Below are 144,179 nucleotides of genomic sequence, written 5' to 3' on the forward strand. Positions count from 1 at the left end.
AAACAATCTGCCGAACCGATTCGATCTAAGTGTCTCCGGATGACGATGGTGTCGTCTTTGTTAGATATGATTCTTGGCGCCCGTTTGTTGGGGTGAGGTTTGGCAGAGGGTACTTGGGAGTACCGATATCGTGCTTCAGACTACAGAGAAAATCCACGTGATTCGGGATCATTTGGTTACAGGGAGGAGTCGTCAGAAAAGTTATGCCGACAAAAGATGCTCCGATCTTGAGTTCAAGGTGGGAGATTATGTGTTGCTCAAAGTCTCCCCCTGGAAAGGTATGATTCGATTTCAAAAACGGGGAAAGCTCGGACCCCGATTCATTGGACCCTACAAGGTCATAGCCCGTGTGGGAAAGGTGGCTTACCGTTTAGAGCTGCCTGACGAGCTTAGTCTAATTCATAATACGTTCCACGTGTCTCAGTTACGAAAATGCATGGTTGACGAGACCGCTGTGATACCACTGGAGGACATACAGATTGACGAGCGTCTCAATTATGTTGAGAAACCAATCGCTATTTTAGAACGAAAGACGAAAGCTCTCCGCAACAAGACTATAAACCTGGTTAAGGTGTAGTGGAAACATAGGAAGGGTTCAGAGTGGACATGGGAACCGGAATGCGAGATGCGTGCTCATTACCCGAATTTGTTTCTAGGCGTTGACTTCGAGGACGAAGTCCGTTCTTAGTGGGGGAGAGTTGTAACGCCCCGGTTTTTCTCGGTACGTTTGGTTATTTTAATTTAATTATCCTTGTAACCTTGGGTTAATTTATTTAACCAATGTCTGATTTCTTATGTTATTGGACTCTTTTGATCATCTTCTAAACTCCTTTTATTGAAGTCCATGGGCTATGGGCCTATTTGCAAGTCCATCTAGTAAATAGTACTTAATGTGTTAATTGAGTCATTTGGAACACACACAAGAAAAACACTCTAAACCCTCCATCTCTCTCTCAAATCATCCTCTCTCTCTTTGGGATCAAGAGCAGCCAAGGGGCTGTTGTTTGGAGCTTAATTCTTGTTCATTTCCAGCCTTGATTCGTATTGGTATGAACCTCCTTATGATTTCTTACAACTTGATTCATAACCTTGTTCTAGTTTTATGATTTCATCTTCACTTCTTCTCCTTCCTATTTGATTTGTAATTGTATGTTATACATCATCTCAAGATCCTATCTTCACCCCATATATGGTGGATGATGTATCTAGTGGATTACATGTGGCAAAAGATCATGGAAACCCTAAAAGGGAGAATGGTGATTTTATGTGCTTTATGTTCATTTTCATGTTGATTATTATTACAATCTTGTGGCAAAATGAAATCCTAATGATACCTAACCCTTTTTAGTACCACCATGATCATGGGGACTAAATTGGGATGATGAACACATCTTAAAATGTGTTTCAAAGGGAAAAGGATGGATAAGCCAAAAATGAATCACGGGTGGCTACGATTCTGTTTTCCATCAGATCTGTAGTCATTTTGTAAAATTCATATCTTGAGCTCTGAAACTCAAACGGACCCCAAACCAGTTCCAAAAGTTCACAAATTGAGTTGGCTAACTTTCTTAAGCAGGCCAACCTCACTGATAAGGACTTTATCTATGGGAAAGAATGGCATCTTTGATATTAGGTCTGATCCGCGTCTGTTCTGATATGTCATTTTGTTTTCATCATTTCTAAGGCTTGGAAAAGGATCCAGAGTGATTCCAAGTTTCTATATGTTCCTTATATTATGAATTTAAGATCTGGAGTAGATGGGGTGTTATTTCCAATTATAAATTGGTTAGAATGGATCCACACTCCAGATCTGTGGGCAGTCACCAGCTTTTGCTAGTGCTGTGATTGTCCACAATGTGAATTTTATATCTGGAGTTTGGGAGATGCTTTTCATTAAATTCCAACTCTGAGACTTTCATTTGTATGTCTGTTACTTCTCTTAATTTTGGTTTGGACGAATTCTACTCACAAGTTAGGTAGAATTGGCCAACATCACTTGACTATATTGTTGGAGACAGAAGTGATACACCATTTTGTAAAATTCATATTTAATTCATATTTTGGAGTTAGAATGAGTTCTTTATAGTTGTGGAATCCTGAGCAATCATAGTTTCCTATAAAATTTAGTTAAAGCTATGTTTCTGTTTTAGATTTTGGAGTAAATCCGTTTTGAACAGCAGGTCTGTTTTAGAGACCTTGCTGTGATTACTCTTTTCTCAACTCATAGCTTCATTACTTCTCCTTTCTAACCTCTAGTCCTTCTTAGGTGAGGTTTTGAAGTTTGCTCAAGCTTGGTAGCATTATTTGATTGTTAGATATCCTTACTACTCACTCAAGGTGAGTTCTCTCACACCGTTGTATTGATGTTTGCGTTTGCTAGTTAGCTCGTGTGTGATTATTTGAATTTATTATAAATGAATGCTATATAACCATTGTTTTAATTCGTACATGTGCACTGTATGTAACTAATCATGGATATGGGGACACCACCAAAGGATACAGATTTACCGGTGCGGTGGGTAGGTAATATCACCAACATAATACTCATCATGAGGTGCGGTGATTAGGGCCAAATGATACGGGATCTTCCCGGTGCGGTTCAAACCTACAAGTCCTTCTTGTATTATTGGCATTGATTCGTTCTTTGCCCTTATTATACAACTATAATTGGAAAATGGATTAGGGTTAGTAAATATGAATGTTAGTACAATGTCTGTGTTTGAATTCACTAAGCTTTGTGCTTACGCTTTCCCTTATAACTTTTCAGGTGTTAAGATTAAAGAGGCTAAGGCTTGACATGGAGCACCGGGACATCGCTACTAGTTATTTTTGTTGGGACCTTATTATTATTATTACTTCCGCACTTATTTTATATGATTATTAAGTTGATGGATTATGTTATGACAATTTCAGTTGTTTTAATTTAATTTAAGATGGGTTTAAAAGTTTAAAATTTTTGCAAAAAATTTGGGTGTCACAAACCTTTGGATGAGATCATCGAAACGAAGGTCAATCCTTTAGAAATGGATGCCTACGGAAAATACTATAATGATGCCACAAAAGTTGTGTGCATCATGGTGGCGACCATCACTCCAGAATTGCAAAGGCACTATGAGGATTACTGGCCGTACGAGATAAACAAGGACCTTAGGGAGAAATACCATATGTGAGCTCGTTAAGAAAAGTATGAGGTGGTAAAGTCCCTCATTGCTAGAAAGATGAAGGGTGGAGAGTCTGTACCCAATCACGTTTCGAGAATGCAATAATCAAGCTCAATGTGAATTTTGACGAAGAATTGGCAATCAACGTAGTGTTGAACTCAATGCCAAGTTGTTATGATAAGTTCATTTTGACCTATTATTTGAACAACAACAATGAAACTAATTCGTCACAACTGCACAACCTCCTTCGAACAGTTGAAGCAGGAATGAAGGGAAAAGCTATTGCCTCCACTCCTACTAGTGCACCCGTTCTGGCCATAGGACAAGGGAAATGTAACACCCCAACTCTCAGGTATAAGTTTTATAGTCTTATATACATGTTTATGGACCTAATCAACGATTTGGTTGCCCCAACTCGTTGTGTAGAGGCGGGTTAGCCCGAGTGGATTATCGGATCTACTCGACGAGTCGGAGGACCCTGACTCGACGAGTAGGAGCTGGAAAACGAAACCCTAATTTCCAGGGTTCTGTACCCTATTTAAAGGGTCATTATTCTCCACCAGCCTCCCTTACCGTCCCCCTTGAGCTCAGAAAACCCTAATCATGATTTTACTCCATTTTATGTGTTAAGAAGCTTGGAAGGTGAATTTGTGGAGAGGACTTGAAGCCTAAGGAGCTTGGAACAAGGAGATGCTTGTGGATCCGACTTCTACTTCATCTTGGCATCATGTGGAAGGTAACAAGTCGTTACCTTGACTTTTCTCTAAGTTAGATCTCTTCATGCTAGGTTTAGGGCTATTTCTAGGTTTTTATGGAGTTATTTTGGGTATTGGCAATGATCTGAAGTTGTAACTTCAGATCTGGACTCCTCTAAATCGGTTAAAAGTCGTTCTTACCGTTAGTAGGCCTCATTCACGAAGTCGGTCTATAAGGGGGGTGCAAGGTTATTGCCTATAAAATGGTAGTTTAATGGGTGTCCACTCTCACCCACCACATCCTTGACTGGTGGAGGCTTGTTAGCCGAACGGGTAGGACAAGACATAAATTCTCCCTTCATTAAAATTATAATGTTAAATACTAAGTAACTAAACTTTATTAAATTCCCAAACTTAGTTACTTTAGAAAAATGTGAATTTTGTGCTAACCCATGAAATTACACTTTGTACCATGTTAAGTCGTTAGTGGAGCGTGTGTGGCTAACAGGCACACTAATCTAGGACTGACAGTGCGTGGCAAAAAGTAACTTAATGTTAAACATAGATCAATGGAGAGTGTGTGGTTAACCGGCACATTGATTAGGTGGTTGTAACATTAAGTGTACCAAGTTAATTTGCATGGTTATTCACTCCTTGTTTGTTATCCTCGGCATCCCAGTCACAAACCTGAAGGGCACAATCGAGATTTAAACATGTCATTGAATAGTTCAATGAATCTCAAAAGATCAAGGAGTTTCAATTCATTCAAAACCTAATGTTAAATTTTGTTTTTCATGGTGGAAATTGGTAAATCGTCATTTACCTACCTTCCAATATTTTGTAGCTTGGATTACGGCATCCCTCTTCCAAGTTATAAAATATTGTGTTGAGTCCTAGCATTGATATTTCATATTGGGTGTTATATTAAGGACCTAAATCAACTAAACTTGAATTTCTCCCTCATAGATGTCTAGTTATGATAACTATGGTCTTCCATATTCTTTTGGATAAAGCTATTCTAATGAATATGATAGCCTAAATGGCGATCAAGGTGAAAGATTAATCCATTTGTTGTGCATTACTGGGACTGGAAATCATACTTCACTTCCTCCAACTCCTCCAATGTCACAACTAGCATTTTAGCTAGGAAATTCTATTCCTATGTAACCGTTCATCTACTGTAAAACATACACTCTAAGTAAATCTCACTCAATGCTCATTTAGATTCATCAATTATGTTCAACAAAGAATCTAAAAACCCAAAGAATCCTGGTTTGAGTTCCATATTGGACTAGAAATTTCTTATTGGGCCTAATGGACTAATAAGCACCCAATTCAACTTTATTGGACTTAGAAGCCCTAATTGGATCCTAATTGGACCCAATTCATAAATCTAAAATATTTTTGACCATTTGGGTCTAGAATGATTCATTCTAACCCTAATGGACCTTATTGGGCCATAACTAATCCAATTAACCATAGTGAGCCATAAGCCCATTCTTTTTATTCTATTTGGGCCGTGAATGCTTCCAAGAGCCCAATGGGCCGAAAATTTTTATGTTTAAGACCCAATGTAACACTAGTCAAAATAGGTCAATAGACAATCACATGTGATTATGCCAATCATGTAACGTGATTATGTTAACCTAGTAATGTGGTAAGAGTGTTATGTAGTTCATGATAAATTCTAATATGAATATGAATCTTCTTTATAATACAACTCAAAGTATACGTCCATACGATCCCAAAAATATAGAGAATGTTTGAATCTGACTTCGCATGAAGAAGTTATGATAAACCGAACACTATAAATCTCTATAATAAGTGGAATTTAAAACAGACTTAGAACTAGCTATTTAAGTCTAAAAGAGAGTTGTAGTACTCGTAAATACCTACGCGTGGATATAAAGAACGTCAAAAACGGAGTTCGTATGCAAAAGTTATGGCGTTCCAAAGATATCGCTGTCAGAAACCCTAATTTGACTGAACTCACGACGTGAGCATAAAAACTCACGACGTGAGGACTCAAACCACCACATTTCGGATCTAGAAGGTGTGACGAGGCTGAGAGGGGATAAGATCCAAACTCACGACGTGAACAAGGAGTTTTTCACAACGTGAGGAGTCAAAGGGACACCATCCGAAGCTAGGAACCAAATGGCGGGTCTACGAAGTGAGCAGGATCGAGCTCACGACGTGAGCATGCTTGGTTCACGTCGTGAATGGCCAAAAATCAGCCTATAAATAACAAATTCGACCTTAACACTTCTCACACCTAAACTCTTCTCTCTATCTCGTTTTTGGAGGCCATTTTGCATCCCGAGTCCCGACGACCTCCTACGCTGACCGTTTTTGCTTAGATAACATAAAATCACGCTACTAGGGTGAGTTTCACGGCCCCACTTTCTAATATTTCGGGAGAAAAAGCATGCTAGATATTATATATATGTTATCATTATGTCTATATGATAGTATAAAGTTATAATAGCCGGGGTATAGTTGTTCTAAATATAATTATTTGAATATATACAACTATTATCAACTTATCAGTATGTTAATTTACTAATGTAGATCTTGAGTTATACTTAAGATTCTATATATATGTTGTGTGCGATATAGTTCCGAAGTTATATTCGGAAGATTTATATGTTAAGTTATAAAGTATGTTGCTATTAATAGTTTTATGTCAAGATAAAAGTGGATATGTTATACGTTGTTATTGTTAGTTTTATGTTAAGATAAAACTTGGTATTGTTATTGATAGTTTTATGTCAAGATAAAACTAGGAACGTTAAATGTTGTTATTATTGATTTTAGGTCAAGATAAAACCTGCTTTTACTTCAAGATATAGCTGTTATACTGCCTAAATATTATGAAGTTAAGAGTAAGGTTTAAAAGCATAGTCTAGTAACTTAGGGTTTTAGACATAAAGATGCTTTTGTTGTTAGAGCTATAGGAAGCCGTCAAAGTCTACATGAGTAATTGTATTCATTAACTAAGATTGGGGATCTTAGTGGAAATCATCTGAACTGTAACCGTTAATCCTGTGTGAGCGAGGAAGTCGTGTATAATTAGTATACAGGTTGACCACCCCACTTTTGACTGTTAGCTACAGTCAACCAAAAGCAAGTGATGAACTATCCTTTTATTTGTTATTGTTCCGGCGTCGATGAAGCGTACGATGTTGTTTCTCATGGTCAATCATGAGTGTGTTTGTTTCTCATAGTAAATCATGAGTGTGTTCTATCAGAGGTATTATGTCATAGCAGTGGTTACAGGCTCATTGTAGCAAATTGTTAGAAACATTATACTTTGTCATATACAAGTAGTAATGTTAAGTATAAGTTTGCCCTACTTATACCTTAGGATTAAGGAATGTTTAGGTATAACACTTAATTGATAAGTAAACTATTATACCTAATATACATACTAAATGATGGAGAGTCAAAATGATACTTTCAAAAACTATACTTTTGAATGTGGAAAATGTATTATTTTATGGAGTCAAAACCGGTGGACTCAGCAACTTTTTGTTGACGTATTTTAAAATGCATGTGTTTTCAGGAACGTGAAAAGCTGGTATGTATTCAAACAGAAGAAGTTTTACTATTACCTTTCTGTTCATTAAGAAGTATGCCATAGTCGGATAATATGTAATAGGTTCTAGAAAAACAGTTATGTAACTTTCAGTTATCATTAAAGGTATGTATTTTCTTTAGTAATGTTCAATGTATGTTATATAACTATGATACGAAGAATAACGTTACACTACCCGGTGTTTCCGACGATAGCTAGGGGTGTGACAGAAATTGGTATCAGAGCTATTAACTATAGTGAACTAGTACTTTCTTAGGAAAGAACTTCTATAGTTTAGGGCTTACTCTATTTGGTTTAGGTATATCCCTTAACCTATAAATAAAAAGTATTATTAATTATTCTACTGAAGGACTACTTACGGGAGCGGTGACAAGGACAGACATGTCGATTTCGGTTGCTGGATTTCAGAACGACTATATGCTAAAATGATCCTGCCCTTTCGATTGTCCTGACTGGCCGGAGCCTTATCAGATAGACCTGAAGTACCAAACAATAGTTAAAGCATGAATACAATAAATAAGAATATAGAGTCATATGTAAAGACTCAGACCCGCGGTGATAATACACCTTAATACCCGGAATGTTTTTGATCTCAAGCATTTAGATCAAATATTCCAACTAAAGTTTATATGTGCATATATCCTATCACAACTAGGTGTAGGTGCGCAACTACATTTTATTATGATCAGATCATATGAACTATTTAATTTGGGAGTAATATTTGAGAGACTAAAACTCTTGGTGATCCAAAACGTATAGGAATTCGACATGGCACATTCACGAGAATGGATAATCATCGAGGATACGGATGAAGAAGAGGAAATTTCATTCCCCATAATGGTAGGCGATCCTTACTACCCTATAAATCCAACCACCTTTCATCCGATACCTTCTGACGATGGAGCACCTTTACCCCCCAACGAATGGGAAGAGAGTGAACCAATGGAAGAAAGCGAATCCATGGAGGAGACAGAATCGGTGGCATCATCTTTACCACCACTGAACACTCTTTACCGTAAAGTTCCAGGAGGAGTAAAAATGAAACGCACGACACGTAAATCCATACCGATATGGCCAAAGATTAAGAAGAGTCAGAAGGCGACATCTTCAGGAAGTCATAGAGTTCAAGATGAACCTGCACGGATCGCACAAACCGTTGATAGGTGGGTGGCGGAAGAAAGAGCTGCCAAGCTGTATGAGACTGGTCAATCATCTCGACCACATCTCCCACATTCTTCTAAAGATAACACTTTATCCCAATTGTTTGAGAAAAGTGTCAAAATTGAAGACAAAATGGAAATTATCGAAGGGAGGGCTACTCATCTCTCTGGAAGAGTGCGAAGGCTAGAAGGACAAAGGACACGAGATCAGGAATCGGTGATGGATGTCCATCATCGTATAAATTTTGCTTATAATGACATGATTACTCATGATGCCAGGATTGCAGATTAGAGCTCTACAATCAAACCTCAAGAAATGAAGAACACACGGGAAGTCTTGAGCAAAGAACTCAAGCACTTGAAGAGCAAGTGGTTAATGTCACTGACGTGCTGGGTCATCACTTAGGTTTCTGGTAGATAAGCTCCAACTAGTGGTTATGTAAATAGAGAAAATCAGACTAGTTAAGGCGAAAAGAGCAAAGTTTATAGCAAGGATGTAGAAAACCTTGCAAATGTTGCAATGTTTATAGAAACTTTTCTCTTATAACCTAAATAAACTGATGTAACCACTGGTAATTATATGAAGCATATGTTATAGTAATCATTGTGTTGTTTATTACGTTTTACACAGTGAATAATAACTGGAGTATTTAGTACTTGTGTATTAAATGATTAACAAAACTCATAAAATTCATATTATTTATAATAGGAACTAAAACAAAATGCCTAGAAGGAGTAATCGGCTAAACCCTAACCGACCATCAGCACCACAACAACAACAACCGCAACCACCACCAGAAATAAACCCCTCAATAAGTACAGTACAACTTGAAGAAATCATAACTCAAAGAATTGCTGCGGCTCTATCTAATGTCACAAGAGATGGAGTTAGAAATGAAGGCCATGTAGGGACCACTAGAAAATGTACCTACAAAGATTTTATGAATTACAGGCCAAAAACCTGTCATGGAAATGAAGGGGTAGTTAATTTGACGAGGTGGATAGAAAAGACAGATTCCGTCTTTCAAATAAGCTTATGTCCAGATGATTGTAAAGTACGATTTGCAGCATGTACTTTCGCTGATGCAGCACTCACCTGGTGGAACAACCATGTGAATACCATGGGAATTGATACTGCAAATTCCATAAAATGGGAGGAGCTAAAAATGATGCTAGTAGAGGAGTATTGTCCTAGGGAGGAGATACATAAACTGGAACAAGAACTGTGGACCCTAACCATGAAGGGTTCAGAGATAAAAGCTTATACCGCTAGATTTAATGATCTTGATGTAATGTGTCCAGCACTTGTAACCCCTGAATATAAAAAGATTGAGCGATATATGTGGGGTTTAGCATCGCAAATTAAAGGCTTGGTGATCGCATCAAAGCCTACGACTTATGACAGCACCAAGAGGATAGCTCATCAGCTAACCCTCACAGAGATCCAAGGAACAGAAGTGGTCTCAAAGGCTGAGTCTCCCAAATCTAGAACAAACAAGCGCAAGTTTAATAGGAAGAATCCCAAACAATCATCTGAGAAAAGAAAAGAAGTGGTAACTAATTATGCAGCCACAACAGCAGTACCTACACAACCAAAATGTTCATGGTGCAATCAGTGCAACCGTTATCATCCAGGTGACTGTTTTGTCTGCATGAAGTGCAAGAAAAAGGGGCATACTGCTAGTTACTGCAGGAGCACAACACCTGCAACAGTCGATCAACAAACAAATAAAGGGACAGGCCGTGGTGAAGGAAGAAAATGCTACGAGTGTGGGGAGGTTGGACATATCAAGAAAGAATGTCCAAAGTTAAGGAGTCAGGGAGGCATAGGACGTGGCAGGGCGTTTGTGATTGGAAGCAGAGAGGCTATCCAGGACCCTTCGGTCGTATCTGGTACGTTTCTTATAGATAATTTATATGCTTCTATACTCTTCGACTCTAGAGCAGATCGAAGTTTTATAACTCCAACATTTAGAAAATTGTTAAGTCATAAGTCTAGCAGATTAAAAGAAATCTATGAAGTAGAAATCGATAACGGTCAAACTGAGAAAACACATGAAATCCTAGAAAACTGTCTGTTAACTCTTAATAACTACCTTTTTCACGTCAACCTCATGCCAATGCGTATCGGTAGTTTTGATGTCATAATTGGCATGGATTGGTTATCTTCACACCGCGCCGAAATTCTATGTCATGAGAAAGCCATACGACTACCCTTACCAAACGGCGAAGCCCTGATTATCTATGGTGATAAATCTGGAAAGAACCTCAAAGTCATCTCTTGTACTAAGACCCATAAATATCTACATAAGAAATATAGAGCATTCTTAGCCCACATTATAGATAGGAAGAGAAAGACAAAAGAAATCAAGGACATACCTCAAGTATGTGATTTCCCTGACGTGTTTCCTAAAGATCTGCCTGGAATTCCTCCCGTCCGACCAGTCGAGTTTCGAATCGATTTAATTCCAGGAGCAACACCAGTAGCGAAATCTCCTTATCGGTTGGCTCCATCTGAAATGCAAGAACTTCTTGACAAAGGCTTTATCCGACCAAGTTTTTCACCTTGGGGAGCACCAATCTTGTTTGTCAAGAAGAAGGACGGATCCTTTCGAATGTGTATTGATTATCGGGAGCTAAACAAGGTAACGATCAAGAATCGTTATCCACTTCCAAGAATTGATGATTTATTCGATCAACTGCAAGGATCCAGCTACTACTCAAAGATAGATCTTAGATTAGGATACCATCAACTCAGAGTACAAGAAGACGACATTCCAAAAATAGCATTTAGAACACGTTATGGTCATTATGAGTTCTTAGTTATGTCTTTTGGATTAACCAATGCCCCAACAGTGTTTATGGATCTCATGAATCGTGTTTGCAAACCATACTTGGATAAATTCGTGATCGTATTTATCGATGATATATTGATATATTCACGAACCAAGGAAGAACATGGTCAACACCTGCAAATAATCTTGGAACTACTAAGAAAAGAAAAGTTGTACGCTAAATTCTCCAAATGTGAGTTTTGGATTAGAGAAGTACAATTTTTAGGTCATGTAGTTAGCAACGAAGGAATTCATGTTGACCCATCCAAAGTTGAAGCAATCAGGAATTGGGAAGCAGCAAAGACGCCAACAGAGGTGCGTCAATTCCTAGGACTTGCTGGCTATTACCGTAGATTCATAGAGAATTTCTCCAAAATAGCCAAGCCACTTACAACACTAACCCAGAAGAATACGAAGTTAAACTGGGAAGACAAACAAGAAGCTGCTTTTCAGAAACTGAAGCAAATGTTGTGTAGTGCACCAATCCTATCCCTTCCAGATGGAACAGAAGATTTCGTTGTATACTGCGATGCGTCAAATCAATGATTGGGATGTGTGTTGATGCAAAGAGGAAAAGTTATCGCCTATGCATCACGGCAACTTAAGATGCATGAGAATAATTACACTACCCATGATCTTGAATTGGGAGCTGTAATTTTTGCACTAAAAATTTGGAGACATTACTTATACGGTACTGAGTGTACTATTTTTACCGACCACAAGAGTCTCCAACACATCTTCGACCAAAAAGATCTTAATATGAGACAAAGAAGATGGATTGAATTGTTGAATGATTACGAATGTGAGATTCGTTATCATCCCGGAAAGGCAAACGTGGTAGCAGATGCCTTGAGCCGGAAAGAATATATTAAACCCCGACGAGTACGAGCATTAACTATAACTATCCATTCTAACTTTACCGCACAAATTAAAGAAGCTCAGCTTGAGGCTCTAAAAGAAGAAAACATTAAGAACGAAGCTTTGCGAGGAATGGAAAATCAACTTATACGAAAAGATGACGGAATACAATACTTTATGAACCGAGTTTGGACGCCTAGGTTCGGTGGAGTCAGGGACTTGGTCTTAGAAGAAGCCCACAAGTCCAGATATTCCGTGCATCCAGGTTCTGACAAAATGTACTTAGATTTAAAAGTACATTATTGGTGGCCAAACATGAAGGCTGAAATTGCTACTTATGTGAGCAAATGTTTGACTTGTTCTAGAGTAAAGGCAGAACATCAAAAGCCTTCAGGTTTACTTCAACAACCGGAAATACCTGAATGGAAATGGGAGCAGATGTCAATGGACTTCATCACTAAGTTACCTAAAACTCCTAGTGGGTCCAACACTATTTGGATGATAGTCGATAGGTTGACTAAGTCCGCCCATTTCTTACCAATTAAGTAGAACGACAAGATAGAGAAGCTGACTAGAGTTTATCTTAAGGAAATTGTCAGATTGCATGGAGTTCCAAATTCTATTATTTCTGACCGAGATAGTATATTCACTTACGAACACGTCTAGACATGAGTACCGCTTACCATCCACAGACTGATGGTCAGAGTGAGAGAACCATTCAGACTTTAGAAGATATGCTCTGAGCCTATGTAATAGACTTTGGAAATACGTAGGATACTCATTTACCGTTAATTGAGTTTTCCTACAACAATAGTCATCACACCAGCATCAAGGCTGCACCATTTGAGGCTCTTTATGGACGAAAATGTCGTTCCCCAGTGTGTTGGGCAGAAGTTGGAGATACGCAGATGGCCAGAGAACGTACAGGCGATACCTTACGTACTGGACCAGAAATAATCCACGAGATAACTGAAAAGATCGTGCAAATTAAGGATCGATTAAAGGTTGCACGTGATCGTTAAAAGAGCTATGCTGACGTAAGACGTAAGCCTTTAGAATTCCAAGTTGGAGATAAAGTAATGTTGAAAGTCTCTCCTTGGAAAGGTGTAATTCGATTTGGGAAACGAGGCAAACTAAACCCACGATATATAGGACCTTTTGAAATTCTGGCAAGAATTGGTTCCGTCGCATACCAACTTAAGTTGCCTCAAGAGCTAAGTAATGTGCATGATGTTTTTCACGTATCAAATCTCAAAAGATGTCTTTCCGATGACACTCTTGTTATACCTCTCGAAGAGCTACAAGTCAATACGAAACTCAACTTTGTAGAAGAACCTGTTGAGATTATGGATCGAGAAGTCAAACGATTAAAGCAAAGTCGTATTCCCATAGTGAAAGTTCGATGGAACTCTATGCGAGGATCTGAATTTACTTGGGAACGTGAAGATCAGATGAAAGAAAAATACCCCCAACTGTTTAACGAAACCCCATCCATAAGATAAATTTCGGGACGAAATTATTCTAACGGGGGGAGAATGTAACACTAGTCAAAATAGGTCAATAGACAATCACATGTGATTATGCCAATCATGTAATGTAATTATGTTAACCTAGTAATGTGGTAAGAGTGTTATGTAGTTCATGATAAATTCTAATACAAATATGAATCTTCTTTATAATACAACTCAAAGTATACGTCCATACGATCCCAAAAATATAGAGAATGTTTGAATCTGACTTCGCATGAAGAAGTTATGATAAACCGAACACTATAAATCTCTATAATAAGAGGAATTTAAAACGGACTTAGAACTAGCTATTTAAGTCTAAAAGATAGTTGTAGTACTCGTAAATACCTACGCGTGGATATAAAGAACGTCAAAAACGGAGTTCGTATGCAAAAGTTATGGCGTTCCAAAGATATCGCTGTTAGAAACCCTAATTTGACTGAACTCACGACGTGAGCATAAAAACTCACGACGTGAGGACTCAAACCACCACATTTCGGATGTAGAAGGTGTGACGAGGCTGCGAGGGGATAAGATCCAAACTCACGACGTGAACAAGGAGTTTTTCACAACGTGAGGAGTCAAAGGGACACCATCCGAAGCTAGGAACCAAATGACGGGTCTACGAAGTGAGCAGGATCGAGCTCACGACGTGAGCATGCTTGGTTCACGTCGTGAATGGCCAAAAATCAGCCTATAAATAACAAATTCGACCTTAACACTTCTCACACCTAAACTCTTCTCTCTATCTCGTTTTTGGAGGCCATTTTGCATCCCGAGTCCCGACGACCTCCTACGCTGACCGTTTTTGCTTAGATAACATAAAATCACGCTACTAGGGTGAGTTTCACGGCCCCACTTTCTAATATTTCGGGAGAAAAAGCATGCTATATATTATATATATGTTATCATTATGTCTATATGATAGTATAAAGTTATAATAGCCGGGGTATAGTTGTTCTAAATATAATATTTTGAATATATACAACTATTATCAACTTATCAGTATGTTAATTTACTAATGTAGATCTTGAGTTATACTTAAGATTCTATATATATGTTGTGTGCGATATAGTTCCGAAGTTATATTCGGAAGATTTATATGTTAAGTTATAAAGTATGTTGCTATTAATAGTTTTATGTCAAGATAAAAGTGGATATGTTATACGTTGTTATTGTTAGTTTTATGTTAAGATAAAACTTGGTATTGTTATTGATAGTTTTATGTCAAGATAAAACTAGGAACGTTAAATGTTGTTATTATTGATTTTAGGTCAAGATAAAACCTGCTTTTACTTCAAGATATAGCTGTTATACTGCCTAAATATTATGAAGTTAAGAGTAAGGTTTAAAAGCATAGTCTAGTAACTTAGGGTTTTAGACATAAAGATGCTTTTGTTGTTAGAGCTATAGGAAGCCGTCAAAGTCTACATGAGTAATTGTATTCATCAACTAAGATTGGGGATCTTAGTGGAAATCCTCTGAACTGTAACCGTTAATCCCGTGTGAGCGAGGAAGTCGTGTATAATTAGTATACGGGTTGACCACCCCACTTGTGACTGTTAGCTACAGTCAACCAAAAGCAAGTGATGAACTATCCTTTTATTTGTTATTGTTCCGGCGTCGATGAAGCGTACGGTGTTGTTTCTCATGGTAAATCATGAGTGTGTTCTATCAGAGGTATTATGTCATAGCAGCGGTTACAGCCTCATGGTAGCAAATTGTTAGAAACATTATACTTTGTCGTATACAAGTAGTAATGTGAAGTATAAGTTTCCCCTACTTATACCTTAGGATTAAGGAATGTTTAGGTATAACACTTAATTGATAAGTAAACTATTATACCTAATATACATACTAAATGATGGAGAGTCAAAATGATACTTTCAAAAACTATACTTTTGAATGTGGAAAATGTATTATTTTATGGAGTCAAAACCTGTGGACTCATCAACTTTATGTTGACGTATTTTAAAATGCATGTGTTTTCAGGAACTTGAAAAGCTGGTATGTATTCGAACCGAAGAAGTTTTACTATTACCTTTCTGTTCATTAAGAAGTATGCCATAGTCGGATAATATGTAATAGGTTCTAGAAAAACCGTTATGTAACTTTCAGTTATCAATAAAGGTATGTATTTTCTTTAGTACTGTTCAATGTATGTTATATAACTGTGATACGAAGAATAACGTTACACTACCCGGTGTTTCCGCCGATGGCTGGGGGTGTGACACCCAAAGATTCTAACTAAAGTTAATGGGCCCAAACCACTCCACCCTTTCTTCTTGGCCCAAAATCTCGGCCCATGTATAAAAAAAAAAGAAGAGAATTAGGGGGGGTTGACTTTGGAGGTGCCACCTCCATTTGGATCATCATATATCCATGCTAGGACCACCATATATCCATGCTAGTCACCTTACCACTCTCTCTCCCCTCTACTCTTCTACTCTCGGCCGATAGCCACAACACACATACACACACTACATCAAATTCTCTCTATTACTCTCAAGAATCATTCACCTTCTTCCTCCAAGTTCTCAAAATTTTGCTAGGGTTTTAAGGATCTTCATCAAGTCATTCAAATCTTTGGTAAGTTAGTTTCAAACAAGAGTATCTTCTTTCATCTTAATATGAGAAACTCCTTCTTACATGGTTTTATTCCATGATCACACCATAGAAGCTTCATAAACTCGAGATCCTCAACAAAGGTGTGTTAAGACCAAAAATCCTTCCCACTTCTTCTTCAAAAACCGAAAGATCAAGCAAAGGTGAGTTCATATCCCCTTGTTTTCGGTTTTCATATGATTTTTGGGGGAGAATGCAAGTAAAATGTGTAGATCTATGTGGTATGTGCATGTTTTGTGTGAATTCTTAGTTTACTTGGTATTAATGTGTTAGATCTTAGAAAATCTCAAAATTTTAAGTATTATTTAGCAAAGATCTATGAGATATGACATTATATACATCACATTATCAAGCCAAAAGTGATTACATGTTTAAGATACAAAAGATTTCAACAAAAACCTTGTTAAAGGTCAAAATTTTCAAGAAAACAATAGATAAAGGCAAAAAGTGACATTTATATTTTTATAAGGGCCAAACAGATCCTACATGTATAAAAAGGTGTTTTTATGTTAAACATACTTTAAAAAGGGCCAAAAATGCAAATTTAAGCTTAATGGGACAAAACTTTTGGGCCTCACGGTTTTGGGCCCAATTTGCAAAAAAATGAAGTTTTGGGGTTAAAAATGTTATTTGGCCAAAGTTTGAGTCATAAATGTGAATAAACCAAATTTAGGGGTGAGAATAACATCTATTTTCAAATTGGACCAAAAATGTAAGATTTTCCAAAATTGGGCCGAAAGTGTAAATTTATACAAACAAGGGGCTGAAAATGCACTTTTCTGCAAAACAGGGTTCTAAATGGGGAAATATAACTTTTTGGGCTAAAACCGTATATTTATAGACATTTGGGACAAAATTTCAAATTTGTATAAATTATGGACTAAAGTGTCATTTTTACAAAACTTTGGGCTTTAATTAAAAATTGGAGGATTATTGGCCAAAAACGTCGTTTTTACGAAAAGAAGATTTTTATCATTAATCTATTACACCCCGAGCTAAAACAAACAACGGAATAATACAAACGAACGGAATACGTCGATAACTATTTATTGAGCCTAATATACACGCTACTTGGCCATTGAACCGTAAGGTCCCAATTAAGTGTATATTGAGCCCAATATTTTCCATGATGTGTTTATTGGGTCTTGCGACCCACTTACATGTTAATTTGGGCCTAAGTATGGATTACATGTTATTGGGCTTTTGTGGCCTATTTACATGCCTATTGGGCCTAAACTACCCTTGTACATGTTAAGATGGAAATTTCACATGTTTATAGGCCGTAACTATACATTTGCGTAATCATTAAACTTCGTATACTTTTATATGTACCTTTCGAATACAAAAACATACCACATGTACATAACCATTAAACATAGAACAAAAAGGGATTGAGAATCTAGTGAGACATGTCGGTTGGCACCTCCAAGTGTACAATCGTAGCCTGTAGTTATAATCAGAGTTTCCTGGTAGGAAAACGAGAGTTTGTGTATAGATCTATACGGGGTGAACCCCAATGCCTTAGTTGTTCGCTACAGCTCGACTAGGCCAGTCTAGGGCGAAAAAAATCCTTAGCAAGACCGGCATTTGAAAAAAATACCAAGACGGGCGACCTAGTCATTATCATGCATGGTTATAACGGCTCATATAGGGATTCAATACCAAAAGTTTAACCTTTTGAAGATAAACTCTTTAATTGTGTCAATGCAAAACGACTTATTTAACAATTCAAGAATCTAGATGATGTTATAAAACAGAAAATATCGGATTTTCTGGGGAATTTATTTATATACAATTATCATTTGTTCAAAATAAAATGAATCTAAACTACACTCATATAAGCTATAACTATGAAATTCACACATGCCTTTATACTTGATTTTCACATCATTTTCAAACATTTTACAGAAAATATCGGATTTTATGGGTTTTTATGAAAGATACAAAGACTTTTACTCAAATATACTTATGAACTCACCAAAATTATATATGTTGACCGTTTTCAAAACAACTTGTATTCTCAGGTAATCGTTAAGCTGGAAGATATGCAAGTGTGTATGGTTTTGTTTTATGTAACATCAGTTATCGTACTTTTAACAATTCGAACTTATGTATTTTAACAATGTACTTGATGCGAACAATGATGGTTGTAATATGTAATGTTGGTCATGAATGTGTTATTTTTCATGTATATTTATTGTGATGATTATTCAAATGTTAGTCACACGAGCCCCCGGACGTTTCCGCCGTCTGGTTCGGGGGTGTGACAGGTTGGTATCAGAGCAATGTTTATAGTGAACTAGCATATCTAACCATACATGATATGCAACTATAAACACAAAAGGGACTAAATAACTCTGAACAAAATAAATGTTTCACACTTATGTGCGCATACTAGGATGATAATCTAACAACATCTAATAAAAGCTTCTGAAGGAGATTGAACACTATGATTAAACCTGGGCAGTTATGGGGATAAATATAGCCTGATCAACTATAATTATTCAGAATATGACCAACATGTGTTCGGGTGTAATCACAGCGGGAAATGAATCCACAAGCCTACCACACTCTCCAATAACTCTACGGAACCCAAACATAAATAATTAAAAATACTAGGAGAGTAATTAAAATATGACTTATATATGCACTCTCGTGTAGTTAGTATGGCTGGTTTCCACCTCCCTGGAGATCCTTATTTTCCCAATCAGGGAAATAACGGATGGCTAGAAGAGCCTGATGAGGAACCTGAAGAGGGACCGGCGGAACCTGTGGCAGATGTCGAAGAAGATCAAGGGGGAGCCCATGACGTTGGGCCCAATGAGTACACTGATACCGACTACGAGTTTGAGGGAACTGACGAGGACATGGAGGAAGATAGGGACACGAATGAGGCCCCTGTCAAACCACCTACCGATGAGGCCCACCAGGACCACCTTACTCCGCCAGCGGATCCCGTTGGTGAGGATCGTTCTTTGGAAGCAGAGGTCGCGCACTTCGGCCGTAGCTGTTTGCTATGGAGGCACGAGTCATGCACGCTGAGCAGGAAAGGGATGAGGTCATCAGAGAAATAACCGAGATGGCTCAGTTGTTGGCACAACATTTTGGGATATGATTTCGCTACCACCTTTAGACACTTCTCTGTATGATTAGGATTAGTAGTGTATCTTATTCGTATTAGGTTTCTCTTAGGCGTACTATGCTATGTACTATCAACTCTATGTTTAAGTGACCACACTACTCATAGAGTCGTCATGCTGCCAGATTTTATATTTCCGTGTACTGTATGCCTTTCGGCAAATTTTCATGTACCAAAACTATTAGTATTAATGAAAATGCTTTATGTTTTATCATGACATTGTTATCTGCTATGTGTTTTACTTTCTTGTTTTATGTTAATGCATGAAATTACTTAAATACACACACTATATGCCTAGTCTATAGGATCACAAACTCGCAAAAACCATAGGCACTCAACATCTTTCCATTCCCTAACAAAAAGATGCATCAAAGACCTAACCGTGAAAACAACGCAACCCCAACCTCACCTGAGATAAACTCGATTGCATTCCAGGCAGCAGTGTCCACTGCGGTCAATGCAGGAGTTGCGCAGATTCGCAATGGAAACAACGGAGATGGCAATGGGCAGGGGGCAGGGAGCACCAATCAAGGGACGAACCATGGAGCCGCTCGAACATGCACCTACAAGGACTTCGCCAACGCCAAACCTCAGGCCTTTAATGGGACAGGAGGCGTCATAGCCCTGAAGCGGTGGATTGAGAAAGTCGAATCGGTCTTCGAAATCTGCGGGTGTCCGTATGAGTGTAAGGTCAAGTTCGTAGCCTGCACATTCATTGACCAAGCCCTCTCCTGGTGGAATGGCCACATAGAGGCCATGACACTCCCGGTGGCAAACGCGATGCCCTGGGAAGAGCTGAAGGAGATGATGTTATCAGAATACTATCCTAGAGGTTAGATTCAGAAGATGGAACAAGAGTTGTGGAACCTCACGGTCCAAAACTCCGATATCGACGTAAACATATCCCGGTTTAGTGAGCTATCTTTTATGTGTCCCGAAATGATCACCTCAGAAGGGAAAAATATCGAGATGTTTATCTGGGGATTGACTGCACCTATCCAAGGGAATGTCATTGCGGCAAACCCTGCGACGTTTAACAGCGCCAAGAGACTGGCAAAGAAACTGTACGATCATGGCAATAAGAGGGGTGCCAAAACAGTGGAAGCGGAGGTTAAGAAGGAAGAAGAGAACAAGAAGGGGAAAAACAACAAGCGAAAAGGAAAGCAAAACTTGGAATCGTCTAAGAAGCAACAAACGGTGTCGGTCCATGCTGCAACACAACCTACTGCCACACCACATGCTCCAGCCTCATCCACGCCAAATGCTTCCAAGCAGTACTCGACAAATCTCCCCAAGTGTGGCAATTGCAACTTCCACCATCACGGGGAGTGCAGAGAGATGAGTTGCACAAGGTGCAACCGGAAGGGCCACACAGCGAAGTATTGTAGGACTCAGCTTCAACATAACCAGATGACAAACAAAAACAACTACAACAACAACAATAATAACAACAACAACAACAACACCAATGTTGGAGCCAGCTATACCTGTTACGGATGTGGGAAAACGGGGCATATCAGGCGAAACTGCCCCAACACGAACAATCAAGGGAAATGAGCAGCAGGGAGAGTACTGAGAATGGGTCAGGGTGAAGCAGTGCAGGACCCAGCCGTTGTCACCGGTACGTTCCTACTTAACGACTCATATGCATTCATCTTATTTGATAGCGGAGCGGAGCGAAGTTTTGTTAGTAATAAGTTCAAATACTTACTAAAACAACAACCCCAAAAGCTTAATGAAGCCTTCACGGTGGAAATGGCTAATGGGAAGACTGGATCAACTAAGGATATCTATGTGGGGTGTACACTAACTCTAAACAATCACACCTTCCAAATAAACTTAATGCCTGTAAATATTAGGAGTTTTGATGTGATCATCGGCATGGATTGGTTAAGCCCCCATCATGCCGATATTATGTGTCATGAGAAGGTCGTTCGCCTTCATCTTCCTAACCACGAAACCGTAATAATCTACGGAGATAAACCCGGCACAAACCTTCACCTTATCTCGAGTATCAAGGTGCAAAAGTGTCTACAAAAGAAGAACTACACGTTACTTGCTCACGTGGTGGATAAAACCAAAGAGGAAGTGAGCATTCCGAACATCCCAGTGGCGTGTGATTTCCCGGACGTGTTTCCGGAAGATCTTCCGGGAATACCCCCAGAACGATAAATCAAATTTTGAATCGACCTAGTGCCTGGAGCCACTCCAATCGCCAAATCACCCTATAGGTTGGCTCCTGCAGAAATGCAAGAATTATCAAGCCAACTGAGCGAACTCCTGAATAAAGGATTTATCAAACCCAACTTCTCGCCGTTGGGAGCTCCGGTTCTTTTCGTTAAAAAGAAAGACAGATCCTTCAGGATGTGCATCAATTATAGGGAATTAAATAAGCTCACCATCAAAAACCGGTATCCACTTCCACGAATCGATGATCTATTTGACCAGCTTCAAGGAGCTAGTTACTTTTCAAAGATAGATCTGAGATCCGATTATCATCAACTCAAGGTCCGAGATGAGGACATTCCTAAGACTGCTTTTCGAACTCGATACGGTCATTACGAATTCGTCGTAATGCCCTGTGGTCTAACAAATGCCCCCGCTGCATTTATGTACCTCATGAATCGAGTCTGCCGCCCATTCCTTGACAAATTCGTGATCGTATTCATCGATCATATTCTCGTATACTCTCGAAGCAAAGATTTGATTCTTTTGTTTGTGGTACTGTCATAATTTACCAAATAAGGAAAGATTTTCATCGCCCAAGTTTCACTTGGATAGAAACTTGGAATCATGCAACTTGTATTGTATGATGAATGAGAATTTTCATCTTTGGGAAATTAAGACTAATTCCTTGTTCACATGTATATGTGAGTCAATTGAAGGACTAGGAGATCGGGTACACTTGGTTGTGCACTGATCAGGTCGACCACAAAGAACGATAAGGTTATTCATCATGATTTACTAAAGTTTAGTAAATATGCTTATGCTTACAAGTTTAAGTATAATTATGAAACATTGGAAAAGTTTCAATGTATGGCAGAACGAATGGGAAGAATCAAATTAGGCAGAAAGATAAAAGTTTCTCCAATCTGAAAAGATGGGAGAGTACTTCAATATCATGTTTTATGATCATCTTAATGATTAGCAAAAACCATATCACAATCGATCCTCTAAGGACATCTTAGTGCAATTGTTTGACTAAGAAGAGGAATCGTGAATTGTTGAGATGGTTAAATCAAAAGATGAATCATACTTCGTTCCAAAATTGAGTCTTAGAGTAATACTCCAAGATTGTAACTCGAGTGACATAATTTTAAGAAAGGTTTAAAACACTTATCAAATGATTAGCAACTAAGGCCAATTGTGTGAAGTGTTTGCCTTGATAAGAATCCTCACTAACTCTTTAATATTTGCTTTGTCAAGGAATGGTTCTTGACAAGAGAATCTTATATGTCAAGAGGTCAGTGGGAGTCTTAAAGATCTTGAAAAGTCTCAACAACTAATCAAGGGTATTGTTTATCACTAGCACACGACTTGAGGTTTATAACCTATTGTGTTGACATATTCTTGTTTCTCTGCCCATTCTAGTTAAAGTTGACTATGCATGTGAGTTCTGTGAATTCTCAGTTGTTTGCATAACTACTTGGAAGCAATGGTAGGCCCTTGTGCTTCCAGGAGGCAAGAAGTTAAGATAGAACAAGTTCCGTCCATATGAGTTTGGATTTGTCGCTAACCTTATGTTGTGATTATGGTTATGACAATGATGGTGAGGAAACGCTTTCACTAAGTAGATTCTAAGTAGAAAGAAATTGTGATATTTGCATTCTCAAAGTCGTTAGTGGAGCGTGTGTGGTTAACCGACACACTAACATGGACTAGTGAGAATGGAAAAACGTCAAAACATTAGGATTACGGCATCCCTCTTCGTAAGTGTTTAGACACACATGTAAGCTATCTAAGGAAAGGTGTATGATTTTGATAATGTCTTATCAAAGCATCTCGTATCAGAAATCTGAACTTTGGTAAGAAAGTCAATAAGTATTGATTTCTAGAAGTCCAGCTGATTTCTGGATACATGTCAAAGCTAGTGGGAGCATAAGTGTTATGCTAATAATTATCATGTTATTGGGAGCATGATTATTATGTTAGGCGTTGCAAGTTAGCAATGTTAATTATAGAAAACAAAAGTGTCAATTTGCAAAGTTGTAGGGTTTGGAAAGTTGTTTTGCTATAATTAAGGGAGAGAAAATTATACTTCATTCCAATTCTAAAAGCTTAGATTGTGAGTCTTAATCAAATTTAGTCATGATTACATTATTTGCGTTCTAAAATTCGATTATGATTACGGCAGCCCTTTTCATAATCTGAATTATGAGAACATGGCAAATAAAAATAGAAATATTATAGCAAAATACTAGTCTAGTATCGTGTCATTATGTGAGACATCATGAATCGTGTCCCATATGCTTCCGATATAGGATCGATTACATGTGCTGTAATATACATCCGTTCTAATTTTTCCAAATGCCTAGGGCATTAAGAGGGAAAAGGACTAGAACTGGATATGGCTAAAATTATTAAGCAATTGTCGAGGACAATCTGAGGTTTACCAAAGATTGGTTACTCATTGATAGTTGGAAGTATGGTGTAAAGTTTGGAAGGACCATATTGACATATTCTGAAAATAGGCAACTCTTGTTCAGAATTGATAGTCAAAATGGAAATATGGAAATGTTTCCATAGGTGGAAGTTATTCGTTAAATCTATGTAAGATTAGAAAACTTAATGCAAGAAGGATGTTCAAAGGAATGTACTTTGAATATGAGACTTCGTTTCCATGGAATTTCTCTCCATTGGAATACTTTATAATGTATGTTGCCAAGTCTTTATGACTTTTGTGATGGGTTTAGGCCATAAGAACATCCTATGTGCTCATGCAAACCCTAATGCTTGGATCTAGGTTTCTCTATTGTACATGCATTCATCCAAGACTATAAACCCTAGATCTAGCATGTGATAATCAATATTAACATATGAATTGGGGTTTAGATCATACCTTAATTGTTATGTAGCAATAACAATCTCAAATCCTCCTTGTAATGGCTTTAGAAAGCTTAGAGTCACAAGTGTCACTCCTCTAATGGCTCACAAACACCAAGAGCAAGAGGATGAAGAATAAGGAAAGAGGAGGCTGCCCAAAACGTGTGGAAACCCTAGTGGAACTCTTAGCCACGTTTTTGGGGCTTAAGGGTACTATATATACATGTAGGCTATTAGGGTTTTCAACTAGGAAACCCTAATCTGACTGCTTAAGCCCTAAGCAGCCCATGGACCCTTTTAGAATATCCCTTGGGCGATTTCTAATGGGTTTCCCCATAGAATTCGTCCAACCTATTATTCCAAGGTGATCCATAGCCCAAATGCAATTATCTTATAATTACATTTCCAGTCCCTTAAGTTTAATTAATCTCTTTTAGCCACAAAATTAATTATCAATTAATTCTTGACTAATATTAATTAAAAAATATAATTTCTCCTTTAATACATTATTCTCATAATATATTAATAAATCATAATTAATCCTTTCTCTCCATAATTCATCCTATCAAGTTGCTTTGGTGAAGGCAACCCAAAAGGACCATGCACCATTGGGTCAAGTACATACCAAAATAGTTATGGACTTAGACATTAATCCAACAGTCTCCCACTTGGATAAGTCTAATAACTATTCTGCGTATGACTTCAGATCCTGATCTGCAATCGTAGCTTTCAAAAACCGCTGTCAACTCTGATCCTATCAGAAGCGTGTCCTTTAGATAAGGGATCATATATTCCTCCATTCTAGATATCGTATAGACTGAGACATGGATTTAAATCATTCTCTCTGTCTATGTGTTGTTTCCCGATTTCCGATTTATGACGACTGACAACAGACTACAATTGAACACATCAAATTAGTCCCGGCTTGGCCAAGCGCTTAGTTGTCATCACTAAATCATCGAGGGGCCCACAGATATCGCTTTCATCCTACTTTGGATAAAAGGAACGGATAAACTTTGTTTCAATGCTTGCTTGCACTCACTTACCGAATCACACACAACAATATGTTTTATGACACCAAGTTACTGGTGCGTTTACATATTATCAATGTGTAACCGACTCACAAGATACAACTCACACATCTCGGTTTCAAGAATATAAGATATTATCGTCTCACCAGTCACTCGTGATAAAATCCATGAAGTGATCCAAGTGAGCGTGGCTTTAATCCAATGCTCAAATCATATTCATAAGCACTCATGAACGTTGCAGCAAACATTTGCTTATGTCTAATACACTTTAGACAATCTACAAACCAGTTCATGACAGTCTTCATTCATACCTACTTCCAACATATGAACGACTGTGGACCATTCGAATAATTTGATTATTCTGAAATAATTTAATTATTCAGGAAGTCAAAACATGCAAAGTGAAACACAAGAATAATACTAATCCCATATGGCCCCAAACTCTGGGTATAAATAAAACATTTTATTTAATCACCATATTGATTACTCATTATTTGTTATTTCGGGTAATCAACTTCTTACTTGAATTATTACTACACTTGTCCCATGCTCTCAGCATGCACACAATGTTTACCTATGGTCCTTTCTTTGTGAAATAGATCAAATGAACACATTTCCAATCATATTCATTTCACAACTCCCAATCCTTATCACAAGTATAAGAATATCAAATTCTTGTTACTTATGCTAGATTCTAACATTTTATGCAATGCTTCTTTCGTAAAGTCACAGCTCAAAATCATCAAGACTCGGCCAATCTCTATCAGAAACAATTCTATAGATATGATGTCTCTCACTCAAAGTATATTCCTTTGAACATCCTTCTTGCATAAAAGTTTCTAATCTAGACATATATTCTTAACTCCCAATATGGAAACATTTCCATATTTGGCATATGACAATTCATTCTTAATAGAATCTTATCTATTCATAATAATGCCATCCAATACCATACTTCCAACTACTCACAAGCGACCAATCCTCAGCGAGCTTTGGATCGTCCTTTGATAGTTATTTAATTATTTTAGTCAAAACCGATTCTAGTCCTTTTTCCCTCTAAATGCGCTAGACATTTTGAAAATTTTAGAATGGTCAAATATTATAGCACTTGCAATCGATCCTATACCCGAAGCGTATGGAACACGATGCATAATGTCTTACATAAAGATATGATGCTTTATCCATCTTCTACCATAATATTTTATGTGTCTCGTTCTTACAATTCGAACTATGAAGAGGGATGCCGTAAGCATAATCGAAATTTAAGAACACACTATGTATCCTTTGACTAAATTTATTAAAATTTCTCAATCTAAGCTTTAGATTTTGAAACAAAGTACAATATTCTCTCCCTTAATTATAGCAAAACAACTATTCAACCCTTACGACTTTGCAAAGTATGACTCTTGTTTTCTATAATTAATATTGCTAACTTGCAATACTTGCCTTAATAATCATACAAGCACAACATTTATGCTCCCACTATCATGATGATTATTATCATATAAGCATAACACTTATGCTCCCACTAGCTTTGACATGTTTTAGAAAACAACTGAACTTCCAGAAAACAATACTTATTGAATTTCTAAAGTTCATATTTCTAATACCTAATGCTTTGATAATCCTTTATCTAAGCTTCTTAAACTTATACACCTTTGCCTTAGATAGCTCATATATGTGTCTAAACAATCCAGACTAATTGCCAAATCTCACAATCGAATTATGGAAAGGGATGCCGTAACCATAATAGAATTCGAGAATACAATTTCACAATCACTATCTTCTTAAAATCTCTCTTAGTGAAAGCATTTCCTCACAGTCATTTTCATGAAGGAGGGAATCTTATGACACTTAGATTTTAATGGTGTATGTGTTCCTATCCATGTGAATTTGTCAAAACCAAAGTTTGCGACAAATCCAAACTCATATGGACTGAACTTTCTCAATCTTGATTTCTTGCCTTATGGTAACACGAGTGCCCACCATGTCTTCCAAGTAGTTAAGCAGCTCACCCTTTCATATCAACATACTTTTCATTGATCAAGGTGCTTGCCTTTTATGCGTTCAAATGAGAACTCATAGAACTCACATGCATAATTAACTTAATTGGAATGGCACAGAAACAAAAAAAATGTCAACACGATAGGTTGTAAACCTCAAGTCGTGTGCTAGTGATGATCGATAAGGTTTATTCTCGATTAGTTCTTGAAACGTTTCAAGACCATTAAGACTCCCACTGACTCCTTGACATATAAGATTCTTTTGTCAATAAACATTTCTCGACAAACAAATATTCAAGAGTTAGTGTAGTTTTTATCAAGATAAAACACTTCACTAAATTGGCCCTAGTTGGTCTTTGTCTTATCCAGGACATCACAACTTTCCAATTGTGCAAGAATAAGAAAACCTTTTCAAATTTCACATTTGATGAATGTTATAAACCTTCTTAAGACTTGTCACTCAATTCACAATCTTAACTCTAAGACTTGGTTTTGGAACGAAGTATGATTGACTTCTTGATTTAACCATTTCTTCAATTCTTGATTCCTCTTCTCAGACATACAATTGCACTAAGACTCACTTAGAGGATCAATTGAGATATGGTTCTTAATCATTAAGACCTATCATAAAACATAATAAAAAGGTACTCTCCCTTCTTCTTAGAATAGAGAAACTTTTATCTTTCTGCCTACTTGATTCTTCTTATTCGTTCTGCTATTTATTGAAACTCTTTCAATCAATTGAGAATTACACTTAATCTCATAAGTATAATCATATTTACTTAACCTTAGTAAATCATGACGAATATCTTTGTTACTCTTGTGGTGGACTTGATCAACACACAACCTTGTGTACTCGATCTCCTAGTCCTTCACTTGACACTTTGTCAATGAATTAGTCTAATTTCCAAATATGAAATTTCTCATTCATCATGCAACCAAGTTGTATGATTCCAAGTTTCTGTCCAATTGAAACTTGGGCGATGAGAAACTTTCCCTATTTGGTAAATTCTTGACCTTTCCAAAAATAACATAATTAAGAATCAAATCCATTATTGCTAATAATAGAAACTTACATCAATTTTTCATACACGCCATTGCAAGGATAAATAAATAATATAAAATCAAAAATTATATTATTGCGGAAAAATTTGTCCTTACAATGCAATTCAACTGAAAAACTATGTTGTTAAATATTCCTAAGCAATCTATTCTAACTCCAAGTAGTAGCTTAAGATTCTAATCTTCAAGTAATGCGATCGAAATCCATTTCTTCACGATTAGATTCCGCTCACTTCTTCCCTTAAGATTCCTCTCTTTTCTTCGATCCTACAAGACATCGAAATGTACTCTTATCACATTATGTATTAAGAATCTAGAATAGGAACTTAAAAGAGCTAGTTAATGGATTTTACCTAAAGTAGAGCCATACGTTTTGACTCTCCCATCTCTTAGATCTCTTAGGTAAATAGGGCACCTTCGTCTCCAATGCCCCCTCTCTTGGCAATAAAAGCAAATTGACTCTTTTGGAACAACACACGGAACTACTTCTGAGTTTGCCTTTCTCTTATGATCAAACTTTTCGATCATGGCATCCCTTTCGTTTCCATTGTCTATATCCATAGAGGTCTGGAAGGCAGATCCACCAATCAACTTTGCTTTTCCAGTACGCCAAATCGTTGCTGATTCAGCAGCAATAAGCATATAAGTGAGATCGATGAGGGTTACGTCGTGGTTCATCATATAGTACTCTCTTACGAACTCACTATATGAGTCAGGAAGTGACTGAAGAACCCAGTCAACAGCCAGCTCCTCACAGACAACAGACCCCAACATTCTTAACTTATCAATGTGCGACTTCATCTCTAGGACGTGTGCACACACTGACTTTCCTTCTTCATGTTTACTTGCCAAAAGGGCTTGAGTGAGTTTGAACTTTTCAACCTTTTGAACTTGTGGGTTAGGGAGAACAATAGGAGGAGGTGGAGGAAGTGAAGCATGATCTCGTGTTCCTCTATCGAATCGTGGAATATCATCTTCATGTGAAAAGCTTGTTCCACGGGATTTGGGAAGACCATAGTCGTCATACTTTGACATCTACAAAACGGGAGAAAAATTCAAGTTAGTTGATTGATTGAGTCCTTAATAAATCACCCAAATGAGATATTAAGGCTAGGACCCAACACAATACTCTACAACTTGGGAGAGGGATGCCGTAACCCAAATTGCAGAACATTTGAAGGTAAGTGAATGACGATTCACTAATTTCCACCATGAAAAACGAAAAAGAAATTTAAGTTTTAAATCTATTGAAAATTCCTATATCTTTTGAGATTCATTGAACATTTCAATGGCATGTTTAAATCTCGATATGCCCCTCGATTTGTGACTGGGATGCCGAGGATCACAAAACAGGGTGTGAATAACCATGCAAACTTACATGGTGCCCCCAATGTTACAGTCACCTATTTGATGTGCCGGTTAACCACACACGCTCCACCGAACTATGACAAACAATGAGTCACCCTTTGCTACCTTTGCTTAGTACCATTTAGTGTGCCGGTTAGCCACACACGCTCCACTAAAGTCTTCGCAAGGGCACAAAGTGTAATTTCATGGAATTGCATCAATTCACTTTTGTCTAAAGTAACTAAGATTGGGAATTTTGTATAAGAGATTTAGTTACTTAATACTTCATTATACTTTTAATGGAAAGGGTTTGCCCTATCCTACCCGTTCGGCTAACGACCCTCCACTAGTCAAGAGTGCGGTGGGTAAGAGTGGATACCCATTCAATCGCCATTTTATAGGCAATTTCCTTAAACACCCCTTATAGACTAGCTTCGTGAATGAGGCCTACTAACGGTAAGACTGACTGTTTACTCATACATATATATAATACTAGACTTTTAATGTTATATATAGTATAGGGTGTATTTTACACTTTTAAAATACTAGGTGGTCTAATTTAATAAAACATACTTTTAATTTAATTAAATGTAAACCATATCACTATGGATTTATTAACTCTCTTTTAATTATACACTTAATTTATTTAATAAAACCATAAGGGTGTGATTTGAACTTTTCAAAAACAATACTAGGGTTTTAGAATCTAACATTTCTAAATTAAACTTTTAATCAACTTTTAAATTCCAAAACTTGAGGGCAAGTTTTGAAACATTTCAAAACATTTGGGTTTAGAATTTAAATATTTCAAATCAAACCTTTTAATCAAAATTTAAATTCCAAAACTTGAGGGCAAGTATTTGAAACATTTCAAAAACACAAGGATCAAATAGCAAATAATTTAAGTTAAACAATTAATTTAATGATTATCTAAATTTGACCTAATTTCAATTTCTTGCAAGATAAGTTACCCAATTAATACAAATAATTAATCTTTAATCATATAAGGAAGTTATTATCTAATCAATTGGTAATTATCTTTTGTTTAATCAAGGATATTCTCAAATATAAGATAAAATTCGAATATTAAAGACCCAAAACAATTAAGGCAAGTATCCTCAAGCAAAATAGCAAGAAATCCCGAAATCCGCTCTTACTGACGCTCGAACTCGCCGAGTTCCTCTATGGACTCGCCGAGTTGGAGCAACTCGCTGAGTCCACATTGGAACTCGCCGAGTTCATCAGTCAGGGAGCCAAAAAATCGATTTTGAAGCTTGAACAAATGACCAAGGCATCAATACAATAGAAACCAATAAAGGCTCTGATACCACTGTTGGGTTTAGGCCATAAGAACATCCTATGTGCTCATGCAAACCCTAATGCTTGGATCTAGGTTTCTCTATTGTACATGCATTCATCCAAGACTATAAACCCTAGATCTAGCATGTGATAATCAATATTAACATATGAATTAGGGTTTAGATCATACCTTAATTGTTATGTAGCAATAACAATCTCAAATCCTCCTTGTAATGGCTTTAGAAAGCTTAGAGTCACAAGTGTCACTCCTCTAATGGCTCACAAACACCAAGAGCAAGAGGATGAAGAATAAGGAAAGAGGAGGCTGCCCAAAACGTGTGGAAACCCTAGTGGAACTCTTAGCCACATTTTTGGGGCTTAAGGGTACTATATATACATGTAGGCTATTAGGGTTTTCAACTAGGAAACCCTAATCTGACTGCTTAAGCCCTAAGCAGCCCATGGAGCCTTTTAGAATATCCCTTGGGCGATTTCTAATGGGTTTCCCCATTGAATTCGTCCAACCTATTATTCCAAATCACCATAGCCCAAATGCGATTATCTTATAATTACAGTTCCAGTCCCTTAAGTTTAATTAATCTCTTTTAGCCACAAAATTAATTATCAATTAATTCTTGACTAATATTAATTAAACAATATGATTTCTCCTTTAATACATTATTCTCATAATATATTAATAAATCATAATTAATCCTTTCTCTCCATAATTCATCCTATCAAGTTGCTTTGGTGAAGGCAACCCAAAAGGACCATGCAACATCGGGTTAAGTACATACCAAAATAGTTATGGACTTAGACACTAATCCAACATTTTGTTCATAGTCATTACACGAGGATCAATGCATATAAGTTTAGAATATAACAGATTTCGGTAAGTGGCAAGAATTTGGTATTCTTACATTTACGATAAGGATTTGGAATCGTGAAATGAGCATCATTGAAATGTTGTCAATTGATCTATTCCACAAACAAAGGACCATAGGTAAACATAGTGTACATGCTTGGAGGATGGGACAACTATTGTTTTGATTCAAGTATAAAGCTGATTATTCGAAACATTATACAATGAATAATGAGTAATCAATATGGTGTTTAAATAAAAGGTGTTTTATTTACTCTCACAAGTACTGGGGCAATATAGGATTAGTATTATTCTTGGGTTTCACTTTGCATGTTTTGACTTCCCGAATAACTAGGATATTCAAACCATCCACAGTCGATGATACTTTGGAAGTAGGTATTGAGGCAAGACTGTCATGAATGGGTCTGTAGTATGTCTAGATGTTTTAGACATAGTTGTAGTATTCATGACTGCTCCTGGAATAAGATTCGAGTATTGGATTAAACCCACGCTCATTTGAATCACGTCATGGATTTTATCACGAGTGATCATGAGACGATAATATCTTATATTCTTCAAACGCATTGTTGTGTGTGATTTGATGAGTAAATAGAGCGAGAATATGAGTCAAAGTTTATCCATTCCTTTTACCCTTGGAGGGATAAAAGCGATATTTGTGGGCCCCTCGATGATTTAGTGATGACAAACGTAAGTGCTCGGCCGGGCCTGGACTTATTTGATTTGTTCAATTATTCAGTCGTCATAAATGGGAAATCGGGAAACAACAGATGGACAGAGAGAATGATTATAATCCATGTCTCAGTCCATATGATATCTAGAATGGAGGAATATATGATCCCTTATCTAATGGACATGTCATTGACTAGGTCAGTGTTCGACAACGGCTTTTAAGAGCTACGATTGCTAGTCGGGATTTTGGAGTCGTACTTGTAATAATAGTTTTAGACTTATCCAAGTGGGAGACTGTTGGATTACATGTCTAAGCCCATAACTATTATTGGTATGTACTCGGCCCGAGCGTAGCATGGTCCATTTGGGTTGCATATCATCAGGACAATTTATTAGGATGGACTCTTGAGATAAAGGTTATATATGATTTATTAATATATTATAAGTTATAATATATTAATATAAAATCATATGTTTTATTAGTATTGATCAAGAATTAATTTGGAATTAATTTAGTGATCAAAAGAGACTAAATAAATCTATGGGGACTAATTATGATAATTAGTTATATTTATATGTGTTGGGCTTATGATCCATGTTGGACCAACTTTATGTATGGATACATAAAGATTTGGGCCACATGAACCATGGATCATAAACCAATGGGTATGGATTTGGGTTATACCCATGACCCTTGAAATCCAACATATAAATACATGCTCTTAACCTAAAAAACGCCTACATGCTTGTTCTTGGAGTTCATGGGTGTTTTTGGGTGCATGGAATTCTCTCTCAAGTTCTACATTTGTCCATGATGTGTTGTGACTTCATTTGAGGCTTCCACACTATTGGGGCTAATCTCTTTAAGGCCAAATTCATCAAGTTCTACAAGCTACACAAAGAGGTAAACTTCTAACTAGTATTTTATGTAGTTTATATCATTTGTATGCTAGTTGTAGGCTTAAAGCTTTGGAAACCATTTGCATGTATAATTAGTGAAAACATAGATCCAAAGCTTCTAGGGTTGTATGTGCACCATAGGATGTTGTAGTATACAAAACTGTCACACCCCGAAACCGATGGCGGAAATGTTCCGGGGCGGAGGACGTCATGCGTAGTATCACAACAGTTGTATCATAGTAAGCGAAGTAAACACAACCATTACATTATAATATGAATATTTACATTGTTCAAAAACATGATTTGTACATAACAGTATATAGCAAAAGTAAAAGACGTGACTTCAGAGTGTTCCGTCTTCTCCAAAAGTTGGCAAGAGTACCTGTCTATTGATGCCCTGAGAATACAAGCAGTTTTAAAATATATCATCATAAAGCTGGTGAGTTCATAAGCGTTTGATTCTGGTGAAAGAAATGTTTCTTTGATTATTTGAAAAGTTGTTTCCCAAGAAAATCCCATATTTTCTTATGAAAGAGATTTGATTATCCATTGGTTACACGTTAAACAACGTGTTTATGAAAGGTTAAGTTATCCCAGGAAAACCCAATATTTTCCTTCAAATTTGATAGTTGATTTTTGATTCTGATACGAGGTGTACAAGTATCTATCATGCTTGTATCGATAGATGTAGTTTCTTTGAAAAACCCTGGTTACTCACTGTGAGATGTATTAGCCTTATTACGTAAATAAAACTAATAAGATAGGTAGTGAACTAGATCCTAAGAGCGTTACTGATGCCCTCTAGTAATCAAAGCGGTTATTACTTTGAGGTTAGTTCACTGATTTCATTATTACATAAGTAAAGTCTCGTTACCTAAGTTGTGAGTGCCATAACCGTACTTAGACTGGATAAGGCACGGACGGGGGCCAATATCTTTTATGACTTTTTCACCCCTGAACCTAACGGTTCCGCTGTAGCTAGCAGCGAGGGTGCGGGATAGTCAGTCCCATATAGATCTATACACAATAGTCACGTTCTCCCTCCAAGAGATTCTGGTTATAAGTCGTAGTCCTCCACTGACGAATTCGGGGGAGTGTTACCAAGGACATGTCTCAAACTTAGCCTAACAAATTTACAAGTAATAATACGAAAATCTTGTTTATGATTTGCATGAATCCTTTGTAAGATAATACATATTATTACATGATTCATAAGTTTTTTGCTTTAGGTATGAAAACTGTTTCTACAAGTTGATTTCTTTAATCGATTGGTAAAACAGTTTTCCGAGTTAAAAGCATACTGAACATAAAATCATTTTATGCAAAACGAGATAATTTGAGCACAAGTTTCCTTGTACTTTTGCTTGTATTTCCACCCCTGAAAACATTAAAAACACGGAAAATGTAGGGGTATGAACTCACTGTTTATCGTAGGATTCGAAAGCACAGTTGGTTACGAGTGTTGAGTGTCAACCGATGTTTCGCACGCAAATGGATCCTATTAGCATGTGATAACACATATGTGTGTTAGAATTAGGGTGTTTTATGGCTAAACATGACGGGAAACCACCCTAAAGACTTGGAAATGCTTGTCGGGACCCTATATGATCAATTAAGGGAGGTGTACGGCCATTTGAGTGGGTGTGCGGCCAGCGTGTGCGGCCAGGCTACGTGTGCGGTTGCACACAGGAGTCCTACTAGTAAATGAAGGCCGTACACTCCTCATTTGTGCCCGAAATGTCGATTTTGAGGTGTTCTTGTGCTAATACTAAGTCCTACTAGTAAATGAAGGCCAAACTCTTCACTTTGGAGAGTTTTAGTGTGTGTGCGGCCACCTTATGAAGGCGTGCGGCCGTACACCTTCAAAGGATGAAGAACACGAAGAACACTATGAGTTTTAGGCTTAGATTCAGGTGTCTTACCACTATAACAAGCTGAATGATGGAGTAGTTCATGTTTTTGAGGCCTTTAGACTGTTCTTGGATGATGTTTCTAGAGAGAGAAAGTAGAGAGAGTGAGTAGGGTGCAGCCAAAAGAAGAAAAGAGTGAATGAAGGGGGGTCTCCTTCAATATATAGGGTCGGGTGTGAGGCTGGAGGGTGTGTGCGGCTGGGTGTGCCGTTGGCTGGCCGCACACGCAGGTGTGCGGCCGCACACACCTTCTTTGGTGTGTTTGGCCCGATTTTGTGACGCTACACACTTTCTAATCCTTCTTAAGACTCATATCTAGGTTATACTAAGCGTAGAGCACTCATATGGACCTATAATTTCGTTAAAAGATGATAAATTCGAGTTTAATATTGATATAAAGATCAATTGCACATGATAAAAGTTTCGGGTTGTCACATCATCCCCCCGTTAGAGGGAATTTCGTCCCGAAATTCGAACATAGAATACAAATCATGAATTAGGAAAGAGATGGGGATATTTCTGGTTAATCTGATCTTCGCGCTCCCAAGTGAATGCAGGTCCCCGCTTGGCATTCCAGCGAACCTTCACTATCGGGATGCGACTTTGTTTCGTTCGTTTGATCTCTCTATCCATGATTTCGACTGGTTCTTCCACAAAGTTTAGATTCTCATTGATATCAATCTCATCGAGAGGGATTGTAAGGGTTTCGTCGGATAAGCACTTCTTAAGGTTCGAGACGTGGAAGACATGATGAATGTTACTAAGCTCTTGAGGTAATCGGAGTTTGTAGGCTACAGGACCGATCCTGGCGAGGATCTCGAACGGTCCTATGTACCTCGGGTTTAGTTTTCCACGCTTTCCGAAGCGTATCATGCCTTTCCAGGGTGAGACTTTTAGCAGGACACGGTCTCCAACCTGGAATTCCAAGGGTTTTCGTCGTTTATCAGCGTAGGTCTTTTGTCTATCTCGAGAGGCCTTAAGTCGTTCCCGGATTTGTACGATCTTTTCGGTGGTTTCGCGGATGATTTCTGGACCAGTGAGAGTGCAGTCAGGGACTTGTCCCTTGGCTAGCTGCGTGTCGCCCACCTCAGCCCAGCACAGAGGGGATCTGCACTTGCGACCATAGAGGGCTTCGAAAGGCGCAACTTTGATGCTGGTATGGTAACTGTTGTTGTAGGAAAATTCAACCAAAGGAAGATGAGTGTCCCAAGACGCGCCGAAATCGATGACGCGGGCTCTCAACATGTCTTCCAAGGTTTGGATAGTTCTCTCACTCTGTCCATCTGTTTGAGGATGGTAAGCTGTGCTCATATCCAGTTTAGTTCCAAGAGCCTTCTGTAGTGACTGCCAGAACCTCGATGTGAACCTGCTATCTCGATCGGAGATAATGAACACAGGCACACCATGCAGTGGAACTATCTCTCGGATGTAGATTCTCGTGAGTCTCTCCATTTTGAAGTTTTCCTTGATTGGCAGGAAATAGGCGGATTTAGTCAGTCGGTCGACAATTACCCAGATGTCGTCATACCCACTCGGAGATTTGGGTAATTTGGTGATGAAATCCATAGTAATCCTCTCCCACTTCCATTCAAGTATCTCTGGCTGGTGGAGTAGACCTGAGGGCTTCTGATATCCGGCCTTCACCTTGGCGCAAGTCACGCACTTGCCCACGAAAGTAGCGATCTCTGCTTTCATGTTCGGCCACCAATACAGGTTCTTGAGATCGAGATACATCTTGTCCGATCCTGGGTGAACGGAGTATCTGGTCTTGTGAGCTTTGTTCATTACAACCTTTCTATAACCACCGAACTTTGGGGTCCAGACCTGGTCCATGAAGTAATAGACTCCGTCTCCCTTGATCTCTAGGTTCTTTTCCATTCCTCTCAAGGCTTCACCCGACATGTTCTCTGGTCTTAAGGCTTCCAACTGAGCCTCCTTGATTTGCGCGGATAAATGGGAATGGATAGTCATGGTCAGTGCCTTCACTCTACGACCTGAGTACTCTTTCCGGCTGAGGGCATCTGCTACCACATTGGCCTTGCTGGGATGGTAGCGGATTTCGCAGTCGTAATCGCTGAGTAGCTCAACCCATCGTCGTTGTCTCATGTTTAACTCCTTCTGGTCGAAGATATGCTGCAGACTTTTGTGGTCAGTGAAGATGGTGCACTTGGTTCCGTAGAGATAATGTCTCCATATCCTCAATGCGAAGACTACTGCTCCCAATTCCAGATCGTGTGTTGTGTAGTTGACTTCGTGTGCCTTCAGCTGTCTTGAGGCATAAGCAATGACTTTTCCCCGTTGCATGAGCACACAGCCTAGGCCCTGATTGGATGCATCACAGTAGACAACGAAGTCCTCCGTCCCTTAGGGCAGGGACAAAATAGGTGCGCTGCATAGGGCCCGCTTCAATGTTTGGAACGCAGTGTCTTGCTTCTCACTCCAACAAAATGGTACGCCTTTCTGAGTCAGAGTGGTTAAGGGTTTGGCAATTCTGGAGAAATTCTGGATAAATCTACGATAGTAGCCAGCGAGACCCAAGAATTGACGGATTTCCGTGGGCGTCTTCGGTGCTGACCAGTTTTCTATCGCTTTGATTTTGGAGGGGTCCACGTGTATGCCTTCCTCGCTTACCACGTGACCTAGGAAGGTTACTTTTCGAATCCAGAATTCGCACTTGGAGAACTTCGCGAACAGCTTCTCCGTCCTTAAAGTTTCCAGCACTGATCTCAAGTGCTGTCTGTGATCTTCCTCGCTTCTTGAGTAGACAAGTATATTGTCGATGAACACGATGACGAACTTGTCCAGGAAAGGACGGCACACCCGGTTCATCAGGTCCATGAACACAGCCGGTGCGTTGGTTAGACCGAAGGGCATAACTACAAACTCGTAGTGACCATATCGAGTCCGAAATGTTGTTTTAGGAATATCACCCCCATGGACTCGTAGATGATGGTAATCTATTTTCGAGAAGTAACTGGCTCCTTGAAGTTGGTCGAAGAGATCATCGATTCGAGGAAGAGGGTAACGGTTTTTGACTGTGAGCTTGTTCAGCTCCCAATAATCGATACACATCCGAAAGGATCCATCCTTCTTTTTCACGAACAAGATCGGGGCTCCCCAGGGTGAGGAACTCGGTCTGATGAATCCTTTGCTGAGGAGCTGATTGAGCTGACTAGATAGCTCCTGCATTTCTGCTAGTGCTAGGCGATATGGAGATTTAGCTACGGGAGTAGCTCCGGGGATTAAGTCGATGCGAAACTCAACTTGGCGTTCGGGAGGGATTCCCGGGAGATCTTCGGGAAAAACATCGGGAAAGTTGCAGACTTCGGGGATGCTCTCGAGGTCTTTAACCTCCTGCTTCTCGTTAATGACGTGGGCTAGGAATGCATAACACTCCTTCCGCAGGAGTTTCTGGGCTTTGATGCATGAAATGATGCGAAGGTTTGAACTGAGTTTATCGCCGTAGATTACAAGAGTTTCATCCGGGGAAAGGTTGAGACGGATAGCTTTTTTGTAACAAAGGATATCAGCATGATTGGGGCTCAGCCAATCCATGCCGATGATGACATCGAAGCTCTTTATGGAAACTGGCATAAGATCGATGGGAAATGAATGGTCGCTCAGAGTAAGGGTACAATCCACGAATATGTCATTAGTGCTCCCTTTCTCACCGTTAGCCATTTCGACGGTAAACGTTTCGGTTAAAGGTTGGGATTTATGTTTAAGAAAATGCTTGAATGCATGACTAACAAAACTTCTTTCAGCACCAGAATCGAAAAGAATGCATGCATAAGAGTTATCGAGGAGGAACGTACCAGTCACAACAGTAGGGTCAGCCACGGCCTCCTCTTGCCCCATAGTTAGTACTCTCTCGGTGTTGCCAGTTGTTACTGCCTTGGGGCAGTTCCTCTTGTAATGCCCGATTTCCCCACAGCCGTAACAGGCTTGACCAACACCTGCTCCAGAGGCCTGTTCGGTTGGTTGGACTGGGTTTTTGCAGCCTCGAGCCAGGTGGCCCTTTTTACCACAGTTGTTGCAGAGCATCTCACGACATGGACCAGCGATGCGGTGATGATAACTGCACTTATTGCACCAAGGGAGGGTACCAGTATACCTGCTAGTAGGTGGTTGAGTAGCAGGAGCAGCGATAGGGGTAGTAGCAACGTGGACTGCTACCGTTTGCTGTTTCTTTGAGGGTTCCTGGGAAGACTGACCCTTTTTCTGTTTCCAAAATTTTCTTTTCTCACCACTCCCTTTAGCCGGTTCAGGAGTGGCTGTCACTTCATCGAGATCGACTCCATGATCTATGAGGGTCTGCGCCAGACACTTAGCGTTGTCGAAGGTGTTTGGCCTGGCAACCAAGAAATTTCCTTTGGTCGGCTGGGTCAGCCCCCAAATGTATCTTTCAACCTTTTTGCTTTCCGGGGTGACCATCCACGGGCAGAGAAGCGCTAGGTCTTCAAACCTAGATGTTTAGGCGGCAATATCAGAACTCTTCATTTTTAGGTTCCAGAGTTCGTGCTCCAGTTTCTGCATTTCGCCCCGAGGGCAGTACTCAGCAAGCATGAGCTCTTTCAAGCTCTCCCAACCTATAGCATTTTCCACTGGTAGGGTTAGGGATTTGACCCGGCCATTCCACCAGGTCAGTGCCCTGTTGGCGAAGGTGCAAGCGGCGAATTTTACTTTGTTGACCTCTGAACAGGAGCAGATTTCGAAAATGGACTCGATCTTTTCGAACCATCGAGTCAGGGCAATAACACCCCCAGTGCTGTCGAAGGATGTGGGTTTCATGTTCATAAGGTCCTTATAAGAACACTCATTCTGGTGTCCTTGGCCACCTTCCTGATTTTGGGAATGAGTACCACTTCCTTGCCCACTAGATCCGCCAGAATTAACTTCTGCCATTGCGGCAGTCACAGCAGCAGTAACAGTTGCTTGGAACATAACGAGATCGAACTAAGGGGGCGGTGGTGGTGGTGGAGTGTCGTTGTTCCTTCTGATAGGTCTTCTTCGGGGAGGCATCTTGTTCTAAAAAGAATCAGGAAGAAGAGGATGGTAAGTCCTCTGAATCGAACCAAGAGATATGAAGCAAGAATATATATCTCATTACAATGGTTGGAGTGTTCTACTAAGCGATAAGCAAGGGAAAGTTACTAATGCAAGTAAGTTATCGCTAAGAAATGAATAGGTAGCAATACTAAGAATGAATTTCTACCATGTATTCGGCTCTGACTAAAATACTCCTATAGTATTTTAAGTTGTATGGATACCGGGTAAGTTTTAGGCCTGTTGCAACACCAAAGTAATTCCCAAACACATGTTGGTCATGTCTCGAATGAATATAGTTGATCAGGCTATATTGACCCTAGACATGATTACATAACTCCCCAGGTTTAACCGCAGTGTTCAACATCCAAAATACTTTTGTTTTGTTCTACTCGTGATACGGATTCTGGTATGTAGGTATACTTGTATACTTTTTGTAAAAATACTTATATTTTTAAAAGTATACTTTTAGTTCAGAGCACTTCAGCCCCTTAGTGTTTATAGTTGTATACCATGTAAGGTTCGGTATACTTAGTTCACTATAAACAATAGCTCTGATACCAATCTGTCACACCCCGAAACCGATGGTGGAAACGTTCCGGGGCGGAGGACGTCATGCGTAGTATCACAACAGTTGTATCATAGCAAGCGAAGTAAACACAACCATTGCATTATAATATGAATATTTACATTGTTCAAAAACATGATTTGTACATAACAGTATATAGCAACAGTAAAAGACATGACTTCAGAGTGTTCCGTCTTCTCCAAAAGTTGGCAAGAGTACCTGTCTATTGATGCCCTGAGAATACAAGCTGTTTTAAAATATATCAGCATAAAGCTGGTGAGTTCATAAGCGTTTGATTCTGGTGAAAGAAATGTTTCTTTGATTATTTGAAAATTTGTTTCCCAAGATAATCCCATATTTTCTTATGAAAGAGATTTGATTATCCATTGGTTACACGTTAAACAGCCTGTTTATGAAAGGTTAAGTTATCCCAGGAAAACCCTATATTTTCCTTCAAAGTTGATAGTTGATTTTTGATTCTGATACGAGGTGTACAAGTATCTATCATACTTGTATCGATAGATGTAGTTTCTTTGAAAAACCCTGGTTACTCACTCTGAGATGTATTAGCCTTATTACGTAAATAAAACTAATAAGATATGTAGTGAACTAGATCCTAAGGGCGTTACTGATGCCCTCTTGTAATCAAATCGGTTATTACATAAGTAAATTCTCGTTACCTATGTTATGAGTGCCATAACCGTACTTAGACTGGATAAGGCACGGACGGGGGCCAGTATCTTTTATGACTTTGTCACCCCTGAACCTAACGGTTCCGCTGTAGCTAGCAGCGAGGGTGCGGGATAGTCAGTCCCATATAGATCTATACACAATAGTCACGTTTCCCTCCAAGAGATTCTGGTTATAAGTCGTAGTCATCCACTCACGAATCCGGGGGAGTGTTACCAAGGACATGTCTCAAACTTAGCCTAACAAATTTACAAGTAATAATACGAAAATCATGTTTATGATTTGCATGAATTCTTTGTAAGATAATACATACTATTACATGATTCATAAGTTTCTTGCTTTAGATATGAAAACTGTTTCTACAAGTTGATTTCTTTAATCGATTGGTAAAACGGTTTTTTGAGTTAAAAGCATACTGAACATAAAATCATTTTATGCAAAACGAGATAATTTGAGCACAAGTTTCCTTGTACTTTTGCTTGTATTTCCCCCCTGAAAACATTAAAAACACGGAAAATGTAGGGGTATGAACTCACTGTTTATTGTAGGATTCGAAAGCACAGTTGGTTACGAGTGTTGAGTATCAACCGATGTTTCGCATGCAAATGGATCCTATTAGCATGTGATAACACATATGTGTGTTAGAATTAGGGTGTTTTATGGCTAAACATGACGGGAAACCACCCTAAAGACTTGGAAATGCTTGTCGGGACCCTATATGATCAATTAAGGGAGGTGTACGACCATTTGAGTAGGTGTGCAGCCAGGGTGTGCAGCCAGGCTGCGTGTGCGGTTGCACACAGGAGTGTACGGCCGTACAGAGTGTGTGTGTGGCCGTACACAGGAGTGTGCGGCCGTACACTCCTCATTTGTGCCCGAAATGTCGATTTTGAGGTGTTCTTGTGCTAATATTAAGTCCTACTAGTAAATGAAGGCCAAACTCTTCACTTTGGAGAGTTTTAGTGTGTGTGCGGCCACCTTATGAAGGTGTGCGGCCGTCCACCTTCAAAGGATGAAGAATACGAAGAACACTATGAGTTTTAGGCTTAGATTCAGGTGTCTTACCACTATAACAAGCTGAATGATGGAGTAGTTCATGTTTTTGAGGCCTTTAGAGTGTTCTTGGATGATGTTTCTAGAGAGAGAGAGTAGAGAGAGAGAGTAGGGTGCAGCCAAAAGAAGAAAAGAGTGGATGAAGGGGGGTCTCCTTCAATATATAGGGTCGGGTGTGAGGCTGGGTGTGCGGCTTGCTGGCCGCACATGCGGGTGTGTGGCCGCACACACCTTCTTTGGTGTGTTTGGTCCGATTTTGTGATGCAACACACTTTCTAATCCTTCTTAAAACTCATATCTGGGTTATACTAAGCCTAGAGCACTCATATGGACCCACAATTTCGTTAAAAGATGATAAATTCGAGTTTAATATTGATATACAGATCAATTGCACAGGATAAAAGTTTCGGGTTGTCACAAAAACCCATCAAGAACACCCGGTTTGTGCAGGATAGCCGGGGATGATTGACACGTTATAGTCGGGCCTGGGTTCTAATGTCTGGTGGGGTCAGACATATTGTTCTAGAGGTGGCTCATAAGTCTCGCTTCTCTATTCACATGGGGGCCACCAAGAAGTACCGGGATTTGCGCTTGAGTTACTGGTGGCCATGCATGAAGAGGGAGATTGTATGGTATGTAGAGAGGTGCTTGACCTGCCGGATGGTCAAGGACGAGCATCAGAGGCCGCATAGTCAGCTGCAGCCTCTAGAGATTCCCATGTGGAAATGGGAGCAAATATCACCAAGCTGTCGAGGACGGAAAAGGGCTATGACGCTATTTGGGTCATCGTGGACCGATTAAACAAGAGCGCCCACTTTTTAGCTACACGGGAGAGTTCATCGGCCGAGAAGCTGGCCGACTTGTATATCTGTGAGATCGTTGCTCGCCATGGGTTGCCGGTCTCTATTATCTCAGACGATGTTCGGTTCACCTCTCGTTTCTGGTAGAAGTTCCACGAGGAACTGGGCACGCGGCTGCACTTCAGTATAGCGTATCATCCGCAGACAGAAGGTCAGAGTGAGAGGGCCATATAGACTATTAAGGATATGCTAAGAGCCTGCGTTATTGACTTTGGTGGGAGTTGGGACTCCTACCTACCGCTTGTAGAGTTCTCCTACAACAAGACACTTTCATTCCAGTATTGGTGCTCCACCATATGAGTTGTTGTATGGACGGATATGTCGCACCCCATTATGTTGGGGTGAGATCGGTCACAGGGTGATGGGACGGATAGAGGTAGTTATACAGACTACAAACAGGATTTTGCAGATTAAGCAACGACTACAGATCGCTTAGAGTCGGCAGAAGAGTTACGCTGACAAGAGCCGATCTGAGCTGGAGTTCCAGGTGGGATACATGGTTTTACTGAAGGTCTCACCCTGGAAGGGTGTGATTCGCTTCAGGAAGAGGGAGAAATTGGGTCCCTGATACATAGCGCCATTCAGGATCATTGCCAGGGTTGGCAAGGTGGCGTATAGACTGGACTTCCCAGAGGAGCTCAGTCAGATTCACAACACTTTTCAAGTTTCGCACTTTCGAAAGTGTATACCGGATAAGGAGGCGGTAGTGTCGTTAGATGATATTCAGGTTGATGAGCGCCTGAATTACGTGGAGAGGTCGGTGGCCGTTCTTGAGAGGAAGGTAAATGTTCTATAGAACAAGGAAGTACCTCTGGCAAAGGTACAGTAGGAGCATTGGAGGGGATCCGAGTGGACGTGGGAGCCGGAGGCAGACATGCTGGAGCACTATCCAGATTTGTTCGCCGCAGCAGACTTCGAGGATGAAGTCTAGTTCAAGTGGGGGAGAATTGTAACACCACGACTCCCATGTATAAGTTTTAAAGCCTTTTATACATGTTTATGGACCTACTTAATGAGTTGGTTTCCCCAACTCGTCATGTAGAGGTGGTTTAGCCCGCGTGGATTATTAGACCTACTCGACGAGTCGGAGGACCCTGACTTGACGAGTAGGAGCTGTAAAATGAAACCCTAATTTCCAGGGTTCTGCACCCTATTTAAAGGGTCATTAGCCGCCACCAGCCTCCCTTACTTTCCCCCATGAGCTCAGAAAACCCTAATCATGATTTTACTCCATTTTTTCTGTTAAGAAGCTTGGAAGGTGAATTTGTGGAGTGGACTTGAAGTCTAAGGAGCTTGGAAAAAGGAGAAGCTTGCGGATCCGGCTTCTACTTCATCTTGGCATCATCTGGAAGGTAAAAAGTCGTTACCTTGACTTTTCTCTAAGCTAGATCTCTTCATGCTAGGTTTAGGGCTATTTCTAGGTTGTTATGGAGTTATTTCGGGTATTGGCCATGATCTGAAGTTGTAACTTCAGATCTGGACTCCTCTAAGTCCCTATAGTAAAAAAGTTACCGGATTTAGCAAGCCCTGGCCCTTCTCTTTGGGTTAAACCCTTCCCTTAGCTTGGTTTTGGGATTTAGGACCATACATGTACGTAAAGTTTGCAACTTTACGTGGAAACCATGCCCTAGGAGGTTAGATCTGCAATTTGGAGCTTTGCGGTAGCTTAAAATCGTCTGAATGAGAAGAGAATGAAGGGACTCGACGAGTTGCATGGTCAACTCGACGAGTTGCATGGTCAGTAAGACGACTCGATGAGTCAGTTAGGGTTTTCCCGACTTTTGGAGACGCATGGACTCGACGAGTTATCTGGAAACTCGACGAGTTTTCGTGATTTCTCGAGTTCTACAAGGACTCGACGAGTCAGTGAACTGCACTTGACGAGTCGGCGAAGGCGTGATCGTACACCTCCTTATGTTTTCATGATTTGATTCTGGGATACTCTGACACTAAACTATTTTGAAAACAAGTTTTGTAATAATTATTGGTTCGTGAATGTTTTAAAAGGTTTAAATTTGGCATGATTTTTATGGGTGTTACAGGAAAGGGAAGAAGAGGAAAGGTCCTTCCAAGAAAAACTGGAAGGGAAAATCCCAAGCTGGGTCGCCAAGTATAGGACCCAAAGGAAAAGCCAAATTTGATGCTCCCCCTGTCTCTGACACCAAAGAGGCCACTTGCTTCTATTTCAATGACAAAGGGAATTGGAAACGAAGATGCCCAAAAGTACTTGCAGGATATCAAGGATGGCAAGGTGAAGCCGACGTCGGCAGGTATTTATACTATCTTATCTAATAACTCATCATATTCTAATTCTTAGGTCCTTGATACAGGATGCAGGTTTCACATTTGCTCTAATTTGCAGGGGCTAAGAAGAAGTGAAGATGTGAAGCATGGTGATGGGTTTTGAGCACTATAACATCCCTATCGTGCACATACAACCTAATGCTTTGGATCATAGTTTTCACTAATTATACATGGAATTGAATTTTTTCAAAGCATGAAGCCTAACTAGCATACCACTTTGATAATTGAAACATAAAACAAGTTAGATGATTACTGTTAACATGCTGTCACGCACGTATTAAACAAATAAATTTATCACTGCTTGGAATGCACTAGAAAGATAGCACAGGGAAACATGGTCGAATACTCAGGGACACAGCCTAAAAGTCAATGCCTTTTTGCATCAGGCACATCTAGTCAAGAAAAAGAATATAAAAGGGGGATTCAATTATGAACTAAAAACTAAAAATGCAGTGATATTAAATTAAACGAGAATCAATAATAAAAACGGTTTCAGCTCTGCTGCGACTTTCCTGATCATGCAATCAACATCGACCTGGTTATTTGAGATGCGTTCTATCTAAGCTGGCACTGAGAAAAACTAAAAAGCTCTAGTATAATCTCTTTTACCTTATTTAGTTAACCAAAACAAGCTCTTCAATTAACCCTAACTTTTTACTGTCTAATCAAACAAGCTTTTAATTAAATCAGAAAAGTTGCATTAAGTTCTTTGTAAAATTCCCAGCAATATACAATACTTCTTACAAGCTCGGAAGCGTAAATATATGATTTCTCAGTTTATAATAATGTCAAATCCCAAACACAAAACCGATTTAATACTTGTTACTTATTACCAGTTGATTAGAACAATTACGGATTCTATTAACTGATCAACTAGAATGATAAAACCCTAGCTAGGTGATCAAACTCACAAGAATCAAAATCAAACATTCATTAAGAACAAAACTAGAGAATCTAGATAGAATCACAAATCAAAAACCAGATCTAATGATCGATCACATGAAAAGTACTTGTCTTATGCAGAACTGAAAACTAGGGTTTAGCCATACATGGCCAAAATCTGATGAAAATAGATGAAAAGAGACATCAAACAACTAATCTTACTAATATACTTGAAAAAGATGATCCACACTCTTCAGATCTTCACAAATCATTGAAATCGGAGAAGAAAAGCCTCCAAAGTTGTATTTTCGTCGTCTGGTACCTCTGGAATCGCCAACTTCGGTTACAGGAATGCTATCAGGGTCTATTTATACGTCTAACAGTAATAACGACGCGAATGCGATCGCATGGGCACAACCTGCGATCGCAGGTTTTGAAGTAAACGCGTCTCGTGCCTTTTTAATGAAGTAGGATGCTATTTTGGCACTTTTTGGCCAACCTGCGATCGCAGGTTTTTGTTTTTTGCTTATGGATGAATTTTTAGCACTAAAAAACCTCGAATCCAAGTTGCGCCCTAACCTGCGATCGCATAAACGTCCCATGCGATCTCATAAAGGCAACCTGCGATCGCATGTTGTGCCTAAGACGTCCGAAATTTCATCTACTTTTCAGATCATTTTTAATCGCCTCAATCGGAGTTATGGTTCATGAGATATGGTCAAAATACTAACAGGGGGTCAAAGCTGTCAGCAACATCCTTTAACTTTAGATTGCAGATTCTATCTTCATGTGATCAATTCGATCGAATGTTTCTTGACCAAAGCATCTTCCATCATTCCACAACATACTCCATAAGTTCCAAGCTCCATTTTAAGCTCCAAACGCGCATCCAACTGCTCCACTCAAACTATCTGAAATTGACATAAAAAACATGAGCAGTACGAGAATTCTAACGAAAGACATGAGTTGAACATTATTTAAATAAATGACATGCAAATGTACAAAATATGATCCTAAATGCTAATGAAAACTACCCTATAAGATGCATAAAATGGCATCTAACAAATCTCCCCAAGCTTAAACCTTACTTGCCCTCAAGTAAGAAAAAGATAAAGCATTATAAACAAATGGAAAGATGTAGATAATCTAAAAAGAAACTTAGAATAAAAACTAAAACAAGATTAAGGAAACTAAAAATTTAAACTTTATCAAAACACTTCACTTTTTTTTTTTGTTCACATGATCAGATTTCACAACGAGATAGCTCCAATGAAATCACTACCTATACAACAGTCTCAATACTTTATATTAACGATTCATAATTACATTTAATGAGTTAAACCAAACTTGAGCAAATAATTTTTACGTCGAATTAAATTTGTCAAAACAGTGTATTTTTAAAAATAAATTCACAAAAATTCGTTTATAAAAACTTAGCTTGACCAACCCCTCCTTTTTTTCCGAACACGTCCAGTAAACACGGTAAGCTCCATTATGGACAGAAAATCCAAGCTTACCTCTATGATTCCACTATCGAGGAATCAATCTCTTTATACCACGCATCTTCTTTGTCTTGATCAACTCTTTAGATTTAACTTGTTTGCTTCTTGATTTCGACTTGAACTTGACTTGCATTTGACTTTGAATTGTAGATTTATTCAAGTTGCTTGATATACCATTTCTAACATATATATATCGACTGGGCGTGAATTTTACTTTGAGGCCCACCATATCTTCAATATTTCAAAAATGATAACTATAGGGTTCAGTACTTCAAGGAATGATAAGGGTTATCCAATCTAGGTTCTTTTTAAGGCATCTAAGGAAATTATTTTCAAAACACTGTTCGTTTTTCCATCCCACACTTCCATTGTAAAAATTATCTGACTCTTATGTTGATTCATATTGAAAACATTTAAAGCACTTGAAAAGATAATTCTTAAAATTGAGTGTAATGAGACTGTTATTTTCGGTAACTATCACACTTCATCTTAACATAGCTATCGAATGTAAAAAATATCCTCATCTCATGTAAATTTCTAATTTTTTTTGGATTTTGATATGCAGAAAATAAAAATAAAAATAACTAGAAATAAAATCTTTTTGGGCTTTTCTTTGTTTTCATGAATGCAGAAAAATAAAAAGGAAAATATTTTTGGATTGTTGTTTTTTTATGTGCAAATGCAATAGAATAAAATGAAAAAAGAAAAAAGAACATTTGAAAATTTTAAATGAAAAACTGAAAAAAAAAAAATTTAACAAAAATGCAAATTTTTTACACTAACCCCCTCCCCAAGCTTAAAATGATGCATTGTCCTCAATGCTTAGAGAGAAATGAATAGCTCAATAAAGCAAATAAAAACAAAACTTTGCAACTAGGAAAGAGTGTACCTAATAAGTTTGTAGAAATATGATTTTGACGAAGATGTGGCAAAAAATCTGAATTTCAGCAACTCTGTCGACTCTCTGATTTCCCCAAGCTTGCTGGGAACTACGACCATCTCTTTATTGAAAGCATAAAAATAAAAACTACTAATCAGGTTGCCTCCCGGAAAGCCGCCCATTTTTAAAGTCGTTGGCTTGACGTTGCCCAACCAAATTAACTAACTGGTGTGGTTGGGACCTCCTTGAAGCTCAACTCTTTTTCTTGTCACTCCAGATCCCTTCAAATATGGCAGAGTTTTGGGATCTGAGAATTTTTCAACAGACTTGAAAGACTCCACATTGTCTTCAGATAAGCCTTCCCGATGGTTTGATTTCTTTGTCTTTCTGATATTCTTCTTCCCAGAAATCTTCTCTTCAGATTCTTTTCGTTTCAGATTCATACCAGAAATCACTTTTCCCTCTTTTTCTTTCAAAAGTTTGTTTCTTTTCAAATTTGTCTCTAATTTTTTCTTAGCATATTCCAGCTCAACCTCTTCTACCTCCCCAAGCTGATCTTCTGCCAGCTCCGTGGATATATTTTCAGATGAATTCGTGTCTAAAAGTTTTTCTTGCACAGAGACATTAGAAAACTCACAGAAGCCCTCAGACAAAGGACTGCTGGTACCCATAGAATTGACAAAAACATTTTCAGAAGGAAAATCATCATTATTAATTTGAAATTTAACCACTTCCTCATCAAACTCCATTGAAATCGTTCCATTAAAAACATCAATTTTCGTTTTCGCAGTTTTCATAAAAAGTCTTCCCAAAATAATAGAGTTTGCATCAGAAGTGTCTAAGTTTCCCATGTCCAATATATAAAAATCAGCGGGAAAAATCAGATTATCCACTTGGACAAGAACATCCTCCAACGCACCTTTTGGTTGTACAGTTGAATGATCCGCCAACTGGATGATGGTCCCAGTCTTTTGCAAAAATCCCAATTTTAATTTTTCAAAAATAGAAAACGGGAGGACATTAACTGAAGCTCCTAGATCAAGCATGGCTTTTGGAAAATCAAGGTTCCCCAATTTACAAGGAACTGAGAAAATCCCCGGATCCTTGTACTTTGGAGGCAAACATTTTTGTAAAATAGAGGAGATATTTTCGCCAGCTTTTACAATCTCATTAAATTTCATTTTGTTCTTTGAGTTGCATAAATTTTTAAGAAACTTAGCATAGCGAGGGATATGTTAGATAATATCTAAAAGTGGGATATTTACCTCAACCTTGCGAAGAATTTCCATAATATCTTCATCATCTCTTTCGCGCTTCGTACTCTTCAGTCTTGATGGGAATGGAGGTAATGGCTTGTACTCCTTTAGAATTGGCTTGGGTAGTGTTGGAGTTTCTTTTTCTTCCTGATTTTCATATTCTTCTTCAACCAACACCTCTTCAAACTCTTCAGCTTCAGCTTCTTTTTCTATCCCTTCCATATCTCCTTCTTCTATCAGAACCTCTTCAAACTCTTCTTCATCTTTGTTTTCTGCTTTAGATGATCTTGGGCCTTCATATGTTTTCCCGCTTCTCAAGAAAATAGCACTCACATTATGCTTTGGATTGTTTTCAGTATGCCCTGGTAACTTTCCTTGAGACTCCAGACGACCCATAGAAGTGGGAAGTGGAGACACCTGTTGCTCCAGATTCTTGATACTAGCTCTAGTTTCGGTCTGGAATGCTTGAGTGCTCGTGGCAAGACTCTTTACTATATCTTCTAAGGCCACACTGGAGCTACTGGGTTGATGTTGCAAGTTTTGATTCTGGAAATTCGAGTTCTGAAAGTTGGGCTGAAAGTGAGAATTTTGATGAAAATTTGTCTGTTGAAAACCTAGTTGCTGAAAATTTCGTTGCTGTTGAAATCCAGGTGGAGGCTGAAATTGTTGTTTCTACTGATAATTATTCTGAAAATTCTGGTGGTAGCCCCCGACAACTTTTACTGCAACTGTATCCTCTTGCAATATTGGGCACATATCAGTAGGGTGATCAGTCTTCAAGCAAATCCCACATTGTTTCTTTGTAGCTGCTTTTTCTTTGGCCAGGAGCAGAACAACTTTCGTCAATTCAGATATCTGAGCTTCCAGATGAACATTGTTGACTTCCTTGACACCCCTTGGTTGATCTGGATACCACTCGTCTTCATTTCCAGAGTGTTTAGACTCGATTTCCAGCTTTTCGATAAGGTCTCTAATTTTAGTTGGTGTCATATCACCCAAAGAACCACCACTAGAAGCATTTATAAGGCGTCTTTCCATGGGTGTTAGACCTTCACAGAAATAGTTATAGAGCTGGTAATCACTAATTCCATGTTGGGGGCCACTGATCAACAACTCCTTGAATCTCTCCCAGTAGGTATGTAAAGCTTCTCTTTTTCCTTGTTTGATACCAAGGATTCCTCTTCTGAGACTGGAGACTCGCGTTTCTGGAAAATATTTCTCTAAGAACAGCTTCACGAGCTCTATACAAGTGGTGATGGAACCAGATGGGAGTTTATATAACCATTCTCTTGCAGAATCTTGAAGTGAAAAGGGGAATGCCCTTAACTTTATCTGGTCTTCTATGACAACATGATGCTTCATTCCTGAACAAACCACATGAAATTCCTTGAGGAATTTATGTGGGTCTTCGTTTTCCAATCCTCTGAAAGTGGGAAGAAGATGAATCAACCCAGATTTAAGTTCGAAGTTCTGGGCTTCTGGAAACTTAATGCAAAGGGGCTATTGGTTGACCTCTTGAGTGGCCCACTCTCTAAGGGTCTTTTCTACTTCGTGTCCACTCATAACTAAGTCTTCAGATTCGGTTTCTGAAGAGTCTGTGATTTCAGTTTTAATGGAAGAGGGTGGGGAATAAGTTTTATATGGGCTGTTTGAGGAGAAGATGGGGGTACTTTCGGAAAAATCGGATCTGGTTCGTTCCACAAGGGAGTGCCTTGTGGTGTGGAGGTTCTGGGGGTATGGAAGATGATGAACCAAAGAGACCAGCTGATTGTTTCTTTCATGTTACCTCTTTTTTTAGTCTCCTTGCAGTTCGCTCGATTTCTGGATCAAAAACTAAAGGTGTACATGAACGAAAAATTCTTGGCATTAACTATAAGAAGGCATCGTGTCCCTGGCAACGTCGCCAATTTGTTAACACGCTGCCGCGCACGTATTAAACAAATAAATTTACCACTGCTTGGAATGCACTAAAAAGATAGCACAGGGAAGCAGGGTCGAATCCTCAGGGACACAGCCTAAAAGTCAATGCCTTTTTGCATCAGGAACATCTAGTCAAGAAACATAATATAAAGGGGGATTTAATTATGAAGTAAAAAATAAAAATGCAGTGATATTAAATTAAACGAGAATCAATAATAAAAACGGTTTCAGCTCTGCTGCGACTTTCCTAATCATGCAATCAACATCGACCTGGTTACTTGAGATGCGTTCTATCTAAGCTGGCATTGAGAAAAACTAACAAGCTCTAGTATAATCTCTTTTACCTTATTTAGTTAACCGAAACGAGCTCTTCAATTAACCCTAACTTTTTACTGTCTAATCAAACAAGCTCTAAATTAAATCAAAAAAGTTGCATTAACTTCATTGTAAAATTCCCAGCAATATCCAATACTTCTCACAAGCTCAGAAGTGTAAATATATGATTTCTCAGTTTATAATAAAGTCAAATCACAAACACGGAACCGATTTATTACTTGTTACTTATTACCAGTTGATTAGAACAATTACGGATTCTATTAACGGATTAACTGGAATGATAAAACCCTAGCTAGGTGATCACACTAACAAGAATAAAAATCAAACATTCATTAAGAATAAAACTGAAGAATCTAGATAGAAGCACAAATCAAAAACCAGATCTAATGATCAATCACATGAAAAGTACTTGTCTTATGCAGAACTGAAAACTAGGGTTTAGCCAGACATGGCCAAAATCTGATGAAAATAGATGAAAAGAGACATCAAACAACTAATCTTACTAATCTACTTGAAAGAAATGATCCACAGTCTTCAGATCTTTGGAAATCTTTGAAATCGGAGGAGAAAAGCCTCCAAAATCGTATTTTCATCGTCTGGTACCTCTGGAATCGCCAACTTCGGTTACAGGAATACTATCAGGGTCTATTTCTACGTCCAGCAACAAAAACGACACGCATGCGATCGCATGGGCACAACCTGCGATCGTAGGTTTTGAAGTAAACGCATCTTGTGCCTTTTTAATGAAGTAGGATGCTATTTTAGCACTTTTTGGCCAACCTGTGATTTCATGTACACAACCTGCGATCGCAGGTTTTCGTTTTTTGCTTCCGGATGAATTTTTGGCACTAAAAAACCTCGAATCCAAGCTGCGACCTAACCTTCGATCGTATAAAGGCCCCATGCGATCGCATAAAGGCAACCTGCAATCGCATGTTGCGTCTAAGACGTCTGAAACTTCATCTACTTTTCAGATCATTTTGAATCGCCTCAATCGGAGTTACGGTTCATGAGATATGGTCAAAATACTGACAAGGGGTCAAAGATGTCAGCAACATCCTTTAACTTTAGATTGCAGATTCTATCTTCATGTGATCAATTCGATCGAATATTTCTTGACCAAAGCATCTTCCAATCATTCCACAACATACTCCATAAGTTCCAAGCTCCATTTTAAGCTCCAAACGCACATCCAACTGCTCCCAAAGCACTGCTCCACTCAAACTATCTGAAATTGACATAAAAAACATGAGCAGTACGAGAATTCTAACGAAAGACATGAGCTGAACATTATTTAAATAAATGACCTACAAATGTAGAAATATGATCCTAAATGCTAATGAATACTACCCTATAAGATGCATAAAATGGCATCTAACAGTTACGTCTTCGTTGTAGCCTATAGAACATGGCCTTACAAGAGCTTAGCACCTCAAGTGTAATGCCTCAAATGTGTCACAAACACCAAGAACGATGAAGCACAATGAGAGAGATCTTGGAGGAAACAAAAATCGGTTAGCTTCTTCTTAGAATGCACATGTGTCGATTTTAGGGCTTAGGGGTTACATAAATAGTGTAGAATTCCAAAGGTCATTTGTAAATCCTAATCCATACACTTAGGCTTTTTGATCCAATAATTCATGTGGACTAACACTTCATGGACTCTCACTGATTTACATAATCAGTCCCCGTTAATTTAATTAGTCTCTTTTTATCACTAAATCAATTCCAAATTAATTCTTGATCAATACCAATTAAATAATATGATTTTTGAATCCATATATTATACTTATTAATAAATCTCAAATAACCGCTTTCTCAAATATCCATCCTATCAAATTGCTTCGGTGAAGGCAACCCAAAATGGACCATGCTACTATCGGGTCAAATACATACCAATTATAGTTACGGGATTAGACACCTAATCCAACAGTCTCCCACTTGGATAAGTCTAATAACTATAACTGCGAATGAAACTTCAAAATCCAATTACCAATCGTAGCTCTCAAAAGCCGCCGTCGAATTCTGACGCGTCCATTAGATAAGGGATCATATAATCCTCTGTTCCTCAAGATATCATGTGGAAAAATACATGGAACATAGTCACACATATTTTCCAGTAGTTTGTTTCCCGATTTCTGTATTGTTAGACATAGAACTTTATTGAACACATCAATTGAGTCTTGACTGGGCCCGACACATAAGTCAAAACAAAATAATCGAGGGGCCCAACATATCTCTTTTAATCCTCTTAGGATAAAAGGAACAGATAAACTTCGACTTATATGCTTGTACTAACTACTTGTTAAATTATACACAACAACATGTTTTATAACATCAAGTTACTGATGCATTTTCATACTATCAATGCACAATCAACTCGTAATCAACAACTTGTATATCTTGGTTTGAAGACTATACGATATTATCGTCTCACCATCACTCGTGATAAATTCCATGAAGTGATTCATGTAAGCGTGGGTTTAATTCAATACTCAAATCTTATTTCAGGAGCACTCATGAACTTTGTAGCAAACTTTTGCCATTTCTATACGCTTTAGACAATCTACAAGTCAATTCATGACAGTCTTGCCTCTGTACCTACTTCCAAAGTATGATCGACTATGGAAAATTTGAATAATCTTATTATTCTGGAAGTCAAAACATGCAAAATGAAGCAATAATAAATGACTGACACAAGATAGTAACTTTACTCATAAATAAAATTCCTTTTATTTAATCATCAAATGTCAATTACATTTTAGCTATTACAAGTTTCTAGATAGCTATCTTCTCACTAAAACTAATATCGTCCTTCAGCCCAATACTCCTACCATGCTGCAAGTGCTTAACCCTATCCAGTCCCTTCGTAAGGGGATCTGTTGGGTTCTCCTCTGACGATACTCTATTTACTACAAGGAGTCCATTTTCTACTTGATGTCTTATGAAGTGATATTTTTTGTCGATGTGCGTGAACTGCCATGATCCCTCGGTTCCTTGGTTAAGGAAACCGCACCCTCGTTGTCACATAAAATCTCCATGGGCTCCTTTACAGCTGGTACAACTCCAAGGTATCTGATGAAATTCTTCTGCCATATTGCCTCCTTCGAAGCTTCGCCTGTTGCTATGTACTCTGATTCGCACGTAGAGTCAGCTACAGTCTCCTATTTTGAACTTTTCCATGTTACTGCTCCTCCATTTAGGGTAAACACCCAGCCGGACTGAGAGCAGAAATTATCTCTATCGGTCTGAAAGTTGGCGTCACTATACCCTGTCACTCTTAAGTCATCACTCCCACCGAGGGTAAGGACCCAATCCTTAGTCCTCCGTAGGTATTTAAGAATGTTCTTTACCGCAGTCCAGTGAGCTCTACCAGGATTCCCCTGATATGTGCTGACCATGCTCAAGGCAAATGCCACATCAGGGCGAGTACATGTTATAGAATACATGATCGAGCAAACTGCGGAAGCATATGGTATTCAACTCATTTCTGCTATTTCAGCATCGGTACTCGGGCTCTGAGTCTTACTTAGTTTGTTATTACTCAGGATGGGCAATTCACCTTTGTTGGAATTCTCCATGCTGAAACGTTTCAACACCTTGTCCAATTAGGTTGTAACATCCCAAAATTTAAGACCAAAAATTTCAGTTTTAATTAGGTTATTATAAAACCAACAGTATAAAAACGCCCATAAAAACATCCCACGTCAAAACCAAAGTATCAATAATCAAGGCATGTTAACATAAAACAATATCAGAGTGAAATCCCAAAGATCTCATGTGCGGAAAACATAGTGTGATGCGCTGCGATCAAGCCAGATCCTTTCCTTTGAAAACGAGTACCTGAAACCAAAACTGTAAACCGTAGGCACGAAGCTTAGTGAGTTCCCCCCATCATACCACATACCATACAATAACATATCTAGCCAGACATATCTGGGTGCCGGCCTCCCCTTCGGTCTATCTCAACCGGATAACCGCCTAGCATATCTGGGTGCCGGCCTCCCCTTCGGTCTATTTCAACCGGACAACTACCTAGCATATTTGGGTGCTGGCCTCCCCTTCGGTCTATTTCAACTGAATATCGGGGACTATTTCACCCCTACCGCTACCACATAGACTCATAACATACTGGTACATACAACATAACAGATAATGGCATACCAGACAATTATCACACAGACAATCATCTAACTACAAGCTTCTACTAGTAGGCCGACATTGTGGCCTTAGTCCCACTCTACTGGAAGGTAACTCACCTCGCACTGCTGAAGTCCTGCAAACGAAGACTCTAGCTACTAGATGACAGATTCCCGATTCGTCAACATGAAAATGACACCCTATTAATATTTGGGTTCCAACACATAACCATAAGCACACACTTGGGGTAAATACTACTTTACCCCTGACTTAGCTTTATTCAAGCCCAAGGCCCAAACCAAAGGCCCAAAAGTCAACTATGAGTCAAAGCCCAACATACGGCCCAATTTTCCAAATTGGGCCCAAACCTTTACATGGTTTTATTCTGAGGCCCAACCAATTAGTCCAGTCCAAACATTTGGCATTTCTAATGGTCCAATATCTCATAATCAAGAAGGCCCAAATATGGCCCACCGATGGCCTAATTTTCCAAATTGGGCCCAAACGCTCATATGGGCCTTACCCCAAAGGCCATTCATATATTCTTGGCCCAAATTATCTGACTTCTGATGGCCCACTACGGCCCACAGACCCAATGTCCAAAGCATAGCTCTACCCGACGCCCAAAACACGCCAAGCCCATATATGTTGAGTACGCGGGGCGTAGTCCTCTTTACGCTAAGCGTACTGGCTGAATGGTGTGTACGCTGCGCGTACATGCATTTATGCATAACTTACTCCATTTTTAAGTCACTTTTCCCATTAAGTGCTTAATACTCTATTCCAGAAGCTACAATCACAGATCCTAGTCCTTTTCAACGTCTTAATCCATAAAATCGATTACTTGGTGGCTTGCAACCCACCAAATGAGCCCAAACTTGAAATGTGACAAAAAAACTTCCATGGAAATGGCTAGATCTCATGAATGGTCACAAATGGACCTTCAAGATTGAAACTTTACTGCTTATGGGACTCATATGACACTAAAGGTGGCAACCCTAGACCTACAGAACGAGTTGAGTCATAAAGGTCCATTCCTGGGACCTAAAAGGTCCAAAAACTCCATTAACATAGATCTAAGCACACTTGAGGAAAGTTTCAGGTTTATACCTCAAGGTGATCTGAAATAGAACCATAATCTTGGATCTACTGCTTCTCCTTTGATCCTCCACCTTATTATGCTCTTCACTTGCTTGGAAAATGGCTTCACTACACCAAAAATGCTCTCTAATGGCCTCCAAAGCTCTAAGGACACTCAATGGAGGTTTAGGGTTTCGTGGTGGCTGTCTAAGGGCCAATATTGTCAATAACTTCAAAGTGTTATAACTTCTTCATTCTTAGTCTGTTTCCGACGAAATTTATATCCACGAAAAGGTGACAAGTAGCCCTACGCTCCTAGATATACCCTCAAGCCTAAAACCTTCCGAATAGAACCCAAGACTCATGAAATACTAAATCATCAGATTACGCTTATGCCCTTGTCCTCGGAAGCCACAACCGGATATTTTCAAAATCGGGTGTTACATAGGTACTTTGACTAAGTCCTATTAGTCTTTTACTCCTATTTCTCAATATCCTTATCCCTAGAATGTAAGCAGCCTCCCCGAGGTCCTTCATAGAGAAACACTTCCCAAGCCAGGACTTAACCTCCTGCAAGGTTGGGACGTTGTTTCCTATGACTAGTATGTCATCTACATACAACACCAGAAACCTAACTATCTTCCCACTAGCCTTGACATACACAGGACTCATCCTCGATTCTCGAAACAAAGATTCCATCTGTGAGATGCTTGTTTCAATCAATAAATGGATTTCTCAAGCTTACACATTCTATTAGGGTACTTCGCATCGACAAAACCCTCTGGCTGACTCATGTAAATATCTTCAGCCAACTTCCTATTTAGGAAAGTGGTTTTAACATCCATTTACCATATTTCATAATCATGAAATGCATCTATGGCTAACATAACCTTTATAGACTTGATTTTGGCCACTAATGAGAAGATCTCGTCATAGTTGTCACACCCTAGAACCGGACGGCGGAAATGTCCGAGGGCTAGTGTGACTATCAATTGAAATATCATCACAATGAATATCATTGAATCACAACATAAACATCCCCATGCATTACATATGGCAACCAGCATTGTTTACATCAAGTACATTGTTTTACATTACAACATTACAGAACATAAATTGTTTAACGACTAGCATTGCACAAAAGAAGTTTCGGAAACACACTTGATGATTCTTCATTCTAAAGGTTACCTGAGAATACAAGTTATTTTGAAAACGGTAAACATATATAATGTTGATGAGTTCATAAGCATGTTTGACATAAAATGGTTTGTATTGTTTGTAAAACCCAGAAAATCCGATATTTTCTGTAACAAAAGTTGTTTACGAAAAAGATGTGATGATCCCATAAGTATATATGTATGTGATTTCAAAACATGTAAGAGTGAATGAATTTCCTAATTGTTCATTGTATTGTAGTTGTTGTATGTAGAAGTGAATAATGTCGTTCCCCGGAAAACCCGATGTTTTCCAATTTAAATAGTTTAGCAGTTCTGTATTGTTGTATAAATCACTTTGCATCGTCACAGTGTATGAATATGATTTCCCATGAATGATGATATGGTAATGGATCTCTATGTGAGTCGTTATAACCACGCATAATAATGACTATTTCGCATGCCTTGGAATCCTTGCGAATACCGGTATTGAATTAAGATTTTGTCACCCTAGACTGGCCGAGTCTAACTGTAGGGAAGAGCTCAGGTGTGGTTGAGTCACCCCCGTATCGATCTATACACAAACTCTCGCCCTCCCTCCATGAGACTCTGGTTATAACTACAAGGTACGGCCGACACTTATTGGTGCCAACCAATAATTCTCACTCAATTGCTATTATTACCCCATGAATTTGAATAGCATTGATTGCAACCCGTTTGATGTTTACATGAATATGAATAAAGCCTAACAAACACGAAAAAGGGCAACTATGGCCCACTAATCATGTATGTTGTTACAGACTGTCGAGTATGCGATGGACACGTTAGCCCGTTAAGCATATAACTGATTTGGACCATACTAGCAATGACAATAGGCCACTAAGGCCCAATACCATTTAATGCCATTGAGGATCCATTAGGCATGTAATTGGGCCACCGGAAGCCCAATAAACATGTATTATTTATGTTGGGCCCAATAGTCATGTTAATGGGTCACGAAGGCCTAATAAGCATGATTAGAAGTATTAAAGCCCAACCGATATAATGTTTACTTGTTTTGTATAGTATTAATGTCGTAAGGTTTATTTCACACGAATTGTTTAATCGAAAAGTCACCACATTCGCCAAATTGTTTTATAATGATATTTAGATTTATAAAAAAATATATATATTTTTCTATTTAAATCCATAAGTTATTAAAATTATGTATTTTTGACCCAATTATTTTAATATTACATAATTGACCCAGAAATAATTGTTTGACCAATTCAGCCCCTTTTCTAGTAAAAATGACAAACTTTTACCCCTTTTATGAAAAATGACATTTTAGGTCCTTAGATTATGTTTCTTGACATTTTCGGACCAAACGCTCATTAAAATCATGATTTCAGCCCAAAATAAGGTTTTGGACAGTTTCAGCCCTTAAATTAAAAATATTTACACTTGTAGTCCAAATTTTCGCAATTTTTACAATTTTAGCCCAAAATCCAAAAACTTCGCATTTTTAGTCCTATTGGTAAGAAAGACATTTTCAGCCCCTGAAATTTGTTTATTTGTGTTTTTAACTCATATTTTGATAAACTTGCAATTTCAGTCCCTTAAGTTTCATATTTTTCGCAAATTGGGTCTAGAAGCCGAAAAGCCCAAACTTTAGCCCCTTTAGGCTAAAATTTACACTTTTATTCCTTTAAAAACCGTGATTTTCATAATAACTCATATTTTAAGTGATTTGACCCTTTTGACCCTTATAAAAACCGTATATGACATCATTTCCTCCATCTTTTGCTTATTTGTCAAAAATCGTTCATAAATAGAATTTCTGTTTTGTTTTACTTAGTTTAAACTTGTATAATACTTTTGCCTTGATAATAATATGTATAAGATATATTAGGTCACATATTTCCTTAACAAGGTTAAGAATCTCGAATAGATCAAGTTTCTAACACATATTCATCAAATAAATTCAACAAATCACACATATCATACAAAAACACATGGATCTACACATTTTACTTGTATTCTCCCCCATAAATCATGTAAAAACAAAAACAAGGGGTATGAACTCACCTTGGGTTTCTTGTTTCGATTTTTAAGGAAGAAATGGAGGGATCTTGGCCTTTAGCAAGCTTTCTTGAACGGATTCGAACTCAAGAAGTTCTTGGTGGCTAAATCATGAAATTTAGGTGGTAAGAGGAGTGAATGAATGTAGAAAGAAAATATGTTACATAGGTTTGTGAAATCTTACCACTAGAATGAAACTTTTTTTTTGGAAAGGGAACTTCCCTAACGAGGTTTTCCAGGCCAGCTTTCGTGCACCGACTAATCCCCCGCTGCAAACATGAGGCTTTTCCTCATGCCCTGGAGTCACTGCAGGCGAACCTCCACGGCCACAAGGGCTGAGTAGTGCCAGGATTTGAACATGGGTCAATAGGTTTTTGGATGAAAAATTCCTTGGAATGCTTCTAATTCTCGAAAATTTGGATGAAAGGAAGGAGAGTATTCTTGAATGTTTGAAGAATATTTTTGAGAGAATGTGGGTGGTGTGGGTGTGTGGTCTCGGCCAAGAAGAAGAAAAAGGAGAGGGAAGGAAAAATTGCATGGAAACATGAGACTAGGCATTGTTATATGTTGAACAATGCTTAATTATCCATTAAACCATGTTGAGATGTCTAATTCTCATTTATCCTCCATAAACTTCTTTTTTTTATATATATAGATGGGCCGAGATTCTTGGGCCAAGTAGAAAAAGCGGTGGAGTAGCTTGGGTCCATTAAGTTTAGTTAGGGTCTTTGGATTCTAAACATAAAATTTTTCGGCCCATTAAAACTTATTAAATTAGTTATGGCCCAATAAGCCCATTAGAGAATTATATTTTTATTTTTGGCCCATTATGGCCCAAAATATTAAATCTCATGAAAGTGGGTCCAATTAGATCCCACTTAAGGGTTCTAAGCCCATAATAGTCAAATTGGAAGGTTATTGGTCGATTAGGCCCAATAAGAAAATCCTAGTCCAAAATGGACTTAAACCGGGATTTTTTGGGTTTCCAATCTGGAATTGACTATTTGAAGAACTTTGCATTGAACTTTGATCTTTCATTTGGATTTTTAGATGGAAGTTTGTTGTCATTGAATACTCATAATTCATTTCACCAAATTAAGGTTACAAGTTTCACAATAGATGATGTTTACAAGAGCACAAAATTTGCTAGCAAAAATGCTAGTTGTGACAATAGTCAACTCCAGGAGTTTGAGTAAAGCCCTTCGCAACCAATCGCGCCTTATATGTGTGTACTTTCCCATCCATGTCATTCTTCTTCTTCAAGATCCATTTGCATCCAACCGTCTTACGCTCAGGTACATTGTCAACCAAGTTCCAAGCTTGATTGTCATACATGGACTAAATCTCTCTGTCCATCGCCTCTTTCCACTTAGCAGACTCAGGGCCCGCCATGGCTTCCTTGTAGTTAGATGGCTCATCAAAATTTACCAGTGTACTATCACTGATAAACGTATCACCTTCTGTAGTAATATGAAAACCATAAAAATCCGGTGCCATCCTAACTCGAGAGGAACGTCGAAGAGGTAATGATTCATGAAAAGGTTCAACAAGATTTTCCTCCTCGGGTTGAGCGCTAGAGTTTGAGGTTCCTTCATCACTTAACTCCTGAAGCTCTCCAAGGTCAATTTGTCTCCCTCTCCTCATAATGAAGAAAACATTATCACTCGGTCTATAGAAGAGATATCCAAAGGATTTTTGTGGATAGCCGATGAAAATATAACGCTCACTGCAAGGTTCGAGCTTGTCGTGAGTTTCTCGTCTTATGAAAGCCTCGCAATCCCAAACCTTGATATGTGCTAACGAGGGAACCTTCCCTGTTCACATCTCGTGAGGTGTTTTGGGAACCTTCTTAGTGTTGGGTTTTGAGCATTCTAACACTCCTATGGTGTACATGCAACCCTATAAACCTTGGATCTATGTTTTCTCTATTATACATGCAAATATTAACTATTCCAAGGTTTCATCCTAACTAGCATATTATGAAGCACCTATACTACAAAGTTCTAGTTAGATGACATACCTTTTGATGTAGCTTGATGTCTTCAAGCTATAAGAGCTTAGCCCCAATAGTGTGGAAGCCTCAAATGGAATCACAAATCACCAAAACACCTTGGAAGAACTTGAGAGAATATGTATGCACACTAAAATCGGCCCACTCTAATTTTCACACACTTGTGCCTATTTTGTGAGCCAAGGACCCCTTTATATATTATGGAGGATTAGGGTTACATCCATGTAAACCCTAATACCCATGACCTTTCATTTGCATAGGATCCATGGGTTAAAAGCTCCATGGACCATCCATGAAAGCTTAGCCCAACCAAAATGAACTTGGCCCATTCCATATATATAAGAGTCCATATTTAATTAGTTCTTTTTGATCACTTAATTAATTCTAAATTAGTTCTTGATCAATACTAATTAAATAATATGATTCCATATTAATATATTAGAACTTATAATATATTAATATAAATCATAAATATACTATTCTCAAAAGACTATCCATATTAATTGTGCCGGTGAAGTGCAACCCAAATGGACCATGCCGGGTCGGGTCAAGTACATACCAAATATAGTTATGGACTTAGACATTAATCCAACAGTCTCCCACTTGGATAAGTCTAAAACTATAATTGAGTATGACTTCAAAACCTAACTGGCAATCGTAGCTCTTAAAGCCGCTGTCGAACTCTGACCTTGTCAATGACTTGTCCATTAGATAAGGGATCATATATTCCTCCATTCTAGATATCATATGGACTGAGACATGGATTATAATCATTCTCTCTGTCCATTTGTTGTTTTCCGATTTCCGATTTATGACGACTGACTAATTGAACAAATCAGATCAGTCCAGGCCCGACCGAGCACTTACATTTTGTCATCACTAAATCACAAAGGGGCCCACAGATATCGCTTTTATCCCGAAGGTAAAAGGAATGGATAAACTTCGACTCATATGGCTTGTTCTACTACTTGTTGAATCATACACAAAGGCACGTTTTATAACATCGAGTTACCAAATGCGTTTTCGTGCAATCAATGTATAACCAACTCATAGTAACAACTCATATCTCTAGGTTTGAAGAATATAAGATATTATCGTCTCATGATCACTCGTGATAAAATCCATGAACTGATTCAAATGAGCGCGGGTTGAATCCAATACTCAGAACTTATGAGCACTCATGAGTGTTGTAGCACCACTTTGTCCACTAACTTGGACCTCTACAAACCAACCCATGACAGTCTTGATTCATATCTACTTCCAACATATGACCGACTGTGGATGGTTTGAATAACTTAATCATTCAGGAAGAGCGACTTAGTTATTCTGGAAGTCAAAACATGCAAAGTGAAACACAAGAATAAATGAATCAAATATGGTATCAAACCCTATGAATATAAATAAACACTTTTATTTATCACCATACTGATTACTCATTATTCATTGTTTCGGTTTTATCAACTTTATACTTGAATTAAAAACACTAGTTGTCCCATGCTCCAAGCATGTACACTATGTTTTTCTTAAACAATAGCTTTGCCATACACCAAGTATGCACTCTTTGTTTGTCTATTATCCTTACTTTGTGAAATAAACCAATTGAACATAATTTCAATGATTCTAGTTTCACACTCCCAAATCCTTATCGAAAAATGTGAGAATTTCAAATTCCTATCATTTATCGAAATCTGTTTAGATTTTAAACTTATATGCACTGACCCTCCTGTAATGAATATGTACAAAGTCACAAAGGCTTATCAACAGTCATTATAAGGTATTCCAATGGAGATCAACGCCATGGAAACTAAGTCTCATATTCAAAGTACATTGCTTTGGACATGCTTCTTGCATTAAGTTTTCTAATCTTACACAGATAACTTCCACCTATGGAGACAACTCCATATTCTCATTTTGACTATCACTTCTGAATAAGAGATGCCTCTTTTCAGAATATGTCAATATGGTCCTTCCAAAATTAGCACTATACTTCCAACTGTCCCTGAGCAACCCATCTTTGGTAAACCTCAGATTGTCCTCGACAATTGCTTAATCATTTTAGTCATATCCAATTCTAGACCTTTTCCCTTCTTAATGCCTCTGGGCATTTGGAAAAATTTAGAAATGACAAATATTATAGCACATGCAATCGATCCTGTACCCAAAGCAAATGGTACACGATTCATGATGTCTCACATAAAGACATGATTCTAGACCAGTCTTTTGCTACAATATTTTTATATGCCATGTTTTCAAAATTTGACTATGAAGAGGGATGTCGTAATCATAATCGAATTTTGAGAACATAATATATAGAATTTCCTTAAGTTGAACCAATCCAACATGAAATTCATATATATATATATTCTTGACTAAAGATGATTAAGGTCTCAATCTAAGCCTTTAGAACTGAAATGAAGTATATCCTCTCCCTTAATTATAGCAAAACAACTTCTTCAATCCCTGCAGCCTCACGAATTGAAACTTTTGTTTTCTATAATTAACATTGCTAACTTGCAACACAAACAATAATTATCATGCTCCCACTAACATGATGATTATTAGCATAACACTTATGCTCCCACTAGCTTTGACATGTACTCAGAAATCAGCTGGACTTCTAGAAATCAATACTTTATTGACTTTCTTACCAAAGTTCAGATTTCTGATACGAGATGCTTTGATAAAACTTTATCAAAATCATACACCTTTCCTTAGATAGCATGCATGTGTGTCTAAACAATTTCAGAACTATGAAAAGGGATGCCGTAATCATAGTCTCAATTGTTTAGACCTTTTGCCATCTGCTTCAAATCTAGTTGGTGGAAGTGTTTCCTCACCATCATTTTCATGAATCGGAGAGAAACCTTATGACCCTTAGATTTTATGGTGTATGTGTTCTTTTCCATGTGAATCATCAAAACCATAGTCACTAGACAAGGATAATGACAAATCTAAACTCATATGAACTGAACTTATGCAATCTTAACTTCTTGCCACCTGGCACGGGCCTGCCATTGCTTCCAAGTTGTTATGCAACCAATTGAGAACTTTCAGAACTCCTATGCGAAGCCAACTTTAACTGGAATGGGCACATAATATGTCAACACGATAGGTTATAAACCTCAAGTCGTGTGCTAGTGAAGAACCTCAGGTTTTATTCTTGATTAGTTCTTGAAATTCTTTTTAGGATCTTTATGACTCCCACTATCCTCTTGACATATAAGACTATCTTGCCAAATATTCAAGAGATAGTGCGGATTCTTTCTCAAGACAAACACTTCACACAATTGGCCTTAGTTGGTCTTTGTTTTATCCAAAACATCACAATTTACCAATTTCAAATGTACAAGAGTATGACACTTTTACTCTTACATTTGACAAGTGTTTTAAACCTTTCTTTAAGATATATCACTCAAGTTACAATCTTGGAGTATGACTCTAAGAATTGTTTTGGAACGAAGTATGACTCATCTTCCTGATCTAACCATTTCAACAATTCATGACTCCTCTTCTTAGTCATAAGAATGCACTAAGATGACCTTTAGAGGACTAATTGTGATATGATTTCTAAATCATTAAGATTATCACAAACATGATACTAAAGTACTCTCCCATCTTTTCAGATTTGAGAAACTTTTATCTTTCTGCCTAATTTGATTCTTCCCATTCGTTCTGCCATACATTGAGACTTTTCCAATGTTTCAGAATTATACTTAAACTTGTAAGAATAACCATATTTACTAAACTTTAGTAAATCAAATAGTCTTAACGAGCTTTGTGGTGGACATGACCAATGCACAAGAATGTGTACTCGATCCCTTTAGTCCTTCACTTGACTCACACATCCATGTGAACAAGTAATTAGTCTTGATTTTCCAATGCTTGAAAGTTCTCATTCATCACACTATTCAACTTGCATGATTCCAAGTTTCGGTCCAATTGAAACTTGGGTGATGAGGAACTTTCCTGATTTGGTAAATTTAGACACTACCACAAATGAAAGATTCAAATCCATTTTCCAATATTGCTGTCAGTGGAATCATATAAGCAACAATTTTCCACAAATGCCATTGTAAGGATACTTCAAATAAATAAAATTAAACAATTTTCTTTTATTTTAAAACTTTGCGGAAAAACTTATCCTTACAATCCACATGGAAAATTGTTGTTATCTATTCCTTAGCAATATATCATAACTTCTTAAGCAACTGCTCAAAATTCTGATGCGATCGAAGTCCACCTTCGCGATCAGAATCAACATATACTTCCTTTAAGATTTCTCTCTATTCTTTGATTCTTAAAACATCAACATGTAACCCAGTCACATCATGTAATGAGGATCTCAGAATAGAACTTAACAGAGTTAGATAATGGGCTCTACCTGATGTAGAGTCAAACTTATTGACTTTAACATCCTTAGGTAAATTTGGCAGCTTTGCAATCAACGCCCCTTCCTTTGGCAAAATAAACATATGGACCCTTTGGTAATGGGACTATCTCAGACTTAGCCTTTCTCTTTACCATTTGGTCAACCGGGTTGACTATGGCCAATCCCTTTCCATTGGGAAGAGAATGCTTTTTCTGGATTTCTAGTGTCACCATTGTCACTGTCCATAAAGTTTTTTGGGAAGTTGATCTTCTAATCAAATTTGCTTTACTATCGTTCCAAATCATTGTTGATTCAGCAACACCAAGCAAATAGATATGATCATTAAGGTTCATGTCATAGTCTGTTTCATAGTAGTCCCAAAGGAACTCACTATGTGACTTAGAAAGTGATTGAACATCCAACTTTCTCAAGACTTTGACACCCAACTCTCCCGGCTTGTCAATATGTGACTTCATCTCTAAGATGTGATCACACATAGACCTTGCTTGCCATTAGGGCTTGAGTGACCTTGAACTTGTGGGTTAGGGAGAATAATTGGAGGAGGTGGAGGAAGAGAAGTATGACTTCCATGAGCCAAACTCGGGAAGTCATATTCATTAGGAAAGCTTGGTTTGGGAAGATCATTGTTGTCTAAACCAGACATCAACAATAGGAGAAATTCACGTAAAGTTGATTTAAGTCCTTAATATAACACCCAATATGATATATTAAGGCTAGGACCCAACAAACTATTTTATAACTTGGAAGAGGGATGTCGTAATCCAAGCTATAAAATATTTGAAGGTAGGTGAATGACGATTCACCAATTTCCACCAAGATAAACGAAATGTGTTATTAGGTTTTAATTGGTTTTGAAACTCCTAGATTCTTTTGAGATTCAGTGAACTTTTCAATGGGATGTTTCAATCTCGAGTGTGCCCTTCAGGTTTTGTGACTGGGATGCCGAGGATCACAAAACAAGGTGCGAAGTAACCATGCAAATATACTTGGTACCCTTAATATTTACCCCTCAATCGATGTGTCGGTTAACCACACACGCTCCAACGATACTATGATAAACATTAAGTTACCCTTTGCTTACCTTGTTAAGTCCAGGTTAGTGTGCCGGTTAACCACACACGCTCCACTAACAGCTTAAACAAAGTGCAAAGTGTAATTTCATGGATTAGCACCTTATTCCCATTTTCCTAAGTAACTAAGATTGGGAATTTATAAGTGTTTAGTTACTTAGTATTTATCATTATACTTATAATGAAGGGAGAATTATAGTCCTTGTCCTACCTGTTCGGCTAACGACCCTCCACCGGTCAAGGAAGCGGTGAGTAAGAGTGGACACCCATTAAACTGCCTTTTTATAGGCAGTAACCTTATACCCCCCTTATAGACCGGCTTCGTGAATGAGGCCTACTAATGGTAAGACGACTTGCTCTTATACATATAATATATTAAACTTTTAATATTATAATAGTATAAGGGTGTATTTTAGACATTTAAAATACTTGGTGGTTTAATCTATTAATTAAATTAGACTTTTAATTTAATTAAACTCAAACCATATATTTATTGATTAATAATACTCTTTTAATTAAACGCTTTAATTAACTATTAATAATGTCCATAAAAGTTAATTTGAACTATTCAACAAAACATCATAATTCCAATTATTAAACTCAAAATTAAAACCATTTAATTAATTGTTTAAGTTATGAACCCAAGAGTTTTAGAATTCAATTCTTTTTTTTCATAAAAAACTTTTCTCAAATTCCAAAACTTGAGGGCAAGTTTTGTAATTCTTGAAAACCTTTGGATTCCATAACTTATGGAATTAATGGTGTTTTATGATGAAACTTTCCATGTTCCATAACTTTAGAACAAGTTATGGAATTCTTTAAAACATTAACACCAAATTTTGTAACTCCATAAAAACTTTGAATCAAATTTTTTTTTTTAAAAAAACTTTCATATCCATAACTTATCGAAGTTTCAAAAACCCTTAAGATCACAACTTTAAAAAAAACTTTTGAGCTCCAAAATTTTATGACAAAATATGTAACTCCTTAAAACATTTAGATCAAACTTTTAAAACTAATAAAATAATCATATCATTTTATCTTTTACTAAATTTGACCTAATTCAACTCATATAACAAATGATTCAAATTTTACAAATAATTCGTTTTTCACAAAACAAGTAATTATCTTAAAATTTGACAAACGTCATGTTTTTTTTCCTTTTTTTTTCAACTTGAAAATAAAACATTTGCATCAATATAACAGAAAACAACCCATGTCTCTGATACCACTGTTGGGTTTTGAGCATTCTAACACTCCTATGGTGTACATGCAACCCTATAAACCTTGGATTTATGTTTTCTCTATTATACATGCAAATATTAACTATTCCAAGGTTTCATCCTAACTAGCATATTATGAAGCACCTATACTACAAAGTTCTAGTTAGATGACATACCTTTTGATGTAGCTTGATGTCTTCAAGCTTTAAGAGCTTAGCCCCAATAGTGTGGAAGCCTCAAATGGAATCACAAATCACCAAAATACCAAAACACTTGTGCCAATTTTGTGAGCCAAGGACCCCTTTATATATTATGGAGGATTAGGGTTACATACATGTAAACCCTAATACCCATGACCTTTCATTTACATAGGATCCATGGGTTAAAAGCTCCATGGACCATCCATGAAAGCTTAGCCCAACCTAAATGAACTTGGGCCATTCCATATATATAAGAGTCCATATTTAATTAGTTCTTTTTGATCACTTAATTAATTCTAAATTAATTCTTGATCAATACTAATTAAATAATATGATTCCATATTAATATATTAGAACTTATAATATATTAATACAAATCGTAAATATACTATTCTCAAAAGACTATCCATATAAATTGTGTCGGTGGAGTGCAACCCAAATGGACCATGCCGGGTCGGGTCAAGTACATACCAAATATAGTTATGGACTTAGACATTAATCCAACACTTAGTTGGGACTACATTAAGGATATGGGCAGCAGTCTCTAAGGCATATCCCCCAGAATGAGATAGGTAACGAAGCTCGACTCATCATGGAACGAACCACATCCAACAAGGTTCGATTGCCTCTCTCAGCCACACCATTCAGTTGCGGTGTCCTAGGTGGCGTCAATTGTGAAAAAATTCCACATTGCTTAAGATAGTCGTGGAACTCAATACTAAGATACTCACCACCTCGATTGGATCGAAGCATCTTTATTTTCCTGCCCAGCTGACTCTCCACTTCTTGCTTAAACTCTTTGAACTTTTTAAAGGTTTCTGACTTTTGCTTGATTAAATATATATACTCATATCCGCTATAATCATCGGTTAAAGTCACAAAGAAATGGTTAGCATCCCTTATGGCGGATCTGAAGGATCCACACACATCGGCGTGTATGAGATCCAACAAACCCTCACCTCTTTCACAAGTACTAGTGAAAGGTAACTTGGTCATCTTTCCAAGAAAACAAGATTCGCATGTGTCATCCGACTTCAAGTCGAATAACTCCAACACTCCATCCTTTTGGAGTTGGGCTATGCGCTCCTTGTTGACATGTCCAAGATGACAATGCCACAAGCATGCATTGTCCAAACCTTTGCACGAATCAATATGCAATACATTATTCCTAAGTTGTCTATAACCATCACAGTTTCATATATACCATTATAAGGCAATGCTTCAAAATAAAATATACCATTATAAAAAGCACTTATATAACCAATTTCATTATTAAATGAAAATCTAAAACCTTGTTTATACAAACCATGGAAAGAAATAATGTTTCTCGCCATATCCGACGAGTAGCAACAATTATTCAAATCTAATTTAACCACTACTAAGCAATAAAGAATAAACTCCAATCTTGGTGACAGGCAACACTTTCCTATCCCCATGATCAGGTTCATCTTCCCGTGCTCCACATCCCTACTTCTTTTTAGACCCTGCAAATCAGAACAAATGCGAAAACCACATCCTGTATCCAGGACCCAAGAGTTAGCATGTGATGAGTTATTAGATAGAATAGTGTAAATACGTGTGAAGGTGGGCTTTATATTCCCATCCTTGATGTCCTGCAAGGATTTGGGGCAGCTTCATTTCCAGTGCCCTTTGTCATGACAGTAGAAGCACTCTGTTTCTTTTGGATTCGAAGAGGGATCAACAGAACCACCTTTGGACCCACTAGAAGATGATCCATCATGAGACATTCCCTTGTGATTCTTTAAAGGAGCTTTCCATTTCTTCCCTTTACCATGTCCAATTGCCAGAACAAGGGCAGCAGCAGTAGGAGTAGGCACAACATATTTTCCTTTCGAACCACTTTCAGCTGTTCTGAGAAGGCCTTGAATCTTGCTTAGAGTGACCTCCTCCTTGTTCATACGATAAGTCATACAGAACTGATCATAACAAGAAGGTAAAGGGAATAGGATAATATTTATAGCCAACTCTTCATCGAAGTTGACATTCAACTTCAACAAGCGGTCCACAAACCTTTGCATCTTTTGCAAGTGGGCCATGATAGACTCTTCATGCTTCATTTTTGTTGTTATCATGGAGGAAATGATTTCATACCTTTCCTGACGAGCACTTTGATGGTACCTTTCCATCAAGTCTTGGTGCATCTCGAAAGGCCAGAAGTCCTCATAAGACTTTTGAAGCCCAGGAGTCATAGTAGCTATCATGATGCACGACACCTTTGTCGCGTCCTTCTCATGAGCCCTATACTCAGCTATCTGTTCTGGAGTGGCAGTAGATTCATCAATCTCCTTAAGCTATTTGTCGAGGACATACTCTTCTTCCATGTATCGAATAGACATGCAGAGGTTCTGAATCCAATCATTAAAATTCGATCCATCGAAAATGACCCTCCCATATAAGTTCATGAGGGAGAAAGAGTCGGAAGAGTTTGAGTTGGAAGCAGTGTTTGAAGTAGACATCTGAAAAGAGAGACAAGGTTTAGATTAGATAAGAATCCTTAATAAAACACCCAAATGAAATATTAAGGCTAGGACCCAACACAACATTTCACAATTCGGAAAGAGGGATGCCGTAATACAATTGCAAAATATTTGAAGGTAGGTAAATGACGATTTACCAATTTCCACCATGAAAAACAAAATTTGAGGATTAAGTTTTAAATGAATTGAAATTCCTAGATTCTTTTGAGATTCATTGAACTTTTCATTGGCATGTTTAAATCTCGATTATTCCTTTCAAGTTTGTGACTGGGATACCGCGCATCACAAACAAGGTATGAATAACCATGCAAATGTGCTTGGTACTATTGATGTCATTTATCACCTAATCAATGTGCCGATTAACCACACACGCTCCATTGATCTATGACAAACATCAGGCTACCCTTTGCCACCCTTGCTAGTCCTAAATTAGCGTGTCAGTTAACCACACACATGCTCCACTAACGACTTGGAAAGATGCAAAGTGCAATTTCATGGAATAGCACCATTTTCACATTTTTCCTAAAGTAACTAGGATTGGCAATTTTATAAAACTTTAGTTCCTTTATAATATCAATATAATTATTAATGAGAATTAATGTCCTATCCTACCCATTCGGCTAACGACCCTCCACCAATCAAGGGAGCGGTGGGTGAGAGTGGACTCCCATTCAATCGCCATTTTATAGGAAATTTCCTTATACCCCCCTTATAGACCAGCTTCGTGAATGAAGCATACTAACGGTAAGACTGACTTGTCTTATATATATATATATATATATATATATATATATATATATATATATATATATATATAAGTATTAAACTTTTAATATTATAATAGCATAAGAGTTGAATTTTAAACTTTTAAAATTTTAGGATTTTGGAATTTTAATGTTTCTTAAATGAGACTTTTTAAATTCCAAAACCTCTTGAATTCCATAACTTAAGGAGTTAATGCTTCATGAATGAGACTTTTCATATTCCATAACTTGAGGACAAGTTATGAAAATCTTCAAAAACCATTTAGATCAAATTTAACTAATAAAATTATCATATAATTTATTATTTACCAAATTGACCTAATTTCACTCACATAGCAAGGCAATTCAAATCAAATAATACAAATAATCAAATTATTTTCTTAAAATTTATAATTGTCTTTTAATTGGATAAGGATAATCATCACCGTATCAGAAAAAACGAGTTTTATGATACAAAGCAGTTTGTGGTAATGATTCTAATCCAATTCTGGCCAAAAAAACTCAAAAAACCACAAACAGGGGATCCTACTCGTCGAGTTCATGACATGGACTCGACGAGTTCATCTCATATGATCCAACTCGTCGATTTCCCTTATGGGACTCGAAGACTCCAGCAGTCAGTGGCCAAATATGACATTTTTTTAGCTTTGAAAATAAAAAAATTGCATTAACATCCCTATGGTGCACATACAACCCTAATTCTTTGGATCTAAGTTTTCTCTAATTATACATGTAATTTCATTTTTTCAAAGCATGAAGCCTAACTAGCATACAACTTAGATAATTGAAACATAAAACAAGTTAGATGATTACCTCTTTGTTGTAGCTTGTAGAACTTGGCCTTACAAGAGCTTAGAACCTCAAGTGTGATGCCTCAAATGTGTCACAAACACCAAGAACAATGGAGGACAATGAGAGAGAGAACTTGGAGGCACCAAAAATCGGCTAGGGTCTTCTTAGAATGCAAATGTGTCGATTTTAGGGCTTAGGGGGTTACATATATAGTGTAGAATTCTAAAGGTCATTTGTAAACCCTAATCCATACACTTAGGCTTTTTGATCCAATAATTCATTTGTACTAACACTTCATGGACTCTCACACAAGCATGGATCATTAGCCCAAACTATATGTATCACTGATTTACATAATCAGTCCCTATTAATTTAATTAGTCTCTTTTGATCACTAAATTAATTCCAAATTAATTCTTGATCAATACCAATTAAATAATATGATTTCTCAATTAATATATTATACTTATTAATAAATCACAAATAACCTCTTTCTCAAATATCCATCCTATCAAATTGCTTCGGTAAAGGCAACCCAAAATGGACCATGCTACTATCGGTTCAAGTACATACCAATTATAGTTATGGGCTTAGACACCTAATCCAACACATGGAAGGATGAACTTGATCATGGGGAATAGGCGATCTTCACCTATGATCAAGATTGGAGTTTATAGCTTAGTGCTTAGTAGTGGGTTAGGTTTAGATTTAATAAATTGCTGCTACTCGTCAGAGATGACACAAAACATCATTTCATTTCATGCTTTATTTAAACAAGGTTTTAGATATTCTTTTAATGATAAGAATCGTTCTACTTCTGCTTATAAAAATATTGTGTTTTATTTTGAAGCTCTACCTTGTGATGGTGTGTATGAAACTGTGATGATTGTAGACAATTTAGGAAATAGTGTTTTTCATATTGATTCGTCTGATGGTATAGACAAAGCGTGCTTGTGGCATTGTCGTCATGGACATGTCAACAAGAAATTCATGGCACAACTACAAAAGGATAGAGTGTTGGAATCATTTGACTTAAGATCAGATGACACGTGCGAGTCTTGTGTATTGGAAAAGTTGACAAAATCACCTTTCACTGGTTCTTGTGAAAGAGGTGACGGATTGTTGGATCTCATACACACAAATGTGTGTGGGCCCTTCAGATCCACCACAAGGGATGCAAATCGATTCTATGTGATTTTTACTGATGATTATAGTAGGTATGGCTATATCCACTTAATCAAGCATAAGTCAGAAACCTTTGAAAAGTTCAAAGAGTTTAAGCAAGAAGTCGAGAATAAATTTTGCAGGAAGATAAAGATGCTTAGATATGATAGTGGCGGTGAGTATCTTAGTATTGAGTTCCACGACGATCTACAGGAATGTAGAATAGTTTCACAATTGTCTCCTCCTAGGACACCAAAACATAATGGTGTGGGTGACAGGATTAATCAAATCTTGTTTGACATGGTTCGTTGCATGATGAGTCGAGCTTCATTTCCAATCTCTTTCTGGAGGTAGGCCTTAGAGATTGCTGCCCACATTCTTAATGTTTTCCCAACAATGAAAGTTGCCAAAACACCTCACGAGATGTGGACAGGGAAGGTTCCCTCGTTAGCACATATCAAGGTTTGCGGGTTGTGAAGCTTTCGTTAGACGAGAGACTCATGACAAACTTGAACCTTGAAGTGAGAGATGTATTTTCAACGGCTATCCGCATAAGTCCTTTGGATATTTGTTCTACAGATCTAGTGAGAATGTGGTCTTAATAGCACGTAGAGGTGTCGAGAGAGAGAGAGAGAGAGATCAAATGCAAAGAGAACAGTGGGAGTACCATTGATCTAGAAGAAATTCAAGAGACAAACGATGAAGGAACTTCTGATAATACTAGGGCTCAACCTGAGGAAGAAATTCGAATTGAACCAATTGACGAGTCATTACTTATTAGGCGTTCAACTAGAGTTAGAATACAACCAGAGTTGTATGGTTTCCATATTACTTCAGAAGGTGATACGTTAATCAGTGATAGTACACTGGTAAATTTGGATGAACCAGCTAACTACAAGGAAGCCATGGCAGGCTCTGAGTCAGCCAAGTGGAAAGAGGCAATGGATAGCGAGAGAAATTCTATGTATGACAATCAAGTTTGGAATTTGGTTGAAAATGTACCAGGTCGTAATATAGTTGGGTGCAAATGGATCTTCAAGAAGAAGACCGACATGGATGGAAAGGTACACACTTTTAAAGCTCGACTGGCTGCGAAAGGCTTTACTTAAACCCCATGGGTTGACTATGACTAGACTTTCTCATCAGTAGGAAAAATAAAATCTATCTAGGGTAATTCTAGCCATAGTTGTATTTCATGATTATGAAATTTGGCCGATGGATGTCAAAACTGCTTTCCTTAATGGGAAGTTGGATGAGGATGTTTACATGAGTCAGACAGAGGGTTTTATAGATGAAAAGTATCTTAATAGAGTGTGTAAGCTTGAGAAATCAATCTATGGATTAAAACAAGCTTCTCGCAGATGGAATCTTTTCTTTGACGAGAAGATCAAAGAGTTTGGTTTCTCTAGAAGTGAAGATGAATGTTGTGTATATGTCGAAGCTAGTGGGAGTATTGTACCCTTCATACTGTTGTATGTTGGTGACATACTTCTTATAGGAAACGACATTCCAACTTTTTAAGAGGTTAAGCCTTGGCTTGGAAAGTGTTTCGCTATGAAGGATCTAGGGATAAGGATTTTGAGAGACATGAGTATAAGGATAATTGGACTTAGTCAAAGTACATACTTGGAAAAGGTACTAAAACGTTTTAGTATGAAAAATTCCAAGAAATGAGAACTTCCTATACAGAGTAATCCCAAACTAAGTAGGACTCAGAGCCTGAGTACCGATGCAGAGATAGAAGAAATGATCAGAGTATCATATGATTCCGTCGTTGGCTCTGTCATGTATGTTATGCCATATACTAGCCTTGATGTGGCTTTTGTTTTAAGCATGGCCGGTCGTTATCAGGGAAATCCGGGTAGAGCTAACTGGATAGCAGTTAAGAATATTCTTATGTATCTGCAAAGAACTAAGGACTGGGTCCTTGTGCTTGGTGGCAGTGATAACTTAAGAGTAACTGGGTATAGCGACACACCAACTTTCAGACAGACAGAGACAACTTTCTTTCTCAGTCTGGCTGGGTGTTTACCCATAATAGAGGTGCGGTAACCTAGAAAAGTTCCAAACAGGAGACGGTGGCTGATTCTACTTGTAAATCAGATTACATAGCTGCAAGCGAAGCATCAAAGGAGGCTATTTGGTTGAAGAACTTCATTGGAGACCTTGGAGTTGATCCAACCATCAAGGAGCAAATGGAGATTTTTTGTGATAATGAAGGGGCACTTTCCTTAACAAAGGAACCAAGATATCATGGCAGATCAAGGCATATCGACAGAAAATACCATTTCATTAGGCATAGAGTAGAAGAAGGTCACCTTGTAGTGAAGACTGTGTCATCAGAAGAGAATCCAACAGATCCCCTTACAAATTTGAGTAGGGTCAAGCACATTCAGCATGCTAGGAGCATTGGTCTGAAGGATGATATTTGTTGTAGTAATTAGAAACTTTAACGAAATAAATGCAACTGACTTTCGATGATTAAGTAATGGAGATTTATTTATGAGTTGGATTACGACCTTCTGTCTATTATATATTTTGAGCTTCATTTTGCATGTTTTATTTCCCGAATAACTAGATTGTTCAAACATCCACAGTCGATCATACTTTTGGAAGTAAGTAGTGAATCAAGACTATCATGAACTGAATTGTAGATTGTCTAAAGGGTTTTAGACATAACAATAGTATTGCTACAATATTCATGAGTACTTTGAAATAAAGAATTTAAGTATTGGATTAACCCACGCTCAGAAAATTACTTCATGGAATTTATCATGAATAGTTCTGAGACGATAATATCTTATAATGTTTAAACAGAGATATATGAGTTGTTTTTTTTCGAGTTGGCTGTGCATTCATGATACGTAAACGCATCAGTAACTTGATGTTATAAAATGTATTGTTGTGCATGATTTGATGAGTAAATCGTATTATCATATAAGTCAAAGTTTATCTGTTCCTTTTTCCTCCTTAGGGACAAAGCGATATCTTTGGGCCCCTCGATGATTTGGTGTTGACTTATAGTGTTGGGCCCGACCAGGACTAAATTGATAAGTTTGATTAGTAGTTATTTGTCATTACAAATCAGAAATCGGGAAACAAAGTATTGGACACGAGATTTATTTTGTTCCATGTCTCATATCTGCACGATATCTTGCAGAACAGAGGATTATATGATCACTTATCTTAGGACACGTATCTGACTAGGTCAGAGTTCTCGGTTTTTGAGAGCTATAATTTTCTAATCAGTTTTGAAGTTATACTGGCAACTATAGTTATTAGACTTCTCCAAGTGGAAGACTGTTGGAATATGTGTCTAAGCCCATAACTATAATTGGTATATACTTGAATTGATAGTAGCATAGTCCTTTTGGGTTGCCCTCAAGACTAGCAACTAGACATGATGATTTTGGAGAAAGAGGTTGATTTTTTATTTGATTAATAAATTGAAATAAATGATCTATTAATATATTATGAAAATAATATTAATTAGAAATAGTAATATTTAATCAGAAAATAATTGGAATTAATTTTGGGATTAAATGAATTAAATAAAAGTGGAGGGACTGAAGTGAAATTGTTCAATAGTTAAGCAAGAGGCAATCTAGAACCCTCCATAAGGTATGGACGGTTTTCACAGGCCTTAATGTTTCTAGAATAGTCTTTGGTGGATAAACAGGAAAGTCGATAATTACCAGTTTAAGATTATCTTGGATTAGGGTTTATCTAGGGTTTCCTGACTGCACTATAAACAGCCTAAACCCTATAATTTTTGGCCTCTCCCGTTCCTTTGAAGAGCTAGCCAAAAATTTGAGGCTCTCTCCTTCTCATGAATCATCTTCCATTGCTAGTGTTGGGTGTGAACCACTAGAGGCGTGACATTTGTGACACTTTCTCTCAAGGCTTCAACAACACAAGGATTTGCATTACTATTACTATATAGCAGTTAAGGTATGATTCTTCTAACCCAAATTGTGTATTTCGAAAATATGCTAGTATGCTAGGGGTTTTCTATTTTGTTGTTCAAGTTGTATGTTAAATTAGAGAAAACACATATCAACAATGAGGGTTGCATGCACGCATGGGAATTATATGTTTTGCATAATACCCATTATCTTATACATATCAGTTCTACACTAGTATACTGATCCCTCCGAAGGGTCTATCTCAGACACATGTATACCGAGGAATGATCATTTCCCTCGAGGGTTCAATCATGATCATCCAAACCTTGACCACTTCCCCCAAAAGGGTATATCATGTCATAAAATACTAATCCCTATCCCCCCTATCCCCGGACTACTCAATACATCAAATCCATATAACACACCATCTAAAAACTGAAGGGTTCAACCCACATAAGTCGCCTACTTGTTTGTCCACGATACGTCGTGACACCATCTATCCATTTGAATAATAAGGTCCTTGTACAACATTGTTCTTGCTATCATCACTCCTGATGTTTGTCAACTGTCAAACCCATCCCTCTAACAGGAAATGCCAAGGACCAACTGGGGTCCCACCCTTATTTGCTAATATGCATTCATTCCTCTTCATGAGATAATTACGATCTGACTAATATCTTATATTAATTGTAACTGCACAGTTGTTAGCACAAGCCTACTCTATCCAGAATGTAAATCAGACCTTAGGACTTGGAAAATCTTCATCAGGTGTTGGACGAAGTCTCAAATTCCCAAGCTTTTATTAGACAATAACATGGAAGTAGACTCTCCACAAAATCCTCGACCCGAGCCAACCCAACTTTCCTTATGCACAAAGACAAAACGTCCTTCCGTAATGAAACCGTTCACAACATAAAACCATATATGGAGAATCAAATAAATGTTGCTCCTGATCACTTCAACTTCTACATTCATGTGTTGAGACTTGAGAAGTCTACACTAATCACTAAAACCATCAGACCCACCATGGGTCAAACAAATCTTAATAGAAAATCCTCACGCAAACTGGTGGAGCACTAACGAATTACAACTGCTGCCTCCCGAACAAACATTCCACTCACATATCGATCCATTTTTAAAGATAAGGTCTCCATAATTCTTGCATGCTAATTACATTACATTACCAATGTGGTCCTTCTGATCCATTGTGAAAATACTTGGTGCTCCGAAGGGGAATTACTTGCCACCGTGAGTCCCTTGCCCAACAATTTCTATGATGTGAAGAAAAAATCTTTCATCTCTTGCCATAAAGACTCTTTCGGCTACCCGAGTTGCACCCACAATTTGGTCGATTCTTTCATTCCTTTTGATGTTGGGATAGAAATTCAACAAACCCTTGATATATATACTGCTAAAACTTTTAACTGCGAGCACTCCAATGAAAAACTGCCTCCCGTTTCTTAACATGTTAATAAACCTAAAGTAACCATTACGCATAGTCGAACCATAGACTCTTCTGACCCATGATGTAGATACGAAAAGTCAAACTGTCCTTTGAATTTCTAATCTGAATGCTCAGTTTTTCACACTTAGGGTTGGAACTACCACTGGCTGTCATCCAAGACATTAAAATACTGAACCAGCTCAACAAACACTTACAATCCTCAATTCTCGAGTGTTAGGTTATCTTGGTTTAAGGTAAGTCTCCTCACTGTACTATGTGTCAAAGGCACCAATATTGGCCCATTGGTTCATGTTATTGGAAGACCAAGAGGTGGCCTTTGGCATTTGTATGAAAGACCCAGAGGTGGCCCCTGGAAAGTCCGTATGCAAGACCCGTGTTCGGACACTGGAATTTAAGTAAATAGTTAATTGTAGATTGTATGTTAACTCTCTTTGTGATGCTTGCGTGGAAGACCAGGAAGTGGATCCTAGCACTTGTCTGTGAGGCGCAGAGTATTTGGCCCCCGGCCTGAAAAGGAAAGACGATGACATGACTCGTGACATAATGGCAAGACTATGGTTGGCACATAGCACTTTCTTTTGTATGTATGATATGTATGGTATGTGGTATCTTGGGGAACTCACTAAGTTTTATGCTTACAGTTTGTTTTTTATGGTTTCAGGCACTTCCGGTTCAAAATGGAAGGGCCCGTCTTGATCGCAACTCATACACACATGTTTTTCTCCAACTTGTGATTTTGGGATTGTACTCTGATAAATGTTTTATTATGAAATACTTCTGAATGTTGGAACAAAAGATAAATGGATTTTTTATTATATTAAAAATGAAAATTTTACCTTGTGGTTTTCGGGATGTTACAAGTAGTGCATGTATTCTTCCCCAAAAATATATAAAATAGGGGTCATAACACTCACCTTAACGTGTGGTTGATGATTTGTTTCAAGAGTTTGACGCGAGAAACCGAGAAGTGTCACTTCTAAAACAAACCGTCGGAATTAATTCAGTTACCTAATAATTCAAAGGGTAATTTTGCCATAAATTAATAAGTGGGGATTGTTTTGTAACTAAACCCAAACTATAGGCCCCACTTACTAAATTAAATAAATAGAATGGGACCAAATTTGTTCACTCTTTCCAAATGAGGGGTTGTTTTAAATATTTGGAATAAAATTTTATATGTTTAGGACTTGTTTTGAAATTAATTTCCCAAGGGGGGTTTAAACTATTTAAACAAAATGTAAGTTTAATTGATTTGCACTTATTTTGAAAGAATTTTCGAGTGACGGGTTTATTTAAATATTTGAAATGATTGTTTTACGATTTGGATCTTATTTGTAAAACAATTTCGAGATAGAGTAGGTTCTACACATTTTAAAATGCGGTTTGACTTCTATCATCGAAGGAACAACAAAAGGGAAGGTGGAGTTGGACTTACGGTGTAAAGGGAGACATCAACAACGGTGACACAGGTGGTGGTGGCCGACAGTGAATTGCAACAGTGGGTATGCTTGGAGGTGGCAGGAGAGCTACGACAGCCTCCTATTGCTGATTTTATGCTTCTTTTTGATAAAAATGAAGGGAGGGTGGGTGGAGAGGAGGTCGAGGTAGTGTTTGGTGTGAATTCTAGTCACAACAAGGTGGTATAAGGGTGGTCTTGGTGGTGGAATAAGGTGGGTAATGGTGGTGTGTGTGTATAAGGACCGAGAGAGATAGATAGACTTAGAGATTGACTGGGAGATATGAATGCTAAGATTTCTGTGAGGATTGAAGAAGTTTGGAGTCTTATTTATAGCCTAGTGAGTCACACACATGCTTTGAACATCATGCTTTGAAAATTAAGTCAACACTCTAAGCTCCATACCTTCTACTTAAGAGGAAATGTACACTTCAAAGGGCATGACATGTAAAAATGTGGGTGAAGGAAGAGGGGGTAGATATTGGCTGGAAATTTTGTCTAGCATGGTTAAGTGGGCCCCACAATGATGTCACACCCTCTTTAATTGCCCAAAACAATCTTAATTTTATGTATCGAGATCCCGACGTCGAATAATTTTTCCAAAAGTGTCGTTAGATAGAGACGGGTTCAAGGATTCAAAAAACCCAAACGAATTAATTTTTTGAGCTATAGAACTCCGAAAAATCGTGTTTAAAGTTTCGCGTCTAAATGGCCAGTACGATCGATTTTTCTACTTTTGCAAATATTTTCGCTAAAAATATTTTGAGTATGAAATTAAATATTAAACCATAGCCTGAGTCCAAAAATGATCTCAGAATTTACGTCAAAGGTGTACACTTGCCTCAATGGATCAATTTGGTTTTAGCAGTTTAAAGAAAATTAGTGTTTTACAGATTTGTTTTCTTACAATTGTCATATCTTTTGCATACGAACTCCGCTTTGGACGCTCTTTATATTTTTGGAAATAAGGGAACATGTACTATGAGATTTTAATGTTTGCTTCACTCATAACTCCTTAATACAAATTTTCAATCTTTTTAGACGCATTAACTAGGGTTGCAGTTTGAGCCATTTGAATCATTTTTCAGTTTACACATTTGGAAGTAAGATATCGTATGGTATCTTATAATAGTTGAATAAACTAATTTATTTTACATTATATTCATTAAAATTGAGTGAGTCAAAATAGAAAGAGATTTATTATGAATTGACTATTTACATTCTTTGACCTAAATTTCGGGATGTCACATTACCTTCCCGTTAAGGGAATTTCATCCCGAAGTTATTAAGTTCTAGGTTACTTTATTCTACTATTATTTCGTTCCACTAGCGGAGGGAGCACCGCTAAACAATTGCGAATACATTAGTTTCATTTGATCCTCATGTTCCCAAGTAAACTTTGGCCCTCTACGAGAGTTCAATCATACATTTACCATAGGTATGTGTCTTTTCTTGAGGATTTTGATTTCTCGATCCATGATCTCCATTGGTTCCGCTATGAAGTGAAGTTTACTGTTTACCTGGATCTCATCGAGTGGAATGATGTGGTCCTCATCAAAGAGACACTTTTTAAGATTACATATGTGGAAGGTATCTTGGAATTCGCTGAGTTCTTTAGGTAGCTTGAGTTTATAAGCCACCAAAACAACCCTTTCCATGATTTCAAAAGGTCCGATGTGACAGGAGTTTAGTTTATCTCATTTTCCAAATATGATAACAGTCTTCCATGGAGCAACCTTTAGCAGGACATGGTCGGCTACTTTTAATCCCAATGGTTTGCGTTATATATCAGCATAGATTTACTGTCGACTACGTGTGGGCTTTAATCATTCTTTTATCTGAACAATATTATCCGGCGTTTTATGTATGATCTCGGGACCAGTGAGTAGAGTATCTCCAACATGCTTTTTAGCTAGTTGAGTATCTCCAACTTCTGCCCAACATATCTGAGAACGACATTTGTGCCTGTACAAGGCCGCAAATGGAGTGGCCTTTATGCTACTGTGATAAATATTCTTGTATGAGAATTCAAATAACAGCAAGTGAGTGTCCCATACATTACCAAATTCTATCACATAGGCGCGTAGCATATCTTCCAGAGTTTGTATTTTCTTTCACTGTGGCCATCCGTTTGAGGATGGTATGCTGTACTCATATCGAGTTTGGTTCCTACAGACCTTTGTAGTGATTGCCAAAACCTGGAAGTGAGCCTCCTATCTCGGTCCGCGATGATAGATATTGGCACACCATACAGTCTGAGTATCTCCTTAAGATGTATCCTAGTGAGTTTCTCCATCTTTTCGGTCTATTTGATGTATAGGAAACAGGGGGGCTTGGTCAAACGATCAACCACTACCCAGATGGTGTGAGAACCGCTTGATGTTTTTGGAAGCTTTGTTATGAAGTCTATAGTTATTTGTTCCCACTTCCATTCTGGGATTGGTAGTTGTTGTAGTAGACCAGACGGATTCTGGTATTCTGCTTTAACCTTGGAGGAAGTCAAACATTTACCGACATAGGTGGCAATATCTGCTGAAAGACCCAAACTTTCATACTAAAGACATTGTTACTCCAAGTCACTCCAAAACATGCTACATGCATATTCATAAATAATATTTTACATTGATAATTTGATTACAAAAGACTGGATACAAACCGAATATTTAGACTATTACAAATTGTTATATATTACATAACTACCCAGGATATTAAAGTTTTATACATACATGAGTATTAAATACAAAAGTAATAGTTATAACTATTCAAAATCTTCTAACAGTATATGACTATACTGGATGCTTATCACCTGCAATTGTTATGCACTGAGAGGGGTAAGTGGTGACGCTTAGTGAGTTCGATAATAGATAAAATATAACATTATGGCATATATATACTTCAATATGGCAGAAACAAAGGGAATAAAGAATAACAAAGGCATATGTGAATCATGCGACATGCTTTCCATAAAAATCAATGAGACATAACAATTCCAATACTTGATATACATCAATAACGCTTCGGCCCAAATGGCTCAGATGACATATAATTTCTGATTAAACATTTTGGTAGATTTCAGGCTTTCAACCCTATCAAACCTTCTGCCAATACCATAGGGCTAAAAGTCATTCTCTTACGAGACATGCTCTACACGGCCAGAGGCTACATACCAATACCACTGTGATTCTAAGTCCTTTCACTGATCACATGGCCGAAGGTACAGCTTTGCTATCAAAATAGCAGAAATAATAACACAAGATGATAACACGGAAAATCACATAGCACATATAACACATAACATACAGTTGTTCCTATATATTGAACTCACCGTGAAATAACCGGGGATTAAAGTATTATTTTGGGCAACACTTCGACTTTAAATATGACTTTCTGTGACGAAACCGAGAATTTTAGTTGAAAATCGGCCTTACTCGGGCAGAGTTTCGACTTGAAAATATGATTTTCTCGGGAACTTCGGAGTGTCGGGCTTGCTTCGGGTGCCAGGGATGATACTGGGACATCGGGGGTTAAAAGTACGCTTGAGAGGGGTTTTAGAGTGAAGGATATTGAAAAATGGCAAACAAAATACGTGCAGCCTCGCATCCCTTTTATAGGGTCCGAAGCAGCTTACTACGCGGGGCGTAGTCTCGTTGTACGCGGAGCGTACGAGGCTATGTGTCCGATTCTCGTAAGGGAGGGCATGTGGCTCTGACGTGTCTGCTACGTGGCCATCATGAGAAGACCGGCGATGTTGGGCGTAAGCCTTTACGCGGGGCGTACCTCCTCGGATAAGTCTCGAATTTTTATTTATTTTTATTTAAAAATTTCAAAACTTCATACCTTTTGCATACGAGCTCTGTTTTTGATGTTCTTAATATCCACGCGTAGGTGATATTATGCTCTACAACTTTCGTTTAGACTTCGTCGGCTAATTTTCATTTCATTTTTAATATTATATTTTTAACAGGCCGGGACAGGAAAAGTCCGTTAAAAATTCATAACTTCTTCATCCGACGTTTGTTTTCGTCTGTGTTTTTACCGTTGTACTAATATTATCGAGACCTTCGATTCTCGTTTAGGTTGCGTCGGCTAAAAATCACTCGATCTTTATTTCGAGTTTTTAGCTGTCTACTGCTATTCCGAAACTTAGAAAAATCATAACTTCGTCATACGAAATCAGATTTGGACGTTCTTTTTATGAAAATTCTCGGTTTAACGAATACTACGACTCTCGTTTAGATAACTAAATCTAAAAAGTAGTTTATTGAAAACTCACTTTTTACGTCATACGGCGTCGTGCCGGTTCTGTCGCAAAAATTTAAGAAGTCATAACTTCTTCGTTATAACTCAGATTTCGATGAGGTTTTCGCCTAAATGTTTCTAACGAAATTATCTACAGCTTTCAATAATAAAATTTTACTTATTTTCAACTTTTATATTTTCGTTAATTTCAATAGTTAACTTTTGATCGGAATCTCATAAGATTTCCCATCACTTTCTGAACGATTCTAAACATAGTTTTTACTTCAATTCTAGTAAAAACTATCTGTTAGAACTCAACGCTCAAATTCATATAATATTTCATTATATTATTCCATTTTAAAATTACATTACACCATAACTGAACGTGCATGTTACATATACCTCCTCCTTTTGAGGATTTCGTCCCCGAAATCACAACGATTTAAACAACAGGGGATATTTCCCTCTTATCTCGTTCTTATTTTACCAAGTATAATTTGGGCCTCGGTGGTGTTTCCACTAGACAAGCACCAACTCCACTTCTTTATTACGCAATTCAGTCGTTCTTTCGTTTACGACCTCTTCAGGCTCTTCTACATGTCTTAATTTATTATCCAGTTTAACCTCCGATAATGGGACCATTTCATCATATATGCTCAAACATTTACGCAGATAACTCACATGAAATACATCATGTATACCAGCCAAATCTTCAGGTAATTCTAAGCGGTATGCTTGTTTACCAATCCTCTGGATGATTTTGAAAGGACCAACAAATCTAGGACTCAATTTTCCTTTCTTCCCAAAATCGCATAATGCCTTTTTATGGGGATACCTTCAGCATTACGAAATCTCTCAACTAGAATTCTATGGGTCGTCTCCATTGGAGCTGCTTCACGCATGACAAGAAAATGTGTATTCTTAGTTAGTCGGTCGATAACTACCCAAATGATATCATTATGTATAGCAGTCTTTGGCAATTGGAACAACATCAGACATAAGATCAGTTCGGAATTCTACTTGCCTATCCGGAGGTAGTTTAGGCAAATCGTCGGGGGAAAATATCAGGATTTTCATTATTAACAGGAACATCATTTACAGTTTTCTTCCCCTCTTTTGAGATATCAACTGTATAAGCCGAGTAAGTAGAATATCCCTTCGATATAAATTTATGAGTTTTTAAGAAATAAATTATTATTTTCACCGTAGACAAAAATAAAATCCTCCCCTTCGATAGGGATACATACCATCTTCTCGTAGCACAAGAGTTATGCGTTGTTCTTTGACAACCAATCCATGCCGAGAATAATATCAAAGTTGGGCAAGGAGATAGGAACCAGGTTAGCAAGAAAACTATAACCTTCAATTTCTATGACACAATCTCTATAGATTTTATCAACAAGTAATGATACACTTCCCGCGGTATCTACATGAAATGATTGGGCGAATGAATAACAAGCAATTTGGAAGGAATACGCGAATTCATGAGACACAAAAGAACCTGAGGCACCAGAATCAAATAATATATGAGCAAGTCCAGAATTGCCGAGAAATGTACCGGTTACAACATTCAAGTCCTCGTGTGCCTCCTCTGCGATAATCTGGTATGCATGGCCTTTAGCTTTTGGCACCTCCTCCTTTTTAGTTGAAGTACTCATCGGTTTTTGAATGGAAGATTGACTTCCCACCATGTGACATCCCCATTTTCACGGCCAGAAAAGACCGATTTTGTTTATGCTTTGTTTAAAAATCAGAGTAACATATTAAATAAAAGTGTTGCGGAATTTGTTCCCAAAATAAAATATGATAAAGATTTATCAAACCATTTCCGTAGAAATGTATTTCATTAAATACCTCGGGATGTCATGTTCGATACAAATCAAAAGCATAAACAGTACAATATAAGCCTTACTACATTTATTCATATCTACCGGGCTATATTCGTAATCTCTCATCCCAAACATCATATCTATGGTCGTACACTACTACCTGTAATACAAGAAACTGAGTGGGTCAGGGTTGGGAGCCTGGTGAGCACATAGGGTTTTCAACCCACAATAAATAAGTTTATTAATTTCATCAACCAACAATAACCCGATTACCCGTTCCCGTTATCGTCACTTTACGTCCCTAAACACCTATCATAAGCGACCTAGCCTGAGGATCATCATCGGGATGGACACTACTGCTAAGGGGGTTCCTCAGAAATAATGTAACATCCCAAAATTTCAGAAGTTCAATGAAGGGCCAAAAGTGTAAATAAAAGAAGGGACTCGACGAGTAGGTCTGCTTACTCGCTGAGTCGGAGCGGGATTCTGTCACGGTTTTAGTGGCCAACTCGCCGAGTCGGCGGCTTGGACTCGACGAGTTGGTGCTGTAGAGAGAAAACCCTAATCCCCGGGGGTTGTGCCCTATATAAAGAACATTATAACCCACCCTTAGCCTCTTTACTACCCTTTTGAGATCCAAAAACCCTAAAATCGAGTGAGCCTCCATTAATAGAGAGAATAGAGCTTTGGAGGAGCAAATCTTGGAAAGGGGCTTGAAGATCAAGAGGCTTGCTGCAAAGGAGTGGTGTAGATCCGGGATCTACTTCAGCTAGAGCTTATATTGGAGGTAATAATCTGTTGCTTGGGCTCTTTTGCATCAAGATCTTTTATCATTTGACATTTGGGGCATTTTTGGTATGATTGAGAGCTATTTCGAGTTAGAGGCTTAGATCTGAGGTTGCTACCTCAGATCTAGGCTTGTGATGGTCCAAAATGTCACAATGACAGCACCTCACTATACATCCCTAGAGTGTTTTGGGCTTATATCTCCTTGGTTTCACGTAAAGTTTGCCACTTTATGTGAGGCTTAGACTGTAGATGAGTGGATCTATGGATTGGAGACCCTGCATGGTTCGAAAAGCCACTGTATGGATTGAGAACTGGAGAGACTCGGCGAGTCACATGGGTGTACTCTATGAGTTGTATGAACATGTGCATGGACTCGGCGAGTTGGAAGAACAACTCGGCGAGTCTGTTTAACATTGCCTTGGATTCGGCGAGTCTGGTCACAGAACCCCAATCTCTTCTGGTTAAACCTCGAAGCAGTGAGTCGAGAGGTGACTCGGTGAGTTGAGCAGGATGGGACTCGGAGATTGTTGGACTCGACGAGTCTTGGGGTGACTCGGCGAGTTCAGTCGTGTTCTAAGAGTTTTCAGAGTATAAGGACTCGACGAGTCAACGGGTTGACTCGGCGAGTAGAGTCAGTCATGAAGTTTGACTTTGGCCTGGAATTTGACTTTGACCTTCATGGGTGTTATGGTAATTGGTTATCTATGTCAATGGTCCATTGATGGCAATAGGTGTTAGGGTTTGGAGCAGTGCTTCGGGAGTGTGCTTTCGTGGTTCGGTTCTTCGTTTCAGGTGAGTTATCCTCACTGTACTCAAGGGTCTAAGGCACCAAGGCCGGCCCTTTGAATTGTTGTTTAGAGCATGTTATGCTTATGTGATGATATGCTTGCTAGTATCCTGGTAGATAGGATAATGATATGATGTTATGCTCTATTAGCTTAGTATTCTGGAGGATAAGGTAGTTAAGTGATGGTAAGTTTTGTTGGATCAGCACCCTGGTAGTTGGGTAGTGGTTATATTTATAGACCTGTAGTTGGTCTTGCCTTACGTACGTTGGTAGGAGGTTACCTGCGGGATATGTATGTTGAGCAGTAGCAGAAGGTATTCCATCCCGGTAGGATGATTGGGCCCTAGTATGTTGGTTCTGTAGAGTGTTATGTGGTTGCCTGTTATGTGTGCATGTTTGCTAGTGTAGGGGCATTCCAACCCGATGGTTGTGGGCCAGGAGTATTCCATCCAGGTGGGATGATTGGACTCGTAGTAGGTTGGCATTCCAACCCGATGGTTGAGGGCCTGGGGTATTCCATCCTGAGGGATGATTGGACCCATAGTAGTAGTTATTGTATGTATAGGAAGTGGGGCAATCCAACCCGATGGTTGTGGGCCAGGAGTATTCCATCCCGGTAGGATGATTGGACTCATAGTATGTTGGCATTCCAACCCGATGGTTGAGAGGCCTGGGGTATTCCATCTTGCGAGATGATTGGACCCATAGTAGTTAATATTGTACGTATAGGTGTATGGGCATTCAAACCCGATGGTTGTGGGCCGAGAGTATTCCATCCCGGCAGGATGATTGGGCTCGTAGTATGTAGGCATTCCAACCCGATGGTTGAGGGCCAGCGGTATTCCAAACGGAAGGTTGATTGGACCCATAGTATGTTGTTCTTTGTTGTATGTGTATGTTTATGTGTGTATGGGTACTTTAGGGGAACTCACTAAGCTTTCGGGCTTACAGTTGTGGTTTATTGTTTCAGGTACTTCAGGAGACCGTGGCAAGGCGAAGGCGTGATCGTACCGCTCCTCATGTTTTATGATTTATGTGATATGAGTCTGGGGTTTACTCTGATGTCTAAACTATTTTGAAAACAAGATGTATGAACTTAATGGTTTTTGAATGAAATAAAATGTTTTAAATTGGTTGGAATTTTTGGTTGTTACAAGTTGGTTTGAGTGAATTGGAGGAACATTCGTGTGAATCCAGTCTCAAATCAAGGAGAGATTTTCAAAAATAGTTTTCAAATGGTTTTCAAAATAAGTAAGGGAGGACGCAGAGGGTACGATCACCCGGAGCCAGTAAGTTACCCCAAAATACCATACAAGTTTTTTGTTTATGTGATATGTTAGAACAGCATGCTAGTACTAGGCTAGGGATCTTCAGGAATTGCATGATAGAATCGCCTGTTTTGTGATGCCTGCTAGCCTAGGGTTTTCTTGATATGAGATATTCGGTATTCCTCTAGGGGTGAGGATTGAGTGCTTGCTATGTATGTTTGTGCTTAGGGCGTTGTCGTGATATTTGAGACAAATATGGGTAGGTGTGGAAGGTAGTATGGGCCCGTACTATTGAAAGCACAGGACCCATACGCGTGTCAAGGAAGTCACAACCCCTACGTTGTTGATTAGAGGTTAGTTCGCGGCGGTCATGTGAGGTATCTGAGGTTCTTGTGGTTTATTGTCGTATGGCGGATGTGAGACGTTTCGAGTCAAGATCCGGTTCGGGATCGGGAGAGGGTGGTCAGAATGGATCAGCACCAGCCGAGGTTATTGGTCAGATGAGGACGGATGAGTTGGATGCTAGGATTCGGGAGATCCTGCATGAGGAGGTTGCTGCTATGTTCCGGGCCGAGTTACCGGAACTGTTTGGGTCGATCATGACCGCCATGGTTGAGTATTTTGATGAGCGCTATGCAGCTCTGGTAGAGACAGCGGCTGCGGCAGGGGGAGGAGCCAATCGGGGCTTTCAGTATCGGGATTTCGACAATACAAAGCCCCCTACTTTTGATGGAGTTCAGGATCCGATTGTAGATATGAGATGGTTGCCAGATGTGGAGGGATGTTTCTTCACATGTTCATGCCCTGCTGATCAGAGGGTGAGGTGTGCTCTGAACCTGTTGAGGCTCGGGGCGAAGGATTGGTGGAGGTTGACCACGGGATCGTATTCTGATGCGCAGAGAGATGCAGTTACTTAGGACCAGTTCCGAGACATGTTCAGTACTCGTTATGTTCCGCGGGTGGAGCGGGATAGATTGGCTCAGGAGTTTTTGGAGTTGAAGCAGGATTCTGAGTCGGTGACGGAGATTACCAAGATGTTTACGGAGAGGGCGATATTTTGCCCTGAGTTTACTTCGGAGCAGGCTCAAATGACTCGATATCTGAGCATGCTCAAGACGAACATCAGGCAGTTCGTATCCACACAGAGGTGTAATACCTTGTTGGAGTTGCAGGAGGCCGCTAGGCGGCGCGAGTTAGAGATTGAGCTCTAGTTGAGAGAGCAGAGGCAGGCCCTGGTGCAGTCGCAGCCTGCACCGAAGCGGATGAGGCCCGTTGATTATCGACAGGGAGGTCAGAGGAGTCGCACTTACGGGAAGTGCGGCAAGGTGCACGAGGGAAGTTGTCGTTCTTCTTCGGGGTGCCACAAGTGTGGCAAGGAGGGCCACATAGCCAGAGATTGCAGGCAGTCGACTCCAGCTGCAGGAGTCTGACTTTGTTATCATTGTGATCAGGTGGGCCATATGAAGGCCCAGTGTCCTCTGTTGGCTGCCAGGTCAGTACAGGCCCCAGGGCCAGCCACTTTGAGACTTACTAATGGGAGTCAGGGTCGAGCAGAGCCTCCAAAGGCTCCAGGGCGTGCTTATCAGCTTGTGACCGAGGAGATCAAGTCAGCACCATAGCTGTCAGCCGGTATGTTTTTCTGCTTTATCTCGTTTATGTTATGATTATGTGTTGTTGCTTCTCGCATGAGATATAAAGTGTTGTATGTGTTAGAGAAGAGTTAGTATTGAGAGTTTTTAGAGAGATAGTATCCGGTGTGGAATTCGTGAGAAAGGAAGGTCATGATTCGGGGAATTGGAAACTTTTAGCAGGAACTTAGGTTCCTTGAAGTTCGGTGTATTAGTGGGGTTCGATTGAGCAGCATGTCAGCCTCGCCGCCTGTGTATAATAGCTAGCGCTCTAAGTGGGGGAGAATTGGAAATTCTCGGATGAGTTGCTGGGTGTAGAGTGTTACCAGTCGCGGTTTGAATGTTGATCATTGGAGTGGTGCAATGAGGCGGTTCAGTTGTAGTAAGGGCTTGACACGTATCATGGATCTTGGAGCAAGTAGGGAGGATGCTGCTATGTGATAGCGGCTGGTGGGGTTGTCCCCTAATGGTGGAAATGCTGAGGAAATGCGGCAGGCTATGTATGGATTGCTGGTTATGCAATCAGTCTCTGGGTATGTATGCATGTTATGAGATAGCGGTGTGCACCGCTAAGGGGTGATGTATAGTGAGGTGCTGTCATTGTGACAATGATTGGATGATATGTAGACATGATTTCAGTCTCCTTGGAAGAGGAGAAGGATAGTAATTCCAGATTGGAGATTTGGACAGAGGAAAGTGAGATGGCAGGTTGACAGACTCGGGAGTAGTCTGGACCGGTGATGAGGACTGTATAAGGATATTGCAGTCGGAGGGCGAGGACCTAGAGATCGTGATAAGGAGGTGTGATTGGGTTACACTCAGTTGTATCGAACCGAAGGGTTCGAGGGAGACGCAAGGACAAGGTCCTTGGGTCCCGAGCATGGTTGTAGGTTTGGATCATGTATGTGGAGGTATTCCAATCTAGGGTATTCCATCATGAGGATGACCGGACCCTATGATTGATTGGACCTGGTGTGTTTGGTATTCCACCCCGAGGGTTGATTGGGCCAAACATACATGAGGATACGTGGGTATACCATCCTGGGAATGACTGGACCCGTTATAGGCGTGCCTGGTATTCCATCCCGAGGTTGATTGGGCTAGGTACGAGGGGTTACGTGATATGGTTGGTTGATGGGTTATGGGAGCTGAAGGATGCAGTATCCTGTCAGCACGTAAGGGATAGAATCAGAAAGGGGAAAAGGGTTCGTTCCAAGTTGCAAGTTATCAGGGTTATCGCCAATCTTGGGCGAAGGAAGATGGATTAGTGTCTTAGCAGAGCTCAGTGGGTGTTTGTAGAATCTAGCGTTTGCAGGGCGCGGAAGTGTGCCCCTGATATGAAGGGTTAGTATTATCGGGTGATTCGTGATTGATAGGTGGTGCTTTTGAGATGAAAGGCCAATGGTCGGCTTGGAGTAGTGGCAAGGATGCCACGCGAGAATAAGCCATTTTAAAAGAGATGCAGAAGTAGGGTTTGTAAGAACCTGAGTTGATTGAGAAATCGGAGTCTGCAGTGCAAGGGGTTTGTTCTGAAGCGTATGTTGTAGTAGGCTTCGAGGACGAAGCCTAATTTTAGTGGGGGAGAGTGGTAACATCCCGAAATTTCAGAAGTTCAATGAAGGGCCAAAAGTGTAAATAAAAGAAGGGACTCGACGAGTAGGTCTGCTTACTCGCCGAGTCGGAGCGGGATTCTGTCGCGGTTTTAGTGGCCAACTCGCCGAGTCGGCGGCTTGGACTCGACGAGTTGGTCCTATAGAGAAAAAACCCTAATCCCAGGGGTTGTGCCCTATATAAAGAACATTATAACCCACCCTTAGCCTCTTTACTACCCTTTTGAGATCGATAAACCCTAAAATCAAGTGAGCATCCATTAATAGAGAGAATAGAGCTTTGGAGGAGGAAATCTTGGAAAGGGGCTTGAAGATCAAGAGGCTTGCTGCAAAGGAGTGGTGTAGATCCGGGATCTACTTTAGTTAGAGCTTATATTGGAGGTAATAATCTGTTGCTTGGGCTCTTTTGCATCTAGATCTTTTATCATTTTAGATTTGGGGCATTTTTGGTATGATTGAGAGCTATTTCAAGTTAGAGGCTTAAATATGAGGTTGCTACCTCAGATCTAGGCTTGTAATGGTCCAAAATGTCATAAAGCTCCTGTCTAAGAGATATTGGTGAAGCCCCCTAGTCCTTAACCCTAGCCCTAGAGTGTTTTGGGCCTATATCTCCTTGGTTTGACATAAAGTTTGCCACTTTATGTGAGGGTTAGACTGTAGAAGAGTGGATATATAGATTGGAGACCCTGCATGGTTCGAAAAGCCAATGTATGGATTGAGAACTGGAGAGACTCGGCGAGTCACATAGGTGTACTCGACGAGTTGTATGAACATGTGCATGGACTCGGCGAGTTGGAAGAAAAACTCGGCGAGTCTGTTGAAGATTGCCTTGGACTCGGCGAGTCTGTTCTTGGACTCGACGATTCTGGTCGCAGAACCCCAATCTCTTCTGGTTAAACCTCAAAGCACTGATTCGGGAGGTGAGTCGGTGAGTTGAGCAGGATGGGACTTGGAGATCGTTGGACTCGACGAGTCTTGGGGTGACTCGGCGAGTTGAGTCGTGTTCTAAGAGTTTTTCAGAGTATAAGGACTGGACGAGTCAACGGGTTGACTCGGCGAGTAGAGTCAGTCATGAAGTTTGACTTTGGCCTGGACTTTGACTTTAAACTTCATGGGTGTTATGGTAATTGGTTATCTATGTCAATGGTCCATTGATGTCAATAGGTGTTGGGGTTTGGAGCAGTGCTTCGGGAGTGTGCTTTCGTGGTTCGGTTCTTCGTTTCAGGTGAGTTATCCTCAATGTACTCAAGGGTCTAAGTCACCAAGGCCGGCCCTTTGAATTGTTGTTTAGAGCTTGTTATGCTTATGTGAGGATATGCTTGCTAGTATCCTGGTAGATAGGATAACGATATGATGTTATGCTCTGTTAGCTTAGTATCCTGGAGGATAAGGAAGTTAAGTGATGGTAACTTTTGTTGGATCAGCACCCTGGTAGTTGGGTAGTGGTTATATTTATAGACCTGTAGTTGGTCTTGCCTTATGTACGCTGGTAGGAGGTTACCTGCAGGATATGTATGTTGAGCAGTAGCAGAAGGTATTCCATCCCGATAGGATGATAGGGCCCTAGTATGTTGGTTCTGTAGAGTTTTATGTGGTTGCCTGTTATGTGTGCATGTTTGCTAGTGTAGGTGCATTCCAACCCGATGGTTGTGGGACAGGAGTATTCCATCCAGGTGGGATGATTGGACTCGTAGTAGGTTGGCATTCCAACCCGATGGTTGAGGGCCTGGGGTATTCCATCCTGAGGGATGATTGGACCCATAGTAGTAGTTATTGTGTGTATAGGAAGTGGGGCATTCCAACCCGATGGTTGTGGGCCAGGAGTATTCCATCCCGGTAGGATGATTGGACTCATAGTATGTTGGCATTCCAACCCGATGGTTGAGGGGCCTGGGTATTCCATCTTGCGAGATGATTGGACCCATAGTAGTTATTGTTGTACGTATAGGTGTATGGGCATTCCAACCCGATGGTTGTGGGCCGAGAGTATTCCATCCCGGCAGGATGATTGGGCTCGTAGTATGTAGACATTCCAACCCGATGGTTGAGGGCCAGGGGTATTCCAACCGGAAGGTTGATTGGACCCATAGTATGTTTTTCTTTGTTGTATGCGTATGTTTATGTGTGTATGGGTACTTTGGGGGAACTCACTAAGCTTTCGGGCTTACAGTTGTGGTTTATGGTTTCAGGTACTTCAGGAGATAGTGGCAAGGCGAAGGCGTGATCGTACCGCGCTTCATGTTTTATGATTTATGTGATATGGTTGTGGGGGATACTCTGATGTCTAAACTATTTTGAAAACAAGATGTATGAACTTAATGGTTTTTGAATGAAATAAAATGTTTTAAATTGGTTGGAATTTTTGGTTGTTACAAATAAATGTCCTAAAGGCAACCATGAGGGGGATGGAGTACACCGGTGAACACATCGTTCACAAACACCTACAGGTTGCGAGCCTGCTTGCGTTCCACTGGACTGTCTAGAAGAGTCTGTGGTTGTCATCCATACTCCGCTAGATGACAGAATCAACAACAACAACATCGAGGCCTCTCATCATTTTATCACACATCGTCTATTACATCTACCCATGTTTTACCCCAACATTTTGTAGATATAAAATACATATACAGTTTAAATCATTTAAAACATGTATACAAATCTCTCATCAGCATAGACAGCAAGTATTCAGACAATATGCACACATAGCACGTAATTTATATTAAATACTTCATATCTATGTGTAAAATGAAAGTGACTATGCACTCACCTGAAAAGATGGTGACTCTGCACTTGGACAGCACTTCGTTACTCTTAAAACAATTTTCCTCAACAAAACAGCGGGTTTTTATTAAAAATCGGGCTTCGCTGGAGCAGCATTTCCGAGCCAAAAGCTTTTCTTCTCGAAGCCGTCGGGCGCTCCGGGGCTTCCTTCTCGTGCTAGGGAGGTTCCCTAGACTTGGTAGGGGTTTAGGGAGGCTAGAGAGAAGTTAGAGAGAGAAAGAAAGGCTTATGGTGTGAAGAAAATATGAAGAGTTCGTCCTTTATTTATAGGGATTTTATAGTAAAGTAGCCCCTAAGTTTCGTCCGTATCTTCCGTGTAAGAGCTCCGTTTTCTACGTTCTTTATATCCACGCGTTGGTATTTACGAGTACTACAACTCTCATTTAGACCCCGTCGGCTAATTCTCCTTCTATCTCAGATTTACAAAAAATGTATCGTATTTATTGCCCACGAAGAGTAGCGACTAAGCTTCGTCCATATCTTTCGCATACGAGCTCCGTTCCCGACGTTATTTATATCCACGCGTTGGTATTTACAAGTACTACAACTTTCATTTATACCCCGTTGGCTAATTCTCATTCGATCTCGGATTTACAAAACTGTATCAAATTCGTCGCGCTCGAAAAGTAGAGACTAAGCTTCATCCATAAATTTCGCATGCGAGCTCCGTTTTTGATGTTATTTATATCCACGCATTCATAAAAATAAAATCTACAACTTTCCTTTTTACTTCGTCGGCTAATTATCGACTGATCTTAAATTTAACAGTAGGAGTTGATTACACTGTTAAATGTCCGCGTAAAATTCAGAACTTTTACATACGGACTCCGTTTTCGTCTGTCTTTTGGTCGTTGAGTTCCTATTAATGAGATCTTCAACTCTCATTTAGGTCGCATAAGCCAAAAACCGCTCGAACTAAAATTTGAATTTCGGGCCGTGCACTGCTGTGACAACCCGATATTCCAAGTCAATGTATGGTTCAAAAAGTCAAATGTTAAAATCTATTTTGGAATCAATAAAAATAACGTCAAAAATGAAGTGTTCTAAAGTCTCAATTGGGATACATGAAATGTTAGACATTGTGTCATGGTTTTCAGAACTATGAAGAACACTCAAATCCGAGTTATAACGAAGAAGTTATGACCAATCGAAAATCCGCGACACAACCGGTCAAACACTGTTAAGCGTAAAAAGTGAAATTTCAATAAAATACATTTTAGCCTTAGGTATTTAAACGAAAGTTGTAGATTATGTTAAACCGTGAGTGTACATAAAAAGAACGTCCAAATCTGACTTCGTATGAGGAAGTTATGATTTTTCTAAGTCTCGGATATAGTAGTAGACAGCTAAAAACTCGGAATAGAGATCGAACGATTTTTATCCGACGCAACCTAAACGAAAAATGAAGATCTCGACAATAGTAGTACAACGGTAAAAAGACAGACGAAAACGGACATTGGATGAAGAAGTTATGAATTTTTAACGGATTTATCCTGTCTCGGCCTATTTAAAATATAATATTAAAAATTTATTTCAAAATTTGTCGACGGAGTCTAAACGAAAGTTGTAGAGTATATTCTAACCTACGCGTGGATATAAAGAACGTCAAAAACGGAGCTCGTATGCGAAAGTTATGAATTTTCAAAGTTTTAGGCACACACTTCGAGGCTTATCCGAAGGGTTACGCCCCGCGTACTTCGGAGTACGCCCAGCGTACCCAATGCACGGCCTCGGATCGGCCACATCGCCCCTACACCCTCTACTTCCGTCCCATCCGAAAGAGCAGCGACCGGTGACGTCATCGCTGGCGTACGACCCGCGTACGAGGGTACGCCCAGCGTACGAGGTACGCCCCGCGTACTTCGGAGTACGCCCCGCGTACGAGGCCAGCTTCCACCCCTATAAATAGGATGCAAGGGTTCCGACTTCTTTTGCCATTTCACACCTTTTCTCCCATATTCTCTCCCTCTCGAGCCTCCCGAAACAATCCCGACGCCCCAGTTACGTATCCAAGTTCCGACGAGGGTCCGAAGTTCCGAGAATCCCGAGAAACTTACCACTTTCCGGTCGAAGTGCTGCCCGAGAAAAATCTCGTTTTCTTCAAATCACCGCACTTTCTAGGTGAGTTCATACCCCTACATTTTCACGTCTTTTCTATGTTTTAGGGGGGGAAATACAAGTGAAACACAAGAAAAACTTACGTTGAAATACTTATAAGTTCAAATGTTTTACCTACATCTTGTGTATAAATGTTAAATACATAAAATAACGTAACTACTAACGTTAAAGGCTACTTTTCATTCAAGGTTGGTAATACACCAAGTTTTTATCATTCTAATGGAACACCCTTTTTAAAACTATAATAAGTATAGTTACGAGATATTCATGATATTTTTACATACTATAAACAAAAGAGGGAATACTTATATTCTCAAGAAAAATGGACTTTTCATACGTAAACCTGTTGATACCAAATTTTGTGAGATATATGAATTCATCGAACCGTTCAGTTCACAGATTAAGTCCTGTTTTATAAGCCATGATCTCCTATAGGGAGAGCGTGATATTTGTGTATAGATCTATATGGGACTGACTATCCCGCACCTAAACTATTAGCTACAGTTAGACAGGTAGGTCTGGGGTGACAAATGTCATATCATTCCAACGCCTGAAGAACGTTGTTACAGGCAGTCTGGGTCAATAGCACGGTTATAAAAACTCACATGGAGTATTAATACATCTCGGTTTACGGGGCTGTTAAACGCCTTAGTGATTATATATATTTATATAAATATACTTATACTATTTATAGTATGGAAAACACTTATACATTCAGTCTTTTGGAACTTCTAAAAACACCACTCTCTTATAGAAAATATTGGATTTTCTAGAACAAACTCAGTTATTTTACAACTGAAAAGGATACTATTCTTATACAAAAACGCTTATGAACTCACCAACTTAATTGTTGACACTTTTTCAAAACTACTTGTATTTCTCAGGGATTCAGTAATACAGGTAAATCATCGACTTTTGGAGAAGGGACGCTAAGACGTCAGTCTTAAAACTTATTAAATCATCATATTGTAATTTATTTTGAGACATGTATTGTATTCATCCACCCCCGAATGTTTCCGCCATTCTGGTTCGGGGGTGTAACAGATTGGTATCAGAGCATTGTTTATAGCGAACTAAGTATATCGAACCGCATAAGATATACAAACTATAAATGAAAAGGGACTAAAACTCTCTAACTAAACGTTTTCACACAAACTATACTTTTAAGAATTAAAATGCTAGTTTTATAAAAGTATAAGTACATGCATGCACAACGGTCTAGTATCATAGTCAAAACTATACAAAAGTATTAAAACAAGTTGGACACTATGATTAGGCCTCAGAATATATAATTAGATCTAGGATAAATATAGCCTGATCAACTATATCTATCCGAGATGTGACCAACATATGTTGGGGAATAGTCATAGTGAGCAACAAGTCGAAAACTTACCAAAGAAAACACTAGAATCAAACTTACAAATTTAAAATACTATAGGAGTATTTTGTGTTGCTATAATTACTTATTTAAGAACAAAAAGGTCTTGATTAGTAGGTCAATAGTTGCTGAGTGGATACGCTAAGGTTATATGTGACTAGGGTGTCATAGACTCAGAATTTGTGATCTTTGCTTTACTTCCTGTTCCTTGTTTGGTTGTGGACTTAGAGTTAGGGTCACTTATTCGTAGGTCTATTCTATCTTGGTTACATATGGTTGGTATGCACTATGCATGTATTGAAGTAACTAGTAAGGATCATCCTAAAATTATCTAAGTTATACGTCTATTAGATGTTTCTTACATCCCTTTCCTCGCTTAGATTTCATGACTGGATCCCATCTCCCCGGCGACCCGTACTTTCCCAACCAAGATAATGGTGGATGGACCGATGCGGAGGCAGAAGAGAATCATGCAATTCCATTGGATGACGATTACGCATAAAATTTCCCAGAAGATTCTGACTCCGAGCCAGAAGTCAATAATCTACCCCTGGTGGCTCCTATCCCAAATCCTAACCCTCGACTAGGATTCCAAGGCCCCACACCCCTGTGGGCAGCAAACTTGAACAGATGGAGTCACGAGCAAGGTCAACCCTTACCCTACAACGGAGACCGAAGCTTCTACAATCTGAGCGAGGGAGGCTCAGCAGACAGAATTCTGCCCGTTCTGGTTCGCAGGGTTGCTCGTAATGAGGAACAGGGAAGGACAGCCATCAACTGGGTCATGGAGGTTGATGCCGATGCGGGAGTCAATACAGTTCGCATTCGCCATCTAGAGGCTGCTCACAGAAGAAACCTGAACCAGAATATGACCCTGCAGAGAGAACTAACTACAACCCAAGCTGAAGTCAGGGAACTTCGAGGTCATCAGGCAACGTTTGAAAGACGCATGTTGGACATGGAGCGTCCTCTGGCAGAATCAAGGACTCATTCGAGCGGTTCTCGCCTCAAGTAGAGTCTACCCTACCCTCTCTTTTGGATATAAAATAGGTCTATGTATAGATTCTAGTATTAATTTCATGCTTATGTTAAGACCTTGAACCTTCAATCGGTTAGGTCTATGTAATGTCAAAATTTTCTCAATTCTGGTGTAATGTATGACCTACTCCAAGGTCAAATTTTCCCCGAAGTTATCACATATTTGCTACTAATGACATCGGAAAATGTCTAATCACCCAGGGAAATCTTTGTCTAAATACTTTCATCCTTCTATTGTTAGAACTCTACCAAAATCACACTCTCATTTAATGGTTAAACTATGGTGATTGAGTTCATGGATCACTTTCATTATTCTCACTCTTGAATTCTTATCTTTATCTCCATCTTCGCAAACTTAGTTAATAGATGCTGCCTCTGAAATTAACACTGTCTGCACTCGCAACCAAGAGGAAACTATAGAAACCACAACCTGTCGTTACCTTGTTAAAGACACCGAGGAAAAGTTCGCGTGAACTTTCGGGATTCGAACTCTCCGTTATGAAGTAATGGGGATCAGTGGTTGAATCGGAAGTAAGACGACACAGAAATTCCATGTACCTATAGAGGAGAAGGACACCATGTAGATACCAAGGGAGAATGAACCATTACCGCTCGGATTAAATTATAGAACCAAGGAAAAACCACGCGTGTTCCATACAAAGTGCATGAATACCCCCCTTCGTCATAGTAATGAATATTAATGCCACCTAGTGATTTATTGATTACATTTCTCGTGTTAGGTTTTAAGCTTATCGTCTTTCCGTTATGGCTAATAGCAATATATCGGATCACGGAATTTCAGTCGAGAGTGAATAATTCTTAAACTCATAAGTCTACCTTGTGTAGACTCCGTCATGTATCACTTTCAAATCTTTTTGAAAGTGGAAAGCATTATACCTCCAATCAAAGATGATTTAGTTGGATAAACACTCGTCTTGTAACTGTAGAGTTGAAAAACTCTTAGATCGATTAGATCTTCAACAGATTAAACAATAAAATCAAACGAACATAGAAAACAAAATATGGAATCAAATAATGCTGAATGATTCAAACGTAGTCACGCCTCAGCAGAGCTCGACAAAGAACTTCCACTGTAGAGGCGAGCTCGGGTTTTGTAGTACAAATCAAAACAATAATTATCAAAGCGCTAATTACTAAGGCTGCATGCATGCACCTTAAATACTAAACCCTAAACAAAAACAATCACAGTTGGACAGGCCCAACCGGATGGCAAAACTGGGCTAAGGACCGAGCCCATGACGCAACACTTATTCAACCCAACAATCTCCTCCTTTGCGTCAAATGAGGCGAGAGATTATTTTTGTTGTGTAGCCTTCACTTTCTTCACAACCTTGAATAGCCTAGGAATGATAGCAAGAAGCGTCTGTAGAAATTGAATGTACCATCGTAGCATATCAGTAAACAACTTCTTGTCGGCTGCAGAATTCTGATCACAACGGTGAATAATCTCCAAAATATGCTCCAAGCAAGCTGTTGAGAACAGGTGCTTATCAATGAGAGCAAAGAGACATTTTTGACTTTCACCTCTAACGCACATCACCGTGTGAAATTTTGGGTCGATTTTACCCTTGACCATTGCGTTCACATTGCCAGTTCTTCCAATAGGTTTGATCGTTGGTCGCTTGTGAATGGCAGATGCGATTTCTTGATCCATCTTCGCTACTTCATGAATGTAGCAAACAAGCATTCGCTTGATGTGGTCAATTATCGGCTGATACTCCTGAGGATTTGACAGCAGAATACTGTTGAGGAGTATCCAGTCGTGAGGGTTAAGATTCGGTAGATCAGCCAAGGAGAAATTATCAACCGAGCAATCAGAGCCTCGGGTCACTTTAAACTTAACGTTGACAAATTTTCCTGCTGAATAAGGCTTCAGCACCTTAACCGTAGTAATCTTCTGTGACTTCCAGGTTAAGTATTGTGGCTGTGTGAACTCCAGATAAAATTCCAACAGATCCCGATCTACCTTCGCGTCTGGAGAGGGAACTGCAGCAGTTGAGTTGAAGCAATGAAAGATAAATGCCTTTCGTGTGATTGGCATATCGAATTGAGCGTCCTTCGAGTTCTCAAGACCGAACGAGATAACAGGTTCGAGCCAATGAGTACTCGGTTCATCTATAGCTTCTCTCTGGAACGAGTCAATGGTCCATTCCGGAAATATGGACTTCTTTTTCTCCAAGAGATCCTTTTCTTTTTGCTTCTTCTCGAGCTCAACTGATTCCTTTTCGATCTTTTCCTGAAGCTCCTTATCAGTAGGCTTAGTTTTCCTAAAGAGCTTAGAGGGATTTTCACCCAAGATATCTTCAAAATCATCATCATCTTCCACATCATCTTCACCAATTTTCTTCTTCTTCTTATCCCTTTTGCTGACCGAAGCTACATTAACCTTCGGTGCAGCTGTTGATTTGGGTTCGGGAGGAGGTTGAGTATTATCCCTGCCAGTTTTAGTAACCTTTTCCTTTTCCTTTTCTCCCCCTTGTTTCGGCTGGACAGACGTCACCGAAACACCCTCTATCCGACTAAGGATATCCAACGCAGGTCTGAGTTTTTCAGCTAAATGGCGTCTGATGGATAGAGTCAGAATAGAGTCATGGGCGTCAAGAAGATGTAACAAAATGGAATGAACGTCACCCACGGAGCTTCTAATTACTTCTCTTTCAGACTTTAAATCATTAAGCTCAGTTGTGGCAGAACGAAGCTTAAGATTTTGAATTTTGAGCTGAGAAGTACATTTGTCAAGCTCATCCATAATTCGATTTTCAACAGCCAGTTCGGCATCCAGCTGAGTCGGACGCTCCTTGACATTATCATGAAGATTTTCATTGGCAGCTTCAATCGCCTGTCGAGCGACTTCAAGATTAGTCCTTTCGGTTTCAAGAGAACGCTTGAGATTATCAACCGAAGCATTCACTGTCTGAGAGTTCTTCTGAGCGGCAGCTTGCAACGAATCGAGGAATAACTGAGCCTCTGAAATTAGTTTTTCGACTTTTGCGGTCGCATCTTTACATTCTTTCGTTGAGGCCTCAACAGCAAGCGAGGCCTTCTGACATTGGGAAGTGGAGGCATCAATGGCCTTTGCTGCGGCAGAGAGAGATGCATCATGCTCTTTGACAACAGAAGAAAATAATGCCTTTAGAGCAGCTTCGGAGTAAGCACCAGTTGATGTGGAAGAAAGTAGTTGATCGAGTTTGTCAGTAACTGTCACACCCCCAAACCAAGGATGGCGGAAACGTCCGGGGGTGGAGGACTTCATGTATAGTATCATAACAACAATTTGCAATAGTGATCAGAGTAAACACAACCAACATAAATATAATTGAAAGAGTTACATCATCGTATGAGTTTACATGTTTCCAAATCAATTACATTATGTTGACAAAAATGAAATGTTTGACGCTTTACGTCCCATCCTCAAAAGCACTTGGCTACCTGTTTATTGATTTCTTGAGAATACAAGTAGTTTTGAAAGAGTGTCAACAATTAAGTTGGTGAGTTCATAAGCTTTTGAAGGTGATGCTGAAATCCTTTTCTTGTAAAAATGATGTTTGTTCAAGAAAGATCCCATATTTTCTTATGTAATGCATTGTAGTCTTAAAAGTCAAGACCGAAGTGTACAAGTATTTTACCATACTTAAAGTAATTTATGCAAGTTTAAATCGACATAAAATCGTTAAATTTAGAAGTAAAACCCGTAAATCTTATGTTTTGTTAATACCACATGTGAGCTATTATAACCATACTATGACTCAGACGGCCTCGTAATACGACGTTCTTCAGGCGTCGCAAGTTAAATGACACTTGTCACCACAGACCTGCCGGTCTAGCTGTTGCATGCAGCTCAGGTGTGGGTTTGTCAGACCCAATATAGATCTATACACAACTATCACGTTCTCCCTACAAGAGACTCTGGTTACAATTTACAGGACTTTTGATTTTGTTACATGGATGTAACACGAAGCGAGTGTCTCACAAATTTATTCATTAACAGATTTACGTGAACTGAAAACCTTTGGTAAAGAGTTTGAAATGTAATGAAACATAAACTATACCTATTATAGTTTATTATAATCGTTTGTAATGTAAAAGCAACATAAACTATACTTCCATAGTTTATTAAATGTTTGTATGAAATGGATGTAAACTTTGTTTATAACCTTAAACTAATTACCATACTTGTGAAGGTAAAATCCATTTGTATTCCGGTGTATGTCATTACACTAAGATGAAATGACATATAATGTAAAAACATATATTGACATAATGATACACACCTTGCTCAACAAGTTACAAGGTGCAAATGAAATTGATAGCATTTTTCTAGTATTAACATTTCTATTCTGTTCTTAGAAATTTTATAGAAAAATCATCAAAGATCCAAATCAGAATCTGTAAATTCTGAGAGTTTGGAAAATGAGTGTAGTTTGTTCATAAATTTTATTATGATTTTTAGTGACCTCCAACTTGTGTGAAAAAGTCCTTAATCACATTCTGGTCCGGATTTGTTCTTGAAATGATAGGCAGTTTTACAAAAATCACCATAAATTGTAGAAAAATTGTATGGATATGTGCAAGTTGTCATTTTAAAGGTATGAACCTGAACTATTTTCACCTAATACTGTTTTGAAACCTAAAATGTTTAAGTTGACCAAAACAGTCCGTGAATGGAGTTAAACTTTTCTGATGAAGGGTGTTAAATGTATTTAGTTGTGTTCTTGGTGATTTATCTTGTATCCCCCCCCCCCCTTTAAACTTAAGAAAAACATGAAAATATAGGGGTATGAACTCACCTTGTGTGTTCTTAGGGGATGGATGTTGAAGAAAAGAAGTGTTCTACTCAAGAACACTAAGAAGATGCCTTGATGAATCGAGAACCTAACATGAAGGTGACGATGTTTGTGTAAGATTCCTATGATTTTGAGTAGAAGGACGTGTAATAATCATAAGAAGAATGAATTATACTAACCAAGAGTGGAAGAAAGCTTGATGATCATCCTTGGAAGTCTCGAAATTGAGAGAGAATGGTGAGAGAATTTGGAGTGCGATCCTTGGAGGAAAAATGAGAGAATGAAGGAGGTGTGAGGAGAGAGGGTGGGTTGTCCAGCTCTTAGGACGTGGGAATGGTTGGAGATTGATGGAAATGTACAAGGAAGTGACTAGGTATGGTGGGGAGGGGTGTGGGTTGGTCATGGAGTGGGTATGGGTGGTTGCTTGTGTCATAAATCAAAGAAAAGTCAACACTCCACCCCCTTGTACTTCACCCACTAAATCTTGGATATGATTGGCACTAAAAACATGGGGATTAATTAAATATGCGGCTTTAATTGTTAAAATATAAGTTTGGGTGAAAATCCCTCGTTAAAATAATTAAAAACGGGCTAAAAACGGAGTCGTGGTCGAAAACTGGGTGGAAAGTGGCAAATTCGAAGTCAGGAGGGTGATTCCGGTCTTAACAGCCTTAGAACCGAAGTGGTCTTGGTCGCTGAAGTGGATCCGAAGGGAGAAGGGGGTTGCAGTCCGAGCAGGTACCGCAGGCGGGTTCGTCAGGGGAAGCTCCGATGCGGTGCTCCAGGTCCGATGGCTGTAGTTGGATGGCTGCGGCTCGATGGCTGCGGCTAGATGGCTGCGGCTCGGTGGCTGCGGCTCGCTGGCTGCGGCTACTTAAGGAGACTCCGGTTTTGCTTCTTGGGACCTCGGCTCAATGAGGGTTTGGTCCCTTTAGAGGGACTTCGGCCCTAAGAGGCTTTTTTCCAAGGTATCGCCCCTTTTCGAATGGTTTTTCACCAACTCAAGTTTCGGGATCCCTCAAATGATTACAAAACTCAAAAGAGGTTTTGAGAGAGATTTGGGAGAGATTTCACATTCTTGGAGAGATTTCTCATACAGAGAGAGATTTGGGAGAGATTTCACATGCTTGGAGAGATTTGTCATACAGAGAGAGATTTGGCAGAGATTTCACATTCTTGGAGAGATTTCTCATATAGAGAGAGATTTGGGAGAGATTTCACATGCTTGGAGAGATTTGTCATACGGAGAGAGATTTGGGAGAGATTTCACATTCTTGGAGAGATTTCTCATACAGAGAGAGATTTGGGAGAGATTTCACATGCTTGGAGAGATTTGGGAGAGATTTGAGTTAGGGAGAGATAGAGTGAAAGAGATTTGGAGAGACTCCTTTTGTGACCTTTTTGAGTGTCCGGCTTTGCAACACATGGTTTGTAAACCCCGTTAAGCCATGTTTAAGGATCTTACACACTCCCGATGAGTATGCAATAGTGTTTTATCGCTTGGGTTCATTACTTACCACAATTTTTGGTTAAGGAAAAATCTAGATATACGACTTTTCATTTGATGATTTCTCATTAGAATAGCGAGTTGTACAGTAATTACATAATGTAAACCCTAGTATACAAGAGTTAGTAGAGTTGACCGGTTTGACTTGTTGACTTTATTTGACTTTGACTTGACCAGAATTTGACGGTTGTCACATCATCCCCCCGTTAGAAGGAATTTCGTCCCGAAATTAGCCTTTTGACTGGGACTTCAAGAATTTGGGAAGAGATGTGGATACTTTTGTTTCATCTGATCCTCGCGTTTCCAGGTGAATTCGGGTCCTCGTTTAGCGTTCCAGGGGACCTTCACAATGGGGATACGACTTTGCTTTGTTCTTTTGATCTCTCGATCCATGATTTCTACTAGTTCTTCCACGAAGTGGAGACTCTCGTTGAAGGTAGAATGTACGTTATTAAATTCGATAGACATTTCTTTAAATTCGATACGTGGAAGGTAGAATGTACGTTATTAAGTTCCTGTGGTAGGCGAAGCTTGTAAGCTACTGGGCCAATCCTAGCGAGGATCTCGAATAGTCCGATGTATCTAGGATTTAGTTTTCCTCGTTTTCTGAAACGCATTAAACCCTTCCAGGGTGAGACCTTTAATAGCACGCGATCCCCAACCTGGAATTCCAAGGGCTTTCGTCTGTTATCCGCGTAACTTTTCTGTCTGTCTCTAGAAGCTTTTAACCGTTCTCAGATTTGTACTATCTTCTCTGTAGTTTCCCTTATTATCTCCGGGCCAGTGAGGGTGCTATTAAGGACTTGTCCCTTAGCTACTTGCGTGTCACCCACTTCAGCCCAGCACAGAGGTGACCTTCACTTGCGACCATAAAGGGCTTCAAATGGTGCAACCTTGATGCTAGTGTGATAACTGTTATGGTATGAGAATTCGACAAGTGGTAAATGGATATCCCAAGATTTACCAAAGTCTATCACACACGCTCTAAGCATGTCTTCTAGCGTCTGAATGGTCCTCTCACTTTGCCCGTCGGTTTGTGGGTGATAGGCTGTACTCATGTCCAGCCTAGTTCCCAAGGACTTCTGAAGTGATTGCCATAATCGCGAGGTAAATCGACTATCCCTGTCTGAGATAATGGATTTTGGCACGCCATGCAGTCATACAATCTCTTTGATGTACGTCCTAGTCAGTTTCTCCATCTTGTCGGTTTCCTTTATCGGCAGGAAGTGTGCAGATTTGGTCAATCTGTCTACGATTACCCATGTGGTATTAAGCCCACCCGTGGTCTTAGGTAGCTTGGTTATGAAGTCCATGGTTATCCGTTCCCACTTCCATTCAGGTATTTCAAGCTGTTGTAACAGCCCTGAGGGTTTCTGATATTCTATCTTGACCTTGGCGCAAGTCAAACACTTGCCTACATAGGTAGCAATTTCGGCTTTCATGTTTGGCAACCAGTACAACTTCTTGAGATCCAGATACATTTTATCTGAACCTGGGTGGATGGAGTATCGAGTCTTGTGTGCTTCGTTCATGACGACGTCTCGGAAACCACCGAACTTCGGTGTCTAGATCTGGTTCATGAGGTAACGAACTCTGTCGTCTTTGACTTCTAGGTTTTTATCCATTCCTCTTAATGCCTCGCCCGTTACATTTTCCGGTTGTAAGGCCTCCAACTGATCCTCTTTGATTTGAGTAGACAGGCGTGAATGGATTGTCATCGGTAATGACTTTACTCGGCGCCCCGAGTATTCCTTTCGACTTAAGGCATCTGCTACTACGTTTGCCTTACCTGGATTGTAACGAATCTCACACTCATAATCGTTCAGCAGTTCTACCCATCGTCTCTGCCTCATGTTGAGCTCCTTTTGGTTGAGAATGTGTTGAAGGCTCTTGTGATCGGTAAAGACAGTACACTTTGTTCCGTAAAGGTAGTGCCTCCAGATCTCTAGGGCAAACACCACTGCCCCAATTCGAGGTCATGCATGGCGTAGTTGACCTCGTGCGTTTTCAATTGCCTTGACGCGTAGGCAATGACCTTTCCTCGTTGAATTAATACACACCCAAGCCCCTGGTTTGATGTGTCGCAGTAGACTACAAAGTCTTCGGTTCCTTCTGGCAGAGACAGGATTGGTGCGCTACACAGGGGTCGTTTTAACGTTTGGAAGGCAGCTTCTTGTTTATCTTCCCATTTAAACATCACACCTTTTTGAGTCAAGGTGGTGAGCGGTTTAGCGATCTTGGAGAAGTTTTGGATGAATCTTCTGTAGTATCCAGCAAGCCCCAAGAATTGTCGGATTTCTGTTGGTGTTGTTGGTGCTGACCAGTTCTCGATTGCCTTGATTTTGGAGGGGTCCACATGTATCCCTCTCTCACTGACCACATGGCCAAGGAAATCCACTTCTCGGATCCAGAATTTGCACTTAGAGAATTTAGCATAGAGCTTCTCAGCTCTCAACGTCTCTAGCACTTGTCGTAAGTGTTGGCGATGCTCTTCCTTGCTTCGTGAGTAGACCAAAATATCGTCGATGAACACGATCACGAACTTGTCTAAGTAGGGTCGACACACTCAATTCATCAGGTCCATGAATACCGCGGGTGTGTTGGTTAACCCGAAGGGCATAACTACAAACTCGTAGTGCCCATAGCGAGTTCTGAAGGCTGTCTTGGGGATATCTTCTTCTTGAACTCGTAGCTGATGGTAACCCGACCTCAGATCGATTTTTGAGAAGTAGCTTGCTCCTTGAAGTTGGTCGAAGAGGTCGTCGATTCGGGGTAGAGGGTATCGGCTTTTGATGGTAAGCTTATTTAACTCGTGGTAGTCGATGCACATGCGAAAAGATCCGTCCTTCTTCTTCACAAACAGGACTGGTGCTCCCCAAGGTGAAAAGCTCGGTCTGATGAACCCTTTGCTTAAAAGCTCGTTCAATTGGCTGGACAATTCTTGCATTTCTGCCGGCGCTAGGCGGTATGGGGCTTTGGCTACCGGGGTAGCTCCGGGGACCAAGTCGATGTTGGATTAATGTCTAAGTCCATAACTATATTTGGTATGTACTTGACCCGACTCGGCATGGTCCATTTGGGTTGCACTTCACCGACACAATTTATATGGATAGTCTTTTGATAATAGTATATTTATGATTTATATTAATATATTATAAGTTCTAATATATTAATATGGAATCATATTATTTAATTAGTATTGATCAATAATTAATTTAGAATTAATTAAGTGATCAAAAAGAACTAATTAAAATGGACTCTTATATATATGGAATGGGCCAAGTTCATTTAGGTTGGGCTAAGCTTTCATGGATGGTCCATGGAGCTTTTAACCCATGGATCCTATGTAAATGAAAGGTCATGGGTATTAGGGTTTACATGGATGTAACCCTAATCCTCCATAATATATAAAGGGGTCCTTGGCTCACAAAATTGGCACAAGTGTGTGAAAATAAGAGTGGGTCGATTTTAGTGTGCATACATATTCTCTTAAGTTCTTCCAAGGTGTTTTGGTGATTTGTGATTCCATTTGAGGGTTCCACACTATTGGGGCTAAGCTCTTAAAGCTTGAAGACATCAAGCTACATCAAAAGGTATGTCATCTAACTAGAACTTTGTAGTATAGGTGCTTCATAATATGCTAGTTAGGATGAAACCTTGGAATAGTTAATATTTGCATGTATAATAGAGAAAACATAGATCCAAGGTTTATAGGGTTGCATGTACACCATAGGAGTGTTAGAATGCTCAAAACCCAACAGTCGATTCGGAATTCGACTTGTCGTGCGAGGGGTACACCTAGAAGGTCTTCTGGGAATACGTCGGGAAAGTTGCACACCTCTAGAATGTCTTTCATATCCTTCATCTCTTGTTTCTTATCTACTACGTGAGCTAAGAAGGCGTGGTATTCCTTTCGGAGATACTTTTGAGCCTTGACGCAAGAGATGATTTGTAAGTTTGCACCGGGTTTATCACCGTAGACGAGAAGGGTTTCGCCATTTTGCAGATTGAGGCGAATGGCCCTTTCGTAACATGGAATGTCGGCACGATGAGAACTTAACCAATCCATCCCAATGATTATGTCGAAACTTTTTATTGTTACCGGCATTAGGTCGATTTTAAATGAATGATTATCTAGATTGAGGGTACACCCTGAATATATATCGCTAGCACGCTCTGCTTTTCCGTTTGCCATTTCTACGACGTATGTGTCTTTTAGTAATTGGGGATCTTGATTAAGTAAATTTTTGAATTGATGGCTCACAAAACTCTTCTCCGCTCCACTATCGAAGAGTATGCATGCATATGAGTTATTGAGAAGAAACGTACTAGTAACGACCGTGGGGTCCTTGACTGCTTCTCCATGTCCTATGGCCAGGACACTCCCCACGCCACCAGCATTAGGGGTTTGTGCCTTTGGGCAGTTTCTTTTGAAGTGCCCTGTCTCCCCGCAGCCGTAACAGGCTTGACTTGCCCCTGTACTGGCGACTTGAGTGATTGGTTGGGCTGGCGTCCTACAGAAGCGATCGGTATGCCCCTTCTTGTTTCAATTTTTGCAGTGCATTTCCCGACAAGCACCGGTGTGGTGGAAATTGCATTTATTGCACTTGGGAAGGGATCCCGCATATGGCTTTGGTGGTGCTGGAGTGGCAGGGGTAGTGGCAGCGTGGACAGCAATTGTCTGTTGCTTTTTGGTGGAGTCTGGCACCGACTGCTTCTTCTTGTTGTTCCAGAATTTTCTTTTATTGCTCCCCCTCTTAGCTTGATCGCGGGTGGTAGTAACAGTACCGTGGTTGGCTCTATGATCTATAAGTTGTTGTGCCAATTCCTTGGCACTGTCAAAAGTAGTGGGTTTCGATGCCAGCACACTATCTTGAATCTGGGATGATAGCCCCCAGAGGTATCGTTCAACCTTCTTCTCTTCTGGAGTGACCATCGATGGGCAGAGGAGTGCGAGGTTATTGAATCGGGTAGTATAAGTTTCAAGGTCCGTGCCCGAAATCTTGAGGTTCCAGAGTTCTTCCTTAAGTTTATGCACTTCGCCCCTCGGGCAATACTCCTTTAGCATCAAAGGTTTCAAGTCCTCCCAGCTGATAGAGTTAGCCACTGCAGGAGTAAGTGACTTAACTCGGCCATTCCACCAAGTGAGAGCTTTACCGGTGAAAGTGAATGTCGCATACTTGACTTTGCTTGCTTCGGGGCAAGCGCAAATTTCGAAAACTGCTTCGGTCCTCTCGAACCATTGCATTAGCGTGACCACTCCCCCGCTTCCATTAAAGAAATCAGGTTTGCCATTCATGAAGTCTTTGTAAGAACACTCTCTTGTACGCCCCGTACTGTCCCCGTGGTTAGAGTGCGTAGCACCCGATCCAAAACCACCAGCGCCGTTTGTCCCTATTTGTGACATTGCGACCGCCACGGCTGCTGTTACTGCAGCCTGGAACATCACGGAGTCAAACTGTGGAGGTGGCGGCGGAGGAGGTGGTGCTGTGCTGCCGGAAGGTCTGGGCCTTTTCCTTGGCGGCATAGTTCTGTCAAAAGTTATAAAGACGAAGAATCGGTAACTCTTCAATTGTAAGTCGGAGTTTACTGAATTTGATTATTTTTTATATGACCCGACTTAAAACATTCAAAAATGATTTAATGAAGAAAGTTCTTGCGCTCGAACTCCCCGAATTTAGTAGTGACCCAAATGTAATTTTGTAATCTTTGGTCATGCCTGGTCCTTTCCTATGATCACTCGATGCACACCAGTTATTTGTGATTGTGGTCCAATAGGCCGTTGAACTTAATGAGTCTACCCTAGGCCCACAACCAAACAAGGAACAAGACCTAAGGCGGACTCACCATTTCTAAGTCGATCGTCTCAAAATTACAACTAACCAGGAGGTGCACATTAAGAATCTCAGAAATACCGAAAGCAAATTGTTTGCACTGTCATGCTATGAGATTTATCATAAAAATATCGCAATGAAATAAAATACATGCCAATTTCATTGATATAATGTGATACATATTGTTTAGGAGAATTTGACCTTTAAGCAGGTCTACATCAATGTAACGGAAAAACTATGGCATAACATAGCCCCTTGAGTAGTGTAATCACATAATTGCAGGGTTAGCTTACATGCAAAAAGAGTAGCACCAACGCATACTCAAAATCCTAGTTTATAACAAAATGTGCGTAGTGTAAGCACTACTCGTGGCGGGTGGCATCCCGTCCATTGAGGCCTTGAGATGAGGTCGAGGCTCCCTGAAGCTCTGTAATCCGGCGTTCGGCTGCGATTACTCTCTCCTCGAGAGTTGCGTGCCTTATCTGGTACTCCATTACCTCCGCCCGAGCGGTGGTAAGGTCCTCGATGAGTTGGTCAATGGGGTAGAAGTTTCTTTCTAAGTCCCTGGTACGAGCATCCGAGGCGTCTACAGCAGCGTTGAGATCCCGAACCTGATTTGCCACTTCCCTATTCTGGTCTCCAAGGTTCGTGATCTGTTGGATCATGACTGGGAGGGCTCTATCAGCCGGTCCCCCATGACTAAGGTCGTAGTAACCCCGTTGATCAACGAATGGTGATCGTTGTCGTTGCTGACGGCCCCATCGCTCGATCACTGTTGCCCAACGGGGTTCGGGCCCGTTGTAGCCAAAACGGTTTGCAGGCACCCTGGCGATGTAAGGAGGGTTGATGACTTCCTCCTCTAGCTCCTCTTCTTCTTCTTCTTCGTCCTCCATTTCCTCTTCCTCCTCGGGTTCCTCTTCTTCCTCAATCTCTTCGGGGTCTTCCTCAGGATCTTCCTCGATCATCTCCTCGGGTTCTGCCTCGAGCCATCCAACGTTTCTCTCATTAGGGAAGTAAGGGTCTCCAGGTAGATGAAATCCTACCATGTTGTCTGTACGAGAATAGGGGTGTAAGAGATATGAAATGAATCTAAAATGTCGAGTTATAATTTTACAAAATACTCCTATAGTATTTTTAAATGTTATGTTTGGTTCTTAGCAACTCTCTTGTATGGGGAGTTTTTAGGCTTGTTGCTCACTACGACCAACCCCGGCATACAATAGTCATACTTTGGATAAATATAGTTGATCAGGCTATATTCATCCAAAGTCTGATTACATATCCCAAGGTCTACTCGTAGTGTCCAACTCCTCGTTTTACTTTATGTTCTTCCTAGTTATGACACTATGCGAGCATGTATGCATGTACTTATACTTTTAATAAGAACCGTTTATTTTCTAAAAGTATAGCCATTTAAAAATGTTTAATCAGAGACTTTTAGTCCCAAATGTGTTTATAGTTTGTATATCTTATGTGGTTCGATATACTTAGTTCACTATAAACATTGCTCTGATACCAATCTGTCACACCCCTAAACCAAGGATGGCGGAAACGTCCGGGGGTGGAGGACTTCATGTATAGTATCATAACAACAATGCAATAGTGATCAAAGTAAACACAACCAACATAAATATAATTGAAAGAGTTACATCATCGTATGAGTTTACATGTTTCCAAATCAATTACATTATGTTGACAAAAATGAAATGTTTGACGTTTTACGTCCGATCCTCAAAACCACTTGGCTAACTGTTTATTGATTTCCTGAGAATACAAGTAGTTTTGAAAGAGTGTCAACAATTAAGTTGGTGAGTTCATAAGCTTTTGAAGGTGATGCTGAAATCCTTTTGTTGTAAAAATGATGTTTGTTCAAGATGTTGGGTTATGAGCATTCTAACACTCCTAAGTGTACATGCAACCCTAAATACGTTGGATCTATGTTTTCTCTATTATACATACAATTATGAACATCCAAGGTATTATCCTAATCTAGCATACAAAATAATAAATATAACAAGATAGAATACATACCTCTTTGATGTAGAATGTCTTCATGAAGCTTGAGTGCCTAGTGCCCCAAGTGTGACACCTCAAATGGTTCACATAACACCAAATACACTTGGAATAACTTGAGAGAAACTTGAACACTCCTTGAAATCGTCTAGCCCTCACACTCACACATTAGTGCACGATTTCTTGAGCCATGGGATTCTTTTATATGGTGGCTATTAGGGTTACACCATGTAACTCATAACTTTACCCATTCCTTATGCTCCATGGATTTTAACCTCCATGGAGTATCCATGGGTCACCCCATGGACTTAGTCCAACATAAGGAATCTTGGATCACAAGCCCACATATATAAGAATGAATGATTTACACAAGCAACCCATATATTTAATTAGTCTCCTTTTAATCACTTAATTAATTCCAAATTAATTCTTGATTAATACTAATTAAATAACCTTATTAATATATTACAACTTATAATATATTAACCAACCTTAAGTGTTATTTCTCTCATTATAGTCTATCCAAATCCATGATGCCATGCAACCCAAATGGACCATGCCGGGTCGGGTCAAGTCTTACCAGTTATAGTTATGGACTTAGACATTAATCCAACAGTCTCCCACTTGGATAAGTCTAAAACTATTATTGCGTATGACTTCAGGAACCGATCAGCAATCGTAGCTCTCAAAAGCTTTTATCAAACTCTAACCTTGTCGATGAACTCTGACCTTTGTCAATGACTTGTCCATTAGATAAGGGATCATATATTCTTCCATTCTAGATATCATATGGACTGAGACATGGATTATCAATCATTCTCTCTGTCCATTTGTTGTTTCCCGATTTCCGATTCATGATGACTGACTGATTGAACAAATCAAATCAGTCCTGGCTTGGCCAAGCACTCACATGTATCATCTTTAAATCATCGAGGGGCCCACAAATATCGCTTTTATCCCGAAGGTAAAAGGAATGGATAAACTTCGACTCATATGGCTTGTTCTACTACTTGTTGAATCATACACAAAGGCACGTTTTATAACATCGAGTTACCAATGCATTTTCGTGCAATCAATGTATAACCAACTCATAGTAACAACTCATATCTCTAGGTTTGAAGAATATAAGATATTATCGTCTCATGATCACTCGTGATAAAATCCATGAAGTGATTCAAATGAGCGCGGGTTGAATCCAATACTCAGAACTTATGAGCACTCATGAGTGTTGTAGCACCACTTTGTCCACCAACTTGGACCTCTACAAACCAACCCATGATAGTCTTGATTCATATCTACTTCCAACATATGACCAACTGTGGATGGTTTGAATACCTTAATCATTCAGGAAGAGCGACTTAGTTATTCTGGAAGTCAAAACATGCAAAGTGAAACACAAGAATAAATGAATCAAATATGGTATCAAACCCTATGAATATAAATAAACACTTTTATTTATCACCATACTGATTACTCATTATTCATTGTTTCGGTTTTATCAACTTTATACTTGAATTTAAAACAATAGTTGTCCCATGCTCCAAGCATGTACACTATGTTTTCTAAACAATAGTCATGCCATACACCAAGTATACATACTATGTTTGTCTATGATCTTTACATTGTAAAATAGATCAATTGAACATCACTCCAATGATCCTCTTTTCACAGTCCCAAATCCTTACTGCAAATGCAAGAATTCCAAATTCATGCCATTTACTGAAATCTGTTAGATTCTAAACTTATATGCATTGATCCTCTTAATGATTATGCACAAAGTCAGAAAGACTTGACAACAATCATTACAGAGCATTCCAAAGGAGATCAGCTCCTTGGAAACATCCTTCTTTCATTAGGTTTCCTAATCTTACACAGATTGAATAATTTCTAACTTTGAAACATTTCCATATTCCATTTTGACTATCACTTCTGAACAAGAGTTGCCTCCTTACAGATTATGTCAATATGGTCCTTCTAGAATTAACATTATACTTCCAACTGTCCTTGCGCAACCAATCTTTGGTAAACCTTAGATTGTCCTCGACAATTGCTTAATCATTTTAGTCATATCCAATTCTAGACCTTTTCCCTTCATAATGCCCCAGGCATTTGGAAAATTTTAGAAAGGATGAATATAACACATGTAATCGATCCTATATCCGAAGCATATGGGACACGATTCATGATGTCTCACATAAAAACTAAACCAGTCTTTTGCTATAATATTTCCATTTCAATTTGCCAAGTTCTCAAAATTCAGATTATGAAAAGGGATGCCATAATCATAATCGAATTTTAGAACGCAAATAATGGACCCATATATAAAATTTCCTTATGTTGAGCCATTCCAACATGAAATTCATATATATATCCTTGATTAAATACGATTAAAATCTCAATCTAAGCTTTTAGAATTGAAATGAAGTATAATTTCCTCTCCCTTAATTATAGCAAAACAACTTTTTCAACCCCTGCACCCTCACGAATTGAAACTTTTGTTTTCTATAATTAACATTGCTAACTTGCAACCTTTGTCATAATTATCATGCTCCCACTAACATGATGATTATTAGCATAACAGTTATGCTCCCACTAGCTTTGACATGTACTCAGAAATCAACTGACTTTCTTACCAAAGTTCAGATTTCTGATACTAGATTGTTTTGATAAAACTTTATCAAAATCATACACCTCTCTTAGATAGCTCACATGTGTGTCTAAACAGTTTTAGAACTATGAAAAGGGATGTCGTAATCATAGTCTCAATTGTTTAGACCTTTGCCACTTCTCACAAGTCCATGTTAGTGTGCCGGTAAACCACACATGCTCCACTAACGACTTTGAGAATGCAAATATCAAAATTGCTATCTAGCTAAAATCTACTTAGTGAAAGTGTTTCCTCACCATCATTTTCATGAATCGGAGAGAAACCTTATGACACTTAGATTTAATAGTGTATGTGTTCTTATCCATGTGAATTTGTCAAAACCATAATCACAAGACAAGGTTAGTGACAAATCCAAACTCATATTGATTAAACTTGTGCAATCTTAAATTCTTGCCATTTGGCAGCTCAGGTGCCTGCCGTTGCTTCCAAGTAGTTGTGCAACCAATTGAGAACTCTCATAACTCCTATGCAAAGCCAACTTGAATAGGCACAAAAATTTCAACACGATAGGTTATAAACCTCAAGTCGTGTACAAGTGAAGGACTTTAGGTTTTATTCTTGATTAAGTCTTGAAACTTTCAAGAGCTTTAAGACTCCCATTGTCCTCTTGACATATAAGACTCCCTTTTCAAATATTCAAGAGATAGTGCGGATTCTTTATCAAGACTAACACTTTACACAATTGGCCTAAGTTGGTCTCTGTTTTATCCAAAACATCACAACTTACCAATTTCAAATGTACAAGAGTAGATAAGCTTTTACTCTTACATTTGACTAGTGTTAACAAACCCTCTTTAAGATATGTCACTCAAGTTACAATCTTGGAGTATGACTCAAATAATTGTTTTGGAACGAAGTATGACTCATCTTTTTGATTTAACCATTTCAACAATTCATGACTCCTCTTCTTAGTCATAAGAGATGACTTTAGAGGACCAATTGTGATATGGTATCTTAATCATTAAGATGATCATAAACATGATACTAAAGTACTCTCCTATCTTTTCAGATTTGAGAAACTTTTATCTTTCTGCCTTACTTTGATTCTTCTTAATCGTTCTATCTCACATTGAAACTTCTCCAATGCTACAGACTTATACTTAAACTTATAAGTATAACCATATTTACTGAACATAAGTAAATCATGACGAATAGTCTTCTTGATCTTTTGTGGTGGACTTGACCAGTACACAAGAATGTGTACTCGATCCCTTAGTCCTTTCCTTATTCACATAAGGAATTAGTCTTAATTTTCCAAGCTGAAAGTTCTCATTCATCATACTATACAACTTGCATGATTCCAAGTTTCGGTCCAATTGAACCTTGGGTGATGAGAATCTTTCCTTATTTGGTAATATTAGACACTACCACAACCGAAAGAATCAAATCCATTTTTCCAATATCGCCATCAATGGAATCTTATAAGCAACAACTTTTCACAAATGCCATTGTAAGGATACTTAAAATAAATAAAATCAAAACCTTTTTCTTTTATTTTAAAACTTTGTGACACCCAAACTTTTGCAAAAATTTTAAACTTTTAAACACGCATCTTAAATTAAATTAAAACAACTGAAATAGTCATAACATAATCCATCAACTTAATAATCATATAAAATAAGTGCGGAAGTAATAATAATAATAATAAGGTCCTAACAAAAATAACTAGTAGCAATGTCCCGGTGCTCCATGTCAAGCCTTAGCCTCTTTAATCTTAACACCTGTAAAGTTATAAGGGAAAACGTAAGCACAAAGCTTAGTGAATTCAAACACATACATTGTACTAACATTAATATTTACTAACCCTAATCCATTTTCCATTTATAATTATATGATAAGGGCAAAGAACGAATCAATGCCTATAATACAAGAAGGACTCGTAGGTTTGAACCGCACCGGGAAGATCCCGTATCATTTGGCCCTAATCACCGCACCTCATGATGAGTATTACGTTGGTGATATTACCTACCCACCGCACCGGTAAATCCGTATCCTTTGGTGGCGTCCCCATATCCATAATTAGTTACATACAGTGCACATGTACGAATTAAAACAATGGTTATATAGCATGCCTTTATAATAAATTCAAATAATCACACACGAGCTAACAAGCAAACGCAAACATCAATACAACGGTGTGAGAGAACTCACCTTGAGTGAGTAGTAAGGATAGCTAACAATCAAATAATGCTACCAAGCTTGAGCAAACTTCAAAACCTCACCTAAGAAGGACTAAAGGTTAGAAAGGAGAAGTAATGAAGCTATGAGTTGAGAAAAGAGTAATCACAGCAAGGTCTCTAAAACAGACCTGCTGTTCAAAACGGATTTACTCCAAAATATAAAACAGAAACATAGCGTTAACAAAATTTTATAGGAAAATATGATTGTTCAGGATTCCAGAACTATAAATAACTCCTTCTAACTCCAAAAGATGAATTAAATATGAATTTTACAAAATGGTGTATCACTTCTGTCTCCAACAATACAGTCAAGTGATGTTGGCCAATTCTACCCAACTTGTGAGTAGAATTCGTCCAAACCAAAATTCAGAGAAGTGAAAGACATATAAATGAAAGTCTCATAGTTGGAATTGAATGAAAAGCATCTCCCAAACTCCAGATATAAAATTCTCATTGTGGACAATCACAGCACTAGCAAAACCTGGTGACTGCCCACTGATCTGGAGTGTGGATCCATTCTAACCAATTTATAATTAGAACTAACACCCCATCTACTCCAGATCTTAAATTCATAATATAAGGAACATATAGAAACTTGGAATCACTCTGGATCCTTTTCCAAGCCTTAGAAATGATGAAAACAAAATGACATATCAGAACAGACCCGGATCAGACCTAACAGCAAAGATGCCATTCTTTCCCATAGATAAAGTCCTTATCAGTGAGGTTGGCCTGCTTAAGAAACTTAGCCAACTGAATTTGTGAACTTTTGGAACTGGTTTGAGGTCCGTTTGAGTTCTGGAGCTCAAGATATGAATTTCTAAATATGACTACAGATCTGATGGAAAACAGAATCGTAGCCACCCGTGATTCCTTTTTGGCTTATCCATCCTTCTCCCTTTGAAACACATTTTAAGATGTGTTCATCATCCCAATTTAGTCCCCATGATCATGGTGGTACTAAAAAGGGTTAGGTATCATTAGGATTTCATTTTGCCACAAGATTTTAATAATAATCAACATGAAAATGAACATAAAGCACATAAAATCACCATTCTCCCTTTTAGGGTTTCCATGATCTTTTGCCACATGTAATCCCCTAGATCCATCATCCACCATATATGGGGTGAAGATAGGATCTTGAGATGATGTATAACATACAATTACAAATCAAATAGGAAGGAGAAGAAGTGAAGATGAAATCATAAAACTAGAACAAGGTTATGAATCAAGTTGTAAGAAATGATAAGGAGGTTCATACCAATACGAATCAAGGCTGGAAATAAACAAGAATTAAGCTCCAAACAACAGCCTCTTGGCTGCTCTTGATCCCAAAGAGAGAGAGGACGATTTGAGAGAGAGATGGAGGGTTTAGGGTGTTTTTCTTGTGTGTGTTCCAAATGACTCAATTAACACATTAAGTACTATTTACTAGATGGATTTGCAAATAGGCCCATAGCCCATGGACTTCAATAAAAGGAGTTTACAAGATGATCAAAAGAGTCCAATAAGATAAGAAAATCAGACATTGGTTAAATAAATTAACCCAAGGTTATAAGAATAATTAAATTAAAATAACTAAACGTACCGAGAAAAACCGTGGCGTTACAAGCTTTGCGGAAAAACTTATCCTTACAATCCATATGAAAACCTTGTTGTTATCTATTCCTAAGCAATATAAATATCATAACTCTTAAGTAATAGCCCAAAATTCTGATCACCGAACCATGCGATTGAAATCCATCTTCGCGATCAGAATCAGCATGTACTTAATAGAATTAGACAATGGACTTTACCTGAAGTAGAGCCAAACTTATTGACTTTAACATCCTTAGGTAAATTTGGCAGCTTCGTAACCAATGCCCCTTCCTTTGGCAATAGTTACCTATGGACCCTTGATAATGGGACTATCTCAGACTTCGCCTCTCTCTTTACCATTGGGTCAACCGAGTTGACTATGGCTGATCCCTTTCCATTAGGAAGAGAGAGCTTTACTGGATATCCAATGTCATCATTGTCAATGTCCATAGCGTTTTAGGAAGTTGATCCTAGCAAATTGATAAGATCATTAAGGGTCTTGTCTTAGTCTGTTTCATAGGATTCCCAAAAGAACTCACTATGTGACTTAGAAAGTAGTTGAGCCACCAACTTTCTTAAGACTTTGACACCCAACTCTCCCGGCTTGTCAATATGTGACTACATCTCCAAGATGTGATCACACCTAGACCTTGCCTTGCCAATAGGGCTTGAGTGACCTTAAACTTTTTAGGAACTTGTGGGTTAGGGAGAATAATTGGAGGAGGTGAATGAAGTATGATATCCATGGGACATCATCTTCATTTAGGAAAGCTTGATTCAAGAGATTTGGGAAGATCATAAATCTCTAGACCATACATCTTTTTGGGAGATATTCAAGATAGTTGATTTAAAGTCCTTAATATGACACCCAATATGAAATATTAAGGCTAGGACCCAACAAACTATTTTATAACTTAGAAGAGGGATGCCGTAATCCAAGCTATAAAATATTTGAAGGTAGGTGAATGACGATTCACCAATTTCCACCATGAAAAACGAAATAATTTATTAGGTTTTAATTGGATTTGAAAGTCCTAGATCTTTGAGATTCATTGAACTGTTCAAAGGCATGTTTCAATCTCGAGTGTGCCCTTCAGGTTTTGTGACTGGGATGCCGAGGATCACAAAACAAGGTGTGAATAACCATGCAAATATACTTGGTACCCTTAATATTTACCCCTTAATCAGTGTGCCGGTTAACCACACACGCTCCACCGATACTATGATAAATCTTATTTACCCTTTTCCTACCTTGTTAAGTCCAGGTTAGTGTGCCGGTTAACCACACACGCTCCACTAACGACTTAAGCAAAGTGCAAAGTGTAATTTCATGGGTTAGCACCAAATTCACATTATCCTAAGTAACTAAGATTGGGTATTGATAAGAGTTTAGTTACTTAGTATTTATCATTAATACTTTTAATGAAAGGAGAATTATAGTCCTTGTCCTACCCGTTCGGCTAACGACCCTCCACCAGTCAAGCAAGCGGTGGGTGAGAGTGGACACCCATTAAACTGCCATTTTATAGGCAGTAACCTTATACCCCCTTATAGACCGGCTTCGTGAATGAGGTCTACTAACGGTAAGACTGACTTTACTCTTATACATATATATAAATATTATTAACTTATAATATTATAAAGTATAAGGGTTGAATTTTAACTTTTAAAATTCTAAGGGCTAAGTTGGAATTAAAGTATTCATAAGTGAAAACTTTTCAAATTCCAAAACTTGAGGGCAAGTATTGAAACTATTCAAAACTAATTAATTCCATAACTTATGAGTTTAAAGTAATTTTAATTAAAAAAAAAAACTCTTCAAGTTCCATAACTTGAGGACAAGTTATGGAAGACTTTAAACTAATTAATAAAAAAAATAACTTTTTTTTTATTGTAACTTATGGAACTAATTAAGGTTACACTTTTTTTTTTAATTTAATGAAGAGACTCTTGAACCTCCATAACTTGAGGACAAGTTATGGAGTCATAAAACCATTTAATTAGAACTAGACTCTTCATTTTGTAACCTTTGCCAACTTTTATGAGTTTTATGATTCTTAAATGTGACTTTTCATATAGCTTGAGGACAAGTTACAAAAACACACTTTGGAATCAACTCTTAGATTAAAATGGATTGAAAACAACTATTTCACACAACTTTTCTATTAATCTAAGAACCTCATAAGAACAAGATAATTCAAATCATCAATCTTCAAGAAATTAGCATGAACATACAAACTAATACAAATCTTGAAATTATGACAATTATCTTAGAAATTGGATTAGCATGAACATTACCACATCAAAAACAAGTTTATAAGTCCAAAAACATCTTAGGGTAATGTTCCTAGTCCAATTCCAGCCAAAACAATCGAATATATGCATCCAACTCGATTTTTCAGCTACTTTTCCAAGTATAACAGGAAAACAAAACCAGTCTCTGATACCACTGTTGTGTTATGAGCATTCTAACACTCCTAAGTGTACATGCAACCCTAAATACCTTGGATCTATGTTTTCTCTATTATACATACAATTATGAACATCCAAGGTATTATCCTAATCTAGCATACAAAATAATAAATATAACAAGATAGAATACATACCTCTTTGATGTAGAATGTCTTCATGAAGCTTGAGTGCCATGTGCCCCAAGTGTGACACCTCAAATGGTTCACACAACACCAAATACACTTGGAATAACTTGAGAGAAACTTGAACACTCCTTGAAATCTTCTAGCCCTCACACTCACACATTAGTGCACGATTTCTTGAGCCATGGGATTCTTTTATATGGTGGCTATTAGGGTTACACCATGTAACTCATAACTTTACCCATTCCTTATGCTCCATGGATTTTAACCTCCATGGAGTATCCATGGGTCACCCCATGGACTTAGTCCAACCTAAGGAATCTTGGATCACAAGCCCACATATATAAGAATGAATGATTTACACAATCAACCCATATATTTAATTAGTCTCCTTTTGATCACTTAATTAATTCCAAATTAATTCTTGATCAATACTAATTAAATAACCTTATTAATATATTAGAACTTATAATATATTAACCAACCTTAAGTGTTATTTCTCTCATTATAGTCTATCCAAATGCATGATGCCATGCAACCCAAATGGACCATGCCGGGTCGGGTCAAGTCTTACCAATTATAGTTATGAACTTAGACATTAATCCAACACAAGAAAGATCCCATATTTTCTTATGTAATGCATTGTAGTCTTAAAAGTCAAGACCGAAGTGTACAAGTATTTTACCATACTTAAAGTAATTTATGCAAGTTTCAATCGACATAAAATCGTTAAATTTAGAAGTAAAACCCATAAATCTTATGTTTTGTTAATACCACATGTGAGCTATTATAACCATACTATGACTCAGACGACCTCGTAATACGACGTTCTTCAGGCGTCGCAAGTTAAATGACACTTGTCACCACAGACCTGCCGGTCTAGTTGTTGCATGCAGCTTAGGTTTGGGTTTGTCAGACCCGATATAGATCTATACACAACTATCACGTTCTCCCTACAAGAGACTCTGGTTACAATTTACAGGACTTTTGATTTTGTTACATGGATGTAACACGAAGCGAGTGTCTCACAAATTTATTCATTAACAGATTTACGTGAACTGAAAACCTTTGGTAAAGAGTTTGAAATGTAATGAAACATAAACTATACCTATTATAGTTTATTATAATCGTTTGTAATGTAAAAGCAACATAAACTATACTTCCATAGTTTATTAAATGTTTGTATGAAATGGATGTAAACTTTGTTTATAACCTTAAACTAATTACCATACTTGTGAAGGTAAAATCCATTTGTTTTCCGGTGTATGTCATTACACTAAGACGAAATGACATATAATGTAAAAACATATATTGACATAATGATACACACTTTGCTCAACAAGTTACAAGGTGCAAATGAAATTGATAGCATTTTTCTAGTATTAACATTTCTATTCTGTTCTTAGAAATTTTATAGAAAAATCATCAAAGATCCAAATTAGAATCTGTAAATTCTGAGAGTTTGGAAACTGAGTCTAGATTGTTCATAAATTTTATTATGATTTTTAGTGACCTCCAACTTGTGTGAAAAAGTCCTTAATCACAGACTGGTCCGGATTTGTACTTGAAATGATAGGCAGTTTTGCAAAAATCACCATAAGTCGTAGAAAAATCGTATAGATATGTGCAAGAAGTCATTTTAAAGGTATGAACCTGAACTATTTGCACCTAATACTGTTTTGAAAACTAAAATGTTTAAGTTGACCAAAAGAGTCCGTGAATGGAGTTAAACTTTTATGATGAAGGCTGTTAAATGTATTTAGTTGTGTTCTTGGTGATTTATCTTGTATCCCCCCCTTAAAACTTAAGAAAAACATGAAAATATAGTGGTATGAACTCACCTTGTGTGTTCTTAGTGGATGGATGTTGAAGAAAAGAAGTGTTCTACTCAAGAACACTAAGAAGATGCCTTGATGAATCGAGAACCTAACATGAAGGTGACGATGTGTGTGTAAGATTCCTATGATTTTGAGTAGAAGGATGTGTAATAATCATAAGAAGATTGAATTATACTTACCAAGAGTGGAAGAAAGCTTGATGATCAGCCTTGGAAGTCTCGAAATTGAGATATAATGATGAGAGAATTTGGAGTGTGATCCTTGGAGGAAAAATGAGAGAATGAAGGAGGTATGAGGAGAGAGGGTGGGTTGTCCAGCTCTTAGGACGTGGGAATGGCTGGAGATTGATGGAAAAGTACAAGGAAGTGACTAGGTATGGTGGGGAGGGGTGTGGGTTGGTCATGGAGTGGGTATGGGTGGTTGCTTGTGTCATAAATCAAAGAAAAGTCAACACTCCACCCCCTTGTACTTCACCCACTAAATCTTGGATATGATTGGCACTAAAAACATGGGGATTAATGAAATATGGGGCTTTAATTGTTAAAATATAAGTTTGGTTTAAAATCCCTCGTTAAAATAATTAAAAACGGGATAAAAACGGAGTCGTGGTCGAAAACCGGGTGGAAAGTGGCAAATCCGAAGTCAGGAGGGTGATTCCGGTCTTAACAGCCTTAGAACCGAAGTGGTCTTGGTCGCTGAAGTGGATCCGGAGGGAGAAGGGGGCTGCGGTCCGAGGAGGTACCGCAGGCGAGTTCGTCAGGAGAAGCTCGGATGCAGTGCTCCAGGTCCGATGGCTGCGGTTGGATGGCTGCGGCAATATGGCTGCGGCTCGGTGGCTGCGGCTCGGTGGCTGCGGCTAGATGGCTGCGGCTACTTAAGGAGACTCCGGTTTTGCTTCTTGGGACCTCGGCTCAAGGAGGGTTTGGTCCATATAAAGGGACTTCGGCCCTAAGAGGCTATTTTCCAAGGTATCGCCCCTTTTCGAATGGTTTTTCACCAAGTCAAGTTTCGGGATGCCCCAAATGATTACAAAACTCAAAAGAGGTTTTGAGAGAGATTTGGGAGAGATTTCACATTCTTGGAGAGATTTCTCATACAGAGAGATATTTGGGAGAGATTTCACATGCTTGGAGAGATTTGACATACAGAGAGAGATTTGGGAGAGATTTCACATTCTTGGAGAGATTTCTCATACAGAGAGAGATTTAGGAGAGATTTCACATGCTTGGAGAGATTTGTCATACAGAGAGAGATTTGGGAGAGATTTCACATTCTTGGAGAGATTTCTCATACAAAGAGAGATTTGGGAGAGATTTCACATTCTTGGAGAGATTTGGGAGAGATTTGAGTTAGGGAGAGATAGAGTGAAACAGATTTGGAGAGACTCCTTTTGTGACCTTTTTGAGTGTCCGGATTTGCAACGCATGGTTTGTAAACGCCGTTAAGCCATGTTTAAGGATCTTACACACTCCCGATGAGTATGTAATAGTGTTTTATCGCTTTGGTTCATTACTTACCACAGTTTTTGGTTAAGGAAAAATCTAGATATACGACTTTTCATTTGATGATTTCTCATTAGAATAGCGAGTTGTACAGTAATTACATAATGTAAACCCTTGTATACAAGAGTTAGTAGAGTTGACCGGCTTGACTTGTTGACTTTATTTGACTTTGACTTGACCAAAATTTGACGGTTGTCACAGTAACCGTCTTTAGATGGCGCTTAGTAACAGGAGCATCGTCATCGTCCTCACTTTGAACACGGTAGGGACTGAAGTAGGTGGAATCAAACTCCAAGTCCTCTCCTCCAAGAACAGTGTTGGTTTCGGTAGATGGGGTAGGTGATGGTGGTTCGTTAGTTACTGGAGGTTCGGTAGTGACAGGGGGTTCGGTAGTGACCAGGGGTTCGGGTGCTGAAGAACGAGCCCCCGTATCAGATATGTTGGTTCGAACTCCAGTAGTGGTGGTAGTAGTAGACTCAGTGAAGATCGGTGCAGGAATGGGAATAGTAGAGGATGGTTGAGATGAAATGATAGGAAAAATCGGAGGGATGGAGACAGGAATAGAAACAGGTGGAGGCGAATGTGCTTTGTATCGAACAGGTTCCTCGGTTGTAGGCGAGCGAGGTGGTGTATCACCACGAACCGAACCCGCATCCTCTGAGCTTTCGCTGTCAGATTCACTGGGAGGAATTGGTGGTTGATTAAGAGGCACATACTCTGAATCAGAATCACTTGAGGATTGGAGAATTAGCCGGCGGGCAGGTTTCTTGCCTTTCTTTGCCTTAGGCTGTGCCGGCGCTGCTTTCTCCGCATTTCGCTTCCTAGGGGTTTGAACTTTTGAGTTTTGGCCCCCCTTATCTCCCTTTTTGACTTCTGGCTTTTTGCCACTTTTGGCAGGTTTGTCTGCGTCTTCGATTGATTTCACCATGTCAGCAGTGAGTTCCCTTGGACCAGAGGAGGGAAGCTTCTTGTATTCCTGAATAATCTTGCTTGAAGGAGGCACAAAGGCAAACATCGACTCAGGAATGGACCCAACAAAAGAAAATTTTAAAGGATGAGTAACAATGATGTTGGTAGTATGAAACGTAGCAATGGAAGAAAGCATCAAGTCCGCCATGATAGGAACATGGAAACGATCCATTGCCCACTGAGTAACAATGGTCCAGAAGCGAGCACAAGAGATTTCGGTGTGGCGAGATGAAGATGATAAACTCTGAATGAGTTGAAGCCATAAAACCATTCCATAATCCAGATTAAGACAGTGGTACACACCGTAAATCAAAGTCATGAAGGACTTGCTTGCACCATCAGAGCCGGCACTCCGTTCAGAAAGCCCTTTGAACAGTAGAGTGAAGAGGCCATTCCATTGAGGAGGAAGGCAGGACTTTTTGAACTTAGTGATAGTGGTTAGGGTTTCAGTATACCCCATGTTGTAGAACATAGAGAAGAGCTGACCTGTGGCAACGGAGTCGGGATTAACCATGGAATCTTCATACGCAAGCCCCAGAAGAGAACAGAAACGATTCCTGGAGATTGAGGCCTTCTGATTAAGAATGTCGAAGAAGATTTTGTCTGCTCCCTTTTCATACATTGCAGAGGAGTAGATTTGTGAGAGACAAGACATCGGCACGACTTCGACGGTGGTAAGGGCTTTAACGAGTGGGGAATATTTCAGGCATTCCACCACTTGATACTTGTAGGTATCGTAAAGAAAAGGGGAGAGATCAATCAGCAAGTTCTGATTGGGCTTGATGGCAATAAGAGTGGAGCGTGCAGTTGTTTCTTGAACTGAGGATGACTCTACCATTGATGAAGCTTGTCAAGGAAGAAGATGAACAGTAAGAAATTGATCGCCTGCCTTTGCTCTAGAAGATTGAAGTGTGGCAAGGAACAGTCACACTGAAATCAGACCTTATATACGATCTTGGAGAGAGAAAAATCAGAAGTTATTATTGCTTGAATCTTGGAAACGACTCCTGAAAAGGCGTGATTTGACAGCTTGCAACCCCGATCAAGTATTGATGACACAGGATGATGACCGATTCAAATTCTGGCGCCTTCCAACCTTATCCATAAATCAAATCAGACGTTTAAACTTCATGCTGAGTCAGCGGGTGAATCTCCAATAAAATTGCGAGTACCATAAAAATTCAAAGACGTTACACCAAACCATCACTTTTAATTTCGAAACCGTTTGCATTAACTTGTTAAGAACTGAACAAGACCTCTTTGAGAATATATAATGTGTGTGCATAAGGGTGTAAATGAGAAAGAAGTAAAGTAGAGTCTTTGTGGGAAGTTGTGATGTCTATTAAGACATAAAGCAGTGGATCCCGGGCATGATCAAGTACTTGTTAAGAAGCATTGAAAGGCATCTTTTAAATTAAGGCTTTTAAGGGTGGCTTTCGCTTCAATTCTTGATTTCGATACTTGATGTAAGACCGAAACAGAACGAAGTACTTGTGAGACCAATGTGGCCTGTTAAACAAGTAGGTAGGAAACATATTCAGTGACTTGATGATAAATGAGAACAAGAAATCTAAAAAAAAAAAAAAAACTGGATCCGTTTGGGAAGAAAAAGTCTTGGTGAAAAACAATTTCATAAGGATCGCGCAAAAAGAAAATTGAGATTTCATAAGGTGACATGTAATAGCTAGAAAGTTGAAGTGTTCACCGTTAATTCATTATGGGAGTTGGATTTTGGGTTTCACTTACTTCGTGGTGGACGAAAGTAAGATCATCAAGACAGAAATTGTGTAACCATAAACCTCAGTGGTTATTGCTGAGAGTCTCAAGGGTTACCAGATATGAAACGAACCGTGATGGAGAAAAATAAGATGGTTAAAAGAACCGAAAGTGCCTCTGCCATAAAGGATTGACAAAGCAGAAAAACTCTTAAGTCAATGTGAGAAGAGTAATGCAGCTCATGATTAGAGTAAATTTGACAGCCTGATTGGGGAGACAAGATTTGTATATATCAAGTCATTAAGGCTTTACTCAAAATCGATCGAGGCTTTGGTCAACATACAGCAGCATGCTTCTAGGGACACTTAGCTAGTACATAGATTAAGATTGATACCTGCCCAGCTCCATCAGTGAGAGAAAGTAGTGTACAGAAAGTAAACAGAGCAAATTTTTGAAGTGATAAAAAAAAAGATTTTTGTATTTTAGGAAATTTTCTGAAAAAGAATAAAAAACAGAAATAAAAATATTTTTGGATTTTATGAGATTTTCTGAAAAAGAATTAAAAACAGAAATAAAAATATTTTTGGATTTTAGAAGAATATAAAAGAAATACGTAATGAAATATGTGAAGAACGTTCTAAGAAAATAGTATACATACTATACAACCGAAACCATACGACATAAATTAGAGGTGAAGCGAGACCGGTGAAACCGAACCCGAAATGGACCGAGCGTTCGCTCTATTTTGCTTCTAACTTTTATTGAAACACAGGAGATTTCGGTACGAATTCAGCTTCCATCATTCCTAGGCCATGCAATATTTTATTAAAGCTTGCTTCAGGCAAGGCCTTAGTGAAGATGTCTGCTAGTTGATCAGTGGTTCTTACAAAATGAATTTCAACATTACCGTCTTCCACATGATCTTTGATAAAATGATACCTCAGTGCTATGTGTTTCGTCTTTGAGTGTTGCACTGGGTTGTGACAAATCCTAATTGCACTCTCGGAATCGCAATATAATGGGATTTTCTTCATATTCAGGCCAAAGTCATGAAGTTGACTTTGTATCCAGATGACCTGAGATGTACATGATGTTGCAGCAATGTATTCTGCTTCGGCAGTGGAGAGAGAAACACATGTTTGTTTCTTAGATTGCCAGCTTACGAGTTTGCCATCCAAAAATTGACATCCTCTAGTGGTACTTTTCTGGTCTAGACCACATCCCCCAAGATCAGCATCTGAGAATGCTTGGACAAAGAATCCTGAGTTGGCCGGGTACCACAACCCGAGAGAAGTAGTTCGTTTTAGATACCGAAATATGTTCTTTACTGCCAACAGATGTGGTTCACGAGGATTTGCTTGAAACCTGGCACAATAACAAACTGAGAACATTATATCTGGCCGACTAGCAGTGAGATACATTAGAGATCCTATCATCTGACGATAAAGAGTCACATCAACAGCCGGTTTGTCCAGAGAATGTGTTAGCTTTGTGCCAAACGCCATAGGAACCTTCACTTTTGAATCTCCAAACATTCCAAACTTGGCAAGCAATGTCTTCGTTTAGGCCTCTTGATTAATGAAAATGCCTTCGGGTCCCTGTCTTATATTTAGACAAAGGAAAAAGTTAATAGGACCCATTGAGCTCATTTCAAATTTAGTTTCCATCAGCTTCCTAAACTCAGCAGTTAAGCTAGGATTTGTGGAGCCGAAGATGATGTCATTAACGTAAATTTGAACGATCATAAGGTGGTTACCCTCTTTCTTGCGAAAGAAGGTTGGGTCAACCGAACCTTGTTTAAATTTAGACATTTTCAAAAATCTGGTAAGAGTTTCATACTAGGCCCGTGGAGCTTGTTTGAAACCATAGACAGCCTTGTCCAAGATGTAGCAGTGATCTGGATATTTTTCGTTCACAAAGCCCGATGGTTGTTCAACATACACAGTTTCTTCCAATTCACCATTTAAGAAGGCACACTTTACGTCCATTTGGAAGACTTCAAAGTTTTTGTGTGCAGCGTAAGCAAGAAAAATGCGAACCGATTCTAACCGTGCTACTCGAGCGTAGGTCTCTTCATAGCCTATGCCCCCTTCTTGACAGAATCCTTTCATGACCAACCTCGCCTTGTTGTGTATCACATTCCCTTCCTTATCAATTTTATTCCTGAATACCCATTTTAAACCAACCAAAGAGGCATCCTTTGGTGTTGGAATCAGTCTCCACACTTTATTTCGTTTGAATTCATGTAGTTCGTCCTGCATTGCCTGTACCCAATCAGAATGATCAAGTGCAGTCTTGACTGTCTTCGGTTCGACTTTTGAGACAAAAGAGTTAAACATACAAAATTCTACCTTAGAGAAAAGTGTTGTTCGTTTCTCTTTTAGCTGAGATCGTATGAGAACTTTTTCCGTGGAATCACTAATAACTTGCGATTGGGGATGATCTTTTGTCCATTTAATGAGCGGAGGATAATTTGGATCGAATGAAGGATCCAGTTCAGAGTTTACTTCTTCTTCAAACTCCGACTGAGTATCATCATCGTTTATGTTCGCGTTCTCCCCCTCGAGCAATGATACTTCCTCCGTTGCAGGATTAGAATCTTTCACTTCGAACGATGATACTTCCTCAGTTTCAAGATTAGAATCTTTCACTTCGAGCGATGATACTTCCTCAGTTGCAGGATTAGAATCTTTCACTTCGAACGATGATTCTTCCTCAGTTTCAGGCTCAGAATTTTACCCTTGAAGTTGGCTTTCGGTTGCAGAGCACACACCCTGGAATGTTGGATCTTGGTTGGGAAGATCAGACGAACCCTCCCCCTGAGCTTGAGAGCAATCTTTTTGAGGTTCACCTGTGTCCGACTTGTTGGATTTCACAGGCTGTTCTTCTTCCATATTTGCTGCAGCTTCATCGATTATTTTCTTCAAGTTGTCTACCTTGTTGTCTGCAGCTTTGGATTCAGATAGAATGGCATTTTCGGGCTCATCAAACAACAACATGTATTGTTCAAAAAGGTTTGAAATAGGCATTGTAACTTGACCAGAACTCGGTGGTTTTGAGTCTCCTAACGTAGTTGTCGTCAAAGGTAACATAATTGGTCTCCTCGATTTTCTTTGAACGTTTGTTGAGAACCCTATATGCTTTTGAGGTTAAGGAATAACCCAGAAAGATTCCTTCATCTGCTTTCACATCAAATTTATTTCGGTGCTCCTTTGAATTGAAGATGAAGCATATTGAACCGAACACATGGAAAAACTTGACATTTGGCTTTCGGTTGTTTAAGATCTCATATGGACTGATTGAAAAGCGTTTGTTGAGATAGGATCTGTTCCGCGTAAAGCATGCAGCAGCAATGGCATCAGCCTAGAAATACAGAGGTAATGAAGCGAAGCTCAACATAGTTCGGGATGCTTCACACAGAGATCGGTTTCGCCTTTCGACAATACCATTCTGTTGTGGAGTATACGGAGACGAGAAGTTGTGAGTGGTTCCTTTCTCTGCAAGAAACTCTTCAAATTCTTTATTCTTAAACTACAATCCATTGTCACTTCTTATGTTACGAACGACCTTTCTTAGCTGGACTTCAATTTGCTTGATAAAGAGTTTAATTTGAGGAGTGGCCTCCGATTTCGGCTTCAAAAAGAATACCCAGGTAAATCGAGAGAAGTCATCCACTACAAAAGGTATATACTTGTTCCCACCAACACTTTCGATTGATGAAGGACCACATAGATCAACATGAAGTAATTCAAGTGGTTAGATAATTTTTGTGTTGATGCGAGAAGGATGACTCTGTCGACTTTGCTTTCCCATTTCACATGCAGCACACAGGTGTTCTTTATCGAATTTCAGAACAGGAAGACCTCGAACGTGATCTCCAAGTACCAGTTTGTTGATGTCTTTAAAATTCAGATGGGAAAGTCTTCGGTGCCATAGCCAGCTTTTGTTTGAATGAGCCTTTGACAGCAAGTAGATTGTCGGTTTTCCCCGTATGGGATTGAGATTCAGAGGGTACATCTCTCCTTTCCGCTTTAATTTGAGCAGAATATTGTTTGACTTCTTTTCAATAATCTCTGATCCCTCGTCGTCGAATGACACCTTTAGCCCAGTACCAACTACCAGTTGAGAAACACTGATAAGGTTGTGTTGCAAACCCTCAACATACGCCACTTTTCTTATCGAGAACTCGCCATTGGTAATCATACCATAACCTTTGATCGTTTCATAAGATTTGTTACCATACTAGACACTTCCACCATTTGTAAGGGACCGAAACTCCCTCAGTTCTTCCCTTCTTCCTGTCATGTAACGCGAGCAGCCACTGTCTATGTACCATTCACCGTCAAACTGCTCGTCACGTATAACCTACAAAATTTAAGCAGATTTAGGAACCCAAAGTTTCTTGGGTCCTCGTGAGACTTTTACAGAGTACGGAATTGTAAGCGAAACATCAACTAAAAAGGTTCTTTTTGTTAACGTTGTTTCATCTTTTCTTTTTAAGGTGAAAACTTTGATTTTATCTGATTTAAGCACTTTAGGTGGTGTTGCCGAATATGTGTATTTTACGTTAGCGTAGTTTCGATCAACATCAGGCTTGATTGACGAATTCTTTGTATTTTCTGAACAAAGTTTTTCTTTTCCCTTTTGATCATTCTGTGAGTGATGGTTAGAACTAGGGAAATGAGATTTGGAAACGGAGTTAGCTTTTCGGATGTAGCTCTTTTGTGGATGAGAGCCATAACTACTTTCCCTTCGGTTCTTCTCGCTGATTAGTCTAGAACCGAAACCACTCTTTTGGTTTTTCTCCTCTCGAGAACCGAAACCTTGAGTTCGGTAGATATTCTTTGATGGACCGAAACTCTTCTTTCGGTTAGATTGATTTTGAGAACCGAAACTCTGTCTTCGGTTGTTTGATCCATGCTGAGTGTGAATGCTGGAGTTTTCTTTTCCTTCCACCTTTTGCTTAGAAGGTTTTTCATAGCGAACGTAGTTGGGATTTTGAGATCGCCAGAACTGCTTCCTTTCAGTGAGGTTTTTCTTGTACCTCACATTCCTTTGATGCTTTCTTTCTTTCACCTGTTTAGGATTTCTGTGGATGTTCGCCTTTTTCTCAGATTTTTGAACACAGGCTTCGCTCTTGAGTGAGGAGGTTTCGCTTGACACTACGACTTGTTCATCTGAAGGCGTTTTGGTACCACTTGTGCTAGGCTCATCAAAACGAGAAGGATCATTAAGTGGTTCTGCCACATACCTTCCTTTTACTCTCCACGATGTTTTCTACGACAGACCTACTGTTTCATCGGCATTATCAATAGGTGCTGACCAGAAATACTCATCACATCCTTCAACATTATCTTCTACTACTATTGTCGTTAGTTCGGCTGTTTGTTGCTGAGTAACTCCATTAACTTTGTACACCTGATTTGGAGTCGTTTGGACGTTTTGATACACTACGGCCTTTTCGTTAAGGACTTTGGTCTTGTCTTTGGACAAACAAGCAAACTCAACCGAATTTTCAGAAATAAGATTTTTATTAGTTTCGGGTTCGCTTTTGACAAATTCTGAACATTCAACCTCATCTTCCACATAAATGACGCTCATATCATCATCCTCATCAAATTCAGAAGTATTTTCAACATCAATCTTATTTTCCGAACTCAACTTAGCATTCAACGAGACAAATTTCTGTACAGTTTCGGTTTGGATTTTCAATTTGTCATTTTCATCCAACAAATTTTTGAGCATGTCCTTATGGTCTTTAGACTTTATGAAGGACTCTATTTTGTCAAGACCAATTCTGTAATAGGAGAAATATCGTTAGAAGAAACAACATTTTCGCAATCATATGCATCGGCATCGATTTCATCCTCCTTTAACTCATGGAAGGGTAAAATCATACGATGTATCTTCTTCCCTATTTGACAATCGAGATGTACTTGAGTAATATTGGTATATAAACGCTTATCAATAAAGCAAAAAACATTTCGTAGTTTTAAAAGCTTCAAATTATCTCTTTGCAAATAAATTGTTTCGTCCCTAGATCTAATCAACTCCTTCTCCTTCTGCTCAATCCATATTCGCCTCTCCTCACTCTTCGATGACACCCTGCTGATTTGATCAGTTAGGTTAGAGTTTGTGACGCGAGTTTGAGTTAAACTTCCACTTAGACTAGAAAATTTGGATTTTAATCCATTGAGTTCCTTTTCATAGTTGGTGATAGGGATTTTTAGAGAGATAAGAATATATTGTACCTTCTGGATCAACTCGTCGCATTCGTTGATCTGCTGACTGACAGGTTTCGCTGCAAAACAGCGGTCTTCTCTCTCCTTATATTCATCATGTCCCCCGTCAGTGGTATAGCCTCGCATGTGTGACACTCCAGAAGTCACCATCAAACACCTTCCTGAAGTATTCTCTTCCTTCACCAACAGAGCCCTGCCATGAGTCGACTTCCTCACTTCTTCGTCCTCTGAATCAATCGACCAAACTTCAACACCTCCAAATTCATCATCAACAACATTTCCCTGCACAATGAGAGCATTCATAGTGTTGTTAGATCCTGCTTTCTTCTTCCTGATTTCCTCCAAATGCCTTATGAGGTTCGCTTCCTCGTCCTCATCCTCGTTCTTCTCAGTCATCTTTCTCAGCATGCAATCTTTAGCGAAGTGATTTTTACCTCCACAGTAGTGACAGGTGAAGCCAGAGTCACCTCCAAGTTTCGCTTCCTTCTTTGGTTCTTCCGTCTGAGAAACACTTTTCGGTTCCTCCCTTGCTTTCTCCGCGCTGTAACTGCGTTGCCAGTTTCGGTTCTTGTTTGTTGAGAACCTTCTCTTGATGAATTTCTTGGGATTTGACACCATCAGAGCATAGTCTTCGCTTGTTAGATCATATTCGGATAGATCTAAATCCTCTTCTTCCTCAGCAGTGTTCTTACCTTTTGAGATTAGGGCTAAGGATCCCATGCTAGAAACCACATTCGTTTCTTTAGTCAAGGCATTCTCATGCGACTTCAGTATCCCCACCATTTTTGCAAGAGAATAACTTTTGAACTGTTCATGAGCCTTTACTGTTGACACTACAGCCATCCATTCCGATCTAAGACCATTCATGAATGTTACCTTATGTTCAATGACCTTCCTTTCGATCCCATGCTTGATCATCTTACTTAAGAGATGATTGAAGCGATCGAAGGTTTGAACAAGCTTCTCTTCAGGCTTCTGCTTGAAATCACCAAATTCTGAGAGCAACAATGTTTGGATTGAATGCTCAAGATCTTCATCTGTAGAGTATAATTCCTTCAACCTGACCCATATTTCCTTTGCTGTCGTTCAAGAGCTTACCAACCGAAACGTGTCTGACTGTAATGCAAACCTTATCATCCTTAAAGCTTTGATATTGCATTGAAACTTTTCCTTCTCATCTTGAGGTATATCTTTCACGTCACTTATGAGTTGATTATATTCCTTTTGAGTTTTGATAACTCTTGAGGTACTTGTATGAACAAATGGACCGACTGTGATCGCCTCCCAGATCAAGTATCCATTATCTTCTGAGCCAATCACGTAATCTTCAAAGTGATGCGCCCAGACCTCATAATCTTGAGTGTATAAAGTCGGAATCCTTGTCGTCGATCCTATGCTGTTTGAGATGTTGATTGGGTTTGACTGAGAATCGTCCATGGATGTGTCGATGTTTGTTTAAATACCTGCTTAAGATCAGACTTGTAAATAATGTTAGGGTAAGATTGAATATTTAAAGAACCACGTCAATAGCAGATGACGGCTCTAGTAATATCAATCTAAGCGGAAAAGCATAAGATCTTCTTCAACAGAAGAGATGTGTATGAATTACACAGTCTCCTGCTCTGATACCAATTGTAGAGTTGAAAAACTCTTAGATTGATTAGATCTTCAACAGATTAAACAATAAAATCAAACGAACACAGAAAACACAATATGGAATCAAATAATGCTGAATGATTCAAACGTAGTCACGCCTCAGCAGAGCTCGACAAAGAACTTCCACTGTAGAGGCGAGCTAGGGTTTTGTAGTACAAATCAAAACAATAATTATCAAAGCGCTAATTACTAAGGCTGCATGCATGCACCTTAAATACTAAACCCTAAACAAAAACAATCACAGTTGGACAGGCCCAACTGGATGGCAAAACTGGGCTAAGGACCGAGCCCATGACGCAACACTTATTCAACCCAAAAGTAACCATTTTAGAAACTTACTCCAACTCTTTTCCAGGAATGCATCATAGGGATGTACGTCGAACCATCGAGAATAATATAACCAAAACGAAAAACTTACATACACATGAATGATCAGAATACACCTAGAGCCAGCCATAACCGCTCACAAACTCATTTTCTTATCGTATAAAAGAATCATGCCTCCGAAGAAACGTAACCAAACCGCTGGCAAAGAACAAACTCTTCAGATAGATTTGGCTACTTTTCAATCTGCGGTCACAGCTGTCGTAGCAGCTGTCATGACTCACCTAAATGCTAACAACGCAAATGTTAGTGGAAATGTTATCGACAACCCCAATCAGGGTGATAACCAAGTACAACAACGAATGCCTGTTTGTAAAGACACTCGAGACCTCAAACCTAACATCGTGAAACGAAAGTTCGAGAGCGAAAAGGGAGAAGTTTAACTCAAGGGACTTTAGAAGAGTATCAAGTTGGGGCAGTCAATATCCCCATCAACCCTGCTATCCCAACACCGACCACACCATACCTAGGAAACCTCCCACTCTGCAGTAAGTGCAACTACCATCATTATGTAGTCTGCCGAGTGCTGCATTGCAATAGATGCAACAGGAAGGGGCACACGGCCGGTTTCTATAGGACCCCGGTCGAGCTCATCACTTCAACCACCAATATGGGCGCCAGTCTAATATGCCACCTTTTTGGTGAAATATTACACTTCAAGAGGGACTGCCCAACGGAGAGGAATGACAGAGAACATGGGGAGTGTAACAACGGAACATGAAAAGGCAACAAGGAACTCTACTAGGATGTTATGGTACGTATCTAAACCTCAATAATTAGACCCATGAAATTTTACAGAATTTTACACGTTACGTTATAATTACACCTTCTTGCACACACCAGACGATAATAGAAAAACCTAGTAGGGATTACTTCACGAAAGTCATTATTTCAAATTATCAGAACCCTTGTTTAGTTTGTACTTGTAATTTGTGATATAATAGGGTTCGTAGTATTAATACCAAGGTTAGTTCTTCATCCTAGTAATAATTTGTACTTCCATACCGGCATAATATTAAAATCATTAAGAAGTTACGTCATCATCATCCGACATGGTTTGGCTTGGTTCTTACCATGCAAAGTCTATGTGCTATATGAAAAGAACTCTTCCCTTAAACAATCGTTAGATGAATTTTTTTTTCCGACCCATAATGCAAAACCCTTCAGAAGTACCCATGCGAGGGGTACCACGCCCTTCTAACCTACCCAATAGTTTTTAGACGTAAAGCGAAGAACAAAAAATAATATCCCAGAAGTACACGACCTTCCCGACGAACGATCAGGATTTTCACCACAACGTTAAGTCGAGTTTCGAATCGCCTTACCGTCCAGCTCCAACAGAGATGCAGGAACGCTCCGGTCAACTTAACGAACCTCCCAGTAAAGGATTTATTAGACCAAGCTTCTCCCCATAAGGAGCACCGGTCTTGTTCGTCAAGAAGAAAGACGGATCGTTTCGTATGTACATCGACTACCGAGAACTGAACAAGCATACCATTAAGAATAGTTACCCACTACCTCGCGTAAATGACTAATTTGATCAACCATCCGACGAAACCCTGATCCTACACATAGACTCCACTACGTTCCAAGCCGCTGTAACGGCTGCAGTGGCAGTTGTCATGATGCAATTCAACCCTAACAACACAAAAGAAAATGAAAACGGAGTCGACACTTCAAACCATAATGACAATCAAGGAAACCAACAAAAACCTCCAACGGCGTAGTCACGTAAGGAGAACCAAATTTACTATAACTTTGCTCAAGTACTGCCAACAGGGTTTCCAGGAATACTACTCGCACAGAAAGTCAAGTTCACCAACAAAGATCCCATAAATTTATGCGATTGATCTAATACTATCAAATGTATACATAAGAGTAGTACGTAATTAAGATTCTACAGGCTTAGAATTAATGATTCCACTTTGACTCCTTTTCCTTGTCTGGATGTGGGCTTAGAGATGAATCATTTATTCGACTGCCTTTTCAATCTTAACTATATACGACTCGTATACACGTAACTGTATTAGATGAATCAGGCATAATCCATGCAATGATTTTCATAACTATTTTACCCAAGCTAATGGTTGGTTATGATACCATTTGGGGTGATTGTCGATAGATTGACCAAATCCACACTTTCTTCCAATAAAAGAAACCGACAAGATGGAGAAGCTAACAAGAACTTACCTGAAAGAGATTTTTTTTAGATTGCACAGTGTACCAATATCTATTATCTCAGTCCGAGATAGCAGATTCACCCCTCGTTTCTGGCAATCTTTACAAAAATCCCTGGGAACTAGGCTAGGACATAAGTACGGCTTACCATCCACAAACGGACGGACAAAGTCAGAGAACGAATCAAACCATGGAAGATATGCTAAGGGCTTGTGTGATCGATCTTGGTAAGGCATGGGATACCCATTTACCATTGGTCGAGTTCTCGTACAACAATAGCTATCACACTAGCATTAAGGTTGCTCCATTCGAAGCCCTCTATGGCCGCAAGTGAATATCACCTCTGTGTTGGGCTGAAGTGGGTGACACACAACTAGCTAGAGGACAAGTACCTAACAACACTCTCACTGGCCCGGAAATCATAAAGGAAACTACCGAGAAGGTTGTCCACATCCGAGAACGAGTAAAGGCTTCAAGAGACAGACAAAAGAGTTATGTTGACAAAAGAAGGAAACCCTTGAAATTTCAGGTTGGGGACCGAGTACTATTCAAAGTCTCACCCTGGAAGGGATTGATACGTTTTGGAAAACGTGGGAAACTAAATCCAAAGTATATTAGACCATTCGAGATCCTTTCCAGGATTGGCGAGGTAGCATACAAACTTCGATTACCACAGGAGCTGAATAACGTACACCATACCTTTCATGTGTCAAACCTAAAGCAGTGCTTGTCCGATGAGACCCTCGTCATCCCTCTGGACGAACTCGAAATCAACGAGAGTCTCCACTGCGTAGAATAACCAGTAGAAATCATGGATAGAGAAATTAAAAGAACTAAACAAAGTCGCATACCTATTGTGAAGGTCCGCTGGAATGCAAAGCGAGGACCTGAATACACCTGGGAGCGCGAAGATCAGATGAAACAAAAATAACATCTTTTCCCTAGTCCACAAATACTTTTCTTATACTAAAATTTCAGGACGAAATTTCCTCTAACGGGTGGATGATGTGACAACCCGATATTCCAAGTCAATGTATGGTTCAAAAAGTCAAATGTTAAAATCTATTTTGGAATCAATAAAAATAACGTCAAAAATGAAGTGTTCTAAAGTCTCAATTGGGATACATAAAATATTAGACATAGTGTCAAGGTTTTCAGAACTATAAAGAACACTCAAATCCGAGTTATAACGAAGAAGTTATGACCAATCGAAAATCCGCGACACAACCGGTAAAACACTGTTAAGCATAAAAAGTGAAATTTCAATAAAATACCTTTTAGCCTTAGGTATTTAAATGAAAGTCGTAGATTATGTTAAACCGTGAGTGTACATAAAAAGAACGTCCAAATCTGACTTCATATGAGGAAGTTATGATTTTTCTAAGTCTCGGATATAGCAGTTGACAGCTAAAAACTCAGAATAGAGATCGAACGATTTTTAGCCGACGCAACCTAAACGAAAATTGAAGATCTCGACAAAAGTAGTACAACGGTAAAAAGACAGACGAAAACGGACATCGGATGAAGACGTTATGAATTTTTAACGGATTTATACTGTCGCGGCCTATTTAAAATATAATATTAAAAATTTAATTCAAAATTAGCCGAGGGAGTCTAAACGAAAGTTGTAGAGTATATTGTCACCTACGCGTAGATATAAAGAACGTCGAAAACGGAGCTCATGTGGGAAAGTTACGAACTTTTCAAAGTTTTGGGCACACACTTCGAGGCTTATCCGAAGGGTTACGCCCCGCGTACTTCGGAGTACGCCCAACGTACCCAATGCACGCCATCCGAAGACAGACTAAAACACTTCGAGGCTTATCCGAAGGGTTACGCCCCTACACCCTCTAATTCCGTCCCATCCGAAGACCAGCGACCGGTACCGTCATTGCTGACGTACGCCCCATGTACGAGGGTACGCCTAGCGTACGAGGTACGCCCCGCGTACTTCGGAGTACGCCCAGCGTACGAGGCCAGCTTCCACCCCTATAAATAGGATGTGAGGGTTCCGACTTCTTTCGCTATTTCACACCTTTTCTCCCATATTCTCTCCCTCTCGAGCCTCCCGAAACAATCCCGACGCCCCGACTACGTATCCAAGTCCCGACGAAGGTCCGAAGCTCCGAGAATCCCGAGAAACTTACCACTTTCCGGTCGAAGTGCTGCCCGAGAAAAATCTCGTTTTCTTCAAATCACCGCACTTTCCAGGTGAGTTCATACCCCTACAGTTTCACGTCTTTTCTATGTTTTAGGGGGGGGGGAATACAAGTGAAACACAAGAAAAACTTACGTTGAAATACTTATAACGTCAAATGTTTTACCTACATCTTGTGTATAAATGTTAAATACATAAAATAACGTAAGTACTAACGTTAAAGGCTACTTTTCATGCAAGGTTGGTAATACACCAAGTTTTTTTCATTCTAACGGAACACCCTTTTTAAAACTATAATAAGTATAGTTACGAGATATACATGATATTTTTACGTACTATAAACAAAAGAGGGAATACTTATATTCACAAGAAAAATGGACTTTTCATACCTAAACCTGTTGATACCAAATTTTCTGAGATATCTGAATTTATCGAACCGTTCAGTTCGCAGATTAAGTCCTGTTTTATAAGCCATAATCTCCTGTAGGGAGAGCGTGA

The 144,179-nt window shown here is 39.0% G+C and overlaps 1 non-coding gene across 1 annotated transcript; it reads left to right on the forward strand.

Annotated features, from left to right (window-relative positions):
* The first annotated feature begins 51,850 nt into the window (after positions 1 to 51,850).
* On the forward strand, positions 51,851 to 51,957 carry LOC145118116 (small nucleolar RNA R71). The gene has a single exon (XR_013713096.1). It is a non-coding gene; the product is annotated as a small nucleolar RNA R71 (small nucleolar RNA).
* The last annotated feature ends 92,222 nt before the right edge of the window (positions 51,958 to 144,179 follow it).

This window comes from Lactuca virosa, chromosome 5 (genome assembly GCF_052849685.1).
Source record: "Lactuca virosa cultivar CGN04683 chromosome 5, Lactuca_virosa_CGN04683_v6, whole genome shotgun sequence".
NCBI lineage: Eukaryota > Viridiplantae > Streptophyta > Magnoliopsida > Asterales > Asteraceae > Lactuca > Lactuca virosa.